Source organism: Schistocerca piceifrons, chromosome 1 (genome assembly GCF_021461385.2).
Source record: "Schistocerca piceifrons isolate TAMUIC-IGC-003096 chromosome 1, iqSchPice1.1, whole genome shotgun sequence".
Lineage (NCBI taxonomy): Eukaryota > Metazoa > Arthropoda > Insecta > Orthoptera > Acrididae > Schistocerca > Schistocerca piceifrons.
Genome location: NC_060138.1, coordinates 356816575 through 356960753, shown reverse-complemented (window position 1 = coordinate 356960753; position 144179 = coordinate 356816575). Strand labels below are relative to the sequence as shown.

Sequence of the window (144179 nt, the reverse complement as noted above, 5' to 3'; positions counted from 1 at the left end):
GAACTCACAGTTCAACCTACCGGCCACTTGGAGCGCTGAAGGCAACAAAATCGAGGAGAAGTGTCGTGACTGTTATGTTAGACTGTGGTATTACCGGCCCGCACTCGCACGTTGCTGGGCCGCACTGGAGAGTTGCGCGCCAGCACCGATAGTGTTAAACTATTCTTGTAATTCTTTCAACGCCACAATGAATTCTTCAAACCTAGTGTTTTCTTTAATGTCAGTGAGCTTCGAGAATTGGACTGTGGTTTGTCGGTATGTATCCCTTATACAAAGGGACCGCAACCCCATCAAAAATAGAAATAAGTTGTTTGCAATGTCCTACTGTGGGAGGTATTCAGTCAAATCCACTTAAAATGCAAGGTCCGCAATCCACTCTGTATGTTATAATTTTCGTTCCTGCACTGCTTTCCTTCTATAGATTCAACAATACTGAGTGTTATACAGAAATAACATTTGTGCACTACATTTTCCTTCTTAAACACAATACAGAGTGTTACATGGAAATACTGTTTCAGACAGGCCCCTTGACTTAATGAACGCACTTTTCAATAATGTATACTCTGTAGAGTACCATCAAAAACTGTTGCAGCTGATGCCAGAATGATCTTTGTGACTTCAGAAATTTTACTATTCATACCACCAACTTCTCCACGTGCTCCATGCCTGCAAATTTAACATGAAGTGCTTCTTGATGTACAGAGCACTGAATCTTGTCTGTCGATTGTTATAATCTTTTGTCTTTCATTGCCAACTAAAGATTTAACAACTTTCTGCATGGTATTATGATGTCACTTTGTAGAAAATCTGATGTACCTGTTACTTATGCGACTGGGTAATAAATAGTGAGAATCCTCATCCCTCTACTGTCATTCTCATTAATTTTTAAAGGGTTGTTTTTTTTTGTGGTTTTAGGGCGCACAACTTCAATGGTCATTAGCACCCTGACTACTCTAAGATTGCACCGCGAGGCACAAGTTGACAACAACAACTAAAAGGGAAAACACGATAAAAGACAGACTGACAGGCATAGGATTAAAAAACAGCATCATCAAATGTCCTTAGCGAGGTTTGTCAAATTGATAAAACGAAGAACACGAGCAGCTGCTCGTGTGTAATCCGCTAAAATGGCAGCGAAAGTACTTGGCAGGTTAAGATCTAGGCGCAGTGTGTTAAAATCTGGACAGGACATTAAAATGTGTCTAACCGTCAGCAAGTGCCCACATGGGCAGAACGGCGCCGGCGCAGCCGTCAGCAGATGGCGATGGCTGAACCGGCAGTGTCCAATTCTTAACCGGGCCAAAACTACCTCCTCCCGCCGAGAAGGGCGTGAGGAGTACGTCCAAGCCACGGGAAGAGGTTTTAAAGCCCGAAGCTTGTTGTCTGTAAGTGCAGCCCAATCGGCATGCCACAGCGATAAAATGCGCCGACAAATGACCCTGCTAAAATCGGACGAAGGGACACAACAAGAAGCTGTCCGAGGCTGGAGGACCGCAGCCTTGGCCGCGGCATCTGCAGCTTCGTTCCCAGGGATACCGACATGGCCAGGAACCCACATAAAGCTAACCGGAGAACCGAAGTCCACCAGCTGCTGAAGAGAGCGTTGGATCCGGTGTATGAAAGGGTGAACCGGGTACGGATCACTGAGGCTCTGGATGGCGCTCAGGGAATCGGAGCAGATGACATAAGCAGAATGTCGGTGGCGGCAGATGTAAAGAACAGCCTGGTAGAGGGCAAAGAGCTCAGCTCTGAAGACTGAACAATGGCCATGGAGCCGGTATTTGAAACTTTGTGCCCCGACAATAAAGGAACACCCGACCCCGTCATTGGTCTTAGAGCCATCTGTATAAATGAAAGTCATGTCGATGAACTTCGAACGAAGTTCCAAAAAACGGGAGTGGTAGACCGAACCGGGGGGTAACCTCTTTTGGGAGCGAGCTGAGGTCAAGGTGAACGCGGACCTGAGCCTGGGGCCAAGGTGGCGTGTGGCTCTCGCCCACTCGAAAGGTTGCAGGGAGTGAAAAATTAAGGTGTTGAAGGAGGCGACGAAAGCGAACTCCAGGGGGTAGGAGGGCAGAGACATACAACCCGTATTGACGGTCAAGAGAGTCGTCAAAAAAGGAACGATAAGACGGATGGTTGGGCATTTACAGTAGCCGACAGGCATACCGACAAAGCAGTATATCGCGTCGGTAGGTGAGTGGCAATTCGCCAGCGTCAGCATGAAGACTCTCTACGGGACTAGTATAAAATGCTCCGATCGCAAGTCGTAAGCCCTGATGTTGTATGGAGTTGAGGCGGCGTAAGATGGATGGCCGTTCAGAGGAGTATACGAAGCTCCCATAATCCAGCTTGGAGCGGACGATCGACCGATATAGACGAAGTAGGACGGTTCGGTCCGCTCCCCACGACATACCACTGAGAACACGGAGGACATTTAAAGAACGGGTACAACGGGCGGCCAAATATGACACATGTGGAGACCAGCTAAGTTTCCTGTCAAATGTAAGGCCTAAAAATTTTGTTGTCTCCACGATTGGGAGAGCAACGGGACCGAGTCGTAAGGACGGTGGGAGAAACTCTTTGTAGCGCCAGAAGTTAATACAGACCGTCTTCTCGGCAGAAAAACGGAAGCCATTGGCGACATTCCAGGAGTAAAGACGGTCAAGAGAACGCTGAAGACAGCGCTCCAGGACACGTGGACACTGCGCGCTGCAATAGATGGTAAAATCGTCCACGAAAAGGGAGCCTGATACATCAGCTGGGAGGCAATCCATTATTGGATTGATCGCGATGGCGAAGAGAGCGACGCTCAAAACTGAGCCCTGTGGCACCCCATTCTCCTGGCGAAAGGTGTCAGACAGGACAGAACCCACACGTACCCTGAACTGTCGATCCATTAAAAAGGAACGAATAAAGAGAGGGAGGCGTCCGCGAAGGCCCCATGTATGCATGGTGCAGAGAATGCCCGCCCTCCAACAGGTGTCGTAAGCCTTCTCCAAATCAAAGAACACAGCCGCGGTCGGGCGCTTCCGCAAGAAGTTATTCATAATGAAGGTCGACAAGGTAACCAGATGGTCAACAGCAGAGCGGCGCCTACGAAATCCACATTGTACATTGGTAAGTAGGCGTCGAGACTCGAGCAGCCAAACCAATCGAGAGTTAACCATTCGCTCCATCACTTTACAGACACAGCTGGTAAGCGAGATAGGTCGATAACTGGAAGGCAAGTGCTTGTCCTTCCCCGGCTTAGGAATCGGGACAACAATAGACTCGCGCCAGCATGCGGGAACATGTCCCTCAATCCAGATGCGATTGTATGTACGAAGAAGAAAACCTTTACCCGCAGGAGAAAGGTTCTTCAGCATCTGAATATGAATAGAATCAGGCCCTGGAGCGGAGGACCGTGATCGGCCAAGTGCGTTTTCGAGTTCCCGCATGGTGAATGGGGCATTATAACTTTCACAAGTCGAGGAGCGGAAGTTAGGTGGCCTAGCCTCCTCTGCCTGTTTGCGGGAGAGGAAGGCAGGGTGGTAATGAGCGGAGCTCGAAACCTCTGCGAAAAAGCGGCCGAAGGCATTGGAGACAGCCTCAGGGGCCACAAGGACGTCATTCGCGACCTTCAAGCCAGAAACTGGTGAGTGGACCTTAGTGACAGATAGCCGGCGCAGGCTACCCCAGACAACAGAAGAAGGAGTAGTAAAACTGTTGAAGGTGCTTGTGAAAGCAGCCCAGCTGGCTTTCTTTGATAATACGACGACACTGAGCACGTAATCGTTTATAATTGATACAATTCGCCACTGTAGGGTGGCGTTTAAATGTGCGTAAAGCACGTCGACGAGCACGTAAAGCGTCTCTACATGCTGCGGTCCACCAGGGGACCGGTACGCGACGTGGAGAAGAAGTAGGGTGAGGGATGGAATATTCAGCAGCAGCGAGAATGACTTCCGTGAGGTGTGCGACCTGACGATCGCAGCTTGTGAAGGTTTGATCCTGAAAGGTCGCCCTGGAAGAGAAGAGCCCCCAGTCTGCCTCGGAGATGGTCCAACTAGAGGAGCACGGAGAGGGGGTATGCTGCAGGAGATGGATAACACACGGGAAGTGGTCGCTCGAATATGTATCAGAAAGTGCATACCACTCAAACTGGCATGCAAGTTGGGGAGTACATATAGAGAGGTCTAAATGGGAATATGTGTGAGATGTGTCCGAAGGAAAAGTAGGGGCGCCAGTATTGAGGCAGACAAGATTGAGCTGGTTGAAAAGGTCTGCTAACAAGGAGCCCCTCGGGCAGGATGCTGGAGAGCCCCAAAGGGGATGGTGGGCATTGAAGTCTCCAGTTAACAAAAATGGTGCAGGTAGCTGAGAAATAAGTTGCATCATGTCTGCCCTGGTAACGGCAGATGACGATGGAGTGTAAACGGTACAAAGGGAAAACGTAAAAGTGGGGAGAGTAATGCGGATGGCAACTGCCTGCAGGCCGGTGTGCAACGTGATGGGATCATAGTAATTATCATCCCGGACCAGCAACATAACCCCTCCATGAGCTGGGATACCTACCACAGGGGGTAGGTCAAAACGCACAGAGGTGTAGTGTGCCAAGGCAATTTGATCGCATGGGCGTAGCTTCGTTTCCTGGAGGGCTACGACGAGCGGACGGTGCAAGCGGAGCAGCAACTTCAAGTCCTCTCGGTTGGAGCGAATGCTGCGAATATTCCAGTGAATAAGTGCCATCGTAAGAAAAGGAAGATGAAAGAAGGGGTCACCTCGAAGGCCGCTGAGGGCCTGGCTTCGAGCGAGCACTGCCGCCGCTATCAATAGGCGGACAGTCATCGTCCATTGGGTCTATAGGTTCATCGGCCATCTCGGGAGGATGGCCGGGAGGGGAAGCTTCCTCCGCCGGTGAACGGCCAGATGTACGGCTACCTGCGGTGCGGCCAGGCGAAACGGATGACGGCCTGGGGCGGCAACCGCTGGGTGGCGCAGGAGAAGAAATGCGCCGTGGCGGAGAAGGAGAACTGTGCTTCCTATGAGCCTTTTTGGAAGGACGTTTGGTGGAAGTACCGGTCGAAGGCTGGGAGGTCGAGGTACGTAGGAAGTCTGCACGGGATGGTTCCTTCTTGAAGGCCCGTGCATCTGACTTCTGGGTCTTCGTCTTAGCAGAAGCTGATGAAGGGGCTGGTGTCTGTGGGGTGATGGGAGGAAGAGGAGACGTCGACCGCGCGATCTTAGCACTGGCCGAACGGACGACCATGGTGCTGAAGGTCAGATCGCATGTCTGGGTTGCTACCTCCCTGGTAGTCCGAGGAGAGGCGAGGACAGTACTGTATTTCCCCGCTGGGAGCAGCGTGGGCTTCCTACTAGCCAATAGCTAGCGAGCAGCCGAGGTGGACACTTTCTCTTTGACCCGAATTTCTTGGATACAGCGTTCTTCATTATAGACAGGACAGTCGCGGGAGGATGCGGCATGGTCACCCTGACAGTTCACACAACGAGGAGACAGAGGTGGACAGTCACCCTCATGGGCATCCCTGCCACAAGTGACACATTTAGCCGCATTGGAACAAGACTGTCGAGTGTGATTGAAACGCTGACACTGGTAGCAGCGCGTAGGTGTCGGGACATAGGGGCGAACAGAAATAACCTCGTAGCCCGCCTTGATGCGCGATGGCAGCTTAACACTATCGAAGGTCAAGAAAAGTGTCCGGGTCGGTACAAGGTCATTGTTGACCTTTTTCATGACCCTATGGACAGCCGTCACGCCCTGCTCAGCGAGGAAAGATTGAATCTCCTCGTCAGTCAATCCGTCGAGGGAGCTAGTATAGACTACACCACGAGACGAATTCAAAGTTCGGTGGGCCTCCACCCGGACAGGGAACGTGTACAGGAGTGTGGCCCGAAGCAGTTTTTGTGCCTGAAAGGCACTCTCAGTTTCTAGTAATAAGGTACCGTTACGCAACCTGGTACAAGATTTGACAGATCCGGCTATGGCATCTACACCCTTCTGGATAACGAAAGAGTTGACAGAGGAAAAATCCTTTCCGTCCTCAGGTCGAGAAACGACGAGGAACTGCGGGGCAGGCGGTAGTACTTTTGTCACTGGTGGCTGGTCACGTTTCCGTTTTTGGGCAGAAGTCGAAAGCGATGGAGTAGAATCCATTGCGGAGGAATCCCCCATGATTGCCAGCGTCTCCGATGGCGCGCTCCTTCCTTGTGGGGACCCTCTCAGAGGGCACTCCCGCCTTAGGTGAATGTTTACACCTCAGGTCACACCTCCCGAGAAACAGACGGAGGGACCAATCGGCATGGTCAGAAGGTATCAGCTCAGGCAGTCACCACTCCCCGGGCCTGGCCTTTACCAGGGGGTACGCGCGTGCCTTACATGTCTACCCTGGGTGGGGAATTACTCGTTACCCCGTCACCGGCTACGCGTGCGAACGCGTGGGTCGGCCTTCAGGCACGCACAGGGAGGAAGGAAGAAGAGAGAGAGGGAGAAAGAGGACAGACTGTCTGAAACGCCGAGGCGGAGACCAGAGAAGGCAAGGAGAAGAAGGCAATGAGAAGGCAAGGAGAAGAAGGCAAGGAGAAGAAGGCAAGGAGAAGAAGGCAAGGAGAAGAAGGCAAGGAGAAGAAGGCAAGGGAAAGAGTAAGGAAGACAGTGAGGTGGAGAAGAGCAAAGAAAGGAACCAACAAAAGGAAGGAAGAAACGAGAAGTGAAAATCCAAAAAGACCACAATTATAGGTCGTGGAACCGTCTGTCTCCGGACGCAGGCGCTAACTACCCCCGTGAGGGGGATGGACTCCTTTTAGTCGCCTCGTACGACAGGCAGGAATACCTCGGGCCTATTCTAACCCCCGGACCCGCAGGGGGTTAAAGGGTTGTGACAACTGATCACTAGACTGCTTGTTTATGTGCTACCAGCCACTCAACCTGTAAACTTCCTTCATAACACAAACGAATAGCAAATGGTAAACAAAACTAACAGCACCACAATTCTATCGAACTGAAGAGTTGTGCGAACCAAAATATTGAGTGAACTGTGGTGCTGTTTTGGTTGATTCCAAGGACTAAGTAAAGTCGAGACAAGCCAGGTCTTGGCCCACTCACCCTGCATTACACATTCTATAACAAGATGTGTTTGAGCATGTGGAAACACTAATTGGCACCTGAAGAAGATAGTCAGGACTTGCATGTAAATGTTTCAGTGCCTGTGGAACACTCCATTGCAGTGTGTGGAAGGTTCATAACTACAACCATCTTGAAAAATTCCAGTTTAATAAGTTAATAGTAATAGACAAATTGCTGTGGATTATACTGGCACACACTGGATGACTCCTTTCCTCTTCCATTTATCTTGACGTAAGATGTAAATTTCAACAAGGATACCAAGAGAAGTCTGACCTATCACTGTCAACATCTGAACTTGCAGATGTTCCAAATCATCAGACTACTGAATAATAATTGAGATGGTTTAAAGGTGCTATCCCTTGAAACATCAATGCTGACAGCACAATTATGAGAAATTTCAATGGTACTTATGTCGTGTAAAGGCTATTATTAGGGTTTCTAGTAATTATCTGAGGATCTTTTTAATAAAACTGAATTCCAGCTGAAATAAAAGTTGGATGTTATAATTCTTATATCACTTAGACAGTACAACATGAATAAGATAATTAGATATGACTTTTATATAATTCATAAAATGCTGTAAAAATATTAAACTCTCATTTAGGATGGGATATTACTATTTTCAGATATATTCATCAATACAAAGTTTTAAACATAGACCGTAGTGAAAACTTACAATTTTCCTTAAGACAATATAACAGTTATTAAAGTAGAAATTTTTTATCAAATTTCTCAATAAAAGATTCACTGTTTATAACTGAAGTTCCAAAATTTACCCTTTGCCTTTTCTATAATCAGTCTTATTTCTTGAACCATTCTTTTAAGACTGGCCCCCTCATTTTCATCAGGTGTTTTTTTTTTTTTTTTTTTTTTCCAGTCTGTACATTCTGTGAGAAGCATTCATCAGCATCAACCTCCATAGCCGAAAGTGGTCAGAGTGATTGACTGTCATGTTAGGGACCCAGGTTCTTCCTTGGTGTGAGGACTTGCAGACAGTGAACGCTGCCTCTTGAGGGCAACTGAGGATTTACTCAACTGAGTAATAGTCATTCCATATCAAGAAACATTAACAGAAGAGCTGTGTGCTGACCACATGCCCCTCCATCCACACTGCCTTTGGCAGGGGATGACAAGTCGGCTGGGCCCATCTTGGGCCAGAGCATAGAGTTTTACGTTATTCTTCACAGGTAGTACAACTGTCTTTGTAATGTCCACATTCAGTTGTTTCTCACTGTTAGGTACACTGACAAACAAAAGCATCCCATTGAAAAAACTCTTTTCTACAGCAACAGTATCTTCCAAGTTTTCGACTGAAATTCCTTTAAGTAGTAAAACTTACAGCATTCAAACAAATATTATTCATTACATATCCAGATTTCTGGTACTACGTGCTAAGGACACACAATGAACCAGTTGCAATAAGGTAAAATACAAGTCAATCATAAAATAGACACCAGTCACGTTAAAACATCAAAATCACCTATATATACACATAGTCCCCAGTAAACTTTTCATGTCAAAGGTTGTTTACAATGAGGCTACTGTTTACATTTAGAACACACTTGATTTCAGTGCACATCATAGCAATCTACAGTACACTTTTCACAAGTGTAGTACATTAACAACATGTATGAAGTTTATTTTACAGTTCATGTTTCACTGTTTTAAGATTTTTAAAAACTTATGTACACAAAACAAATAAGCTTGTTGTGACTAAAAACAGTAACACTGGATATTACTGCATTCTTTAAGTGAACATAGTTTAAAAATTAAAAACATCTCGTTCAAAATCACCAGGTTATTTTTTTTTTTAAATCTTCAACAAAAAAGCCGCACAACAGCGTTCCCATAAAATATTAAAAATGTTCCTGCAAAATCTTGATGAATACAGTCAGCTATCTGCTGCAAATGCATCAGAGTTAAGCATTTGAACTTTTGCTTTGCTACCCTCAATTTCAGTTCCTGTCTCACTTGTTAGGGACTGGACATTAACTTTGATGCCACTAACAGTCTTAACATATGACCAGGATTTCTTCGGACTTTGTGAAACGTCAATTGACATTATTCTGCTATGGTAGTCACTTAAGGCATCACGCATTGCTCTCTTGATAGCCAAACATTTCATTCAGCATCTCTCTCTATCAATAGCCCTGCACTTTGTTTTACATCTATTGTTTCTTTACAGTGATTGTGTACCACAGAGGTTCCCTCCCATTATGCTGTGTTCCACTGGGTACATATCTATTCTCTCAAATTTGAGCCAAAGCTCCTCTACATGCTCCTCACCTCTGCTGAAAGTTTCAAGTTCTTCACTATGTTATGACACTACTGATTTCTTTTCTCCTGTTTCCTGAACATACGTATCTTTCTGCTTGTTTTAGTCGTCTTCTGTACTTTGCTAATCATTGTCACCGCAACTGCGTCTTGCTCTCTGATATTGGTTTCAATGTTGATATCCTCAAAGAGGTCAGGTTGATTTGTTGCCATTAGATCCAATGTATTTCTATCATGAGAGGGTTCTAGCTAGTTTTCAGAGAACATATTAAGTAAAGTTTCACAGGATGTCTTATCACATCCACCACTAACAAATGGTTCAAATGGCTCTGAGCACTATGGGACTTGACTTCTGAGGTCATCAGTCCCATAGAACTTAGAACTACTTAAACCTAACTAACCTAAGGATCATCACACACATCCATTCGCGAGGCAGGATTCGAACCTGCGACCGTAGTGGTTGCGCGGTTCCAGACTGTAGCGCCTAGAACTGCTCGGCCACACCGGCCGGCACCACTAACAAAACAATTTTCCCAATTAATTATTGGAAGATTAAAGTCTCCACTGATGATTACAGTATGCTGGAAAACTTACATACAAGTGAACTGAGATTTTCTAGTAAGTTCGTGGTTACATCAGTAGATGAGTCCAGTGGACAATAGCAGGTTCCAATTATTTTATGCCCCCCACCCCCCCCATACTGAGTCTTGCCCAATCAGTGTCACATGCAGCTTCAATTTTTATAGTGGTGTATTTGAGTTTCTTGTCTACTGCAACAAATACGCTACCTACATTTCGCATTTGCCTATCGTTTCAATATACACTTAACTTTTCCCCAAAACTCTCACTGCTATCAATTTCAGGTTTCAACCAGCTTTCTGTAACTAGTATTCTGTGAGCTTCATTGCGCTTTTCAGGAGCACTGTGAACTATGTCACTTTGTTGCGAATGCTTTGGCAATTTAAACTTACAATTTTAATACTCTCACCTGTGGGAGGCATTTCTTTCGATCTTACACTGATACTTCTGGATTTCCTACAGCAATTGTTATCTGGATTGGATGTACAGTCACATAATCTAAGAAATCCTTGGGCACACCCCACGACCCAGCTACCTAAGTAAAGAGGCCTCTGATGTGTAGCGCACAACTGACATATTTAGGGGGACCCTACAGTTCTCAGCCCTGTGGTGCAAGTATAGGCAGTCGCAGCCTAGACTGTCACAGAATCTTTGAAGTCTCTGGTTATAATCTTTGAAGTCTCTGGTTATGAGTCAAGTGGAAGGGCTGAAACAAAGGACCACTATCAGTTCTGGGGACAATGCTGCAAATTGTGAGCTTCATTGAAACTCCATATGTAAGAATGGTTCTCAACATTCTCTGCCAGTGGCTGGAATGACCCAAGAATGACCTCGGTGCCCAGATGACAAGCATTTGTTTCAACGTGAGTCACAATCTGCAGTTGGTTGCCCCTCGTCCCTCAATGGCTGCCAGAATAGACTATTTAACATGTTGAATGAGGATCTCACGACCACACATAGTGCATCTAGTGTTCTTTCCTGACCCTTGCCGCCATATCCCTAATGGGCACCATCGTTCACTGTACGTTTAAATTGCCAAGGAATAATGGACTGCTACCCTTTTGCATTTGCTGCCTCCTAACACTGGACAAAACAGGTGAAGTGAGTCCCCCTGGCTCAATATCAGTTTCAGTGAAAGTCAGCACCTCACACTTGTTGGTCAGGGGGATCAGTGCAACACCCTGCATCCTCCCTTTCCCCGTCCACCTGTACAAGACATTTAGATCTACCACTGACACACAACTCGCAGCCAAGTGGATGGGTAATGACAGGTCCTATACTTCCTGCAGAGGAGACTGGATCCTCAGGAGAGGATAGTACTTGAGGTACTTCTGGTGCAGGTATTACAGATATATGGCTCTCGGGAATTCTTCCAACACACCAATTTGCAGCAGCTGCCAATCGTTTGACAGTAGTCATTTCCGAGTGTTTACAAACGACAAATAATGTCTGAAAGAAAGGATATTGTGGAGAGACGTGGCTTTGCCAAGCCTGGGCGATGTCTCCGCAATATCCTTTCTTTAAGGAGTGCTAGTTCTGCAAGGTTCGCAGGAGAGCATCTGTAAAGTTTGGAAGGTAGGAGATGAGGTACTGGCAGAAGTAAAGCTGTGAGGATGGGGTTTGAGTCATCCTTGGGTAGCTCAGATGGTAGAGCACTTGCCCGTGAAAGGCAAAGGTCCCGAGTTTAAGTCTTGGTCCATCACCCAGTTTTAATCTGCCAGGAAGTTTCATACCAGCACACACTCCGCTGCAGAGTGAAAATCTCATTCTACAAAAATATCGTTTTGCGGTGGCTAAAAATACTGAAACTAATCTTTTTTCATGTAATTGTACAATGAAATTAAAGGAACATTGTTTTAAACAAGGATAAGCCTATTGTCCTCAAAAATTTTAAAAGAGCACAATTTAGTTGAAGCTGACGATAACAGTACTAATTTATTGTGGCATTCGCGAATGTTCAAAATCTCACACTATATCACAACAAAAAATGGGTATTGATACAATCAATGAAAGATTACACAGAACAAGCGATGTGAACAGTAAAATATGTGAATCTAGAACTTTAAATAGACACACGACGTTGTACAAGCAGTCTCACACTAGGAAAAATTCATAAGCTAGCTTTTATATATAAACAAACGTGTATTGCACGGATTTTTCACTTTTGCTGATCTGTGTGCACTTAAAAACTGGCATGACACGGAACACTGCAGCATATGTTTCTCTCATCAAAATCACTACAACGTTCAGCACCAACAAAGCACATCTTCTGCCTATTGCAGCTAACAATGCATGTATGATATGCTTGCATAAAGCAAAAATTTGGATCATACTATCCAGGATGATTTGTGAGATGATGGAAACACCAACAGCAATCCTCACTGTGTCGAGACTTGCTGTATGACTGCCATCCTTCTGGCCTCACAACCAAGCGCTCTGGTTCACACAAGTTGAAGCCAGCAGCTTCTACTCAAGCACAGCTACGGATACTACGAAGTTTGTAAGTCAGCTTGACCACCAGTATGCTGCTGAGGTGTTGGACATAATTACTGCACAACCTGAAAGCAATTCATAGGGCCGGCTGTACGAAGAGTTGATCAGAAGGTTATTGGCTTCTCAAGAAAGTCGTCGCGGTCACATTCTAACACAAGAACACCATCGCAGTACTTGTGGCACCTGCAGTGTATGATCAACACTGGTATGGTCCTGGACAACCGGCTATGAACTATTTTCAGTAGCTGTTTGGTGCCTCACATACAGGCGATAAAAGTTAAAGCATCCCACGTGCATATGTCTTCAGATATGGTGGTGGGCCTGGTGGATAAAGTACAAGATGCAACGATGCCTCCACCCACCAGTATGGTAACTGCACAGTACACACGTAAGTCAGCAACTGCATCACATGCAGCCTACAATGCACCGACAGCTGAATGGACTTTTTAATCCAGCAAATTAGTGAATTATTGTCTTGCTGCAATGTTAGTAGTGGTAATGACAGACAGTTTCCAGACACTCGCATAACAAAGCACTGGTTACCTCTTCTGCACCAGTGACAGAATCTAGCTGTAGAGAACAGGCATGCTAGTGTACTATGCCCTGCACGTACCCAAATGCCAGCGGCAGTCTGACGTAAGCACCTCACCAGATTGCCATCTACAACATAGCACCTGGTTGTGAGCAAGTGATGGACAGGCCCCAATCTGTACTACTACCCACGAACCACATTACACCATTGTCTGCCAACAATGTTGTCCTGCCTGCAGCCAACAATTCTTGAATAGAAACATATGGCACACAACAGTTTGAACTGGATTTGGGTCTCTGCTGAGCATTCATGTGGGATTTTACCATCACAGAGCCGATTGTAGCAGCAGACGTCTCTTGCACTGCAACCTGCTGTTCAACATAACAAATTCGCAATTGGATCCCAATGCAATACAGCCACTGACTCTAGCAAGCTCACTGAAACTGCAGACAGGAGTACACCAAGGTACTACAGGATTTTCCAGCTCTGAAGAGGCCTTCCAGCACAAAGCACATCATCACATATTACATCAAGACCATTGAGGGATGACCGTTATCTTCTAGGCCATGGTGGTCAACTCCGGATCGACCAGCAATAGCCAAAGCAAAATTCAACTGTGTGATACATGAAAGCATCACGTGACTGTCTAGCAGTCCCCTGTCTTCGCCATTGTATTTGGATCCAAAGAAGTGTGGCATGTGGCAGCTGTGCAGAGATTACAGTGTTTAATGTCTGGACAGTGCCAGATTCATACATGGTGCCTTTTCACAGTGACAGCTGTGTGTTGAGTGACACCAGTCTGAACAGTGTGTTACACTTCGCCAAGGCACACACACACACACACACACACACACACACACACACACACACACACACACACACACAAAAATATCAATTACTAAACAAGATACCCCGAAGATGGCCAAAACAACACTATTCGGCCTATTCGAGAGAGTTCCTCCGGAACGCTGTGCAAACTTGGCAGAGGTTCAGCAACTCTGTTACCCTCAGTCGTGCTGGAATAGCACTTCCAACAGTATTCAGAAGGTTAGATCAATATATCACAGTACTGAACACAGTGAAATGTGTCTTAGGGCAGGCGCAAGTGGACTTCCTTGGACACCACATTTCTTCGTCAGACGCCTTATCACTATCTCACAAAGTGGAAGCTATTCTCCAGATCTCTCTACCAACACAGACAAAGAATTATGGAATTTTCTCAGAACATTGAATTTTACCACTGCCACCTGCAGCTGAAATCCAGGAACTTTTGACAGCTGCACATGTAGATCCTAAATGTAAAGGAAACACTGCAATTTTATGCACAGAGCACACGACTGCTGCATTCGAGAAGGTTAAGCAGGGAATAGTGGTCATTTCAATGCGTACCTGGAGCAGGATGCAACATTAGCATTAATAGTGTATGTGAGCGAGAGAGCAGCGAATGCAGTATCGTACCAATGCAACTGGCAACTTTTTGCAGTTTTCTCATGCAAACTGTCATTGCAATAACAAACATGGAGTGTGTACAACTTTACATCCGTACGTACTGTCCAACTTTAGAAGTGCAGCCTGTGTCACCCCTGCATTTCATGTGGCTAGGAATTTAGAAAGACTGTGTGAGTGGACAAGATGCTACATACAGTGCCTTTGCAGCAAGGTCGGTCAGTCACGTACATCCGCCAACTGTTATCTTCACAGACAGTAACTTGTTTCACTCATGTCCACACAGATGTCGTGGGATCGTTGCCTCCTTCAAACAATCAATGCTGCTAATCACGAATGGCTATCTCAAGCTATGGCCAGAAGCAGCACCAGCTGACAGTACCTCAGGGGAAACTTTGGTATACTACTTCATGCTTAGTTCGGTGTCACAATTTGGGTGACTGCTACAAATCATGATGGACCACAGAAAACAGTTCAAAGCAAATCTATTTACCAACTTCACAACTTGCTACAGTACAAGCCATCTTAAAACAATGGCCAGCCATGAGATGATTGAGAATTGGCACTGGTCTATCAAAGCAGTGCTGATGTGCCACAAAACCGGGTAGACAGAGGCTCTGCTGACAGTTTAGTTTGGATTGCAAAATGCCTACAAAACCGATCTTGATGCCTCCTCCAAAGAATTGGTATATGGAGAGACACTGTAACTACCTGGTGAATTTTAGACTACTCTGCCTGATTTAGACCTTGCTACCTTTATCAGACACCTGAGAGATCACTTGTCAAGGATCCAACCTCCACAACCATCCTGACATACATCTTTCATATTTACCTATACCAATCTGAGTGTATGTTCACTCACCATGTTGCATACCAAGTGTCACACCAGCTCTTCAACTACCATATAACGAGCCACACCGAGTTCTCAAGAAGGGAAACCGTACACTAAGGTGTTTCAATGGGAAGCATTCTGTAGTACACTGACACGAATTGCCATGTTTTCAGTAGGCTGACCTCCCCTACATTGTCTTCACCACTGGACCAACACACCACAAAGTCTGATTGACACTACATTGTTTATGTTTCTGCTTATTCCTAGGTTCATACAAAATTTTATGTTTGTGTGTGCTGCATGCTTCGGAGAACTGAAAATATCTGTGTCCAGAGGAGCTGTTGTTTGTGATACACATGGAGTAGTCAACTTCTAATGCCAACTTTATTTTTAGTCACTTTCGCATTATTACCAAGCATTCAGTCCTCAATGAATTATTAGCCTCAAAGATCTAACAAGCAGGCTCACAACTTGGGCACTACTTATCACAGAATTTTGATTTGATATGGTAGATAGATCGGGGAGGAAGGTTTGTGAGAATACAGATGGTCTAAAGTGGAACAGATATGCCGAACAGCAAGTTAAGACATAATTGGAGGCCTGGGCAATGTGGTGATGGGAACTTTCGGTGATACACAACAGGATACTTTACTGGGATACATGTCCAGAAGTTAAGTGGTCACTGTTGCTTCTTTAGTCGTGTAACAGTACACACGGAGCCAGTGGGAGGTGTGACATATCGCTGAGCTGCAGCATCATATTATTGAAAGGCTGGGATAAAATGTAGTAGTAATTAAAGAACTGTGTGTACCAACCTTAGTAAGACATGTGCAAAATGGAGCCCTATTACATTGGTTGCTGAAGGCAGAAAAACCTTTGAAGATCATAGGATTGAATAATATTGTCCTTCACCCACAATCCCACAGATAATAAATACACCATTACAATAAATTTTTCTTTGCTATAACTGGCTACGACTATTCAGAGAGCTGTTGCTCTCACGACAGACAAAGCAAACATTGATGCCCGATGCCATGTACCTGTTGATCGCCACATGCTATTTCGTACAGCACTGTACATTACTTTGTATTTCTCAATTCAGTTGACACCAGTGTACGGGAAATCAATTGCAATACCTTGTTCAATATTTCACCATCCAGAAGTATACCGTCCTAAAAACAGTGGAACATCAGGCATGAACCTCTTCTGTGCCTTCCAGGAGCCTCGCAATTGACAGCATGTTAATACTAAGAATACTCCTCTCTAAAGTGGATATCATGGAAAACAACAGTCTTCATATAGCATAGTAACCCATGCCAGAAGAGTTAAAAGTTACCAAGGCAGGCAAATCTCAGGAGAGAAGTATAATATGAAATGAATATAACTGGCCAAGCTGATGCTCAGGGCGTTGGTGATATTTTTCACACAGCTCCTGTTTTTTGTTTCACATAAGCATATCTTTCTCATCTGTATTCTTAGGAATTATCACGGGAGGTATAGGCTTCTCATAAGCATAATAACATTTTGTATAGTTTCCAAAAGTATCATTCACACTGTAAAGTCATATTGCAATTAATATTGCTCACTAAGAATTAAATATCTGCTGGAAACTAGCAGTTGTTTCAAATCATATTGTGACCAATAATACATGAAGCTGATAAGTTACTTTGTTCAACTGGTAAATGCGACGAGTCTGCTTTTCTCGACAATGCTATATTTTAATAATGACATTTATCTTTTACTTGTCAATTGTGTATAAGAAAACAGCTTCTTAATTCAGAGTAAAAAACTGCAGCAGATGAAAATTCAAAAAGGAAGCCAAAAGATGGGAAAGAATATAGAATATGCTAATCAACTTTAATCATCATGTAGAGTGAGTGAAGCGAAGACTGATCTAAATAAGTTGCTACATAAACATATTGGGGTTGAATGGAGGAGTGTAGCAGAGTTTAGATTTCAATGTTAACATAGATCAATTGCTGGGGTAACTGACAATGAGGAAGTAGTTAGTATGTTAGCTTGCAGTTGTTTCGGAGGACGAGGACTGAACCAAATTTGAAGATGAGCCAATAGGATGGCCATTCTAAACATTTTGAAAATCAAAATGGCTAAGCAGAAGATAAGATTATGGATTAACAGTTCTGTTTAAAGGGAGTCGGGTGGTTCTATCTTGGCCATGTTAAATTATATGACTTTAGGAACATTTTTCTCCCTAACCAATCGACATATCATCATAATTTTTGTTGTTGTGTTTCTCATATCTTTATCTTCATTTTAAACTGATATGTCTTAAACGTAATAAAAACTTACATTTAAAAAATATTTTTTAAAGTAGCCATAAAAACTGCAATTTTTTACTTCAAGTAAATCTATACCATAGTTCTTTAAAAGAATAATGTAGCCAAGAAAAATGTTCCTAACTATTGAAAAACAGATGTTGGCGAAAACGCAAATAAAGATAAGACTATTAAACAATGATTTTATTCTTACTTTAGTACATTCCAGCTTCATATGAAGGTCTATCTGGATCTTCTAGTTCTTCAAACTTGTCCTCAATCTTCCTTCTTGCTTGCTGTGTGGCCTGGCAACACTATTTCTCAATTTCTGTGACAGCATTGTCCGCTTTTTTAATCTGAAGTGCGTCTCCTTTTTCAAAAGCTTGACACAGCTCTTGCTTGGAGTTACGCCTAAATGACTCAATATTTTACACTTTGCTAAATTTCCTTCATTGAAACTTGTAATAGCTTCAAACACTCCCAACTGAAATGCAGACATCAAAATAAAAGTTGCTTTTGGTAGCCACGACCGTACAACATTGTTGAGCAACTGACAGATTTTGCATTCCACCATGTAGGCACTTACGCAAGAGATCAGGATGGGCCAAGTCTCTAAATATGGGTTTTATTTGTTCCATGACAGTGAAAGGAAGATGAGTGTGGTCGTAAGGCTCATTTTTCTCTGGGGCTTTTCAGAATTTGCACCAGCTTGTCTCACCTTTGGGGCATAGCTCGTGTCCAGATGTGTCTTCGTTGGTAGCCGTCAAATGAAAGCATTCTGCCCAGACCGCTGCCTTCATGTCCTTTAGAGGTTTTGTAGCATTCCCTCTTACAGCTACGCCATAATATAGTTGTATTTTATTTATAGCCTCAACAATAAGGCAGCCACAATCCCCAATGGTTTTCCTGTAGGAAGGTTTTGTTTTTCCAAGTTTCTGTTTCAATTTCCTGAGGAAATTACCCACCCGCTTCTGGACGTGACCGCAACATTCCAATTCCTCATTTGAGAAGTTGGGACCATATGGTTTAGCCTCACAAACCTTAGGGTAAGAAGCACTGTCCCCGTCTCCTAAATAATACTTGTACCGCACTCCGCATTTCATCAGCGATTCTTTGAACATTTCCACAACTCCTTTTACCTCTATTCCTCCACTTACTCCAGAGTGATTAGCTAGGCAGTCAGCATCATGATTGTTGGTCATTCAATTTTCACATCTCTATTACCATCATTTTCACTGACACTTTCTTCAACAGCAGCCTTCACACTCTCTTCGAGACCACCTTTGCAGCATCGCTAAGCATCCTATTGTAATAATTGAAAGCTGGCGGAGTCGGCAAGTTCATTACATCACAGAAAGTTTTCACCACTTCTTCATCTATCCCAATACATTGGAATGCGTAGGCTAATTGAACATTCACTTCCGATTGTTTTAGAGTCTGGTAAGCATGAAGAATAGTCACTGCACTTTACTACCATCGATACTTGTAAGCCTAGCCTGCTTCCAGTAGAGACGGTAAGGAATCCTTTACATTTTGTGTGTTGCTGTTGTGGTCTTCAGTCCTGAGACTGGTTTGATGCAGCTCTCCATGCTACTCTATCCTGTGCAAGCTTCATCCCCCAGTACTTACTGCAACCCACATCCTTCTGAATCTGCTTAGTGTATGGTCTCCCTCTACGATTTTTACCCTCCACGCTGCCCTCCAATGCTAAATTTGTGGTCCCTTGTTGCCTCAGGACATGTCCTGACAACCAGTTCCTTCTTCTAGTCAAGTTGTGCCACAAACTTCTCTTCTCCCCAATCCTATTCAATACTTCCTCATTAGTTATGTGATCTACCCATCTAAACTTCAGCATTCTTCTGTGGCACCACATTTCGAAAGCTTCTATTCTCTTCTTGTCCAAACTATTTATCGTCCATGTTTCACTTCCATACATGGCTACACTCCATACAAATACTTTCATAAACGACTTCCTGACATTTAAATCTATACTTGATGTTAACAAATTTCTCTTCTTCAGAAATGCTTTCCTTGCCATTGCCAGTCTACATTTTATATCCTCTCTACTTCAACCATCATCAGTTATTTTGCTCCCCACATAGCAAAACTCCTTTGCTACTTTAAGTGTCATTTCCTATCTAATTCCCTCAGTATCACCCGATTTAATTCGACTACATTCCATTATCCTCGTTTTGCTTTTGTTGATGTTCATCTTATATCCTCCTTTCAAGACACTGTCCATTCCGTTCAACTGCTCTTCCAAGTCCTTTGCTGTCTCTGATAGAATTACAATGTCATCGGCGAACCTCAAAGTTTTTATTTCTTCTCCATGGATTTTAATACCTGCTCCGAATTTTTGTTTTGTTTCCTTCACTGCTTGCTCAATACACAGATTGAATAACATAGGGGAGAGGCTACAACCCTGTCTCACTCCCTTCCCAACCACTGCTTCCCTTTCATGCCCCTCGATTCTTATAACTGCCATCTGGTTTCTGTACAAATTGTAAATAGCCTTTCGCTCCCTGTATTTTACCCCTGCCACCTTTAGAATTTGAAAGAGTATTCCAGTCAACAATGTCAAAAGCTTTCTCGAAGTCTACAAATGCTAGAAACGTAGGTTTGCCCTTCCTTAGTCTAGCTTCTAAGATAAGTCGTAGGGTCAGTATTGCCTCACGTGTTCCAACATTTCTACAGAATCCAAACTGATCTTCCCCGAGATCGGCTTCTACCAGTTTTTCCATTCGTCTGTAAAGAATTCGCGTTAGTATTTTGCAGCTGTGACTTATTAAACTGATAGTTCGGTAATTTTCACATGTCACCACCTGCTTTCTTTGGGATTGGAATTATTATATTCTTCTTGAAGTCTGAGGGTATTTTGCCTGTCTCATACATCTTGCTCACCAGATGGTAGACTTGTCAGGACTGGCTCTCCCAAGGCCGTTAGTAGTTCTAATGGAACGTTGTATACTCCCGGGGCCTTGTTTCGACTCAGGTCTTTCAGTGCTCTGTCAAACTTCACGCAGTATCATATCTCCCATTTCATCTTCATCTACATCCTCTTCCATTTCCATAATATTGTCCTTAAGTACATAGCCCTTGTATAGACCCTCTATATATTCCTTCCACCTTTCTGCTTTCCCTTCTTTGCTTAGAACTGGGTTTCCACCTGAGCTCTAGATTTTTCATACAAGTGGTTCTCTTTTCTCCAAAGGTCTCTCAGGGTGTATACGTGGACAAGTAAAAAAATTCCCGTATTTTTCCCCGATTTCCCGGTTAAAAATACACTCTCTCTATTTTCCCTTATCAGTCCTTTGAATGGTTATGGTTTTATACACGGGCGTACAATTTCAGGGAGTACATTTTCCCGGTACTTTAGAAAACGAAACTCAGGGAAAAAGACACGTTTTGGAAATATCTTTGATGTGCAGCAACATGTACGTTGCTTATTTTCGTATTACAAAAGTATACATTGGAATTCCACCAAACACTGCTTGTTACTTTCTGAATCATTGAAATCGAGATTTCAATTTTTGTAAGCCGTTCGTAGCCCATGTCACGTGATCTCGCCAGCCGACATTCAGAGCATAGGACACGTGATGTAGTCAGCCAACAGCAACATTACTGCTAAGTAGCACGAGCACACAAACAGGGAAAGTTAATAGTTTAAATTAATATACATGGTGCTGCTACGAGAAAAGCAAAGCTTTCACATTTAATAATGGTCTCAAGCTGCAAGAGAAGCTAAGCTTTCGCATATACTGTTGATCGTTTTTGCGTGTGTTACACTTTAAGATATATCACACAAATGTGCCAGTAAAATTTTTAATAATGACATAATGTCTGCTCTTCAGGGTTCGAAATTCTTCTAAATGGCTCGTCATCAAAGAGTCGAGTTTTAAATGAGGGTCAAACGCTCTGTTATTTAAGAATTTAGTGGTATATTCTCATACATAGTTCAACTTACGTAAAAGGATATTTACTTTGAAAGTAACGCTTTTCAAACCACCATTCGCAATATATTCCTGCGACCACTTAGAAAATTGGTTCGTCTCAGTAGTTGCCAGAGAGCACAGATAACAGGCGACCCCGTGCTTGGGTAGCTATAATGACGTAGGAATCCGGTATGTACGTACGTGTAAAACATTGGAAGATCATACATTATGTCATAAAAGAAACAAGACATCAGAGGATACTGCAAGAGCATCGGAATTTCGTGAACCATATTAAAATGGGCACATTTAAAGTGCATACTTAAAGGGCATATTCGTATGTCCAGATTCCCAATGAAGTAAACATTGACCTGATATTAAGCTTTTCAGTGCGGTTTTCGGGATGTAAATTTTCTTGGAGCACCAGTACTGTATTATATAAAGTTTGGTTCTTCAATGTGGCATAATGCCATACGTGCTAGAAAATGAAAACGTGCACTTGAAATGCAACGAACAGTTGAAACTAGCCAGTACTGTGGATTTAAACATTTCGTTTCAAATACATTGGCTGCCTCTGCGGAAAAGGTTAACTGAAGTCAAATTTCTTTAGAAACAGACAAAAATAATTTCATTGTTCCGCAAGGCGATTAATGCTAGACTGTCAGAAAGGTGCAAATAAAATAAAATCTGAAATTAATGACATATTTCAGCCTTCCGTAATTATGTGAATGTGTTTTAATTCACCTGATAGCTCCAGTCACAGAAACCCGTTTTGTTTTCATTTAACATGAAAGTAAAAGAAGTGAAAATCCCTATTAGGCCTACTACAAGCAAAAAGCTTGATGTTAGGAAATAGTTTCACATTTCTTTCATACGCACCAGCTTCTCAAGCATGAGATCGAAAAGAAGTATTACGAAATTTTTATATAAATTTGGAATCGTCTTATTCTTCCATAACTTTTGTGATGTCCCCGTTTCTTCTCCTTCCTCGTTTTAACAAACAATCTTGTCATCACAAATTCTGTAGCTATTGCTGCCACTGTCAAAATTTGTTCGCCGATTAACTTCACTAACCCTGCCAGAATCATAGGTTTAGTTATCCCGCAATTATTTTCCGGTTATGCGTATTACGTGCTCGAACAACACGTTTTCCGCGTTACTTCCAGAATAGAATTTACGCGGATGCTACCCGGGGACTGTACTACCGGTCCTTACTAGTGTAGCAGCGATCTGGCCAAAAATTTTCTGTCAAGATTTCATTTTCTTGGATACACTGAGAAGATAATACGTAATCTTTCTCACTTGTTATTCCTGTCAGTCGTTTATTTCCATTCTAGTAGTCTGAATCTATGGATTTCGCTAGTAATTATAACGACGCTGATCATTCGCAAACTCAATCAACCACATAATCAGACAGCGATTGGCATTCATCCGTTCGGCTTTACTCCCTCAACTCGTATAGCCTCGTCCCCTTTTGTCTGCGGAATGTTTATTTCTAAATGCGACAAGGATTCTCCTGACAGAGACATCACGTACACTATGCATGCATTCAAAAGTCAACATATGATTAATTCAGAAATCAACTTAAAATGTGTTAAAAAAATCATCAGGGAAGCGCTTCAAAATCATATGAATAATCTCTAGACAAACATGCGCTGGATGCTAGGCGCTTTGTGAAACAAGTTTTTTCCTCAAGAATATGAATTTGGCGCCCCCTTTTCCGGGTAGCATATAGCTGCGACTGCTTGCACAGCCAACAGCCGCATTCCTGTAGCCAGAAGCGCAAGAATCTACTACTCAAACGCGAGTCAACTGCGCATGCGCCCACGTGTGACTGCTAAAACAAATCGAATGTAAACAGTTGAGACTTCACGCTCATTGGAGGCAATTTGTTGTTATGAAGCACTCCATAGTCTTCCTAAAGCCTTTGACACATTTTCAGTTGGCAGAAGCTTGCATGATCACTGTGTGTCGTCGTCGTATATGGCGCATTTCGTTTGCACTTTAAGTTATTTTCATTTTTTTTCTCTCGTTTATGTTTTATTGTTGAAATATTATTCTGCAGTAGCGGGATACAGTAACATCCTTTGTTAGGGTATCGGTTCTTACCAGTCAAAATTACAAAAATTTAACTGAAAACTAAAACAATGAAAAATTCCCGGAATTCTAAAAATGTCCCGGGTTTATCCCGGATCGTATACACCCTGTCTCTTTAATTTTCCTGTAGGCAGTATCTATCTTATCCCTAGTGAGAAGCCTCCACATCCTTACATAGCCATTTTGCACTTCCTGTCGATCTCATTTTTGAGACGTTTGCATTCCTTTTTGCCTGCGTCATTTACTGCATTTTTATATGTTCTCCTTTACTCAATTAAATTCAATATTTTTTTTGTTACCCAAGGATTTCTATTAGCCCTCGTCTTTTTACCTACTTGATCTTCTGCTGCCTTCACTACTTCATCCCTCAAAGCTACCCATTCTTCTTCTACTGTATCTCTTTCCCCCATTCGTGTCAATTGTTCCCTTATGCTCTCTCTGAAACTGTACAACCTCTGGTTCTTTCAGTTTATCCAGGTCCCATCTCCTTAAATTCCCACCTTTTTGCAGTTTCTTCAGTTTTAATCTACAGTTTATAACTAATAGATTGTGGTCGGAGTCCACATCTGCCCCTGGAAATGTCTTACAATTTAAAACCTGGTTCCTAAATCTCTGTCTTACCATTATATAATCTATCTGATACCTTCTAGTATCTCCAGGATTCTTCCAGGTATACAACCTTCTTTTATGATTCTTGAACCAAGTGTTAGCTATGATTAAGTTATGCTCTGTGCAAAACTCTACCAGGCGGTTTCCTCTTTCATTTCTTAGCCCCAATCCATATTCACCTACTATGTTTCCTTCTCTCCCTTTTCCTACTCTCGAATTCCAGTCACCCATGACTATTAAATTTTCGTCTCCCTTCATTACCTGAATAATTTCTTTTATCTCATCATACGTTTCTTCAATTTCATCATCATCTGCAGAGCTAGTTGGCATATAAACTCACTGTAGTAGGCGTGGGCTTCGTGTCCATCTTGGCGACAATAATGCGTTCACTATGCTGTTTGTAGTAGCTTACCCGCACTCCTATTTTTTTATTCATTATTAAACCTACTCCTGCATTACCCCTATTTGATTTTGTATTTATAACGCTGTGTTCACCTGACCAGAAGTCTTGTTCCTCCTGCCACCGAACTTCACTAATTCCCACTATATCTAACTTTAACCTATCCATTTCCCTTTTTAAATTTTCTAATCTACCTGCCCAGTTAAGGGATCTGACATTCCATGCTCCGATCTGTAGAACGCCAGTTTTCATTTTCCTGATAACGATGTCCTCTTAAGTAGTCCCCGCCCGGAGATCTGAATGGGGGACTATTTTACCTCCGGAATGTTTTACCCAAGAGGACGCCATCATTTATCCATACAGTAAAGCTGCATGCCCCTGGGAAAAATTACGGCCGTAGTTTCCCCTTGCTTTCAGCCGTTCGCAGTACCAGCACAGCAAGGCCGTTTTAGTTAATGTTGCAAGGCCAGGACAGTCAATCATCCAGACTGTTGCTCCTGCAACTACTGAAAAGGCTGCTGCCCCTCTTCAGGAACCACACGTTTGTCTGGCCTCTCAACAGGTACCCCTCCATTGTGGTTGCACCTACAGTACGGCCATCTGTATTGCTGAGGCACGCAAGCCTCCCCACCAATGGCAAGGTCCATGGTTCATGGGGAAGGTTACATTTTATACACACCGCAATTTGGCTAACTAGGTTACCTAAACTTTTGATATTAACAATATCATAGCGACCTCCTCCTTTTCCATATGTCATAATTAGCCAAGTTATGGGTAAGCTTCTTAGAAGAAGAGCTTGTTTTAGAAGCACAAGCGGCATCGGTACTAGTACTAGGCCTAGGCTCACCTTCACAATGAACTTCGACTTCAGATTCACCACGATGCAAAAGCTGTTTTTGGTTACATCTCCCCCCCCCCCCACTGAACTCATGTTTTCTCGTTTTGTATTCGCAGCATTTTTACACAATATAAACTCATTTGCTGAGATATAAATGCTGAAATACGAATACCATAAACTTCACTTTCAATCACCACAAACAAACAACTGGGAGGGGGGGAAAAAAACACACACACACCTGGCAGCTGTTTTCATTATTGTTGCCAACAGTATTTCATCAGTGTTACCAACTAGGCTTTCAAACAGCTGTACTATAACAAGTAGTCACTAGTGAGTAAAAAGAAGGCAGAGTTCATGAAAAGTGTGCGTTGCAGGGTTTTACTAAAACCCTTGTAAAACGGAAACCACTCAACACACATTAATAAATTTGGTATCAATTTAAACCCAAATATACATAACCAAACAACCATCCAGTTCCCCTTACTAAGAACACAAAGAAGCATTTAAATACTACAGTATGTCCTTCAAGAACTATAGAGCAGCACAAAGACACTGAGATGTATTTAAAGGTGATTTTTATGTGAATATGTTGACTGTGTAATAATACAGTTTTCTACAACACGATGTTAGTTTGATATAGAACCTATTAGGAAGTCTACTGGCAGTAAGGTGAACATTATGAGTACACTATACATTACAATGTTAATTGTGAATAATTAAATTTTATTTTAAAAGCCCATGTTTTGTTACTATAAAAATAACTGGTTTGTCACTTACCTTATGAATAGATTATTTTTATATTTTACAAATTATTCAATCAAAGCAAACAAATTTCCCTTAAATTTGAAGAACACAACTGCAAATTCATTTCAGTTTTTCAAGTTGCTAGAAGCAAGCCCCAAACATAACAACTTCATAATTTAATATTTGTGAAAAGTGTCCCCCCAGGTTATTACGAAGCGTCAATCTTTTGTTTCTGTAAAATTTAGTTTTTTGGACAAAAAATGATTCGATATTATGTTCCTCACATACACTACAATTGTGTCTTTTACTAGATGAATTTACAACAAGTAACCTGTGCAGCTCACTGCAATACATACATAGCTCTTCAGATATAAAATTATGTGTAAGACAGCTATCAGCCTGTTGCACTGCACTACTTTACTGCTTATATTTTCATGGGCTTTAATGTCCGCAAAATTCTATGCAGCTTACTGCTGGTTTGTTCCTTGGCGGCTCCAAATCAGCAGTGTCCCTTGAATGTTCGATCCCCCTAAACAATTAAGTTTCTACTGCAAGAATTAAACCTTAATCCTGTTTTATTTGTGAAGTTACCAACTTCTAATTTCCTTTCTACAGAGAACGAGTGCTGTGAAATAAGGTGCTGACAGTGGACACTTGTGAAAATTATTCATGCCGGCAGTGCAATAAGAAGTCCTTAGAAGTTTGCTCCACTGACAAGACAGCTAATAGTTTCTTGGAAAAAAAAAAAAAAAAAGCCAATTTGAAGCTTTAGCTTCTTAGTACAGAAGAACCACAAACTAACCTTTCATTTACCTGTGCATTACTGCTTACAGAGCAGACTAAAGGCATTTCTAGGTCTGCACTGTACTGCATGTGTGCGCGCTAAGTATGTATACTAATATGAAAACATTTTGCTAAGGGACGTGTAGAGTCATCACTAACAATGAAACTGCAACCAAATGGGTAAACAAACACATCTACATACCTCAACCTACAGGTTTTAAGCAAAAACAGGAAAGTGTGTGGCATTACAGCATTTTCTGTCAGACAAGTCACATTGGTATTAACATCACTCATCAGTGCTTAGCATTCTGCTTCCACGAGTACATTTGAGTGTGCTACTTCTCCCTTTTTGGCTATGGTCACACACTCTGCAAGTGTGTCACTTTACCTTAGAATTCGTATGCTAGTTTCCAGTTTTAATGGGCGTTTGTTTCCATAGAAGTCATGTCGAAAAATAGTTCTATATTGCAAATATATTGTTACTTGAAGAATGTGACTAGTTGGTATATGAGAGGGTGTCTCAGTGACTGTATGTGACTAATGTACATTTATTTAAGAGACAGCCTTGAATGTGCAATAAAATTTGAGTTCTCCATGCACTGCACTGTTCTTGTGTAAAATATCAAAATTAAATATTCTGCACTATTACGTAGTGGTCAGACTACGTATTATACTGCCTGGCACTGCACTCTAGTGCCACAGATATTTAGTTGACACAATATGGTGACAGGCTCCACAACACCGATGAGGGGCGGCAGTCTCAAGATTTATGTTCAAAAAACAAAGATTCGATCTGCAGAGGAATCTTCTGAAAGAGGGCTAAAGCCTTGACGGTGACCCTTGGATAAAACATTTTAACACAAGAACAACCATAATTATGAAAATTTTCCAGGCTATTATGTTGATCTGACCACTGCATAACAGCCCAGAATATTTATCTTTCACAATGAATACAATATTCAAAACTTACTACACCATAAAGCCTATCACTAATGCAAATTTATGTCGGTCACACACAAACACCATCTCTCAGTATCAGCTAGTCACATTGTTCAGATTACAGTACATGTGCAATATGGAACTTTGTTTGGCATGATTTTTCTAGAAACAAATTCCCAATAAAACTGTTCCTCACGACTTTTAAGAGTGTGTCAAGAAAGTTTTTCTGCTCTGCCGCCATCACAGCATTCTTGTCGCTGTTCCACATATTCACACTCGTCCCTCTGGTTCATTGTCTTTCCAACACACACACACACACACACACACACACAGACACACACCACACACACACACACACACACACACACACACACACACACACCGCTAGGTTGTGTTGTGTTGTGTTGGCATTTGTTAGGGATCATTCAAAATGTTTAACACCATCTCCGAGACCACAGATTGAAATACATTCTGTATAAGATTTTTGAACACAAACAATATTAATCCAGTTGAAATTCATCAAGTTTTAGATATGTATGATTGAATGGTGAGAAAGTGGGGGAGGCAATTCAATGCTGGCCGAACCAATGTTCATCCGTTGTCAAAGATGGTTTGGTTGAGAAAGTGAATGAGAAAATTCGTGAAAACAGATAGTTGACAATAAGAATGCTTTGTGACAAGTTTCCACAAATTTGAAAGCCTGTTTTGCAAGTGTCACAAATCACTTAAATTTTTGCAAAATGTGTTCCTGTTGGGTTCCAAAAACACTTGCAACAGCTCACGAAATGAAGTGCCTTTGCAATGCTTTGAAATTTCTTACCTAATAAAGTAACAATGGAGATGAATTCCATAACAGAATTGTGACCGGCGATGTAGTCCAGAAACCAAATGACAGTCAATGGAGAGGAGGCATTCACAATCCCTCAAAAAACAAATTCAAAATAAAGTTGTAAGAACAAAACATCAGTGCACTGTGTTCCGAGAAAACCTTGGTGCACAATTCAAAAGGCGTGGAATAATCAGAAAAGGCATATGCTGCTTCATGATAATGCACATTCCCATTCTACCGGCATCACCCAAAACCTTATTCAACAGTTCAGTTGGCAGCAGTTTGATCACCTGCCATACAGCCATGATCTCGCACATTCTGACAACCCCACATTCTCGAACTTTTGAATGTGATTTTGCAGGAAGGCACTTTTACAGCAATGACAACGTGAAAAACTTTTCAGTGACTGCCTTCACTGACAGTATCTTTCTACAATGAGGCCTAGAAAAGTTGGTTCCCCACTATGACAAAAGTCTGAACAATGGTAGCACTATGTAAGAAACAGTTTTAGGAAATGATCTATCTTGTAAATATAAATTTTAATTTGAAGCAAGGAAAGAATGGGTTTGTGTTTTTCTCCAAAAACTCGTGTGCAGCTTTCAGCTTACCCTATTATTAATGACTACGTTTTCAAGCCGAAGGGTTAAGGTGAGGTACCATTACAAGTTATGTCTTGTAGGTTTTATACAAACACAATGAAATAAATTTTTTGTACAAAATGTTTTATAGTGTCTCAAAACATTCACCTTAAGAGTCCACATTTTCAGAAACCTGGACCAGTTCTCGAGAGAACACATTAATGTAACATCTTTTCAGAAAGTGATCAATAATCACACATCGTTCACAGCAATTCAAGGCACTGGTATTAAGTTTGGCATTTACAAAAAATAATCAAATGAAAACCTCAACTTTAAAGTGCTCATCGTAAACGAACTACTTTGCCAACTTTTGAGCTGCAACTAAATGAACAACAGTAATGGTACTTTAAAATAGTGCCACATCTGAATGGTACCATTTAGGGCCAATTTTAGCTTGTAAGAAAACCATCATAAATTTCTACTTCCACTTGCATCCCTTCATAAAAAACTTCACAATACTAGAGTTTTCTAATATCTGACACAAATGATTCAGGAAGGCTTAAAATCTGCAGGAAATTTGACACTGGACCAACTGTGTGCATGTTTCATCTCAGTCCTATTATCTTAAAATTATTTCGAAGCATGAAGTACATAATTATATTTAAAATTTGGAAGTCCATTAATAGAGTTAAATCTTCAAAATCTGAGCAACAACACTGACAGGAAACTGCGATCCTTGTCCTGCAGCTTTTATTTCTAAACGTGCCATACTCCCACCAACCAATCCTTTGGCAAGCCGCTCTGGATTAACAACCAAGCAACCTTTTATGTTCTGAAACAATTCCATGAAAAACTATAATTAGAAAAAACTTATTACATCCAATACAATTACATGTACTATTGACAATAGAATCAATGTATAAATTTTTAATAATCAGATAAGAGAGACAGAGAGAGATGAATACTGTTTGTGGGAAATGTACTTTAAATTCTACAAGTTATGCACTGCATACAATTACCGATAGGCACTGGAAATATTAAACTCACCTTTATGAAATAACGTAAATCTGATGGCAAAATAAGAATGTGTGGTGCAACAGGAAGATGTGAAAGTTTTTCCCAGTGGCCCAGATCCACGCTTAACTCTTCAGCAGGTGGAAAAAGTGGATAGAAGTTCCGCTGGGACAGAACATGACCAGCCAACCGCCCAAGACGGTCTGAACCCTGAGCAGGACTGCAAAGAATGCATTGAAAATTTACTAACTTCATGTACCATACTCATACATTACTTACGCAACCTGATGTTCGCAATGACACTTGTCTCAGTTACAACATGGGTGTAGCTAACAAACAAATGCCACAGCACAAATCAACACATTTTGCACACTTTCTACTCTTGTATTGATCTTATCACTGAATTAACTTTCAGTTTAATATGACTAAAACCAAATTTGAAGTATCACAAAACAGTCAGGTAAGAGGCTAGTTTGGGTTCTGTGGATATTTTAAAACCAAACAGAATCAAACTTCAACCAACTTAAGAGTTACTATATCTTACAATATTATCTAGCACCACTTACTAAGATATCTCTTCCTTCCCAAGGTGGAACAAGACGTCTACGGATGTAACACCAAACTTAACACCACAGATTGAAAACTGGCACGGATCAGACATAAAATGCAAGTTAGTATACATTAATCTTTTTGTACGTAAAAATGGTGGTGTTGGGTATATCACATGATGATGGACATCTCGCCAACATGGTACAACAACAACTTGTGTGTGAGACCTAGAAGGAAAATAAAGTTTCACTACTGGGATTTTTTATACCCTTTCTTGATACACTACAACTAGAACAAACAATGCCGTCAGATAAATAATATGTTGAAAGCTCATGCTGTCAGCAACATAACCTCACCCTCTAAGTGGTTCCATAATTCCTTCAACTATCTTCTCAAACAGAGAATCATGTGTTTCTGCAAGTTTTCCTTCCTCAACATGTGGATGCTTGGCATCTACAAATGGCCCCACTAGTATCAATGCATGTGGCTCATGGTTTCTTATGTAAGACACCAAGTCCTCCAATGGCTGATACATCAATGTATCAGTCTGTGTGTAAGGACCAGCTGCCACGACAACTTGAAGAGGTCCTGATACAAAAGATTACACAAGTAAAAAATAATCTCAACTAGATAAATGTAAAAACGTTTGTGAGAAAGAGAGAATGCATGTGAGATACTGAAGACAATACACAAATTATACACCGAGATTACTGATTTTATCTACTTCTGAATGGAAGTGGACAGTAACACTGTTGATTGTTTTCAGTAGTACTTTTTTTCCCCTTCATTACCTATTTTACAACCATAAATGTGACATGTCTTAACAGTTCACAGTAAGTCATAGTTATTGTTGTTTGTACTATTATGTCAGTATCAGAAAATGATCTGGATTTCATAGTCCAATTTTAATGACAGATGGGAGTAATAATACTACAAATTTATTAGAGAGCAACCAGCAGATTGAAATGATGGAAGGCTACTGGCAATTTAGTTTACTACATATCACCCAAAAAGCAGAAAAACAGGAAGGAGCAAACAAATTGGAATTTGCGCAGCTCTGATGTTGATTTCACAGGGTTTATACGTGGACAAGGGAAAAAATTCCCAGACTCTTCCCTATTAAAAAATACACTTCCTCCCAGGTGAGACAGTATACTTTCGCTTGGAATGGGAAAACTCGTCAATCCTTTGAATGGTCAAGGTTTTATATACTGGCATAGAACCTCCCGTCGCTTTAGGAAACAAAGATCGGGGGGGGAGTGGGCGAATTCGAAAGATATTTGATTTGCAGCAACATGTATGCTGCATATTCTCGAATTACGAACTTACATAATCAAATTCCACCAAACACAGAATGTTAGTTTCTGAAGAAACTAAATCAAGATCGCGATGCACTTTTCTAAGCCAATCATGGCTCATGTCACATGATCTCGCAAGCTGATGGTAGCAGATATTCATTGCGTTCACATGAGGCAACCAGAACTGGATTTTGTAAACAGATCCAATACCGCTTCTGGGTGGTCATCTAAACACTTCAAAATCGATTCCGGAAATCAGTTTCTGGCTGCCAGTTTTCCAATTCCGCAATCTGATTTTCGCTTCCACGTAAATGCAGCCGATGTGCTTGGGCTGTCAGGCTTAGTCTTGTTTTTCAAAAATTTCGGCTAATATTGATGGAGTGCCTTTTTGCACAGTGAAGGATAAGTAGAAATGTTAAGAGTGAAGCGGTTTATACCTCATCTAATTTAAGATAAATAGCAACTGTGCCGACTAAATCATAAACTACATCTCCTGTTTTCCAGGTGCCTTTGTCAACTGTGCAAGCAATCCGCTTCAGACATTAACACGTAAACGCAACAGCAAAAAATGATTTCCAAAATTCTGTTTTTGTCTTTCAGAAGATGTATCGCATGTAAATGAAGTGATTCAGTGCATAGAACACAACATACAAATAGGAAAAGTTAATGGCATAAATTTATGTCTGTAGTGTAGCTACAAGAAAAGCTTAACTTTCACGTACAATATCCGTCTTTTTTTCGTGTGTTACACTTCGATACATCACACAAATGTACCAGTAAAATTTTAAGTAATGACATAAATGTCTGGTTGTCTTTTCGAAAATCTTCTCGAAGTGTTAAGCTATAAATGAGAATCAAATGCTCTGTGATTTAAGAAATTAAAAGCATGTTTGCAAGTGTAACATAACTCATATTGTGTAAAATGAAATGTACTTCAAAAGTAACACTTTCAAACCAACAATTGCAGTATTTTCCCGCAACCCATCAAAATTCGATTTAGCAGTTGCCAGAGAGCGCCAGGAAACGGCATTACTGCACCTGCACAGCTATGACGACGTAGGTAGCCCTTATGTTCATACCTATATAGCATTAAGAGACTTCACATTACATCATAAACGAAACAGGACATCAGAGGATACTCCGAGAGCACCAGAATTTCGTAAACCATAATAAAACTCATAATTCGACTTAAAGAGCACATTTGTATGTCCAGATTCACAAAGACATAGGCCCCAAGCTCATATTAAACCTTTCAGTGTGATTTTTGGGATGCAAACATTCTTGGAGTACCAATACTGTATCATCTCAGGATTAGTTCTTTATTATGGCATAATGCTATACGTCCCAAATGATAACGTGCACTTGAAATTCTGCAAACATTTGTCACTAGGCCAGTAAGCGTTTCAAACAAAGTGCCTCCGTGGAAAAGATTAATTAAAGCCAATTTTTTTTATCAAATTGACAAAAATAACTTGCTGTACCGGGCACAAGTAAAATTCTTTGTTTGAGTATCAGTTCTTACCAGTCAAAACGTAACTGAAAACTAAAACAACGAAAAGTCCCCAGAATTCCCTGGTTTTCTTCAGGATGAAAAAATTCCCAGGTTCTTCCTGGAGCGTATACACTCCGTTTCAAAACTCCTGGGAGAGAACAGTTCAAATACTCAGAAGATATTTCAATGCGAATTGGAATTCTGAACTACAGTGTCAATAATAATTCTCTATGAAATTTAACAATAGTGAAACATATTCCAGTATCTTTATGTTGCACTCATTACTATAAATACTGGTTTGATGCAGCTCACCATGATAGGAGTCTATCCTGTGCAAGCCTCTTCATCTCCACATAACTCTTGCAGCCTACATCCATGTGGACCTGCTTACTGTATTCAAGCCTTGGTCTGCCTCTACAATTTCTACCCCCCAAACACTCTTCCTGCCATTACCAAATTCACAATTCCTTGTTCCCCATGTTACAATATAACTATACTTAATGGCAGGAAACTTATTAGAAGAAATGCTTCACTGTGTTACTATTTCTATTCCTGTAACTGAATGGTGCATAATTCATTATTAACTCACACTAACATCACTGACCATTCAGATGATACTGTATGAAATACTTAAGTTTTAACTTCAAAAATCTGATACCCACTATCAGGTGAATGCCTCTTGACTCAGTCAAGAACAAAAACGAGAATTTTTTCCGAAGGCCCAATTTACCTTTCCTTGAACAAAAATTATTCAATGAATTCACTCAAACGTCATAGCTTCTGTCTCCATCGTGTAAATTCAGGGAGAGTAAACTGAATAAAACACAGATACTACAGGAATATATTTACTGAATATACAGTGCAAATGAATAACTGATGTGTGTCTTGAATGAAACATGTCATTAGTGTTTTATGAAGATTTCTGCTGACTAAGCTTTATACTTCCTTAAATAAATGTCCTTTTCCTTTCCTCTTGTATTTCCTTGTTCTCTTACCTCCATCTTTAAACCGACTCATGAAAATGTAGACATCATGAACATGAGCTTTAAAAATTCTGCCCCCTCTCCCCCAATTAACCAAGAGGGTCCAACACCAACTACAATATTTACGAACGGCAAAATCTTTATTTCAGCAAAGGCGCGCGCGCACACACTTTATTGAAGGGATAGTTGAATGGGATGTCAGCAGTGCAGTGCCCCTTCACCATACACCACACAAGGTACGTAAAAAAATAAGGTTGAGCAGTAAGCATTCTGTCCTGCCATTGGCTGAGGCTGTGGCGTCACGAAGGAACCACCGCTGCCTCTGAACAGCGCTACAAGACGCAGCCCCCGCATTTAAGCGATGTATTTGTGAAATGTTTCAGTTTCTACAGAAATAGTAAAAGGTAAATTGTTATTCTGCTATTTCTAGAAAGTTACTGCTATATTCTGTAACTTGTCCAGCTTTTAAACAGACACTGCCGAGTGCTGACTTTAATAAAATCAAGCGTCTATAGATCAAACTATACAAAAATAAGTGCTAAGTACAGTCTGTTTTGCAGTTCTCTACGAAGTAAACGTTCGAAATGAGCATTCAATTGTCTAACTTTGGCTCTGGGAAAAGTGTTAACTTGTAGACAAGCTCTATGTAACACTCATTTATATTCTGTTTACATCATGTCTACAAAAACACTTTCATTTTCACTCAAGAAATGATGCAATTGCCTTATTTGTATGAAGCATTTGAATTACCTACCTGAACTGACACACACACACACACACACACACACACACACACACACACACACACACACACACACACACACACACATTCTTAATTTTCTCACACCTCAAACCTTTGGCTTATATTTTTATCAAGGTGGCTGTATAATGTTTGCCCTAGTTGTTAAAATTCACTTACATAAAAGAGCATTCAATCAAAAAAAGTGCTGCAAAATACGATTTACAGGAAATAGTGGTAAATTAACTTACCAAGTCCGCCGTTCAGCAAAGTTGGTATGTAGTGTGGGAAACAAGCCAATCCTTGACACTGTCAGTGTAGAGTCTTGCTAGTTGTGAAACACACAGTCAGAGGACCTTCACTTCTATCACCAAGTTTAAATATTATTTAACTTTCACAAATAATGTTTATTTACATTCTAAAGCGATGATAAATACCACTTCCTTGCTTTCCGTTGCTGAGCGGCAACTGCTTTCTTCGACTTGTCCTTTGCAGACAGCCAACGCAGTCGGATATAGGTTCTCGTCCTAACGTAAATCTTAATGATTTCTGGGTGAATAGTGGGGAATCACTCGGTAAGTATAGCGCACAGGTTCTTGATGACACCAGTTTCCCTGGACAAACTGTCGTGTCCATGGATCTGGGCAAAAATTAACTCAAATCTGCTAATTGTTTCGAGCCACGTTTCTGAAGGCACAAGCAAACCCCCACGAGAAACCATGCCCAGCCATCCTCTCGATGTCTCCTCAGGCAGTGTCAGTAACTCTCCAGTGGGTGTGGCCAGTGATCTGTCATACTGTCTGCATCGATAAGCTACATATCCAGCAAGATATTTAAATCCTTCAGTGCTACAATCAGAAGCCAGTGACATTGGAGGCACATCGGATTCTCCTACTCCAAAATCTAAATCTTCTATCTCCTCCTCTCCTTCAACCATCGCCCACGCCTCAGACATATCAGGCAGGATATTGCCAAAAACAGTTGCAGTCACGAATCTTCCTTCTTCATCTGGCTCAACAACGATGCATTTGAAAGTGGAATATCATGAGCGTTTGCTCCCAACAACAACAGTCTTATCCGGCTCTTTACCTCGACTGGCGATGGATGATCATAAAAACGTCCAAGGCCTCTTATAAGAGAAAAAAAGTTCTCCAAGCAGTCTTGATTTAATCTTGCTGTAAGAATATATTCAATATTATAAACAGCTAAGTTACTGAACAGACCCAAAAGTGACCGAACAGTTTTCAAAAATCCTTTCTGGAAGGGTAGGAGATGCTTTGAGTTGCCAACACGCATCTTCTCACAACACTTCGAAAATTTACGTAGGCACCGTTCTTGGGCTTGAAAATTGACACCAAATCCACAGGCTAGTGATTTATTACTTTCTTTTGTCCTTGAATTAAGTACATCGAAAGTCTCATCCACCATCTGTATGAAATCACTGGCGTGTCCTCCTCCAGGCATCAAATACCGAATCGCCTGTGCAGTTGTATTTGATAGCAGCTGAGCTGCTAAGCGTACTCGCTGTCGCTCTCTGCCCTTCACTGTAATGTGTTGCTGAGATAACTTGGGACATATTTTCATCTCACCACTGTCCAGAATAACAGTTTCTCGAACAGTTTTTGTCACAGCCTTGTTTTCCAACATTATTCCTTGATCCAGCAAGTGGTTCCTTAAGAGTTTGAGCAAATGGGGAACGTCAGCAAACACCCACACACGTCTCAGAGAATCACACGGGTGTGGAAAACAAGTATTTTCATGAGTAATGCCAAGCTCCTTCCAGACAGAACTATTCTTTGCACCCATGTCTGCTACTGCAGCCACAACATTGTAGCAAATGCTGGCCAGGGAAACAATTACTTCGTTCAAGAGTGCTGCTGTCATCTGAACGTCAAAATTGAAATAGATAGGTTGCTTCCACGTTGCAAACAAGCCTCGGACCATGACAACAAGGACATTACTGTGAGGTCCAAGAATCCTGTCATCTTGCTGATCGTAACAAATTCTACTGTCAATGTTCATTTCATCAAATGACAAAACACAAATACGTTCCCTGTCAGTCAGTGTTGCAGCCTGCATTTTCATCATCACTAAAACATCCTTCAAAATTCCTGGTTGGCAACTGAAACTGCGATTAATCCAAGAACGCCAGGTTGAACTGCAGGTAGAGGATATCAGAGTTTTTCTCTGAGGAAATTGTAACTCTTCTGCGACAGAGCACGTAAAGTAATAGACTTACAAATGTCCTCTTTGCCCCATCGAACCCGTTTTGAACCATGCAACAAACTTCTAATTTGATTGGGTGAAAATATTTTGCCCAGTATTTGATTACTTTCACGAGACACAAGTTCCTTTTTATTAAATTATTCTTCGTGCAGACGTCGTTTCATTGAGGACATCTGACCTCAAAGATATTTATTACGTGCTTGCAATTTCATGCACATGTTCCTTAGATGAGCATTTCTCCTCTGTAGTGACGCTACAGAATTCTGTAAAGTGACTTCATGTGGATCACTACAAAGAACTTCATCTGTAAATGTATACTTGTCAACATTCCTCTTCAATGGTGATAGCTTCTTTAAAGTCTCTAGGCTTCCTCTACGAATTTCACGTTTGTTAAAACGTTCTTTCCTTTCTTCTATTGCAATCGGTGTGTTATCACTGGCGTTACTACCACAAGGCAAATTGCAAGACGGATACGCATCACTCTTAAGGATCAGTTTCCACGGTAAATTTAACAGTTCTGAACGTAAGTCCCGGATATAATCCGTTTCCTTGAAATGATGAGAGCATATTCTAGCGTTCCCTACGTTCACAGGATCTTTCCTAAAGCATTTTGAAAGCCAAACCTTTTGCAGACTTTCATCACGTGGGAAACAATGCAACACTATTTCAGTCCCTTTTGTATTGCGATTGTGAGAGTTACAGCCAACAACAGCACAACCTGGCATTGCTTCCACACACTCTAATACTTCGGACAAACACTCACTGCAAAAAGATAACCAAACGGAAACGACAACACGCACGAAACACAACAAGGACGAACCACGATAACACAAAGCTCAGACGCACATTTCGCGCGCACCAAGAGCTGTTCCTCAGTGACGTCATGCGCAGAACGTCAGAAATGGGTTTGCTTCTGCGCAGCAGTTACTGCTCCCTCGTGGCACCATGCAGTGGGCCACGTATTTAAACACTCATCTCTTACTAGAGAAACTTTTTTCACTTTGACCTCTGGAGCAAGAAACAAGAGCAGTGTCCGAATTTTAAATCATATTGATATAAAAGGCGCAGGAAACCCGGCAAAAAGTTCGACTGTATAAGAAAACTGCCTTTGTCTTCTATAAAGAACTATAAATAATCATGGCCACAAAGCATATCAAAAGTGCAGCAATTCACAAATAAGACCCCAATTTAACCCACAAGTCATTTCATTGTATTATGGTGCTGGAATTTAGCTATTTAATGGATAGGTAGGGTACTACAAATATGGATGAAAGATTTTAAACAATAAAAAATAGTTTCTTTCATTGAGTACTATGCATATAAAAATTTGTTGTAAGGTCTTACCATCATCATTGCTGAATGTTGGGAGAGAGTCTGCAAGAACAGGTTTTATGTCTGTGTACAGTTTTTTAACGATCACTTTCTTTCCATCAAGATTAACACCTTCTATGGCAATTATTTGTCCTGGAAACAGCGAATAGGTTTCAAGCTGGCTAAGGTCGAGAGCAACAGATTTTCCACAACCAAAACTCTGTTCACTCTCCAAAAGTACAGAGGTTGGGTTTAGTCTGCCATTAGCATCACAACAAACTCTCCCAGCAGCTACAAATAGTTCCTAAAATAAACAATACAAAGCACAATAATTCACAATTTACTGATTTAACTTTCATAAATACTGTGCAGAAACAAGATTTTTTTTCAGTTTCGATCTCTGTAGAACAACTTAAAATACTAACCGCATGCCTTACAGTTGGGTTTGTGGGTTCAGAAAGATTGTTCTGCTGAAGTAATTCTTGACCCAATTCATGAATCACATCATCCAAAATATCCGCTTTCTCCTGAAGACGTTCAAACATAAAACGAAACCTCTGGTGTTTTACTTCATCATGGGCAACTACTGGTGTAAATTTAGTTCGAGCTGACCAAGAGGCACCTTCACAGTTCCCATGCTCTAAGACAATGTCACCAGAATTAGTTCGGGACTCATACTTCGTAGACGGAGTTGCACTAGAACAACATTGTTACAGTTATCCATGTCATTGCAATAGAACAACTAATATATATGTTACACACTGTCTATCTATGTGTGTGTGTGTGTGTGTGTGTGTGTGTGTGCGTCCGTCCAATTTACAGCATTCATAATACATCTTAGCATATAAAAAATGAAAACGCTTACACTTTGGGAGAAAAACTTGCTGGAGAGAAGACTGCTCTTGGACTACGCCCTTGTGATACTAGTTTCTTCACTGCACTGCCATCTGGAGTATTTTCCTTAGGAACATCCTCTTTTCTCTGAAACCAGATGTCAGTTCTCTTATATGATCACACAAATGGGAAAATTACTTAAGTTTAACCTCAATGCTTACTGAATACTGCAAAATTGCTTTGCTGCAGAAAATTCATGTGTATTTACTACTAGTTAACTTTTGAGGTTTAATTACAGGTATTGGGGGAAAAGGGCAGCCCAGTAAAGATTGTAATGAGAGGGGCAGTGAAACTTCCTCTCACTGCACAGTCACTCAACCTCAACAAGGTACAGGGTGTATACGCAGGTAAGGCAAAAATTCCACTTTTCCGCAGTGAAAGTGTATTTTAAGTGACATCATACTATCCCTCAGAGCTGTAAAAGGTGTCAGTTTATTCACCAGGGCAGAAGTTTCTGACACTTTGAGGGGGGAGGGAACATTTTGTAAAGATCTTTGATGCACGACAACATTTACACTGCATATTTTCATATTACGTACGTATAAATACAAATACCACCAAATACAGCACGGCAGCTTATGAAGCACTTAAATCGAGATTGCGATGCGCTTTTGTCACCCAATTACAGCTCATGTCACGTGATCTCATAGCCACTGACAGCAGGTATTCAGAGCCCAAGTCACGTGATGTTAGACAATAGCAACATACCTGCTAAATAGCACAATTGCACAAATAAAAGTTAATGGTTTAAGGAAATATACATACTGTACAGCTGCAACAAAAGCTAAGCTTCCATATGTAATATTAGTTGCCAAAAAGTTTTTGCTGTTTCTCCCCCCCCCCCCCCCCCCCCCCAAAAGACGTGGTTAGGCAAAATCCTTACAGCACAGTTTAAATTGCAGCAGCTGAATATATCTGACAAGCATGATTATAAAATTCACTGCTGTGCATTAAACATTTTGTGGATTACCTGGCTGAATACATGTTCCATCAAGCACTTTTCCATAACAGAAAAGCCGATAACGTGTGAAATTGCTCAAGAACTCACATAGGATTTTTTTGAAGGGTAATTATACTTTTGCCATCATAACATAATTTGTAATCTGAAAGAATTAAAGGATTTTTTAGTGTGTATTACCCTTTATGATGTATCAAACATACACAACGTGCCAATAAATATTACGTAATGGCGTAAATAGCTGGTCCTTTGGCCCCGAAAGTGTTTTAAGAGGTTGGTTCTCGGTGTTAAAGTTTCGAATGAGAGTGTAACGCTGTGCGACTTAAGAAATTTGTCACACATTCTCACACGTAACATAATTCATATTGAGTAAGAGGAAATTTAGCTTTAAGTAACACTTCTCAAACCACCATTCACAATATTTTCTTGCGACCTGTTAGAAATGTAAGCAGTTGTGACGTCATGCTCATTGAGAGCAGTTTTTTTTGGTATTGCATAGTATTCAAAACAAGGCTCATGAGAATGACGCATCATAACCAGTCCTTTTGTGTTATTCTCTCGTCTAAGTTTCTTTCCTTCAGTATTATTCTGAAGTAGTGGGCTAACGCACAATTGTTTGGTAGATTATCAGTTCCAATCACTCAAAATTTAAAAAAATTAACTGACAACTAAAACAATGAAAAATTCCTGCATTTTGCCCGGAAAGTATACACCCTGTAGGTGGCACTTCTACTTTCCTTGAAGCATGGCATGAAACAAGTGGAAACAAATCAAAAAATGTTTCATGTAATTTCAAAATGGTTACCACAGACTACTTCAGTGCTATGACACTTAGCATTTCACTGGCAAGAGACTACAATAGCAGCCCAACACATTTGCTAGCTAGTTTTGAATCCGTAGAAGTCTTAGTACAAATATATAGTATTACACAAGTATCGTATTACATATAAAGATGCAGCATGAACTCTTTAAAATTTTCAAGAATGGAGAAGAAAATCTGCCACTCCCTTTGGAAGGAACCATTCTGGCATTTGTCGAGAGCAATTAAGGGAAATCACAAAAAACCAACATCTGCATGGCTAGATGTGGATTTGAACCATGGTTCTCACAAATTAGAGTGTGTGCTAACCACTGCATCACCTTTCTGTCATAACAATTATATTTTTATGAACAATATTTTGATGACCAGACCATTTATTGAAATATACAATACAAAAACTAAAAATGAAACTCTTAACCAAGATGGGCATCCATAAAAGTTATTTACAAATTGTGGAGGAAAATTTTAAAATGTAAATTTTTTCAAATTTCCAAGTTTCTAAATTAAGGTACTCAAGTAACAGCCTAATGAATTTGTAAAAAATTAGTACTTACCTTCAAAATGTCTCAAAACTTATTTTACACTTGTAAGAAAAAATTTGATTTCATTTTTCAGACCTTCCTAAAAGCCACGAGTACCAAATGAAAAGTGTCTGTACCAGTAGTTATAGACGAGTATGGATCTAGTCACGTTCAAACACAACGTCACCTAGACCTAGACCCGCCAAAAGCCACTGGCATTTTTATATTTCACATTGTGCGCACACTCCTGGAATCTTAGACACACTGCTTGTACACAGCAACTACACCAATTAAAGATACTTTCCTTTAACTAACACCACCTGTGCAGAATTCAGTTACAGAAAAAATATAGTAAAAAGCTAACTGCTACTGCCATTTTATATACCATACTCAAATTAACCAGTAACTTCAGCAAACTGGTATTATGCAAGCCTAGCACACAGAAAATGTAACGAATATTTTTCCCTTCTGCTCTTCTCTTGCACCTTTTATGTCCCACTTCAGGTTTCTTTGACCTTTTGCTGCAACAACTGTAGATTTGACACATTATACTCCGATACAACTATCCCGAGAAACACACATACAACTAAGTCCAGACACTGTCACTCTACATAGGAATGTGGGGAGGGTGATGAGTATACAGATTAGTAACACACAAACATAGCTTGACACTCCCAATTTAAAGTTGCTGGGTGGAGATTTAAGTAATCCCTGCCCCACATGGGAAACTGCATACAAAAGACGAAGACCATGATTTGTTCCCACTTAACAGAAGGAAAAAAAAAAAAAACTGGATATTCAAAGCTAATGTCTTAGTGTAAAGAATAATAAAATGCTACTAAGAATAGTTTTGATCATTAACAGTGGTTGCCACTGACCAGAAACAATTATCTGTCACCTTCAGCCTATCCTTAATTGACAGAACAGATCCTGTAACCATGACCAAATTATTAAACAAGCACACGCTTTATTTCGAATTCCAAGTATTAAGAAATTTGAGACCGGCCAAGATACTTTATTGAACCAGTCAGCAGCCAATGAAACTTTGATGATCACGGCTCCATCAGATGTACAAGGCAATTCTTCAGAACAGTTTATACACACAATTTACAATACAGACAAAACTATAAAATAGAGCATGTACTCCTGTTTATGTAATTTAGAAAATGAATTATGATCAACTGGGTAAATGAAATAACAAGCAGAGCAGACAATTACTGTCAACTACAGTAAAACAAGGCTACTTTACTGGAGTTCTTCGGAAGTGAAAAGCTGCTAACACAAAATAAATTACAAGGCATGAAGCGCTTACTGTTCCAGGGTTAATTGAGAATATCAAAAAACACTACTTTTGGATTACAAGCTGGTGGATAAGACTCTCATATTGTCAAGTACAGCTATTGCAATATCATTTGCATATATTCAACAGTACAAACTTTTTTAAAGATACCTTTGCCCCCTTCTCTCAGTGCCCCCATTTCAAGAGGAGGAAAGCAAGAAAATGTCTGCAGTTTCTGGCATAGAAAATTCTATAAAACTGAAAAAAAAAATATCACAAACTGATGTGTTTATTAGACTGTAACTGAATTCTGCACCATAAAGTTGTGTATCCTACCAACAAAAACTTTATTCACATTACAATAATAACATACACAAAAAAACAAATTATTTCTATTAACATGCAATTGTCAAAGAACACCTCCATGGATAGCAATTCTATCCCTGAACCACTTAAGTAATAAGAAAAGCAGTTATTTCACATTGTATTAAATATCTGAAAACAAGCAAGTTAAATGTGTAAAGTTGTACGTGTATATTCATGTCATTTGGAACAGAATGTTAGAAGTGCTTGTGCAATACTCCAGTTAATTCCAAGGCAGTAACATTAATAAAAAATCCAATTGGCAAATTACAATCCACTGCATATTAACACATACATGCAAAATTCACAATACAAACCACTGCAAGAAAATTCGTGAATCAGAAAATATGTCACACAAAAACAGTACAGACTTAGTTGTGAACAATTTACACAAGTTAGGTAAGGTCATAACAAAATCCAAAACATATAAAACTTATGGCACTAGCACTTATACGAACAAAGTATGTAACCTAGGAGCAAAAGCTGATTTAAAAGACATTACTTGCTTATCACATCTAGGATAAACAAAATCTTACAATGATACAATTGTCAAAATAATATTTTTTTCTGGCTGCCTATCTATATTACTTGCAACCGCTGGGGTACGGTATATTTTTCAGCTGGCAGTCATACATCCCTTGATGAGTGTGGATCTAGTCACAATTCCAATATATGTACACAAGACCTACACCCATCATGGGCCATATGAATATTTCGGTGATGTCAAAAACACTGTTACCTGTTCCTTTTTAATGATTTAAAAATATCAAAAGAAAATGCTGAAAGAGACTACAACAGAACCAATATATTTTTGCTTATCTGCTTCTGCAGTATAAGCTAACATATTTTGTTCGTATTGATAAAGAGAAAAGTCAAGTCGGAAAGTTTTATTCTGAAATCAGCAAAGCGCACGATTTTATTTATCTTTTCTTTTCTAAGAAAATTAAAATCTTTCACAAAGAATAATGCGAAATCTGTCCGAATAATTGCTTGAACATGGTAAGACCATACCAATAAAACCAGAAGACAGTTCCTCAAATATGTAAGCTAACATATTTCTCATTTTAACCGTTAAACTCATTAAAATATAAATACGAGTATATTTTCACAATAGGAATCATTACGATTTTTTGTTACACAATGTGCAAACCACTTCGTACGAAACATTGTGTCAACGATATAGTCACATAATATCAGGGCACATTTATCCACCGAAAACATTTTACATTCATGCACAAGACAAAAGTTTAAATTCAGTTTAGCTCCACGCCATTCTACGGTTACTCCGAAAGCTAGTTGTTGCTAATGCCATGGCAAGAGATTATTGCCGCATCGAATTCCCCAAAATGTAAGCGTGTTCTCTTCGGTGAATTCAACCGTCACCGGCAAGGCAACGCAGCACGGCACGCAGTAATGACCCGCTGGCCACTGACACTAGCTGACCCCTCTACGTCAGAAAAGAAAGAAGCAAAAACGTGCACGGTTTTTGAAACCACAGGATAACTTTACTGCAACGAGCATCACATCTTTTCAACACAAAGGCGAGATTAACTTACATTGTATTCTCCCGGAACCTACGTTAACTACGACACACACTACTTCGCAAGTTATTATTTTGTACTTACAATTATTTCCTGTGACAAACAGCCCAACGCCTCACCTTTTCGGAAACAATACCGGTATTCTAAAAGCATAATCTACCACAAGCATCTTAACATATCTCCTAGCGTCTCGCTGTCAAACCAGAACAACTATGGCGGCTGGCCTTGAAGAACGCTCTAGCGGCCAAGAGGTACTGGCTGTGGAGGGGGGGAGAACCTTGTACCTGAACTTGTTGGCGCGCTTCTCGTGCTATCTTTCCCAATCACAAATCACGACTCTGGTGCTTACAGGAGCCACTAAATGTATATGTACTAAATCTTCGTTTCAGTCCTGTTCGAGAGTACGTAATGATTGGTTTACAAAGCATTCGAGGAAGAAGTTTTAATTGTAAAGTTTCAATACGAGGCCGATTTTTCTTTCTATTGGAGGTAAACCCGGCAACACAGCGCGTAGAACTGGTTTTGATCTTCCCACCAGCAGCCTCCTCCGACGCCGTGGCAACGTACATGTACCTTTCCATTTCCAAATAGCCTGGAGGCATTCCTACCTGCTCTCTCCCTAACACAGATCCTCTCGGCGTTTCTACTCTGACAATGGAGAACTATTTAGTAAAATGCAAGCCACAATAAATACTCACCTTAGCTGTGGGCGTCGAGTAGAGTTGTAAAATTTCACTGTGATTTCTGAGAAATAGTTAAGACGTTACATTTTACGGCTGATAAATACAGATTTGTTGCGCTGTAAGGATAGAACGACGATACTAAGTCAAAGTGCAATTAATAAATACTTCACATATTTCGTGCTTTGTCGTATAGATTCAACTGGAGTGGAAAAACTAAGTTACGTAACTGATTATCAACAAAATACTACAAGAACAACATATATGCCGCTCACGGCTACGATTCGAACGTATGAACATTAATTATTTTTACAAAATTTAAATATTTTAGGATTTCATACGTTATTTATGTGAGCAAATTGGCTACAACTTCACGGGGTTTGTCACAGACAACCTCCCCAAACCCAAATGACTGCCCATTAGTAAAATGGCGCATGTTTTTCTAATTCTGATGTTCCATGAAAGGCTTATGATTATTTACAGAAAAATTACGCCTCAGACTTCTTTTAGCCTTTCCGAAGACTACCAACTTTACGTTATGATACGCGAATCTGTAGTTCGGTAGTTTCAAACTTGAAAGGCCTACTCACTGAGAGATAAAGAACAGATACAGCTGCTGGATTCGTGGTTCTTCGGTAATGGGAGGGAACACTCGGGCTTTATATTGGCAATTTTGACGTAACGCCTGCTCAGACTTCAATTATGCATGCTGCATAGGTACATTTTGGCGAACTAAAGTTATTTCTATTTCATATAAAATCGTATTTTAAGACCAAAAAACATACACTCATGCATCGCAAAAAACGAATGGGTTTGTTAATATTGGGAAATTACTCTTTTTATTTAATAAGTAAGAGATACTGTATGTGAAGAAAACAATCGTCCATTAAAAAACGTATTATATGTTGCCTTCTCGCCCCAAATGCAACAAGTGCTTCTAATAGAACTATATACTATTTTGCGAAAGCAATTTCTTTTTAAGGGCTGATATATATGGGGTAATATGAATCCACCAGTCCTTTAAGCAACTTTCCACAATTTTCTTAATCCTCAAAGCTGCTTTATATATATTAAGCTGATAAAGTACGTCTTATTACATTAATGGGTAGGTCATCAGTTTTATCAAATTGCTGCTGATGCTTCTCTCAATCTGCAATGCTTCATATTGATGAAGTCTTTACTCTGCATTCCTTGCTTGATATCAATAATTTTATGACAAGACCTTGTGCTTGAGGGTTTAATTCAAATAGATCTCCAGCATGTTGGTTGTGTGTCAGTAATATTAACTGTGTTACACAGAACTTTTGTCTTTAAATGCTGAAGAGCCATGTCCATAGGCATTAACAGCTTTGAACACACAGCTCAATCCAAAACAGACAAATCTGCTTAGTTCACAAATACAGTTACAATGAAAATAATTTTTGGGGGAATGTTTTCTCTCTAACCACATCCTTTCAGAGATATGTGTTGAAACTTCATGCATATGGAATTTTTACATTTTGTATACTTTGTGTAGTACTCCCTGCTATGGTGACCAGGTAACTTGTACTGGAAACCCAAATATCAAACGTGTAAAAAAAAGTACTACATTACTGAGATTGAATAGTACTGTAAGGCAGGTGTCCAACAAAAGACGATAAGCAAGTGTCCCTTCAACCAATAGGTACTGCATTTAACCATGCATAGTTGACCTCTGACAGCTAGCCAATCTTATCAGTTGGCATTCAACACCAGAGCACACAACCATACATGAAATCTAGTAAAGGGATGGTTTCATTAACTTCTCCCAGAACTGCACTATTTCTCCGAGGTGCATCATATTTTATCTCATGGATTGCGAGCACACACACACACACACGACAGAATTAAAACTCCAAGATGTTTGTGTGTCTAGTAGTGATCATACATATTTCATATACTGATTTTGGAAGCCTGGACGTCTATAATGCAGTTAAAAATTTGTAACTGGCAGAACTTTCTACACACGGAAATATATTGACATGGCTTAACTGGTGTTGAGTTCAAACTGCTGACTAACCATGGTTGTGGCAGGAGCAACACTCTTGCTTAGCAAAACTTAAGATCTTTTTCCTTACTCAGGAAGTAAAAAATAATTCTGAAGCGTGGTAGACTGGGAGCAGTGGCACTTTAAATAACAGTTCACTATTACACTTTAGTGTTGATCATGAGAACCAACCAGGCTAGAAAGTATGTCAAATCCGGACATTTGCACTGCCAAGGTAAGCCTTGACTGATTACTTTAGAGTACACTGAGAATGGGCTGCTCTCACCAACCCACACTTCAAACAGTGTGACAAACCAAAGTCTATATAGCCCTCTAGATGGAAAGCATTATAAGTGACACCAGGAGAATCTTTCTATTTACCAAATTATGATTATTTATAGGATACCTGAAGTCTCCGCAGGCACATAATGCATATGTAAACTAACCAGGTTGTCAGAGGACATAGAGCATCAGTATTCAGACCCAGATGAAACAATGCTGTGAGCAATGCACTGGGAAATCCAACAACAATTCAGCCACAGGATATATCCCATTACTTGTGTGTCCATATCACACTAAGTTTGGCTAAGAAGGTAATGTTACCTTAAAAACATCTGGATGTACATGCATATTCCCAAACCCCTGCAGTGCATGGTAGAGAGGTACTTCTCATTGTATCAGTTATTAGGACTCTTTCCCCCCTCCCCCCCCCCCCTTCTCCCATTCGATTTCCGTATGGAGCATAAGAAGAATAATTGTTTAAATTCCTCTGTGCACACTGTAATTAATTTAATCTTGTCCTCACAATCCCTACAAGAGTGACATGTAGCGGGTATTCATCGGCTCCTCATATAAAGCTGGCTCTTGGAACTGTGTAAAATAGACTTTTCTGGACAATTTACACCATCTTCCAAAGCACCAGTTTAGTTCTTTCAACATATATGGCACTCCCACAAGTCAAACAAACCTGTAACCATTTGTCATGCCCTTCTCTGTATACCTTCAATAGCCCCAATTAATCTTATTTGGTATGGCTCCTACACACTTTAGCAATGCTCTAGGATGGTCAACACAAGTGATTTGTAAGCATTAACCATGTAGACTGAACATATTTCTCTACTACTCTACCAACAACCTGAGTCTGCTACCTGCCTTACCAAAAACTGAGGCTATGTGACAGTACCATGTATAACAACCAAACATTTGTAAAAGTTTACTGTTTTCAACTTTGACTCATTGATGTTATAGTCATGGGATACTACGGCTTTTTTGTTTTGTTAAGTGTACAATTTTACTTTCCTGAACGTTTAATGCACGTTGGCAATCCCTGCACCACTTCGAAAGTTAATCAAGGCTGGACAATATTTGTGCAACTTCTTTCAGACTATACTTCATTACAGATAACAGCATTACTTGCAAAAAGTCTAAGATTACTGTTACATTATCCTCAATGTCTATACAACATGGACAGCAAGGGTCCCAACACTTACCATAACTTGCTGTGTCCTCCCTACTAAAACAAACATTGTCAACTCAGTCTCAAACTTTGCCAGATATCCTTTATGACCATACTTTTTAAAGCATATTTGTGGAACTGAGACAAATGCTATTTCATATGTGGAAAGTGCAAGTTGGGTTTCACATTATGTTGTTTTCGGAATCTGCTGGTTGGCAAAAATTTCTGTTGGAGATACATTATTATGTTTGAGCTCAGAATAAATTCTAATATTCTACAACAAATTGTGTCTAAACATGGGCTTACACTAGTTTTTATTTGGGATCACCACTTCAAAGAAGGGACTGATGACCTTGCTGTTTGGTCCCTTAAACCTCAACCAACCAACCAACCAACCAACCACTTCAAAGAACATTAGAATCTGAGAACAGGTTACTGGAATTTGAAAAGCGGGAGTGGGCCTAGAATTTAAGTTCAAATAAATTACATTTTTTTAAATAATTAAAATGAGGAAATATGCTTACTACATTGAAACTAAGCAAGGAGTACATCGATATTGAAAGAACAGCTGATGAAATACTAAAACTGGTTTCAGAAATGAATAAAAGATAATCCATGGAAAGAAAGTTTAGACACCAACCGTTTCCTATTATACTGAATTATAATAATGAAGAGATTGAAAACCTCCACAAAGAGTTACGCAAAGCCAGTAAATGATAGATAATCCTGTTACATCTTAATCTGAAATTTTTATGCAGAACTTAGATAAAACCCTGAGAACAATTCCTTAGTGGGGAGCACAAGTGACAGACTTCAAATGTCAACAGAATTTATAGAGAAGAACATTTTCTTAACACTTCCAGAGGACGTATGTATATCCCAATGTCTTCTTACACACAAACAATACCCATGAACGAAAACTACATAAAAAGTTATCATAGGTGATAAAGCAGGTATTGTGCAGGTATGTTATTTTATTTGGATTTGGGACATCATGTCATGATGGAACCAGCAATTTTGTCAGGGGGACGTACCTGCTCGAGTGCAAATACGTAAGTTTCGAGGATCAACAACCTACTTTGAAGAGGTGCAGAAGCCGTAAGAAGGTATGTAATTTTAATAATGCAAATGAGACTCCAAAAATGATAAATGGAATCTTAAATTCGGGCAGATTGATTTGTTCTATGTAGAGGCAGTGTCGGACATTGATATTGAGAGTAATTTTATGCTATACATATGAAGGTATGTGTTTATACGGTTAATGTGAAACAAGTCAGCATGTTATTCAACAGTAATTAAAAACTAGTGTTCAGTTTTTTCCAAATAGCTATTGAAAAGCCGTCAGGGAAGTAGCCTCTCTCATACTTTGAAGAAGGCTAAATCTAGAAATAGAAAGAGGCAATGAATACCTACAGAATAGGAAGTCCGACTAAGTAAAACAATACAAACTCCAGAGAACCAAAGAGGAAAGGGAATTGGCAAGAAGCAAATTAAACTGACAAATTAATCATTTTACACAAAAAACATAGAAATACAAACTCCAAAAGCTACTGCACAGTGTGGGACAGTATTTACCACAAAGGTTAGTCCTCAATCCAGTCACAAATTTCGCTTTATAGCCCATATGAACGTACTTTTGGCAATAAATGTAAGTGTAGTACTCAGTCAAATGCTTTTCAGAAATCAAGAAATACTGCATCTACCTGACTGCCTTAATCTGAAGCTTTCAGTACATCATGTGATAAACATAAAGTGTTGGGTTACATGTGCTCTATGTTTTCAGAATACATGCTTGCCAGCACCAAGGAGGTCATTTTGTTCAAGATACCTCATTATGTTTGAGTTCAGAATATATTCTAAAATTCTACAACAAATTTTGTCAAGTATGTTGGACAGTAGTTTTGTGCATCACTTCTACTGCACTTCCTATAGACGGGTGTAACCTGTGCTTTCTTCCAAACATGGGCATATTTTTTTGTTTGAGGGATTCATGATATATTATAGTTATAAGAGGGTCTGACTCTGCCGCAAATATTATGAATTTAAATTTGGTGAGATGGCACAGCATGCCATTTTTAGTATGTATCTTAATTTTCTGGCAGTCTTACGAATAACACTGTACAACACAGTCATCCAAGAAGTCGCTAAAGACAGGGCCCTGGGGATTTGTTCTATTTTTATGATTTCAGCTATTTTTCAATATCATTAACACTAGATTCATCTGAGTTTTCCTTTGTAAAGGAACATTTGAAAAAAAGTTAAACATTTAAGCTTTTACTTTGCTATCTTCAATTTCAATTCCCATTTCATTCACTAGGGACTAGACTGACATTGGTGCCCTAACAGCCTTTTATATAACCAGAATTTCTTTGGGTTTTGTGAAAGAACATTTGACACTACTCTACTACTGCAGTCACTGAAGGCTTTACGCATTGCTCTCTTGACAGCCAAACACGTTTCATTCAGTATCTCTCTATCTATAGACAAATAATGCCATTATTTATTTACAGTGTATACCAAGGAAGGTTCCTCCCATTATTAACTGTTCTATAGCATAAATATTTATTTGGTGGATGGTCAACTATTCTTTTGAACTTGAGCCATAGTTCCTCTACATGCACCTTCCCCGTGTTCAAGGTTTCAAGCTCCTCATTGATATACGACCCTACTTTTTTTTTTTTTTTTAAATCTAGCTTACTGAACATATTTCTGCTCATCTTAGTTGTCCTTTGTACTTTGATAATCACTGTTGTCACAAGCAAGTCATGGTCACTGATACCAGTTTCAATGTAGACATCCTCAAAGAGGTGATGTCTATTTGTTGACATTAGATCCAATATACTTCCATCATGAGTGGGGTTCCAAACAATCTGTTCTACGTAGTTTTCAGAGAAGACATTTAGTAATGTTTCTCATCACCCCCACTACTAACGAAACTTTAATTTTCCCAGTTGATTGTTCAACAATTAACATCTCCACCAATCATTACAGCATGACTGGGGAACTTGTGTAACAGCAAAATGAGGTTTTCGGTTACATCAAGTGACGAGTCTGGTAGGCAATAGAAGGATCAAATTATGGTTTTATTCCTATCTCTGATACCCATGCCTTACCCAAAAATAATCTTACATACAGCTTCAATTTCTATCTCTGTGGAGTTTAATTTCTTCTCTACAGCAATATATAAACCACCTCCATTTCAAATTTGCCTATCCTTTTGATACACATTTATATTATCTGCAAAAATCTCACTGCTATCAATTTCAGGTTTCCACCAGGTTTTTGTAACCAGTATTATGTGAGCAACATCAAGATTGAGCTGGGTGATTTTAATGCACAACTTGGAAGAGAAGACATGTTCCAGCCTGTAATTGGAGCCCCACAGTAAACATGGAACCACTAATGATAATGGAATGAGACTGATCCTCTTTACAGCCTCCTGGAATATGATAGTGGGATCTACCAGGTTTCCCCATAAGGAGATACATAAGGGCACATGGAAGATACCTTATGGTGGAACCATTAATCAAATTGATCATACGCATATATCCAATTTATTGGATGTTCGAATCTTTTGTGGCCCTAAAGTGGATTCAGATCATTTTCTTGAAATGGCCAAGATAAGAGCTAGGACATCCAATGCTCAGAAAGAAAGACATACTAGGTAAGAAAGATACAATATCACAGCACTTGCAAATCATACTGTCAGAGTTTCTCAGGCCCTAGAACAAGGAACAACACGAGACAGTAATGACACGAAACAAAAATGGCTGACTATAAAACAAGCTATAGACATTTCAGCTAAGGAAACACGAGGAATGGAGGGAAAATCAATAAGGCCCGAATGGTTTGACAATTATAAGAGTGACTAAATAAAGAACACTGCATACCAAAAGACATTACAGGTGAATTGCACAAGAAGCTGCTTGGAGGATTATCGAGAGAAAAGAAAGATCAAAGAGGTGACATCGCCGAAAGGAAAGGGAATGGTTGGTTGGTTTAAAAGCGGGAAAAGGGGCCAAACTACGAGGTCATTGGTCCCTTGTTTCTAATAAAAACAATGCCACATGTGTGAGAGTAAAACGGACAAAACATATAACACAAAATGGAAAGAAACGAAAAGCCACAAGAATGAAGGGAAGGCAACAAATACTAAAATAAACAAAAGAGGACAAGAGAACAACAGAGAAACACAAGAAACAGAAGAGAGTAAAACATGAAATCAGATTACAGTGGCTGGTCAACCACGAGAATAAAAAAAGGAAAGCCAGCCACTCTGCAACACATTAAAACCTCCACCCTAAAAGCACTAGGGTGGAGGACACAGAGGGACAAAGGACATGCGCTAAAACCTACATAGTAGTATAAAATCCACACTCAAGGATAAAACGTAAAACTAAAGCTGCTGTGGAGGCATTGTCGCCCAACACCAAAGGCAGGGTGCTGGGAAAGTTAAAAGCCTGCCACAGAGTGGCTAAAAGTGGGCAGTCCAGCAAGAGGTGGACGACTGTCATTTGGTAACCACAGCGACACTGAGGTGGGTCCTCGCACCGGACAAGGTAACCTTGCGTTAGCCAGGTATGGCCAATGCGGAGCCGGCAGAGGACAACTGATTCCCTACGAGAGGCCTGCATGGAAGACTTCCACACACAGTCTCCTTAATGACACGTAGTTTGTTGTGCGTGCTATTATGCCATTCCGTCTCCCAAAGCCGGAAAACCCTGCGGTGTAAGACAGAACGCAGGTCAGCTTTGGAGATGCCTATCCCCAGAAGCAGTTTCCGCATCACCCGTTTGACCAGCCTGTCGGCAAGTTTGTTGCCAGGGATTCCGATGTGTCATGGGGTCCACACAAACACCACAGAATGGCGGGACTGCTCCAGAACACAGATGGACTCCTGAATGGACGTTACCAGAGGGTGGCGAGGGTAGCACTGGTCAATAGCTTGTAGGCTGCTCAATGAGTCCGTACACAGGAGAAATGACTCGCCAGGGCATGAGCAGATGTACTCAACAGCACAAGATATGGCCGCCAGCTCTGCAGTGAAAACACTGCAACCAACTGGCAAGGAGTGCTGCTCAATATGTCCTCCATCAACATATGCAAAGCCTATGTGACCATCAGCCATTGAACGGTCGGTGTAAACCACTTCAGAAACCCGGAACACATCAAGAATCAAGAGGAATTGACAGCGGAGAGCAGCGGGGTTAACGGAGTCCTTAGCGTCATGCAAAAGGTCCAGATGAAGCTGCGACCGAGGCGTACCCCATGGAGGCGTACGTGAACGGGCCGCAAGTAGAGGTGGTAAAGGGAAGGACTCCAGTTTGGAGAGAAGGGACCACTCACGAACCACAAATGTTTGCCCTGATTTGGGCCGCCGATGAGGCAGATGGACTGCCGCAGGCGGGAAAGGAGACGGTAATTTGGGTGCTCAGGGGAACTATGAATGTGTGCTGCGTAACTGGCAAGCAGTGGAGGGACACCAGCCTCCACCAATAGGCTGGTCACCAGACGCTTCCTAAAAGCTCCTGTCGCTAATCAAACCCCACAGTGGTGCACAGTGTCAAGTAAATGCAATGCTGAAGGTGCTGCCGAACCATAAATAACACTCCCACAGTGAATTCGGGATTGGACAAGGGCTCTGTAGAGCTGCAGCAGCATAGACCATCTGCACATCAATTGGTGTTGCTCAGGCAACGGAGGGCACTGAGGTGCTGCCAGCAGTTCTGCTTAAGCTGATGAAGATGAGGGAGCCAAGTCAATCGGGTGTCGAAAACCAGTCCTATGAATTGATATGTCTCCACTACAGTGAGTGGATCGTCATTAAGGTAAAGTGCAGGTTCCGGATGAACAGTACGACGCCGACAGAAGCGCATAAAACATAACTTTGCGGCTGAAAATTGGAAGCTGTGAGCTAGAGCCCATGACTGCGCCTTGTGGATGGCTCCCTGGAGGCGCCACTCAGCAACAACAGTACTGGAGCAGCACAACAGTACGAAAGGCAGAAGTCGTCTGCATACACAGAAGGTGAGCCTGGCAGCCTGACAGCTAACCATTAATGGCCACTAAAAATAGACAGACAATCAACACAAGAGCCATTAGGAACTCCATCCTCCTGTATATGGATGGAACTATGAGAGTCACCAGCTTGGACACAGAAATTACAGAGCGCCAGGAAGTTTTTGATAAAAATCGGGACTGGTCCCTAGAGACCCCACTCATACAATGTGGCAAGGAAATGATGTCACCAAGTCGTGTAGTATGTTTTATGTAAGTCAAGAAAGACGGCAATCAGGTGTTGCCATCTGGAAAAGGGTGTTCGGATGGCAGACTTGATGGACACAAATTTATCAGTGGTAGAGCGACCCTGGTGGAAGCTGCCCTGACACGGAGCCAGCAAGTCACGCGACTCCAGAACCCTACCCAACCGCCAACATACCATACATTCCAGCACCTTACAAAGAACGTTGGTGAGGCTGATGTGCCGATAGCTATCCACATCAAGCGGGTTACCGTGTGTGAGCACCGGATGTTGGTTTTCTTCCACCATTGCGATGGAAAGATGCCATCGCACCAGATCCAGTTGAAGACAACGAGAAGATGTTGCATGTAGTCATCTGGCTTTGGATGTGATCAGGCCCAGGACCTGTGTCGGGGCAATGTGCAAGGGCACCGAGAGCTCCCACTCTGTAAATGGGGCATTGTAGGGTTCACAGCAGCGTACAGTGAATGAGAGGACGTTCCCTTTCGGCCGCCATTTGAGTGTGCGAAAGGCTGGAGGGTAATTCTCCGATGCAGAGGCTCGAGAAAGTGCTCGGCAATCACGTTTGCGTCAGTACATAACTGGCCATTTATGTTAACACCGGGGACAGCTGTTGTGGCCTGGTACTCGAAAAGATGTTTGATCTTTGCCCAGACTTGGGAAGGTGACGTGTGGCACCCAATGGTAGAAACTTATCTCTCCCAACACTCCTCCTTCCGTTGTTTGATAAGGTAGCGAACACGGGCACGGAGCCGTTTAAAGGCTATGAGGTGCTCCAGGGAAGGGTGCCGCTGTAGAGCAAGTCGACGCTCCTTAATTGCTTCAGCAACTTTCGGCGACCACCAAGGGACTGCCTTATGCCTCAAGCACCCTAAAGAGCAAGGTATCGGGTTTCCCGCCACAGAAACAATTGTGCTAGGTAATGCTCAACCATCACATCGATGTTACCATGTGGGGGAGATTCAGCGATAACAGCAGATGTGAGAGTTATACAGTCTGCCTTGTTAAAAGCCCATCTGGGCAGGTGTCTGTGTGCCTGACACTGGGGCAGTGTCAGGAAGATGGGGAAGTGGTTACTACCACACAGGTAGTCATGTGCTCTCCTGTGTATAGATGGGAGAAGTCCTTGGCTGCAAATGGAAAAATCAATGGCTGAGTAACTACCATGAGCCACACTGAAATGTGTGGCAACCCCAGTACTTAAGAAGCAGAGGTCGAAATGCGACAGTAAAGTTTCGACATCTCTGCCTTGGCCAGTAAGCATGGTACCACCCCACAAGGGGTTATGGGCATTAAAATCTCCCAGAAGTAGGAAAGGTTTAGGGAGTTGATGGATCAGTGCAGCTAATACATTCAGGGGTACTGCACCATCCGGAGGAAGATATACATTGCAGACAGTTACTTCCTGTGTCTCCCTTATTCTGACAGCCACAGCTTCAAGTGGGATTTGAAGGGGCACATGTTCACTACAGACCAAGTTTAGGACATAAACACGAACTCCACATGACACTCAATTATAGTCGCTACGGTTCGCGTAATATCCCTTATAGCCGCGGAGGGCAGGGGTCTGCATTGCTGGGAACCAGGTTATCTGGAGGGCACTGCAGATAGCAGGTGTAAAGCTTAACAATTGCCGTAGCTCAGCCAGGTGGTGGAAAAAACCGTCGCAATTCCACTGGAGGATGACATCTTGAGACTGGGAAGGCATGGAACATTCAATGAGGCAGTTTATGCCTCAGTCTCACCTGCTGCCACCGATTTATTGCCTGAGTGGTCTATATCCATTGTGTCTGCAGGTCTGGCGGGATCTAGGTCCTCAGCGAACGCCAAAATCTCCACCCCATCCTCAGCTGTAGTGCTTGTAGGCAGTGGTGGTGTGGGTGCCACCGCAATTTCCTTGGTGTTAGGGGTTTTCTTTTTGGATTTCTCTCACTGCTCCTTGGGTTTCCCTGGTTGGGAGGACTTCACTGGCTCAGTCTCCGGGACTGAGGATAGTGTGATGCCCTATGACCAGCTGCTTTTGGGCTCTTCTGCCACTGGTGGGTGTCATCTTTCCAGGTAGAAGAAACCTGGGAAGGGAGTGACCCAAAGGACCCCTTCTTAGCGAAAGAAGCTGAAGACCTACGCTTCTCCTGCTTATAAGTGGGGACGGACGTCTCCGATGGTTGGGGGAGGGGGTGTTGCTCCCGAAGTAGGTGGTGCAGGATCAACATGGAGGGAATGACCCCCACCATCAAGGGGCAGGTGTAGTCTTTCAGCTCTGAGAGGCGACCTGGGTTGTCGGAGCTGATGGTGCCAGAGCTGTTGTAGCAGCAGAGTACGATAATGTCGTACGCACAAGATGCAGACATTCAAATGTTCTAGTAGTCTCAGTGTAGGTCAGTCAGGCCAGGGTTTTGTACTCCACAATTTTCCTTTCTTTCTGGAGAATCCTACAGTCAGGCGAGCAAGGGGAATGGTGCTCTCTGCAGTTGACACAGATGGGAGGTGGGGCACATGGAGTATTGGGATGTGATGGGCGTCTGCAGTCTCTGCATGTGACGCTGGAAGTACAGTGGGAAGACATAAAGCTGAACTTCCAGCACTTAAAGAACTGCATCAGGGGAGGGATATAGGGCTTTACATCACACTGGTAGACCGTCACCTTGACCTTCTTGGGCAATGTATCGCCCTCAAAGGCCAAGATGAAGGCACCGATGGCAACCTGATTATCCTTTGGACCCCGGTGGACATGCTGCACGAAATTTACACCTCGACGCTTTAAATTGACGCGCAGCTCATCGTCGGACTGCAAAAGGTCTCTGTGAAATATGATACCCTGGACAATATTTAAGCTGTTATGGGGTGTGATGGTTACAGAAACATCCCCCAGCTTGTCACAAGTGAGTAACTCCGTGACTGGGCAGAGGATGCTGTTTTGATCAAGACTGACCCAAATCTCATTTTGGACAAGCACTCCACCTCCCCCAACTTGTCCTCTAAATGTTCAACAAAAAGCTGAGGTTTCATCGTCATGAAAGATTCCTCCACCAGCCCTCGAACATACAAGGTACGGGGGTGACTAAGACCTGCTGACATCCTTAGCCTGACGTTCCTCCCAGAGTGTGGCCAGGGAGGGGAACAATTTGGGGGTCATACTTCTGTGCTTTCAATTGAGCTCGTGATCGCTTAGAGACAGCTGGTGTTTCACTACCAGCAAGAGATGGAGGACTACGCTTCATCACATGTCATCCACCCTGATGCCGCCCACTCCAACCAGGGGCCCTCCCCACGGGTGCCACCCAGCCGCAACAAAGGCCACCTGGCAGGATGGCCATTGCCAGGAGTCCCGATGCCCCAGGGGGATGGGCGTCTACCCTTTGGCATATGTGTGGAGTTAATGGCGCAGGCATCAGCAGAGTGATCCCTGTGTGGTCAGGGGGCTACAACCAGCAGGGTACACGGCGCCCTCACCACAACGGACTGGCTACTGTGCCGGATATCAGATGCAAAGAAGTCCATGGTCATCATCGACGCAGTAATCGACACTGCATAGTGCATGGTGCATGGTGGAAAACGCAACCAGGAAGGTGTCCTTGCCAGAGTTATGGAGAATGGGCAGGACTGCAATGCGACGACGAGAAAGTGGGCTAAAGATCTCTATGCACGATGGACACAATGCACCTTGTAAGGCGCCCTTCCCCAATTGGCTCGCTCTTCAGGAGAATTTTGAAGAATGGAGGTCAAACTCTACAGGGAACCATCACATAAAGCTCAAAACACGTGAACATCCTTTTAGCCGCCTCATACGACAATCAGGAATACCTCAGGCCTATTCTAACCCCCGGACTAGGAGGGGGGAAGGGAATGGACTAAGGCTGAAATAGAATGTATGGAATTGTCCAAGAAGAAGAATGAACCAAGGACATTCTTTATAAAAGTAAACAATGGTAGAAGACAATTTGTTCCAATAAACAGCTTGATTAGAGATGAAGAAGAAAACATAATAAGTGAGAGTAAACATACTCTGGAAACATGGTGAAGGTACTTTAATGACCTGCTGAATCGAGAGAGAGAGAGAGAGAGAGAGAGAGAGAGAGAGAGAGAGAGAGCAAGCAGAGGTTATCTCTAATGATTGTGAGCAAGAATTGGATAATGAACAGCCACTGGATGGCCTAGGGTTAGAGGACATTAAAAAAGCTTTAAAGTAAATAACAAACAAGGAGCGAATTATGAGTGTATTTTTTTCCTATAGTTAGATATCATACACTATTAGCCTCATATAGAGCAAGAACACTTACAAATATTTCCTTAATTTATTATTTTTTAAATTTGAAAATTTTCTTTTTTTGTAAAGTTTGGGGTTAGTTATCTTAGGTGGGACTGAATATAAATATATTATTTTTGCACAGTTGGTACTCCTATACGATAGCAACATACTGTAAAAATTTCAACATTGATACCCGACTGTGAACAAAGATATGAGGAAGATATGAGGAAATAATTCATATTAACCTAAAACTGATCTTATGGCTGTTGCCTACTTAAATGTTTATTGTTTCATTGTAATAAAATTTAATTGTGACATGTATTTAGTTAACACTATCACCCAATATTCATTTAGTTTATTTATTTTTAATAATGCAATATTAAACAATAGGAGCTTTTGCTTTTGTTCTGTGGTAATAAAACGTTTAGGTTTATTGTCAATAAAGTAGTACATTATTGCTACGTGTGGCATTGTTGTAATCAGTCTGTTCTGAAACCTCTGTTAGAGTGGATGTACACACTTCATTGAAGTAATTGGAATGCAATAACGTGGATGAACAGTGCTCTGTTGGGCAGATAGCAAGTGAAGTGTGTCACAAAACTGTTTCTGGTTCAGTTTCAAAAAACTTGAAAAATGTCAATGACTTTGATGAAATAGACGAACTTATTTTAAATTTCGAGTTCTTCTGTAACATCAGTGTTTTAGTATCATGAGAACAAATATATTCTTTAGTACAACCACATTTTTGGAAGACAGTGCTGTGATCCACGTAAAGTTCATAAAATGCCTATTACTAAAGGTTTGAGGGAAATAAAACTTACAGCTTCCCAAGTGAAACTTAATGTGATTCCTGGAAATTCCGTGCCCAAACTGTTACTCAAAAATATTTGTTGCGAATCCAGAATCATGTAACATTTTTAACGACATTTATATTCCTAATGAGGAAGCTGTCAGCATATTGGATTTTGCTTGTTCTAAGTTAAGACGTATCTCCTGCTTTGAAAATAATAAAATTAAGTAGCAGAAAAAGAAAAGCAGCTATTGAAAATAAGGTAAAACAAATTTCAGACAAAATTAGAAAAAGACTTGGAATCAAGCTTTAGTAATACAGATACCAACATTACTTCTAAAGAAGAAGAAAACCTACCACCAGCATCATCTGACACTGAATATTTGAGCTTATTGGAGAAATTAAAAATTAAATGTTTAGTGACATCTAAAGAGGAAAAGGTTAAAATTTTAAGTTTTCTCCCTGACTCATGGTCAAGAGAAAAAAATAGTTCCTGAATTCAATGTTTCTCATTGTTTGGTTAAACTAACCCGAAAATTAGTGAAAGAGCAAGGCATTCTTCCAGTTTTAGGTAAGAAAGGAGTAGGTATAAGTGAAGAAACAATTTAAAAGAACCAGCAGTTTTTTGAAGATGATGAAAACAGTAGAATGTGCCCAGGTAGCAAAGATAGTAAGAGAGTTGTTATAAATGGAGTTAAAGTAATAAAGCAAAACGACCTGGTGCTGTGAAATTTAAACGAACTTTATGTAGCTTTCAAAAATTCCCACCCTGAATGCAAAATTTTGTGACCTCTGCCCCAAGTGGTGTATTTTGGCTGGATCCTTAGGGACACGCTACATGTGCGTTTGTTTATATCATCAAAATATCAAACTGGTGATCGCAGGTGCACAACTCAGTGATCTTAACTACAAAGCGTTACTAGATTTAATGGTCTGTGACACTAACAGTTATGACTGCATGATGAGTTTGTGTAATAAATGCCTGGTAAGGAAACCATTATTGAACTGTTTCACAAATATGATGAGGAAATGCCAGACAGTATTACTTTCAAACAGTGGTTCACAACTGACAGGGCAGAAATGATAACAGTGGTTAAACCTCAGGAAGAAACTTGGAATCTTTAATTGATAACTTACAAGAACTCAAAAGTCACCACTAGGTTTCTAAAATCCAAAGTAAGTGTTTGAAGGCCAAAAAAGCACAACTTCATGAAAATGAAGCATAGTGCTAGCTAATATTGCAGAAAATTTTACATTTGTGATTCAGGATGCAATACAAGGGTAACATTGGGTCAATGACCAGGCAACAGTGCACCCATTTATTCTCTACATTAAAAATGAGATGAAGTTTGCAGTTCTTCAATTTGCATTCTAAGTGACTACTTGGAGTACATGTGTTTCAAGAGTATGTAATAAATTAAACAAAAGAAAATTTTCCCAAGTTTGAGAAGCTGATATACTTTCCAGATGAAAGTGGTAGTCAGTATAAGAACAAAAAGAATTTTTCAAATCTGTGCAACCAGAAAGTAGACTTTGGGATGGAGGCTGAATGGCACTTTTTTGCATCTTGCCATGGTAAAAATGCATGTGATGGAGTGGGAGTTACAACAAAATATGAATTAAGTAAAGCCAGCCTACAAAGACCAACCACAGACCAAAGTCTCACAGTACAGGACATGTATGTCTTTTGAAAGGATAATATTAAAGCCATGACCTATTTTCTGATCAAGAAAGAAGAAGTGGTTCTGCATTTGAAAACAACACTTCAAACCAGATTTGAAAACTTTATAGGAATTAAAGGAACAAGGCATTTCCACAAATCCCTTGGCATTGCAGAAAACTTAGTTCGATGCTATTTAACATCAGAAACCGAAATCTATGAGGATCATTGTGTCAGTAAAATTACATCTGTCTTTTAACATTGAATGACATAGTGGCATGTGTGTATGATGGACAGTCGTGGCTTACAGAGGTTGAAAGAATAAGTTTGGAAAACAATGATGTTTTTGTGCGTTTTTACCACCCTGTTGGTCCAAGAACATCATTCAAGAAATCTACTAGTGACAAAGTTTGGATACCAATGAAAAATGTTTTAAGGAAACTTTCAGTGCTTGAACTTACCACAGCAACTGGGAGGTATTATTCTATATCACAGAAGCTGTCTGAAGATATCACAGAAGCTGTCTGAAGAAATAAGTGTTCTTAACATTCACCACCAGGTTTAGGAACAGCCGCATCTCGAAGGATGTTAAATGAAAATGGCTCAAATGCCTCTGAGCACTATGGGACTTAACTCCTGAGGTCATCAGTCACCTAGAACTTAGATCTACTTAAACCTAACTAACCTAAGGACATCACACACATCCATGCCCGAGGCAGGATTCGAACCTGCGACCATAGCGGTCGCGCGGTTCCAGACTGTAGCACCTAGAACTGCTCGGCCACCCCGGCCGGTGTTAATTGAAAATATTTTGAAGTATGTCAAAATAATATAAATGTTAATTTCCGTGATGTTTCCACTTTTTGTATATAATTCAGTACCTTACTTCAATAATAATTGATTATATCCCGCCAATAACACACATGAATAGGCAACACAGTTTTAGAGTAATGTGAATTATCTCCCCAGTTTCAAACATTCATACTTTTGTTCACAGTCAGATATCAATGTTGAAATTCTCGCAATATGTTGCTATCATACAGGTGTACAAACTGTGCATAAATAATATTTTTATATTCAGTCCTACCTGAGATAGGTAACCCCAAACTTAAAAAAAAAAAATCTAATTTCAAAAATTCATAAAAAATTAAGGAAACCTTTGTAAGTGTTCTTGCTCTATACGATGCTAGTAGTGTATGATATCTAACTATAAGAAAAAAAAAAAACACTCAAATTGGTCCTTGTTTGTTATTTTTGGGCCTAAAAAGTGGATTTTTGAAAATTTGGATACCAAACTTGGAGGTCAATTTGACTGGTTATTTTTGAATTTAGAGAATTTTGTATAACAGACAATGTTGTAGAGGACACTTTTCTAAAAACAATCATGTCAATTGCAATGTTGTAACTTAACCCAATGCAGAGATATTCATATTTTTGCTAACACCTCTAAACTGAAACCTCACAAGTGATGTGGGCCATCGCCTCCTGTGCACAATCCTTTTGTTCAAAAATAGCCTGTCGACTATACTGTAACCAATTTGCCCTTTGTATCATCCATCTGATGGTCTCCTGTTAACCACCGTCCTAGTCAGTAGACGGACCCAAACTGGGAAGTGGTCTTCCCACTGAACTTGAGTCCGCAATAGCTGGGGAACAAAAACAAAGGCCAATGGATGAGAAAGACCCTCTCTCTATGGAAAAAGTGTGTTATCTGACCCATGTTCAGAATGAACGAGTTGCTCGATCATCCGACCCCTTGAGCAAGTGGTAGCCCCACAGCACATTGTGTGCATTTAAGTCCCCACAAGGAGGAATGAGCATGGGAGTGCCTAGGAGAGTTCTGGTAGTGCGTCTGCATCCAAAGCATCATTAGGGAGCAGGTACAAAGAATACACTGTTATATTAAAGAGTGCTCTCCAGTTCCTCTGACTGTAAGTCCATATCCTCAAGAGCAAAGTCCCCATCAGAAAGGGTGAGAGCTTGCGGAACTTAAGATTTAACAACTGCCTTTTTGGACTTGGAACTACTTTCCGAAGGACATTTTTCTTTACTTACAGGAGGAGGTGGCTGCCTGTGTTGCGGGGATGGCTTATGATGTTGGGTAATGGTATGTGGCTTAGATGGTAAGCCTGTTGCTGACAGCTTCCAAAGGACCCCAGTTTCAAGTGGAGTGTTTCTGCCACAGGCACATCGACAAGTGCATGTGCTCGTACTTTAATCTGGGGTCTGAGTTTGTGTGGCATCATACTTAGCGATTGCCATATTAAGAGGTGATGCAAAAGAAGAAACAAATGCCGGTGGCCGCAGTTTTGAAAGCTTTTTTAGCTTCACCATAGGGTATACAACTCTATTTCCAACTCCTGACTTTTCCTTTCCTTGATGTAAACCTCACACTTTCTGCTCCACACTGGTGATCCCCAGAGCAGTTTACACATTTCGGAGGAAGTGTACACGAATTACCCGACTCATGAGCTGAGCCTCCACAATTGCCACTTGCAGCCTTCTCATTACATCCCATAGTGGTATGGCCAAATCTTTGACATTTGTAGCATCACATTGGGTTAGGAACAAGCGGGCGAAGCTTAAGACTGATATAGCCTGCAAGGACATGTTCAGGTGATTCTGGAGTACTAAACATTAGAATAAATGTTGATTTTTCCAATTTACCATTGACTCTCCTCGTGTAGTTCTGCACTTCTGTGACGCCCATATTTTTCCATTCTGCATTAACTCCACGGGGTCCACTTCCATTATATCTGAGCAGGTAACCATGCCCTTACTAAAGTTGAGGGTGTTGTGCAACTCAGCCTCGACTGGGTAGTCACCTAAGGCCTTACATCCCAGGAGCTCAAATATCTGGTTAGAATTAACAGTTTTAACTAAAAGTGTTCCCTTACGAAGTCGTCTGATGACTTTCAGAGCCCAGCAGTACCTTCCAATGCCTTGTGAACATAGAAAGGGGAGATAATCTAAAAGATCACCATTTGCTTGACTACAATGAAAGTGTTAAGGCATACTAATGCCCTGTTACTACTATTCTGAGACTTCTTTTCGGGAGGACTGACCAATTGAACTCTCTCTGAGGGGAGAGTGCAGGTACTGTCTGACGGTACAACCATCCCGTCAGGAGTAGAAGTTTGATGAGACCGTTCCATAGGGATCCCACAAGACGCTAGGGAAACAACCATCGACCCAGGCAGAGCCCTGAATGCCTGAGCAAGCTTTACAAAATTGGGGGGTGGCAGGTGCACCAGAGGTTGCCCACTAGAGACTGTTTTACCTCAATAACCATTCACCTCATCAGTCCGTAGCACACCTTGAGGTTGAGGATTTTTTAAATAGAGGTGGGTACCTTCATCACGGTCCAGGCAGTGAAGCCAAGACCCCTTTCTCTGAAACACACAACATTCCATGGTGGTCACTAAAGTATGCCCAGAGCTTACAGTGACAGAGGGCTGGCAGCACTTACCAGTCACCAGCTCAGGAACCCCAGGGTCGCCAAGCCCGTACTCAGCAAACGAATTCTGAGCCACTGAGGGATCCCTTGAAGGAAGTGACTAATATTCTGCTTAGTGAGTTTATACCGATCAGAAGATATTATTCCATTGCACAAGACATTAGAACTAATTCCTGCAGACTTGTTTGTTCCACAGAAAATATGAAAGGTCATATGCCCCCCTACTGAAGAATAGGGCAACTCGTGCAAATTTATGTAACTTTAACCCTTTCACTGCTGCAGACATGCTCTCTGCATTCCATGCTGCGCACAGCTTTTGTTGTGGCTGTACTGGCTCACCAAATGCCAGTGCCTGTGTTAAGAGATTTGTGGCTGATATGAAATACTTATCTGATTTTTCAAAACTATTAGGTAAAAAAGTTAGTTTTGCTCTTTGCTTGATAAGGGACAATTTCTTTTTGTTACATGCCATAGTTACTACACTGCATCAAATTAAGTAAAACACTGTGCAAAATCTTAAAGGTGTGTGTAAACAACTATGCCTGTCTCATTATCCAACTTTTAGTTTCAGTTACACAGTCCCCCCCCTCCCCTCCTCCTCCTCCTCCTCCTTGCGACTGTACTGTTTCTTCTTGAAAGTTTACATCCACCCAGCAAATCCTTTAAACATTTTTTCCTCCCACCTGCACTGCTGCTTAACTGCCCCACTGCTGTATATTAACATCATGGATTACCTTTTTCTTGAATGTACTATTAAATTTATCTAGATGAGCTGTGTTTACCATTGAAAGCTTTTGTTGATGTGTACTCTGGCATTCAAGGTATCTCTCCAGATCTGTTTAGTTTTAATAATTTAAAGTTTCTCTTGATGATCCTGAAAGACAGATGCCTCTTCTTTAGACTTATCCAAAAGGTGGCAAATCGTTTCACATACTCCTCTGCTATGGACAAGGGTAATGTGGTAGCCAACAATATTACATCATCAAAGCATCATCACCTACTTCCTCACTTTCACATCCTTGTCCCATTGCACCAATGGCACAATTCGATGAATGTGACTGGTGAAAGGGCAGTCTCTTTATTGCACTGAAAATCAATTAACTATTTTGTTCTATACCTAGCACGTCTTCCCTTGTGAAGTTGTCTAATGTATCTCCAGTGTAATTGCAACGTATAGAGAATAGCGAAAAATAAATCCCTTCAGCTTTTATAAAAGTTAGTCAAATAGTCTCATAATGATAACATGCCAGTGACAGCTTACAGCAGCTCTACCCGTTTAAATGTTGCAATTTGATATTCATACCTGATCAGTCCTGGAGATGTCACACTATTACTTGTTGGTTCACTGACGACAAACCTCTCTCCCAATTCACTGCACAGACTGATGGAAGCCTGCACACAACAGGACAAGCAAATATTGATTGGCTGTGAAGCTAATGCCCACTACTTAGTGCGGAGCAGCACCAACACCAATAGTAGAGGTGAGTACCTTCTAGAATTTCTTCTGGCTAATAACTTAGAGATCCCCAATAGGGGCAAGGAACCAACATTTAGGAATATAATAAGGGAAGAGGTATCTGACATAACCTTCAGTTCCACTTTGATGGGTAGTTATGTCAAACAATGGCATGTAGCTTTGGAGACATCCTCGTCAGACCACATGTATATTATTAAGCTTGAGGTTGAAATGGGCATCAGACAGACCATGTCCTAAGAAATGCCAGGAAAGCAGAATGGGTAGTGTATAGGAAGGACCTCGACTCAAGCCCATCAGAAGTCAGTACTTCGATACGGAATCCAGTAGAGTTTGAGGAGGAAGCAGAGGCAGTGACCTCTGCCATCATGACCTCATACCATGACAACTGCTCTATCTCCAAGAAGTGCACGAAAAGGAAAGTATCTTGGTGAAACAACAACATGGAATCACAGAGGAAACAGGTATGAAGACTGTTTAACCTAGCAAGAAGTAAAGTACAATAGGCAGAATATCGGGAGGCCCTTGTCAAATATAATCTTGCAATTAAGCAAGCAAAGCAGGCGTCCGGAAGGTATTCTGTGAGGAGGTAAAGGGTTCAGCTGTTCCGGCCAGACTTCACAATATCCTCATTAGAATACCAACTAATCCAAGAGGAACTTTAAGGAAAGAGGATGGGAAGTATACCAGGACAGCACACGAAACGCTGTAACTACTACTCAAGACTCATTTTCCTCAATGTACCCTCACAGACAACATAGGCTAGGACAAGATATAAGTTTTCAGGTATTCGAAGGGAGAACTGGAAACCTGCCAGAGAATGTGCTGAACATAGTAAAATCCTATGGGTGGTGGGAACATTCTAACTGTTCAAGTCACCTGGCCCAGATGAAATCTTTTCAGTGCATCTGCAACAAGCAGATGTGAACTTAATAAAATTCCTATGCATGTTATTCAGAGTTAGCCTAGCAGCAGGAATCATTCCTAACATCTGGAGGGCAGTGAAGGTTGTCTTCATTCCAAAGTCATGGAAAACTGATCATATCAAGACCAAGGATATGAGACCAGCCTGTCCTTTCTTCTTAAAACATTACAAGAACTGGTCAACATGTATGTTAGGAAGAGGGGGTTAACTAGGCTCCCTCTACACATAAACCAACAAGCATACCAACCAGAAAAATAGTTGGTAAGGAGGAGAAAGCACTACACTTTCAGGAAATAGCCCTCTACACCTTCTTGGACATCGAAGGGTTTCTAGCAACACAACCTTCAAATCCATGGTTAAGGCAGCAGAGGTGCATGGATTGGAGACCACTATCTGCAGGTGGATTAGAGCCATGCTTAGTGGTAGAAAGATAGAAGCCACCACGATGCAAGGGAAAATGTTACCACCACCAGAATAAAGAGGGGTCCTGTCCCCTCTACTGTGGAACCTTGTGGTGAATGAACTCATTGTAGACTTAAACTGTAGACAGTACTTTTGCCAGAGATACGCAGACAATCTTTTCATAGAAATATTTGGCAAGTTTTTAAGTACAGCAAGAGCTATGGCACAAGGAACATTGAACATTGTGCAAAATTTGTGCAGGAAACAGGATCTAAGGGTCATTCCTCAGAAGACTGTTGTATTACCATTTACGAGGATGCAGATCCAAAAAACATATTGGAATCTCGAGCTTCTCGATGAAACACAACCAGAGATGGGGATATTGAAATATCTAGGGGTAACCCCGGATGAGAAATATCGCGGACCCCTCACGTAAGGAGTACCTGTTCCAAAGCAATAGGTAGTCTAATGAGTACCAGGAGAGCTTGTGGTAAAAACTGGGGCTTAAGCCCAAGCCAAAGAGTATGTGCTGGATATACACCACAATAGTAAGACCTATGATCACTTATGGGGCTACAGTGTGGTGGAAACAAACAGCAGGTAGCTGCTAAGGAGCTAGGTAAGGTGCAGAGATTGGCCTGCTTAGCCATTACATGCGGAATTAGCCATACCCACTGCTGGGATGGAAACCATGTGGGAGATGCCCTCATTATACCTGTGGGTAAAAATGGAATCAGCAGCTGGAACACACAGGCTAAAAACTGGAACTCAGTGGGGTATCCAGGTTCTCACACTGAAATACTGATTGAGGTAGACATGAGTATGGTTGGGGAAATACCGGCTGACTATATAACAACTCCTAGCTGCTTTAAATATAGTAACTGGAAGTAGAGCTCTGGGAGAACAAATTTCAACACTGTACTGAGGACTTAGTCTGATTCACTGATGGTTCGAAGATAGACCAAGGCGTTGGGACCAGGTATACGGGGTGCAGTCAAGGCTGGAGAGTGCAATCTCTCTAAGGAAGATGGCCACTGTTTTTCCAGCAGAAATATATACTATCAGGGTGTGCGCGGAGGAGAATTTGTGTAGGTGCTACAGAGGTCATAGCATTTTCATTTAGTCAGACAGCCAAGCAGCCCTGAAAGCACTGGCAGCCTCTGCAACAAGATCAAAGATCATGGCAGAATGCCACAAAGTCCTTATGGAACTAGGGGAAAGCAATAGGGTAAACCTATTGTGGATACCTTGTCACTCAGGGATTAGTGGTAATAGGCAAGCCGATAGGTTGGCCAGGATAGGGGCGATGACACCATTTATTGGACCAGAATCTGTCCTGACAATCACCAAGGTAACGATCAAAATAAAACTATGAACTGGACAAAGAGACAGCATGTAGCATATTGTGCTAAGGTCCAAAAGCAAAAACATGGCAAGGTATTGATATCGTAGCCATGTTCTAAGAGAAGTCTGTCAATCCTGGGCTTGAAAAGAAGAGAAATGAAACTCATGGTTGGACTATTGACAGACCACGGTAATTTCAAGAAACACCTACATACAATGGGAATAAAATAAGAAGACCCCAAATGTAGGATTGTGGTGTGGGCTAGGAAACCACATCACATTTAATCTTCGAATGCGAGGCATTGGAGATTAAAAGACAGAACAATATGATCAACCAGACCTAAAGAAATTGTGTCTAGTGAAGCACTGGTAAAGGATCTCCTTGCACTGTTCAAGGGCATTGGTTGGCTTTACTGGAGACACACGGAATGACACCAGCACAATAAACTCTGTTTCGGTGTGCACTGCAGCACGCTTGACCAATGTTTTTGCTTCCCTGATAAAATCAAATCAGGTTACCTGAAATACATATCGACGAAGATTGAATTAGATTCCCCGTTTGGGCTGCTTCCTGCTTTGAAGTATGTCACACTGTTCGCTAAACCATAGTCCATGATTATTATATATATTTGACCTATGAAATTATCTCCTGGGGCAATGCAGTTAAAGCAAACACACACACACACACACACACACACACACACACACACACACACACACACACACGCACACACACACGTAAAATGTTTTTTCTACGATATGTGCTTTTTTTATACATAGATCACAGTACATTTACATATTAATGGTATTGGTTGTCAATAACCAAGAAGTGTTTCCACATGCCACTCAAGCTGTAGCATGTAGAAGAAACCAGATCCCAGTGCATCACTTAAGAAGCACAACCATTTTCCATGCCTGAAAAATTAGTCCCTTTAACTTTATGAAGCCACTTGCCTTCCACAATCAACTAGCATCTTTCAACTCTCCTGCATTTTGGCACACCCTCAATCTATTTAGGTTTTTACCAGATGCCGCAACAAACACATGAAAGAATGATTTTTAGAGAGCAACAGAAAAATCAAATTGCAATGGTTTTGTACAGTGACACACATCATAGATCACACTTTAAGAAATGTTTATGTCACATTCTTTTATGTACAAGAAAAATTATTAAAATACCATATTAAAATTTGTGCAAGATGTGTGAACATTTAATTTGTTATTACTGTACTCTAACCATGGCATAACAATAAAATACACACTAACGAAATCATGGACTTCCCTTTCTACATTTCAATTACAAAGCTGGTCACAGTTACAAGTGTCATTTCTCTTACAAATTCTAAATAAATTTATGCAACTAACATATAAGAGGCTTGTATCATCTGACAGGTGAATAAGGCTGCTACAATGGAGCATCCCCACCCGCCATTACCAGATATCATCCTGAACTGGAAAAGCTTAACCACACCCTTCGCCAGGACTTGGATAACCAACCATCATGCCCTGAAATGAGGGACATCCTACCCAAGATCCTACCCATCTCCCCCAAAACTGCACTCTATCGCCCACCCAACCAACACGGCTTTCTAGTCCATCCCTATGCCATTCGTGTCCGCAGCTCACGGTCTAGTGTCTAGCGTTACTGTCCCTAGATCATGGGGTCCCGAGTTCAATTCCGGGACGGGTTGGAGATTTTCTCCGCCCAGGGACTGGGTGTCTGTCTGTGTCATCATCATCATCATCTATGCCATTCCCACTCCGAACCCCTTGCCACAGTGATTATATCCCTGTGGCAGACCCAGTGCAAGACCTGCCCTATCCACTCACTCCAGTATGGTCACAGGCTTATCCTATCCCACAATACTATGTACAGATTTGTTAGTCCAATAGTTTGTTCAGATTCTGGTAATGAGAGCATAATCTGGTTATGAATGCTCTTCAAGCACTGTAAACTGACCTCTGAAAAGATCTTTCAATACACCAATGGCACAATAATTTCTGTTGACAAACTCTTGTTAATATAGCAAAAAATAAACTATCCAAAACTAAATAGTTAATTAACTATTAAGTGAAATTTTATTGTTGGATAAGACATGATTGACCAATATTTATTTCCTATTCCACTTCTTTACCTTTTGATACACCTCTACTATCTGTATAACTGAAGCCGTATTGAAAATGATTGCCAACAGGATTTTTCACTGCGGCTTGTGGAAACAACAGTGGAAGGCACTGCTCCAGTTTTGGGCAATAATGCCACTTTTTGAGGCGAAATTTTAGTTGCATGTGAAATTGCAACTACTTCTAAGAAAGCTCTAATACGGAAAATACTCTGTAAATCTTTGTGAACAGGCACTGTTCTGAATTCATTTTTGTCAAGCATCTTTCACTGTGAATAATACAGGTCTTACTAGTATTACTGTAAATTAACCCAAGTAGCTAAATTTAAGTACTGGTAGTTAAGGTTCATGTTTACTGTACACGTAGCAATACCTATTGTTGAAGACATCTTTTCTTATTGTACACAGGGCAAGTTACCCATGATAACCAGTAGTGTAAGTTAGCAGGATATAACCAGCATCTATTCAGTATAAGCAGACACACAGTTAAGTAGCAGCTTTCTTGCTAATTTTACAATGTTAAATTTAGTACGAGAAGCAAAAAATAATTCATATCATTATTTATGCATTTTCTAACAGCTGTTTTTCTTTGTTACCTTATAGCATGAATTTTTCTATATTCATTCCTTGATGTGATCTGTGGCACACACAGTAATGACTGTCATGTGACTGTAGCTAACATTTCATCTACATAAGTTGAACACTGACAGGCTGACAGTTGAATTTCTAGCAACCGGTAGCAGGAAAAGTACTCAACATGTTGGAAAATCAAAAGAATGTCAGCAAAAAATCAGCAATGCATAAGAACGTTTTACTGATCTAACACTCAAATGTGTACTAAATTACTAAAGTTTGAGTAGTAAGTGTACTAAATTACTACAGATTGAGAAGCTGCCTGTTCCTATTTTACATACTGCATCATCCACTAATTGCCATTATTGTTAAAGGTAGATAGTACTGGCTACACAGCAGAAGAAGTGGGAGCCAACTTTACAACTGTTAGTTATTTTAAACAATTTGTTAAGATCCGAGGATTTTCTCTTCCCATGCATGTTGTACTTTTATAAACTAGTGAGCATGTACGTTATCTTGCACTTCAAAGTGAATGAATGAAAAATCAGTAAAGGATACGTGTTTTCTGGTAATGACACATTGTAAACCATCAGACTGGATTTTTTGCTGCTATTTTGAGAAGTAGTAGCAGAAGTTCCAATGCTTTTTGCAAGTTCTTTTCGTTCCATTTGATTTAACATATCCACAGTTGGATCCGCATCTCCAATATTTGAAACAGCATAAGCCATCCATGTTTCCAACAGGTCGTCTTCGCTCAAGTTGTAGGTACTGCATAGTTCGAGACCTGGAACGTCAGAAAATACAGGAACACCATTACCTACTATGTCAGAAAGAGCACAGCCACATCAAATCTGGGGGGGGGGGGGGGGGGGGGGGGGGGGGAATGGCCCGAACATTAATAAATGACAGACTGTTCCTTGTGTCCAAAATCAATGTGAAAAACAGACAGTTAACAAGATAACCTAATTACATGCCCTTGTGGAGTAGTAAAAACCAATTAAATACAGCTCCATCAATAGGATTCTGAAAGAGATGCATCTTTGGGTGGTAATAGGAGGAGATACGAGGAGACACCATGGTAGAATTCTGAAGTTGAAGCAGTTTTGAGGAACAATAGACATTTAGAATATACAGCCAATACCATTTATAGCAATGGCATTTCTAACGATTTGTGGGCCATAATAGCAAAATGTAACTGTCCTATCTAAATCCTATGTAAACACTATACTTAAAAAATCACTTAGTACAATATCGCCTACTGTGCCACATCATCTGAACAACAGATTCTTTAATTACATATTCAAAGAAGTTTATTGGTTTTAACATCCAATGTTAATTTTTGTTTGTGTAAATGCAAAAAACAAACAAAAGTAACTGACCGTCTTAAGTGGAACAGTATACTGTAATATATGTTACAGCACTGTCTCTGCTGCGATTGTAGAAAACTAGAAAAATTATATTTCAGTGTGCTATTTTTCCAGTGCTCAGAAGTAGGATAATCGTATATTTGTTACTGACATTTTGTGGTTACGTATTTTGGATATTTTAATGTGTTAGGTACAGTACATCACCTTTGTACAACATATTAAAACACAAACAGAAGAAAACGTAGGTCTCCAGGAATTTTATGTATAGAGAACTGTCTTGTCATTTTGCTGCTGCTAAGCTTAGTAATACTGTAACTGGAATGAAGTTGTGTCATTCATGACTATTATTAGTATACTGAACATACAGTAAGTTTTTAACATGCTCAACATTTTATCACTTTCATTCTCCAATACTATGTACGACATTATTGAAAAGTTTACATTGTGGCTACTTTCTTCTTCAATTACTCAAGGTTTTTACATTTTGCTGACATTTTATTGCTGTACATACTGTATAAACATAAGAAAAGTTCCTCTTTAGGCGCTCTCCATAAATACGGTAGATGTACTTCATTTCTGCTTCTTTTTGAAGTGTTAACTCTATGGCAGCCTAAAATTTACATACGAAATTTTTACTAAAAAGATCAAAAATCTGGTTTGTACAATCTTGGCTACAACAACCGTAAACTGTTGGTCCCTTCACGTTGTCTTAAAGGAAGAATATAAAGTGAGAAAGAGAATCACAAAAAGTGGCCAGAGAGAAAAAGAAGTGGATGGAAAAGTGGATTACAGTGACTGAACAAGACAGTAAAAGAAATTAGAAAATACCACTGCCGGATAAAGAAAATTAGTACACCTTTCAGAGATTTCCAGTTCACTCAAGATTTATTGTTGCAACAGTGCATATGTAGTACATGAAATGATTACATTTACAGATCAATAACACAAGCGGTTCTGAGGTACCAGGTATCAGGCAATAGTGAAACACCTATACTAGTACATGGTGTAACCTCTACAGGTGGCAATGCAGGTGCTAACTGGCATTCACCCAATTCTATAGATTGTGAATATTGTCCTGGGATACGTTATGCCATGCTTGACATTTTCATGTAGTTCTGTAAGAGTTGTTGGGTGATGTGTTGCACAAGTCAGTTCTTGTCCCATCACATCACACACGATTGACTGAAGACAAGTTCGGAGATCTTTTTTTAAATTTGTTTTAGCGCACAAAAACAACTAGGGTCATATGCACCCATGACAGAATCGTAGAACACAAAAGGAACAAAAAGGTGTTAAAATCAACTACACATTAATCCGAAGTGACGGAAGAGAAGACAGCTAAAAACAGGGATGTGGAGAAAGGTCTATAAAATACGCCCTACAGAAACAGGGGCCTTGAACTAAAGATTAAATGTCCTTCACCATATTGCTAAGACAGATAAAAACTAAAACTATGTCGACTGGCTGTATGTCATTCACTAAAATGGCCGATAACTCACACAGCAAACACAAATTAGATTGTAAGTGGTTAAAAAAGGGCATTCCGTCAGGAAACGGTGGACTGTCAAAGGTTGAGGGCAATAAACACAAAGTGGTGAGGGAACACCACTTAACAAATGGTGATGGCTAAAAAAGACAAGTGCCCAAAACGCAACATAGCTAAAAAGATCTCATGGCAAGAGGTCCAGGAGGAGGAGGTCCAAGCCAATGGGAGAGGCTTAATAATCCAGAGCTTGTTCCCATGAAGGGAAGACCAGTGGTCATGCCAAAGTGAAATAACCTGCTGACAAGACGGCAACACAGAGATAAACTGAGGGAATGGAAGAACTAGTGGTCTGACGTATGAGGACTGCAGCCTTGGAATCAGCATCAGTGGCCTCGTTTCCTGTCAGACAGATGACCAAAACCCACATAAGCATCACAGGGGCTCCATGAAGAATGAGCAAGTGATAGCTTTCCTACACCCGTTGCACTACAGGATCGACATTGTACAGCAGACAGAGGCTTTGAGGGCACAGAGAGTCGGAGGAGATAACACAACTGAAAAGCCTGTCACCAATTGTACTACGTGGCCTCATACAGGGCAAAGAGCTCTGCTGTAAATGCTGAGCAGTGTTCTAGAAGCTTATACCAAAATTGTCGGTGCCAGTGGCGAAGGCATACCCAACACCATGGTCAGTCCTAGAACCATCAGTGTACACGAAGGTACTATAGCTAAGTTCCGTGTGAAAGTCGTGAAACTGAAGGTGATAGAGCAACACTGGAGCGAATGAAGGTCAAAGTGAACAACGGCCACCGCACAAAGCCAAGATGGTGAAGAGTTAACACCCACCGGGGAAGTGGCAGGTAGTGTGAAGTTAAGCTGATGGAGCAAGAGCCAAAAGCGAACTCCAGGAGGTAACAGAAGAGGGACACACCCCATACTGGCAACCAAAGGATTCATCGAAGGAGGCATTGGGTGGATGGCAATGCATGGCAGACAAACGGCATGCATACCTGCTGAGGAGAAAGTCACAGCGGTAGTATGCCAGCTTCTGCATACAGTCTCTCAACTGGGCTAGTGTAAAAGGTGCCAGTGGCCAAACAGATGCCACGGTGGTGGATAGTATTGAGATAGCAAAAGAGGGTGGATGTGAAGATGCATAAACGAAACATCCATGGTCGAGTTTTGAACGGACAACACACCGCTACAAATGGAGAGGTGGTTCAGTCTGCTCCCCAGGTAGTACCACTGAGTACATGCAGGACATTGAGGGACTGCATACAGCAGGCCGCCAGGTAAGACACATGGGAGGACCAAGGAAGCTTCCTATCCAACAGATCACAGCAAATTTCGGATGGAAAAGAGAAGGTTATAGCCTATGCTTCTAGGACCCTTACAAAAGCAGAGAGAAACTAAAGAAAGGGAATGTCTTGCGGCGATCTGGGCCGTGTGCAAGTTTCGACATGATTTCTATGGAAGGCCATTGACAGTTGTTACAGGCCATAATTCATTCGGTTGGTTGACAGGTCTTAGGATTCAACAGGGCGACTCACCTGGTGGGCATTTAGTCTTCAAGAGTATGATATTACCATAGTGGACAAAAGTGGAAGAAAACACCAAGATGCCGACTGTCTCAAGAAACCCTGTGCAAGACCATCAAGACTTTGGTGAAGATAGTGACTGTCTCGCAGCACGCCAGGATCTCTCTGCTGAGCAGGACGACGTCAAGATGTCTCAAGTTATGCTTGCTTTAAATCGGTCAGAGGATGTGAAAGGAGAATTTAAGGTAGTTAATGGATTACTTTGCAAGAAAAACGTTGATCCATTTGGAAAGAGGTGGCTTCCAGTGATTCCTAAACACATGCATTTAGATGTTCTACAGAAATTCCATGAAATGCCTGGGGCCGGACGTTTAGGATTTATTAAGAGATTTTTCTGGCTAGGTTGATTTAGGAGTGTCCGTCACTGTGTCGCACTGTCAAGACTGTCAGAGGAGAAAGGCAGTACCTCAGAAACCACCTGGCCGACTCATACCAATTCCACCAGCCGAAATGCCTTTCCAGCATGTTGGAATTGACCTCCTCGGCCGATTTCTAACGTCTGCTAGTGGCAATAGATGGATTATTGTTTGCACTGATTATCTGACACACTATGCCAGTACAAAAGCTGTGAAAACAGCCGAAGCATGTGAGGTAGCCAAATTCATCGTGGAAGACACCATATTAAGACACGGTGCCCCAAGGTCATTAATTACGGATTGAGGGAAAGTTTTTCAATCGAATTTTGTGACAGATAAACCGTCGGTGCAACATTACTCATCAAATGATGATTGCCTCCCATCCGCAAACTAACGGGCTTACTGAATGTCTTAATAAGACCTTGGCAGACATGCTATCAATGTTCGTCAGCGTTGAGCAGAGCAACTGGGATGAGGTGCTACCTTTTGTGACATTTGCCTATAACACCAACACGACACCACAGGATTTACGCCATTTTTCCTGGTGTATGGGTGTGAGGTGACTACGGCGATGGACACACTGTTTTCGATACATCCTGACGTCGACTACATCGGCCAGGTGTTCACCAGAGGCCAAGGAAGCTCGGAAGTTAGCTCAACTCCAACTCCACATGCTGCAGGCTCAAGAAAATTATCGCCGAAGGTACGACTCGAGCCACTGCCCTGTTGTCTACCAGCCTGGTGACCTTGTCTGGATCTTCACTCCTGTTCGGAAGGTTTGCCTCTCTGAGAAGCTCTTCAGGCTCTACTTTGGACCTTATAGAGATGTAAGACAGTTGTCTGATGTTACTTACGAAGTTGAAGATTTCAACCCTGACATAAGACTACGAAAGATCAGAGATACGGTCCACGTCCTTGAAATGAAGCCCTGTAAGGATCCTGCAACCCAGGGTAAATTCAAAGCTTCAGCGACAGGCAACAAGTGGAAAGGTGATAAAGAGTGTAGTGGCAAAAGAAGTTCTAACAAGAAGAAGATCAGTCATCGGGAGTCTGAGTATGCAAGACTGATGCCTTGTTCCCGGACTAGGACAACGGAACACCAAGACACTATTCTCTTAAGGAGGGAACTATGTCGCAGAAGAAGCAGAGTAGCACCATGGTGTAGTGGTTATGATACTGAACTGTTGCATGAAGGGTCGTGAGTTCAAAACTCACCTGGACTGTACAATTTTAATTTCTATATTCGGTTAGAGTACATTCTAGAAGTATCCACAAATGTCAAGAATCATTGTACTGGAACATTCTGTATCTGTATGTATACTTCATGTGTTTGGGCCGGAGGCAGTTTGCTCCACGCTCTTGTATGTGAAAGTGCTGAATAAACATTCGTTAAGTGAAGTTAGTGTTAGTCATTCATCTAATTACACCTTCTTCTATGTGACAATATATTAAAGGATAACACTCACAAAAAGGACCAATATAATATGTAAAAGCTTAGCTTTTTTTTGTAACTACAGTATGTGTGTATTAACTTTCCTTATTTGCATGTGGCACCACTTGACAATGATGGTGCTATTGGTTGACTACATCACATGTCCTATGTTCTGAACACGTGCTGTCATTTTCTGGCGGGATCACTTGATGTAAGCTAGGATTGACTGATGAAAGTCCATCGCAATCTCGATTTTAATGCCTTGGAACTAACAGGCTGTGTTTGGTGGAATTCATGTTTATACTTTTGTAATACAAAAAATGCAGCATATATGTTGCTGCGCATATAAGATCTTTACAAAGTACTTTTTTTTAATGCATTTTGTTTCCTGAAGTGCCGGGAAGTTATACGCTAGTGTATAAAATCTTTACCATTCAAAGGATTTATAGGTTTTACAGTTCTGCCACTAACACAGAAAAAGTGTATTTTCACAAGAAAGTGTTTTAATTGGAAAAGACAGAATTTTTTTTTCCTTGTCCGCATATACAACCTGATGCAGCAACTTCCCTGGCCAGGGTGATCTCTGAACTCCCCCAGGGGGCTTGCTGCTCTTTAGTGGGTTTGTGCTTAGCTAGCATAGGGACCCGGCCCTTGCAGCATCTTTTCCCTTCGTGCTGCATGTCTATCCTCTTGCTATCCCCCCCTCTTCCAAAGTCGTGAAAGGGTCTTCTACTTTATTCTTTCTGTATGATCATTCTGTAGTCTTTGATACACCAAATCCTCCAGTAAAACATCCATTTCAGTCAAATTATCTTCACTTGAGAGATGTGACTGTCAGCTGGAAGAGTTAGTAAAGCTATCCTCTGGATCTCTCATGGACTGGATCTCTCATGGACTGGATCTCTCATGGACTGGATCTCTCATGGACTGGATCTCTCATGGACTGGATCTCTCATGGACTGGATCTCTCATGGACTGGATCTCTCATGGACTGGATCTCTCATGGACTGGATCTCTCATGGACTGGATCTCTCATGGACTGGATCTCTCATGGACTGGATCTCTCATGGACTGGATCTCTCATGGACTGGATCTCTCATGGACTGGATCTCTCATGGACTGGATCTCTCATGGACTGGATCTCTCATGGACTGGATCTCTCATGGACTGGATGGCCACCCTTTCACTAGCTGAAATGCTACTCCATAAGGGTGGTGCTCAAGTAAGTTTGTGGGAGAATTTCCAATTTTGTCTGCCTGGTCCTCAGGAAAATGGAACCAGGCTTGCTCCACTGCACAGATGAAATCAGTAATGGAGACACTCCTTGGTGTGTGAGCAACATTTAAGCCTTTCTTCAAGGCTAACAACATAGAGTCATCTAGTTTCCCATTAGATACATTAATCAAGTTCTGTCGATGGGTGTTAATGTCAGAGACAGTAGACTGAGTACAAAGTCAATTCTGAAACATGAAGATGAGGCAACTGATTTACATCATCTTGAGCTGACCGACTTATTGTGTATTTAATGATACGTGTCAGTCCACATGAAATAAACCAAAGGTCTGGCTCTTTACATCTCAGATCTTGATAATTTTTTGTATATCAGTAGTAACAGTTGCTTACATGAAGAATCTCAAATTAGAACTTTTTTGGACCATTCATTTTGCATTTATTAATTTTTGAAGTTTTCAAAGCTCCCTAATTTTTGTCACGTTTTGCAAACTTGAAATGGCAATTTCTCAAAAACTACTTGACCTACAGACCTGAGGTTTATATCAATTTATTCAGTCTCTTATAAGGTTTAAAAATGCATGCTACTTTAATACATTCTTAAAAAGAGTTGAATTTTGTAAAACCATTTTTTGTAATTCAAAAATTTGACATGTTTTGGTTCTGAAAAAGACATATGTTACTTACATGCTATTTGTAAATGTGTGTGCCAAATTTCATGATAGTATTCCAATGGGATCATTTTTAAAATAAATTTTACTTTAATCAGGGTGTCTACGCGGACAAGGAAAAAAAATTCCCGGCTTTATTAGTTAAAAATACACTTTCTCCCGGGCGAAAAAAAAAAAAAAAACTTTTTTCATGTTAAGTGACAGTATATTTTCCCTTAGAACTGCAAAATCTATCGATCCTTTGAATAGTTATGGTTTTAGACACAGGCGTAGAATTTCCCGGCACTTTGGAAAACGAAACTCGGGGAAAAAGACACGTTTTGGAAATATCTTTGATGTGCAGCAACATGTACACTGCATATTTTTTTATTACGAAAGTATACATTGGAACTCCACCAAACACCGCATGTTACTTTCCGGATCATTGAAATCAAGATTTCGATGCGCTTTTGTAAGCCAGTCATAGCTCATGTCATGTAATCTCGCCAGCCGATGACAGCGGGTATTCAGAGCATAGGACACTTGATGTAGTCAGCCAACAGCAACGTCACTTAAGTAGCACAAACACACAAACAGGGAAAGTTAATAAATGTCCGATCTTCAGAGTCCAAATTTCTTCTAAATGTCTAGTCATCAAAGAGTTGATTTTTGAACGAGAGTCAAATGCTCTGTGATTTACGAAATTCATGGTACATTCTCGCACATAGCTCAACTTACCTAAAACGAAATTTACTTTGAAAGTAACGCTTTTCAAAACACCATTCGCAATATTTTCCATCAACCTGTTAGAAACAGGTTCGTTTCAGCAGTTGCCACAGAGCGCAGGTAACAGGTGTCATTGTGCTTGCGCAGCTACCATGACGTAGGGAGCCCGTATGTATGTGTAAAACATTAAAAGATCATACATTATGTCATAACAGAAACAAGACATCAGAGGATACTCCAAGAGCATCGGAATTTCGTGGACCATACTAAAATGTGCACATTTAAAGTGCTTACTTAAAAGTGCACATTTGTATGTCCAGATTCCCAATGAAGTAGACCTCGACCTGATATTAAGCTTTTCGGTGTGGTTTTCTGGATGTAATTTTTCTCGGAGCACCAGTACTGTTTGGTTCTTTATTATGGCATAATGCCATACGTGCTAGAAGATGAAAATGTGCACTTCTAATGCAGTGAACAGTTGAAGCTAGCCAGTACTGTGGATTTAAACATTTTGTTTCAAATACATTGACTGCCTCTACGAAAAGGTTAATAAAAGTCAAATTTCTTTAGCAAACAGACAAAAATAACTTCATTGTTCTGCAAGGCAATTAATGCTTGACTGTCAGATAGGTGGAAATAAAATAAAGTCTGAAACTAATGACATATTTCAGCCTTCCGTAATTATGTGAATGTGTTTTAATTCACCTGATAGCTCCCGTCACAGATACCCGTTTTGTTTTCATTTAATGTGAAAGTAAAATAAGTGGAAACGGCAATATCACTAAATGTAAACACGGGTGACGTGGAGACTACCCACTATAACTCAGACTGCTCTGCGCATCAGCCCCGGATCGGCGATATTTGCAAACCGGGTCAATACTTGAAGGGGGGGAAGGGGAGAGGGGAAACAAATTTTCAAAAATATGTTCCATCTTGTAGCGCACATCTTTCTGAAAAGTCTGAAAAGTCTGAAACATAAAACGTGTGTTCGAGGAAATCTAAGACATGTTACGAGGGTTGGAACTTAAATAGTAGCAACTATTTACTCACAACCGATACAAAACAGTTAAATGTATGCACCTTTTACTGTCCTTCAAAGTAGGCACCAGCATTGTGTAGAACCCATTGCCAGTGATGTGGAAGGCGTAGTATACTGTTAGCAGAGCCTGTTTTGTTGATGGTGCGAATGGAGCGGTCCACTGCCTGTCGAATCTCTGGAACAGTTCTGCAGCGAATGCCACGAAGTGGTCCCTTCATCTTCGGAATCAAATCCAAGTCACAAGGAATTATGTCCCATCGAGCGAACAGAGCAGCTGCAGTTTGAGCTGTATGCGCTCACACATTGTCGTGCAAAATGATGGGTGGGTTGCGCAGAAAGTGTCGCCGCTTCTTCTGCAAAGCTGTTCGCAGGTGATGCTCCAAAGATGAACAGTAATACTGTGCATTTACAGTCTGCTGTTGAGGAACGTAATGCGTTAGGATAATACCGTCACAGTCGGACACGAGAATCACCATAACTGCTAACAGTGTACTACGCCTTCCACATCGCTGGCAACGGGTCCTACAAACGCAGTAACAGGTGCAAGCATGTAGCTCTTCTGCGTCAGCTGTGAATAAGTTATTGCAACTATTTAAGCTCCAACCCTTGTATTTTGTCTTATGTGTGCCAAAGTGCAGTGCCACGTCTCTTCATACAGCATTTTTCTGTCGCATGTCACTGTATTTCGCTCTGCGAAATTGAAACGTGTATATTTTGTAATGGATCCCATCAAACTATATTCAGGACAGCGGAAACTGAAGTGTCCTATAGTGCCTCTCCTGCTCCCAGTCTGTCGGTTTGACAGCTTGCCCCTTTTTTTAAAAACAAAAATAAAAAAAAACACCTCGCAATTAATAGCGGATGGGATTATTTGTAATCGGGAGAACAAGAAGTCTTCAGAAAATTTGCACTCTACTGCCTATTAGCTAATAACTTGCTGTTTTGTGGGACATAAATTATTCCTGTTAGTCGTTTATTTCCTTTCTGGTAGTCTGAATCTATGGATTTTGCTAGTAATTATAATGCTGATCATTTGCAAACCTAATCAACCACATAATCAGACAGTGATTAGGATTCATCCGTTAGGCTTTACTCCGCTCAGCTCGTATACCCCCGTCCCCTTTTGTCTGTGGAAAGTTTATTTCTAGATGTGACGAAGTTTCCCCTGACAGAGACATCACAAACACTATGCACGCGTTCAAAAATCAACTTCTTATTAATTCAGAAATCAACTTAAAATGTGTTCAAAACTGATCAAAAACCAACAGGGATGAATTTCAAAATAATATGAATAATCGATAGACCAATGTGAGCTGGATGCCAGGTGCTTTGTGGAATAAGCTTTTTCCCCCCCCCCCTCAAGAATATGAATTTGGCGCCCACTTTTCCCGGTAGCATCTAGCTGCTTGCTGCGACTGCTTGACAAGCCAGCAGCCACATTCCTGTAACTAGAAGCAGGAGAATCTAATACTCAAACGCGACTCAACAGCGCATATGCACGAACCCGCTCGTAACTGCTAAAACGAATCTAATGTAAACAGTTGTGACTTCACGCTCATCGGGGGGCAATTTGTCGTTATGAAGCATTGCAGTCTTCCTAAAGCCTTTGCCACATTTTGCTGTTGGCAGACGCTTACATGAGCACTGTGTCGTCGTACGTGGCGCATTTCCTTTGCAATTTATTTTAGTTTTTTTATCTTGTTTATGTTTTATTGTTGAAGTATTATTCTGCAGTAGCGGGATACGGTAATACGCTTTGTTAGAGTATCGGTTCTTACCAGACAAAATTACAAAAATTTAACTGAAAACTAAAAGAATGAAAAATTCCCAGAATTCTAAAAAAATTCCCGGGTTTTTCCCGGTTGGTCTGGGTCATATACATCCTGTTAATGGTACATGCACCATCCAGCATGCAGTCAGCAGGATTGCACACTTCTTATGAAGAAACCATAAAGGCGGTCAAGTCACTGTATTTTTCATTTAATGGCAATTTATTGCATTATTAGAATTTAAAGTCAGTACTGGCCTTCCCAAGTTAATTATGAAAATATTTGAATATATAACAACACTACATGCTCAAGAACACTATAAATAATTTACTTAATTGTGCCCATATTTTCCAAATACATTCATATTAATAATAATAATTAAACATTGCTGTAGCTGTTACTATTTAACAGTGAGCTGTTTAGATGTCTTTCAGTGAGAAATTTTCTATTCATCTTCAACAATAAAAATGTTATAATGATCCAGTTACGATCTTTTAGACTCAAAAAATTATATATTGCAGCCTTCTTTTGTATGCTGTTACCTAGTCATCTAGAACAATGGTCACAGATTACTGGCATAACAACACATTCTTTTACAATACAATCTGTGAGGCTTTTTGACCCTCTTCATGTGATAGTCTGTATGTTCCTCCAGTGGCAACTGCAGGGTATAATTTACAACATATGAAGTTCTTTGGAACAGTCAATTCACCCGGTCTCCTTCAATATGAAAGGAAAGGAGCTAGTCCACAAGGATGCATAAATAAAAGATTTAGTTCTTCTTTTTCATATATCGACAGCGGACAACCCATTCACTACCTGTTGCCATAAGCACAAGCAAGAAATCCTGTATTCTATGTAAAAGGCATGACATCTGCATCTGGACGCACTTGAATTTTATGAACATCAAAGTCTTTAAAATCAGAAACAACTTTTGCTTTAACCTTGTCTTTGCTCAAAGGAATAAATGCATGATATTTCCGAGTCCCTGTGACAATCTTTTGCCAATATCCTTTCTTCTGTTGCATGCCCATCGTGTGACACACAGAATAAATTACTTCTGTGACATTGGCTTTACCTCCTCTCGAACAGTTGGAAGATTTCATGATTGATAGGATTTTGCTCACTAGCTTAGGCTACAAACAATTTTACTGTGCCACCAACACCGTCACACAACCCCCTTCCGTGTGAAGTAGCATAAAAATGCCATTCTGCCTCATTTCCTTCGGAATCTTCAGCATGACAAGTTAGTAAAGTTTTTTTTGGGTCTCATATTGTGTTGCTGAACCATAACTGAAGAACCAATTTTTTTTACAAATTGGGAACAAAATAAAGTTTTATATGCTTCGTCTGCTTTTTTGGAGCAGATGTACATGTACTGTGTAGTGTGTCAAACTGTCTGATACAAAAGCAAAACTTTTGTAGGTGATGATATTATTCTTCATTATTTTAAAACTTTTTGTCTAACAACACATGGATGCACTGTGGTCATGGAATTATTCCAATGGAATCCTTGGGCTTCATCTTGTCTTGAATAACAAAAGATTAATTTTCTACAAACTCAAAGACGACAATAGCTTAATTCTGATTTAGTAAAGTTTTGTTCTTAAAAAAAACTGCTGTTTTGCAACAAAGTCATGTCATCTTATCTGTGTACAAAAGTCTTGCATGAATTCCTCTGTTGATTTGCTCGTAGTGTGAAACACGCAATCAACGGTAACCCACTGTTTGTAAGATACGTTTTGTATAATAAGTGTAGAAATTAATGTGTCTTTAAAAAGGCTTGCATCAGGGTAGTACTCTCATTTACTTGTGAACCACTGAGTATTCAGTGGGTTGCACATAATTTTGAACATGCTGTGTTTGAATGTGGAAAGTGAGCTTTCATATTCTGGTACAACGAGCTCACGCAAGTTTGCACCAGCTCTCTTTAGTTTCACATTCTGATGAGCTGTACAAATGCAAACCGTGTGTCTCACTTGCTCCAGCTATAATACAATTTTTTGCCTTAACTTCAGCAAATTTTGAGAATCCAATTTGGACTTGTGGGTAATTTGATTTAAGAAGTTTGCATAGTTCTTAGATATTCCAAAAATTAATTTTTTTGAGTGTGCATAGGCTTATCACCACTATGTTTTCCCATGGAAATGTAATCTTTTTCATCAGGCATTTGCCTACTAACATTGTTACAATAGAAGTTTTTCACTAACAGAACAGTTTTAGCAGAGGACTGTCCAGGCTGATGGTCAGGAGCAGATAGTATATGGACTTTTCTTCCACTTTTTTTTCCCTCCTCTCTTGCCATGTAGTTGCTTACTCCAACTTTTTCCACTTTTGCTCGAAGTGTCAAATTTGTCTTTAAACTGATCAATCATTTCTGTTGTGGATTATCAGAGCCACATATTTTCTGATTATCGCCAGCTTCACCTAGTTTGCATGTAATTTTTTTGCCTTTGTTTTTGCAGTATTTCTTTAAGCCGATACATTTGTTCTTTCCTATTGCAGATTCTCCTGTTGAAGTCAAACAGGTATTCGACAAATTATATCTTCCATACGTTTCATCTTTTTGATGCTTGTGATTTATCTATCATTTACTTGTTAAGAAGGAAACAAACTACGGATAAAAGGGGCCAAAATTTTGACGTAACCCCTTGAAGAGTAACTCTCACTGGGCGAGTAAGTATCTGGGAAAAAGCAACTCACTGAGTAAGTATCTGGGCAATGTAACTTCTTGAAAGAAAGATTAATCACAAGCATCAAAAATGTGAAACCTACAAAAGATACAAAAAAGTAAAATTGACAAGTTTAAATTCATATAAACAATCACTATGTAGGGCACAGAAAAAGTACAACACTTTTCAAAATACCATTTTATGAACCTAGTAATGTAGTAAAGTGATGATTCATACTAGTCTTCAGTCTGTAGCAAAACATAGCATTCTGTGTAAAATGCCACTAATACTATTTTAGAATGGCTTCTACTGTGTGCCTGATTTGTGCATCCAGTTATCTCCCCCCCTCTATTTACATCTATATTCTGCTAACTACTGTGAGGTGCATTGCAGAGGGTAGGTCCCACTGTACCAGTTATTGGGGTTTGTTCCTTTTCCATTCACATGTGGAGTTAGGAAAGAATGACTTATTGAATTCCTCTACGTGCGCAGTAATTATTCTAATCTTATCCTCACAATCCCCATGCGAGCCACACATAGGGGGTTGGAGTATATCCCCATAGTAATTATTTAAAGCCTGTTCTTGAAGCTTTGTTGTAGACTTTCTTGGGATAGTTTACATTTGTCTTCAAGAATCTGTGAGTTCACATACTCTCCCATGGATTAAACAAGCCTGTGACCATTCGGGCTGTTCTTGCTGTATACGTCGACATCACCAGTAAGTCTTATCTGGTACCGGTCCTACTCACTTTAGCAATATTCCTTAACCAGTCAACACAAGTGATTTTTAAGCAATCTCTTGTAGACTAACTGCACTTCCCCAGCATCTCACCAATAAACCAAAGTCTACCACCTGCTTTACCCACGACTAAAACTATGTGATCATTCCATTTCATATCCCTACAAAGTGTTAAACCCAGTGAGAGTTGGCCGATTCCAACAGTGACTCGTTTTTTCGTCCTGTGAAGAGCAAAATTTTACATTTCTGAACATTTAAAGCAAGTTACCAATTCTGCACAATGTTGAAATCCTATTAAGATCTGGCTGAATATTTATGCAGCTTCTCTCAGACAGTACTTCACTATAGATACCTCCATCATCTGCAAAAAGCCTAATTTTACTATTAATATTGTCTGCAAGGCCATTAACATACAACATGAACAGCAATGATCTCAACACACTTCCCTGGGACACACCCGAAGTTACTTTTACATCTGACGACGACTCTCCATCCAAGATAATATGCTGTCCTCCCTATCAAAAAGTCCGCAATCCAGTCATAAATTTTAGTTGATACCCAATATGACCATATTTTTGGCAGTAAGCATAGGTGCAGTACTGAGTCAAATGCTCTTCAGAAATCAAGAAACATTGCATCTACCTGGCTGGTTGCCTTGACCCAAAGCTTTCAGTATGTTATGTGAGAAAAATGTAAGTTGGGCTTCACATGATCGATGTTTTCAAAATTGATGCTGGTTGGCAATTTAGAAGGTCATTCTGTTGAAGATACCTCATTATGTTTAGCTCAGGATATGTTCTAAGGTTTTACAACAAACTGATGCCAAGGATATAGGACAGTAGTTTTGTGGATTATGTCTACTATCCTTGTTGACTGGTGTGACCTGTGCCTTTTTCCAAGAACTGGTCAGTTTTTTTTTCGAGGGATCTGCAATGGGTTGTAGTGAGAAGAGGGGGGCCAAATTCAGTATAGAATCTGACAGGGATTCCATTGGGCTTTGTTCAGTTTTAATGATTTCAGCTGTTTCTCAACACCACTGACACCAATACTTATTTCATTCATCTTTTCAGTGGTGTGAACATTAAATTGGGACAATTCTCCTGCATTTTCCTTAGTAAAACAACATTTGAACAGAGTTAAGTGTTTCCGCTTTTGCTTTGCTACCCACAAGTTCAATTCCTGTCTCATTTGCTATGGACTGGACACTGGTTTTGATACCACTAATAGCCTTTACTCATGCAAGCAGAATTTCTTTGGCTTTTGTGAAATGTCATTTGACAATATTCTGCTACAGTAGTCATTGAAGGCATCATGCATTGCTCTCGTGACAGCCAAACATATCTCATTCAACATCTATCTATCAAGAGTGCTGCACTGTGTTTTATACGTATTATGCAGTAATTTCTTGTTTCTTTAGAAGTTTCTTTACAGTGACTGTATACCATGGAAGTTCCCTCCCAGTATGAATTATTGTACTAGGTAGATGTCTATACACTGCATGGACAACTATTCTTTCAAAGTCAAGTCAGAGTTCCTCTGCATGGTCCTGACCTGTGCTGAAAGTTTCTCAAGTTCCTCACTGAGATATGACTCACTTTATTTTTAATCTAGTTTATTGAACATATACATATCTTTCTGCTTGTTGTAATTGTCCTTTGTAGTTCGGTAATAACTGTCACAACCGTGTCCTGGTCACATACCAATTTCGATGTGGACATCCTCAAAGATGTCAAGTCTATTTGTTGCCATTAGATCCAATGTATTTCCATCATGAGTGGAGTTCCTAACTATATGTTCTAGAGAAGGCATTTAATAAAGTTTCACAGGGTGTTTTATCACACCCACCAATGATTATAACAGTATGATTTGGGAACTTACATAGAAGTGAACTGAGGTTTCCTCTGAAGTTTTCAGTTACATCAGGAGATGAGTCTGGTGGGCAATAGAAGGATTCAATTATCATTTTATGCCCACCCCTGATACCAAGTCTTACCTGAACGAATCTCACATGCAGCTGCAATTTCTATCTTGGTGGATTTTTAGCTTCTTGTCTATTGCAACAGATATGCACCTCCACCACTTTGCTAGATTTGTTTCAACAATTGATCTTTATTGAAGTGAATTATTGCGTCAATAGAAGTGAATTTTTTGTTTTACTGTTATATGTTGGTAGTATCTATTTTCCACTGTGTGAAAAACAAGAAAATTAAATGAAATGAAAAAAGACAATATCAGTTACATTATATAGGTTGTTGTATCTTAGTGTTTACTACATCATTAAAATCATAAACTGAAGTCTGCTTAGTTAGGACACTATAATTTCATTTTAAACTAAGTTTTATGAACTGCCTGCAGAAGTTGTGATTTAGTTGACAAAGTAAAATGCAGTAAGATTAAATTTATTTTATTATGTACCAATTGGAACACAGTCATGAAATTTGGCACACATTAACAAACAGCGGATAAGTAACATATCTTTTCTACGGAAAAAAATTGTATTTGAAAATTCGAAGAAATTTCAAAAAATTACCTTTATGAATATAGTAAAGTGTCATTTTTCAGGTCTTTTAAGTCAAATACTTTCTGTAAAAAAGCTATTTTAAGGTTTTAAAACATGCTAAAAAATTTCACAATTGCAGGAACTTTAAAAATTAGAACTCGAAAATGAAATGTCCAAAAATCTTGATTTCAGATTTTATCTTTTTTTGACAATTAGAACAAAATGATACAAATTTACAAAATTCTAAATCATCAAGGTTCAAATTAAATTTTTTATTGGTTGACTTCACATGGAACGACCCACACATTTTTTGAGCAATCTGACGGAGTGGTTATGGGGAGCCCTCTCCCCCCCTGCATTTTCATGGAAGACTAAGGACATAGTGCTCAGGACTTCCTTTCTTAAACCCACAAGTTTTTGGACAAACATTGATATTTTATTGTTTGGTCTCATGGAATTTGTGTGTTGAACTGTCTTTTAGCCAAGAGCATTTTAACTGTCAGTCCTACAGTTATTCCACATCAAGAGGACCAGAGGTCCCCACTCGACCATCTCCAATCACATAAAATTTAGTGTGAAGATTCTATAGCGTCTTTGATGGTTATATACCAAATTTCATTACAGTATCTTCAGTGGTTGAATTTTTAGGGGCTTTTAAAGAGAGGCTACTCATCTTCGCATCACATACAAAGTTGCAAATGTGCCAAGTTCGCTAGGATTTTTTAGAAGTTCTAGAAAACATTTGGTCATTTGCTTTAATATACATAGACATCTTCAATGCTGAATCATACCACAGCAAAAATTATGGGTTTAGTCACACCTAAATATAGATACAAGCCTCTAAAGTGGCTAAAAAAATTCATCATACTATTCTGAGAGCCGCCAAGGTTTGACCGACTACTGCTACTTTTCATATGAACCAATCAAACCAAAACTTCAGAGGGGTATTCCTACCTGTGATGTCTGTATATGGATCAAATTTAACATTGTATGCCGAGGTGAAAGGTATGCATCTACAAAGCTGGCTAATTATTTCTCTCTTTTTTTTTTTTACATGCAAATTTAAGGGTATTTTTTTCTTGCTATGGCTAGAAAGAGCATGCTTTAAGCTTTCAAAGCTATATTCTTTAATTTCTGTATCTTTCATTTTGATGAGTAAGAATACATTTCAAAAAGTTATTATTTTAGCTCTTCAAGAAGATTGAAAAGTGAAATATTTTGCTCAGTAAGCCCCACAATTTTTTTATTCCATTATATATATATATATATATCAGTTTCAAACATTAATTTAACACATGAAATAAAAACAAGTGTAAGACACAAAACAGCAAATTTTCAAAACAAAGGTACTAAAAAGTCAGTTCCATTTTTGGTTAAACAGTTCTACACTTTTGTCAAGGACAGATTGTGGATAACTGTATTGTCTTCCTGATGACGATGATGGTGATGATGGTGGTCGTGCTTCTAAAGTCCTAAAATTATGTTGCTCAGAAATCCAGCACGTCTTTAGCAGTTGGCCAGTGGAAGGAACGAGCAGAATCATGTGGCTGCATAAAGCTGATGAGGGCATCTTTTTGTTCTTGTGAAACTTCACACAAATTTCCAATCCACCAAAAATTGTCATACATACATGTAGCATGTCTTGGTTGTAAACATGAAATTGAGATTGCTGGAATTTTTTCATCTGCTTCAAAGGCATTAATGTGCATGTTGTAGCAACAATGGAAACTCTGCATACTCTAAGCTGATTACAATTAATTGGCTTAAATTGATTATCTTGTTCCTGATATTGTGTGTCCCATGGCAAACCTTGTTTCTTGATCAGATTGATTTTATTTTTCCAATTTTTTTCCTTTGGTACATATACAAACTTTATGCCTGGAATAATATCATCACAGAATTTGAACAAATCAGATGGAGTCAATATTTAATTATCGAAGGGCCTCTGCAGACTAGCACGAGTTTCTAGTCTTTTTCCTGTTCCCGATACTATCCCAAGCTGATTTACCATGGCTTGTCCCGAAAAAATTCCATTCAGCAGCGATGCCAAAATCCTTTTCGTGTAGACATAAATTGAGGAAATTGTTGAAATTCTTATACTGAATAGCTGAACCATCACTAAAGTAATAAATGTTCTTAATGTTTTCAATCTTTGTCTTTGAGTATGCTATTCACTTTATTTGAAAGGCATTGACAGCAATGATATCACAAAGGACACAGTTGCTGATCACACAAATGCTAATGCTCTTAACATTCTTTGCCACCAAAGTAGACAATAAATGGATGTAATGTGACCTGACTATTCTCCCAATGAAATCCTTGCACACCATCCTGAACAAAAAATGAACAATTCTCAGCAAAATTCATCAACATAATTAATTCATTTGCTGCAAGATTTCTTTTTAGTTGCTTAAGGTATAAACTTTGGTGTTTTGACACAGTGATGGCTTCCTAAACTGGTAATTTTCAAAATCAGTGCCTCCATCAAATCTTAACAGTTCTCTGACCTGTCTCTAATGTGCATCTGCCAGAATGGACCCATTGCTTGTATTCCATTGATTCTTCAGGGTCATATTCTGCAAAAGCATCTTCAAGAAAAGTCTCTAGTTGCATTTTTCCTGGACATCCCTCACAGCATTGCAGAATACAATCTTTTGATTCCAAACTGCATACAGTTTTTTCATCAAATCCTTGTAGTCATCTTGGATGAATGTTACTTAAGCTAACATTAATTTGACATTTGATGACTTGCGCACAAATACATACTGAATGTCATTCAGAAGCACCAACTGTAGTACACCATTTTGGCCTGAGCGCACAAAATTTTGATAAGCTCAATTGACTTCCACATTGCTTACAATAAGCAATGAACATTTATTTCAGGTTACACAGGAGCAGGTGTTTCTACTTGTGAATCTTTTTTCCCCATTTATTTTCACTGCAACACAATCCTCTTTACCAGGACATAAACAAGAAAACTCCTCTTCGAAAAATGTGAGGACATATTGTTTTACTTCACCACTCAACTTTTTCTTTTCGGTTTGCAGGTGTCGCCAAAATCCCACCTTCTATCTTTAGTTTCCTAACCACCTCCACCCCCCATGAACCATTGACCTTGCCGTTGGTGGGGAGGCTTGCGTGCCTCAGCGATACAGATGGCCGTACCGTAGGTGCAACCACAACGGAGGGGTATCTGTTGAGAGGCCAGACAAACATGTGGTTCCTGAAGAGGGGCAGCAGCCTTTTCAGTAGTTGCAGGGGCAACAGTCTGGATGATTGACTGATCTGGCCTTTTAACATTAACTAAAACGGCCTTGCTGTGCTGGTACTGCGAACAGCTGAAAGCAAGGAGAAACTACAGCCGTAATTTTTCCCGAGGACATGCAGCTTTACTGTATGATTAAATGATGATGGCGTCCTCTTGGGTAAAATATTCCGGAGGTAAAATAGTCCCCCATTCGGATCTCTGGGCTGGGACTACTCAAGAGGACGTCGTTATCAGGAGAAAGAAAACTGGCGTTCTACAGATCGGAGCGTGGAATGTGAGATCCCTTAATCGGGCAGGTAGGATAGAAAATTTAAAAAGGGAAATGGATAGGTTGAAGTTAGATATAGTGGGAATTAGTGAAGTTCGGTGGCAGGAGGAACAAGACTTTTGGTCAGGTGATTACAGGGTTATAAATACAAAATCAAATAGGGGTAATGCAGGAGTAGGTTTAATAATGAATAAAAAAATAGGAGTGCGGGTTAGCTACTACAAACAGCATAGTGAACGCATTATTGTGGCCAAGATAGACACAAAGCCCATGCCTACTACAGTAGTACAAGTTTATATGCCAACTAGCTCTGCAGACGATGAAGAAATAGATGAAATGTATGACGAGATAAAAGAAATCATTCAGTTAGTGAAGGGAGACGAAAATTTAATAGTCATGGGTGTCTGGAATTCGTCAGTAGGAAAAGGGAGAGAAGGAAACATAGTAGGTGAATATGGATTGGGGGGAAGAAATGAAAGAGGAAGCCGCCTTGTAGAATTTTGCACAGAGCATAACTTAATCATAGCTAACACTTGGTTCAAGAATCATAAAAGAAGGTTGTATACCTGGAAGAATCCTGGAGATACTAGTAGGTATCAGATAGATTATATAATGGTAAGACAGAGATTTAGGAACCAGGTTTTAAATTGTAAGACATTTCCAGGGGCAGATGTGGATTCTGACCACAATCTATTGATTATGAACTGCAGATTGAAACTGAAGAAACTGCAAAAAGGTGGGAATCCAAGGAGATGGGACCTGGATAAACTGAAAGAACCAGAGGTTGTAGAGAGTTTCAGGGAGAGCATAAGGGAACAATTGACAGGAATGGGGGAAAGAAATACAGTAGAAGAAGAATGGGTAGCTCTGAGAGATGAAGTAGTGAAGGCAGCAGACGATCAAGTAGGTAAAAAGGCGAGGGCTAATAGAAATCCTTGGGTAACAGAAGAAATATTGAATTTAATTGATGAAAGGAGAAAATATAAAAATGCAGTAAATGAAGCAGGCAAAAAGGAACACAAACGTCTCAAAAATGAGATCGACAGGAAGTGCAAAATGGCTAAGCAGGGATGGCTAGAGGACAAATTTAAGCATGTAGAGGCTTGTCTCACTAGGGGTAAGATAGATACTGCCTACAGGAAAATTAAAGAGACCTTTGGAGAGAAGAGAACCACTTGTATGTATATCAAGAGCTCAGATGGCAACCTAGTTCTAAGCAAAGAAGGTAAGGCAGAAAGGTGGAAGGAGTATATAGAGGGTTTATACAAGGGCAATGTACTTGAGGACAATATTATGGAAATGGAAGAGGATGTAGATGAAGACGAAATGGGAGATAAGATACTGGGTGAAGAGTTTGACAGAGCACTGAAAGACCTGAGTCGAAACAAGGCCCCAGGTGTAGACAACATTCCATTAGAACTACTGACAGCCTTGGGAGAGCCAGTCATGACAAAACTCTACCATCTGGTGAGCAAGATGTATGAGACAGGTGAAATACCCTCAGACTTCAAGAAGAATATAATAATTCCAATCCCAAAGAAAGCAGGTGTTGACAGATGTGAAAATTACCGAACTATCAGTTTAATAAGTCACAGCTGCAAAATACTAACGCGAATTCTTTACAGACGAGTGGAAAAACTGGTAGAAACGGACCTCAGGGAAGATCAGTTTGGATTCCGTAGAAATGTTGGAACACGTGAGGCAATACTAACCTTACGACTTATCTTAGAAGAAAGATTAAGAAAAGGCAAACCTATGTTTCTAGCATTTGTAGACTTAGAGAAAGCTTTTGACAATGTTAACTGGAATACTCTATTTCAAATTCTGAAGGTGGCAGGTATAAAATACAGGGAACGAAAGGCTATTTACAATTTGTACAGAAACCAGATGGCAGTTATAAGAGTCGAGGGGCATGAAAGGGAAGCAGTGGTTGGGAAAGGAGTGAGACAGGGTTGTAGCCTCTCCCCGATGTTATTCAATCTGTATATTGAGCAAGCAGTAAAGGAAACAAAAGAAAAATTCGGAGTAGGTATTAAAATTCATGGAGAAGAAGTAAAAACTTTGAGGTTCGCCGATGACATTGTAATTCTGTCGGAGACAGCAAAGGACTTGGAAGAGCAGTTGAACGGAATGGACAGTGTCTTGAAAGGAGGATATAAGATGAACATCAACAAAAGCAAAACGAGGATAATGGAATGTAGTCGAATTAAATCGGGTGATGCTGAGGGAATTAGATTAGGAAATGAGAAACTTAAAGTAGTAAAGGAGTTTTGCTATTTAGGGAGTAAAATAACTGATGATGGTCGAAGTAGAGAGGATATAAAATGTAGACTGGCAATGGCAAGGAAATCGTTTCTGAAGAAGAGAAATTTGTTAACATCGAATATAGATTTAAGTGTCAGGAAGTCGTTTCTGAAAGTATTTGTATGGAGTATAGCCATGTATGGAAGTGAAACATGGACGATAACTAGTTTGGACAAGAAGAGAATAGAAGCTTTCGAAATGTGGTGCTACAGAAGAATGCTGAAGATAAGGTGGGTAGATCACGTAACTAATGAGGAGGTATTGAATAGGATTGGGGAGAAGAGAAGTTTGTGGCACAGTTTGACTAGAAGAAGGGATCGGTTGGTAGGACATGTTTTGAGGCATCAAGGGCTCACAAATTTAGCATTGGAGGGCAGCATGGAGGGTAAAAATCGTAGAGGGAGACCAAGAGATGAATACACTAAGCAGATTCAGAAGGATGTAGGTTGCAGTAGGTACTGGGAGATGAAGAAGCTTGCACAGGATAGAGTAGCATGGAGAGCTGCATCAAACCAGTCTCAGGACTGAAGACCACAACAACAACAACAACCACCTCCACCATTTTGGTTGAAACAGCAAGTTCTTTAGACTCGTCCAGCTATTTTGGGGGCCAGGGTCAAAATTCGAACTTAACTGCAATTGGAAGTCTGAAGCTTAATCTTAAGTTCTTCCATTAAGATATTTATATCTTTACTTTTTTGGCTTGCTCCATTTGTATTTGAGCAATATCCCCATGGCTCACAACAGTAGCTGTGGCAGTTACCTTAGTAATGCTGCCTTTGGCTTTCAGAACTTTTCTCTTTATATATCCCATTGAATCCCTTTTGCTAATCTGTTGAAGCTCTAATGGTGACTCTGTAAGTGATGATAATTAAGTATTAGCAGTAGAGCAAGCATCAACAACATTCATCTCTTCACAAGATGGAGATTCTTGCTTATCCTGGTGGGACAATACAGATATGCACCACTACGCATTGCACTTTTTTTAAGGGTGCAAAAAACAACTGAGGTCATATGCGCCCAAGTGAAAACTACAGAACACAAACACAGAGACGAGTGAAATGACTATATGGACAAAATAGTAGACAGCTAAAAATGAAGATCCTAAACTAAAAATTAAATGGCCTTTGCCATATTGCTTTGGCGCATAAAAAGTAAAATGTGGTCGACAGCCCGCGTGTCATTCGCTAAAATGGTTGATAAATCAGATGGCAAATGCAAGCTGTAACGTAAATCGGTAAAGGAAGGGCATTCCAGCAGGTAGTGGGGGACAGTTAAAATTTGGGCACAATGCGTACAAAGAAGTGGGGCAGCGAAGTGGGGCAGCGCCACTGAGCAAATGATGGTGGCTAAAAAGGTAGTGCCCAATACGCAGCAGAGTTAAAATAATCTCCTCCCGGCGGGAGGGCCGAGAAGAGGTCGTCCAAGGCGCCAAGATAGGCTTAATAAGCCGAAGCTTATTCCCAAGAAGGGAGGACCATTGCAAATGCCAAAGGGACACCACCTCATGACAGCCAGCACACAGATCATCGAAGGGAATAGAGGTACTTGCAGGCTGAGGTATGAAGACTGCAGCCTTGGCAGAAGTGTCAGCAACCTCGTTTCCTGGCAGACCGTCATGACCAGGGACCCACAGAAACATGACATTGGCTCCAACAAGAGTGAACAAGTGACACTGCACTAAGGGATGAGCAGTGTACAGCGCACCGAGACTTTGGAGAGCACTGAGTGAGTCTGAGCAGAGGACACAATTGGGAAGGCTGTGCCACCGGATGTACTCCGTGGTCTGATACAAAGCAAAAAGCTCGGTTGTAAATACTGAGGAGTATGCCAGAAGCTGATATTGAAAGACTTGGGTCCCAATGATCAAGGCACACCCAACCCCACAGTCAGTCCAAGAGAGCCATCAGTGTATACAAAGGTACTAGCACTAAGTTCCATGCAAAGGTCGTGAAACTGAAGGCAATAGACTGAGGCTGGAGTGGTGTCCTTAGGAAGCGAATGAAGGCAAAGGTTAACATGGGCCACTTCACAAAGCCAAGGGGATGAAGGGTTCACACCCACAGGGAAAGTTCCACATAGCGTGAAGTTAAGCCGCCTTAGCGAGTGGCGAAAGCAAACTTCAGAAGGTGAGAAGAGGGACAAGCCCAATACTGACAATCTATGGAATCATCAAAGAAGGAGGCATGGGAAGGGTGGCCACACACTGCAGATAAACGGCATGCATACCTGCTGAGGAGAAAGTCACGGCGGTAGGACAGAGGTAGTTCAACAGCTTCAGCATCCAGACTCAAACAACCAGGCTGATGTAAAAGGTGCCTGTGGCCAAACACATGCCATCATGATGGCTAGTGTTGAGACGACATAAAAGGTATGGGCATGCAGATGCATAAACAAAGCACTCATAGTAGAGTTTTGAATGGACAAGGGACTGGTACAAACAGAGGAGTGTGGTTCAATCAGCACCCCAAGAAGTACCATTGAGGACGGACACATAGGACATTGAGCAACTGGGTACAGTGGGCTAACAGGTAAGAGACATGGGAGGACCAAGAGTGTTTCCTATCGAACGTGAGTCCCAGGAATTTTGTAGTGTCAACAAACGGAAGGGCAACAGGCCCAAGATGTAGAGATGGTGGGAGAAACCATTTGCGCCACCAGAAATTCATACAGGGGGTTTTCTCAGTGGAAAAGCAAAAGCCATTGGTGATGCTCCAGGATAACGAGAATCAAGACAGTGGTGAAGACACTGCTCAGTGAGACAGGTCCGTGGAGAACTGCAATAGATGGTGAAATCATCGACAAAGAGGGAGCCGGAGATGGCCGGTTGGAGACAAGCCATTATAGAGTTAATGGTGATAACAACGAGGATGATCCTGAGGACGGAACCCTGAGGCACACCATTTTCCTGAATAAAGGTGTCCAACAAGGCAGATCCCACACACACCATGACAACTCGGTCTTGTAAAAATGCCCGAAGAAAACAGGGCAAGCGCCCATGGAAGCCCCACGTGTGAAGAGTACAAAGGATACCAGTTCTCCAGCAGGTGTCGTAGGCCTTCTCCAAATCGAAAAACACGGCCACAGTCTGGGATTTCCGCAGAAAACCATTCATGACATGGGTGGACAAAGTAACGAGATGGACAACTGCAGAATGCCGTGCTCTAAATCCACACTGTGCATTTGTGAGTAAATGGCGAGACTCGTGCCATCACACCAGCCTGGCATGAATCATACATTCCATCACCTTTGTAAATGCAGCTGGTAAGAGAGATGGGGCGGTAGCTAGAAGGAAGGTTTTTGTCCTTACCGGGCTTAGGTATAGGTATGACGGTGGCTTCACACCAGTGTCCAGGAAATGTGCCCTCAGCCCAGATGCGGTTGTATGTGTTAAGCACAAAGTGCTTGCCGTTAAGAGAGAGGTGCTGCAACATCTGAATGTGGATAGCATCTGGCCCTGGGAAGGAGGACCGGGATGAACTGAGAGCATGATCTAGCTCCCTCATAGTGAAGGCAGCATTGTAGCACCCACGATTCGGAGAAGAGAAGGGTATCATCCAAACCATCTCCACACGTTTCCAATGGACGAAGGCAGTGTGACAGTGGGAACAGCTCGAAACTTCCGCAAAATGGCGGCCCAAGGTGTTGGAGATAGCAACAGGATCCACGATGACACCTACTGTCAGGCCAGAAATAGGGGAATGCATCATGGCTCGAGCGAGCCATCAGAGGTTGGCCCACACGACAGAGGAAGGAGTGGAACTGTTAAAAGAACTCATGAACGAAACCCAACTAGCTCTTTTGCTATCCCAAAGAACTCGACAACACTTTGCACGCATTTGTTTATAAGGAATCTAGTTTGCCAGCCTAGGGCGGCAACTAAAAACATGGAGTCACCGCATGGGGGATGGTGTAGGAGTCAGCAGACAGAGAGCACATGGGAAATGATGCTCAAGTAGGCGATTCAGGAAGAACAGACCACTCAAGACGATGGGCAAGCTGGGCAGTGCAAAAGGATAGGTCCAAATGGGACTAGGTGTGTGAGGTGTCAGAAAGGAAAGTGGGTGCTCCAGTGTTAAGGCAGAAGAGGTTGATTTGGTTAAGAATGTCAGCCAAGAGGGCACCTCTCTGACAGGTCCTGGGAGAACCCCAAAGGGGATGATGTGCATTAAAGTCATTGAGTAGCAAAAACGATGGAGGTAGCTGCCCAATAAGCTGAAGGACGTCTGCCCTGGTGACATCAAAGGACGGAAGTACATAAATGGTACAAAGGGAGAAAGTCAGGTGGGGAAGCAAAAGGCGAACGGCAACAGCTTGAAGACTGGTAGTCAGGGAGATGGGTTGACTATGAAGGCCATCCCGTATAAGCAGCATGACGCCCGCATGAGATGGGATGCCGACATCAGGGGGAAGGTCAAAACGAAATCAGTAACTAATGTCTTGAGCGGTCTTGAGGGCGCAATTTTGATTCCTGAAGGCAGAGTACAAGCAGATGCTGCAATGCTAGAAGCAGCCGTAAATCCTCTTTGTGGGACCGAAGGCAACGAATGTTCCATTTGAGGAGAGTCATGAGGATGAAGAGATGTAGGGGTGTTAACTCTGCGGCCGCCAAGGGACAGCTGATGGAGAGTCGCTACTAGAGGGCACAGAAGGAGAAGGATCCTGCTCCATGGTGTCCACAGAAGCATCGGCGTGCTTGTGCGGTCGGTCTGTGGAGTCCAACACAGAAAAACGGTTGGTGGTGGGCACCGGCGAGACAGACAGGCCGGCCGGACTAAGTGACCATGTGGCAACTCCATTGAGCAGGATCTTCGAATTGGTGAAGGAGAAGACGGTTTGTCTTTAGCAAACTTCTTCGAGCCCTTCTGTTTGTCCTTTCCTACCTGCCGGTTGTGTAGAGGGTAGCTGCACCCCTTTAGGGAAGAGTTTGACAGTTTGTTGCACAGCAGGATGGGGGGATGGCGATGCTATCTTGACACTGGGCGACTTCACAACCTCAGAGCCAAATTTGAGGTCACATGTCTGCATAGCCATGTCCTTCATAGAGCAAGGGGTAACAAGAACTGAACTCTTTAAGTGCCAGGCGGTAGAACACAGGGTTTGCAACTAGCCAGTAACTTGCGAGCTACTGGGTAAGGCACTTTTTCCTTTACCCGAATCTCTTCAACAGCCCACTCATCTAGATACATTGGGCAATCCCCAGAGGAGGCAGCGTGGCTGCCATTGCTGTTGATACAGTGGGGAGGAGGAGGCGGACATTTGCCCCAGTGTGCATCCCTGTCACAAGTTACGCATTTGGCTGCATGTCGACAAGACGTTCTAGTGTGATTGAACCGATGACACTGGTAGCAGCACATCAGATTCAGAATGTATGGCCGGACTGTGATTATTTCGTAGCCTGTTTTAATCTTGGACAGCAGCAACACCCTATCAAAGGTGAGGAAATGAGTGCGGGTGGGCACCAAGGAGGAATCGACCTTTTTCATTACACGATGGATGGCAATGACATCCTGATCAGAGTGATAAGATTATATTTCAGCCTCTTTTAGACTCTCAAGCAGCCTGGTGTAAATTACACCACAGAAAGAATTCAAAGTTCCATGTGCCTCGACATGAACAGGGTAGCGGTGGAGAAGCGAGGCAGCAAGTAGGTGTTGTGCTTGAGAAACAGAAGCCATCTCCAAAAGCAAAGTGCCATTCCATAAATGAGAGCACGATTTCACAGGGCCAACAGTGGCATCAACATCCTTCTGAATAATAAATGAATTGACCGTGGCGAAGAACTGACCATCTTCAGTACGTGATACCACAAGAAACCGCAGTGCAGCGGGAAGGGTCTTCAAAATCAGTAGCCCCATTATGTTTATGTTTCGTCGACGTCAATGGAGAGGATGTATGAGACATCGTGAAGAAACCCCCATGATTGCCAGTGTCTCTGATGGTGCGCTCCTTCCAACTGGGGGCCCCTTCACAAGGGGGCACACCCGCCTTAGGTGAGCATTGCACAGTTGAAACATTCTAAAGCAACATAGCGTTCCATTATGACCATCTACATTTTATAATCTTAAGAGCATTTTGTGAGGTTTTATTATATTTATATTCTATACGGTAAAATAATGTAAAACACTTCTTATTAGCATAGTTACATTTCCCAAACCACAGGCAAATATTATACTACTAAAAGACACTGCGATTACACATTTTTGATTTACAACTTCAAATTCTATTAATTTTAATTCATTTTCCCTACTTTTAAAAGACATTCTTACCCATCAACATGAAAGGTCCAGAAATTAAACAATATAGCTTTGAAAGCTTAAAGCACGCTCCTTCCAGCCGTGGCAAGAAAAAAAGGGCTGAACAAGACAATTCAGATACTACCCCCCCCCCCCCCACCCCACCCAAAATTCCCTAAAACTTGCACGTAGAAAATTTTGACCAAATCTGTGGATGCATATCTTTTCATCTAGACATCCAATGTTAATTAAATTTCATTCACATACAGACAACATAGGCAGGAATAACCCCTCTGGAGTTTTGGTGTGATTGGGTCACAGGAAAAGCAGCAGTGGTTGGTCAAATCCTGGCTCTCAGAATAGTGCAATGAATTTTTTAGCAATTTTGAGGCTTATATCTGTATTTAGGTGTGGCTAAATCCCTAATATTTACCATTATGTGATTCAGCATGGAAAGTTGTCAATGTATATTAAAGCTACCAGTTGTCATTCACCACACCAACACACAGTCTTACACACTTTAGTGAAGAGAGGTTATGTCATCTCTAACTCTGGACATTTGATGCAGAAATTGGACCACTGTAAAGTTGTTTTTAAGCAAAATGGTTATGCTGACCAACAAATATATTCTGCTCTTCAGTGCAGACTTTTGGAACCATTAGAGGATATTTTAAAACCTGTTTTTTTCCCCTGTGCTGGCAATATCCTAGAAAATTTTGAGAAGATTTGACATTAAAAGTAGATTTATGCCACTGCCAAAGATCACAAGACTTCTTCGATCAGTAAAGTACGATTTGGAACTGAGGAAACCTGGAGTATAAAGAATTCCTTGCCACTGTTGCGTCGTTTATATTGGCCGAACTACCGTAATATTCATGACTGTTGTGTAGAGCACTGTTGTCAAACTCACTTTTTCTAGCCAGAGAAACCTGCAATGGCACAACAGCCTTACTAAGAGAAATAAGATGACGTGTAATGAGATGCAAATGAACTCTCCCACTCCCCTCTACTGGGAATGTATTTTAAAGGAGTCAACTGAAATTCGATTATCTGATAATATTAATAACAGAGATAAGGGTTTCCCTTTAAGTAAGACGCGCAATCCAAATTTATATATATTAAACAACAGTTGTCTTCATTTTTACAACTGGATTCTTTTGATTAGTGTCCATTAGCAATAGATTATTTTGCCTATTTCTTCCACTGATGTGCTAACAGTTCACTTGTATTTGAGAGCAGTAGCGCTGCTTCTCGCATATGCACAGTGAGCCAGGAGAAGCGTATAAAGGAGCTGCCGATTCTGTTGGAAACTCAGTTCTGGAGAGATCATGAACCAGCACACCCACCTGAACATGGTCGCAGGTTGGTCCTTTAAAACATTATGTCAAGATGACTGCATTATGCGGTTTCATACTTGAGAAGAGTATTGTCACTCACACCTGGTTTAAGAATTGCAAAAGAAATCTGTATTCGTCAAAAAGACTTCGACAGACTGGAGATTTCAGGTTGCTTATATAAATACTTCAGGACAGGATTCTCACTATAGGATACTTCCAGGTGAAGATGGGTTGGTTTAAAAGCAAGAGAAGGGTTCAAACTACAAGGTCATTGGTCCCTTGTTCCTAATAAAACAATGCCACAAGTGTGAGAGTAAAATGGACAAAACGTAACACAAAACGGAAAGAAAGGAAAAGCCACAAGAATGAAGGGAAGGCAACAAATACTAAAGCAAACAAAAGAGGATAAGAAAACAATAGACACAAGAAACAGAAGAGTAAAACATGAAAGCAGATTACAGTGGCTGGCCAACCACGAGAATAAAAAAAGGAAAGCCAGTCACTCTGCAACACATTAAAACCTCCACCCTAAAAGCACTAGGGTGGAGGACACAGAGGGACAAAGGACATGCGCTAAAACCTACATGGAAGTATAAAACCCACACTCATGGATAAAACGTGTAACTAAAGCTGCTGTGGAGGCATTGTCGCCCAACACCAAAGGCAGGGTGCTGGGAAAGTTAAAAGCCTGCCACAGAGTGGCTAAAAGTGGGCAGTCCAGCAAGAAGTGGACGACTGTCATTTGGTAACCACAGAGACACTGAGGTGGGTCCTTGCACCGGACAAGGTAACCTTGCGTTAGCCAGGTATGGCCAATGCGGAGCCGGCAGAGGACAACTGATTCCCTGCGAGAGGCCTGCATGGAAGACTTCCACACATAGTCTCCTTAATGACACGTAGTTTGTTGTGCGTGCTATTATGCCATTCTGTCTCCCAAAGCCGGAAAACCCTGCGGTGTAAGACAGAATGCAGGTCAGCTTTGGAGATGCCTATCCCCAGAAGCAGTTTCCGCATCACCCGTTTGACCAGCCTGTCGGCAAGTTTGTTGCCAGGGATTCCGATGTGTCATGGGGTCCACACAAACACCACAGAATGGCGGGACTGCTCCAGAACACAGATGGACTCCTGAATGGACGTTACCAGAGGGTGGCGAGGGTAGCACTGGTCAATAGCTTGTAGGCTGCTCAATGAGTCCGTACACAGGAGAAATGACTCGCCAGGGCATGAGCAGATGTACTCAACAGCACAAGATATGGCCGCCAGCTCTGCAGTGAAAACACTGCAACCAACTGGCAAGGAGTGCTGCTCAATATGTCCTCCATCAACATATGCAAAGCCTATGTGACCATCAGCCACTGAACGGTCGGTGTAAACCACTTCAGAAACCCGGAACACATCAAGAATCAAGAGGAATTGACAGCGGAGAGCAGCGGGGTTAACGGAGTCCTTAGCGTCATGCAAAAGGTCCAGATGAAGCTGCGACCGAGGCGTACCCCATGGAGGCGTACGTGAACGGACCGCAAGTAGAGGTGGTAAAGGGAAGGACTCCAGTTTGGAGAGAAGGGACCACTCACGAACCACAAATGTTTGCCCTGATTTGGGCCGCCGATGAGGCAGATGGACTGCCGCAGGCGGGAAAGGAGACGGTAATTTGGGTGCTCAGGGGAACTATGAATGTGTGCTGCGTAACTGGTAAGCAGTGGAGGGACACCAGCCTCCACCAATAGGCTGGTCACCAGACACTTCCTAAAAGCTCCTGTCGCTAATCAAACCCCACAGTGGTGCACAGGGTCAAGTAAATGCAATGCTGAAGGTGCTGCCGAACCATAAATAACACTCCCACAGTGAATTCGGGATTGGACAAGGGCTCTGTAGAGCTGCAGCAGCGTAGACCTATCTGCACATCAATTGGTGTTGCTCAGGCAACGGAGGGCACTGAGGTGCTGCCAGCAGTTCTGCTTAAGCTGACAAAGATGAGGGAGCCAAGTCAATCGGGTGTCGAAAACCAGTCCTATGAATTGATATGTCTCCACTACAGTGAGTGGATCGTCATTAAGGTAAAGTGCAGGTTCCGGATGAACAGTACGATGCCGACAGAAGCGCATAAAACATGACTTTGCGGCTGAAAATTGGAAGCTGTGAGCTAGAGCCCATGACTGCGCCTTGTGGATGGCTCCCTGGAGGCACCGCTCAGCAACAACAGTACTGGAGCAGCACAGCAGTACGAAAGGCAGAAGTCGTCTGCATACACAGAAGGTGAGACTGGCAGCCCGACAGCTAACCATTAACGGCCACTAAAAATACACACACTCAACACAGAGCCCTGCGGGACTCCATTCTCCTGGATACAGATGGCACTATGGGAGTCACCAAGTTTGGACACGGAAAGTACAGAGCGACAGGAAGTTTTGGATCAGGAGTGGTCCCCAGAGACCCCCCCCCCCCCCCCCATGCAGTGTGGCAAGGATATGATGTCGTCAAGTCGTGTAGTATGCTTTATGCAAGTCAAAAAAAGACGGAAATCATGTGTTGCCATCTGGAAAAGGCTGTTCGGATGGCAGACTTGATGGACACAAATTTATCAGTGGTAGAGCGACCCTGGCAGAAGCTGCCCTGACACGGAGCCAGCAAGCCATGTGATTCAGGACCCAACCCAACTCCCGACACACCATACGTTCCAGCAGCTACAAAGAATGTTGTTGAGGCTGATGGGCCGATAGCTATCCACATCAAGCGGGTTTTTACAGAGTTTGAGCACCGGAATAATGATGCTCTCCCGCCATTGGAATGGAAAGACGCCATCGCACCAGATCCGGTTAAAGATTACGAGAAGATGTCGCTTGTAGTCAGATGAGAGACGTTTAATCATCTGGCTGTGGATGTGATCAGGCCCAGGAGCTGTGTCAGGGCAATGTGCAAGGGCACTGAGGAGCTCCCACACTGTAAATGGGGTGTTATAGTATTCACTGCAAGATGTAGTGAATGAGAAGACGTTCCCTTCCAGCGGCCATTTGAGTGCGCAAAAGGCTGGGAGGTTATTCTCTGACGCAGAGGCTTGAGCAAAGCGCTAGGCAATCAGTTTGCATCAGTACATAACTCGCCATTTATGGTAACACCAGGGACAGCTGTTGGGTCCTGGTACCCGAAAAGACATTTGATCTTTGCCCAGACTTGGGAAGGTGACGTGTGGCACCCAGTGGTGGAGACTTATCTCTCCCAGCACTCCTCCTCCTGTTGTTTGATAAGTAGTGAACACAGACATGGAGCCGTTTTAAGACTATGAGGTGCTCTGGGGAAGTGTGCTGCTTATGCCGCTGTAGAGCTTGCCAACACTCCTTAATTGTTTCAGTGACTTCCGGCGACCACCAAGGGACTGCCTTATGCCTCGGGCACCCTAAAGAGCAAAGGATCGCGTTTTCTGCCACAGAAACAATTATGCTAGTCACCTGCTCAACCATCACATTGATGTTACCGTGTGAGGGAAATTCTGCGGTGACAGCAGAGGTGAAAGTTATCCAGTCCACCTTATTCAAAGCCCATCTGGGCAGACGTCTGTGTGCCCGACGCTGGGGCAGTGACTAGAAGATGGGGAAAATGGTCACTACCACACAGGTCATCAAGTGCTCTCCAGTGAATAGAAGGGAGAAGTCCTGGGCTGCAAATTGATAAATTAATGGCCTAGTACCTGCCATGAGCCACACTGAAATGTGTGGCTGCCCCAGTATTTAAGAGGCTGAGGTTGAATTGCGACAAAAGTTTAGACATCTCTGCCTCGGCAACTAAGCAAGCTAACATCCCACAAGGGGTTATGGGCATTAAAATATTCCAGAAATAGGAAAGGTTTAGGGAGCTGGTCGATCAGTGCAGCCAATAAATTCAAGGGTACTGCACCATCTGGAGGAAGATATACATTGCAGACAGTTATTTCCTGCGTTGTCCTTATTCTGACAGCCACAGCTTCAAGTGGGGTTAGAAGGGGCAATGCAGATAGCAGGTGTAAAGGTTAACAGTTGCCATAGCTCAGCCAGGTGGTGGAAAAACCCACCGCAATTCCACTGGAGGATAACGTCATCGTGAGACTGGGAAGGCATGGAACATTAATTCAATGTGACAGTTTACGCCACAGAGTCACCTGCTGCCACCGACTTATTGCCTGAGCAGTCTATATCCACTGTGTCTGAGGGTCTGGCAAGATCTAGGTCCTCAGTGGACGCTAAAATCTCCAACCATCCTCAGCCGCAGAGCTCGTAGGCAGCAGTGGTGTGAGTGCCAACGCAATTTCCTTGGTCTTAGAGGTTTTCTTTTTGGATTTCTCTTGCTGCTCCTTGGGTTTCCCTGGTTGGGAGGACTTCACTGGCTCAGTCTCTGTGACTGACAATGAGCGTGAAGCCCTATCACCAGCTGTTTTTGGGCTCTTCAGCCACTGGCGGGTGTCTTCTTTCCCACTAGAAGAAACCTGGGAAGGGTGACAAGGGACCCCTTCCTGGCGAGAGACTTACGCTTATCCAGTTTAGAAAGGGGGACGGATGTCCCCGATGGTTGGGGGAGGTGTTGCTCCCGAAGTAGGTGGTGCAGGAGCAACAGGGAGGGAAATGCCACCCACTATCAAGGGGGCAGGTGTAGTCTTCCAGCTCTGAGAGGTGACCTGGGTTTGCAGAGTTGATGGTGTGAGAACTGTTGTATCGGCAGCGTAAGATGATGTCATACACACAGGATGCACACATTCAAATTTTCTCTTAGCCTCTTAGTGTAGGTCAGTCGGCCCAGAGTCTTGTACTCCATGATTTTCCTTTTTTTCTGGAGAGTCCTGCAGTCAGGCGAGCAAGGGGAATGGTGCTCTCTGCAGATGACACAGATGGGAAGCAGAGCACATGAAGTATTGGGATGTGATGGGCGTCTGCAGTCTCTGCATGTGACGCCGGAAGTACAGTGGGAAGACATAAAGCTGAACTTCCAGCACTTAAAGAATTGCATCAGGGGAGGGATATAGGGCTTTACATCACACTGGTAGACCGTCACCTTGACCTTCTTGGGCAATGTATCACCCTCGAAGGCCAAGATGAAGGCACCGATGGCAACCTGATTATCCTTTGGACCCCGGTGGGCATGCTGCACGAAATTTACACCTCGACGCTTTAAATTGACGCGCAGCTCATCGTCGGACTGCAAAAGGTCTCTGTGAAATATGATACCCTGGACAATATTTAAGCTGTTATGGGGTGTGATGGTTACAGAAACATCCCCCAGCTTGTCGCAAGTGAGTAACTCCGTGACTGGGCAGAGGATGCCGTTTTGATCAAGACTGACCCAGACCTCATTTTGGACAAGCACTCCATCTCCCCCAACTTGTCCTCTAAATGTTCAACAAAAAACTGAGTTTTCATCGTCATGAAAGATTCCCCCATCAGCCCTCTAACATACAAGGTACCGGGGAGAATAAGACCTGCTGCCATCCTTAGCCTGACGTTCCTCCCATGGTGTGGCCAGGGAGGGGAACAATTTTGGGTCTTACTTCTGTGCGTTGAATTGATCTCGTGATCGCTTAGAGACAGCTGGTGTTTCACTACCAGCAAGAGATGATGGACTATGCTTCATCACGTGTCATCCGCCCTAATGCCACCAACTCCGACTAGAAGCCCTCGCCACGGGTGCCATCCAGCCACCTGGCAGGATGACCATTGCAGGGAGTCCCGATGCCCCAAGGGGATGGGCATCTGCCCCTTGGCATACGTGGGGAGTTAACGGTGCAGGCATCAGCAGAGCAATCCGTGTGTGGTCGGGAGGCTACAACCAACAGGGTACATGGCGGCCCCACAACAGACTGGCTACCATGCTGGATATCAGGTGCAAAGAAGTCCATGGTTATCGTCGACACAGAAATTGACACTGCATAGTGCATGGTGGAAAACGCACCCAGGAATGTGTCCTCGCCCAAGAGATGGAGAATGGCCGGGACTGCAATGCGACGACGAGAAAGTGGGCTAAAGATCTTAATGCACGCTGGACACGATGCACCTTGTAAGGCGCCCTTCCCCGATTGGCTCGCTATTTGGGAAAATTTTTGAAGAATGGAGGTCAAACCCTACAGAGTACCACCACATAAAAGCCGAAACGTGTGAAACTCCTTTTAGTCACCTCGCACGACACACAGGAATACCTTGGCCCTATTCTAACCCCCAGATCTGCAGGGGAGCTTCCATGTGAAGATGTGGACTCTGTCCATAATTTACTGGATATTAACTGCAGATTAAAAGAGAGAAAACTGCAGGACTACATGCAACTAAGGAGTTCAGAACTGGATAAGCTGAAAGAAACAAAGAAGAGTTTCAAAGAACACATTACGAAATGATTGACTAAAACAGGGAAAATGAGTATGTTAGAACTCAAATGGTTAGGTTTCCAAGACTAAATAGTGAAGGAAACAGAGGAATAAATAAAAATGCCAATCTTAATAGAAATCTTAGGATATCACAGGAGATGCTGAATTTAATTCTTGAAAGAAGAAAATGTAAAAATGCAGCAAATGTTGCAATCAAAAGGGATTACAAAAGTCTACAAAGAAAGACTGATGAAGTACTAAATGGCTAAGTACGAATGGCTACGGGATATATGCAAGTCTATAGAAGCCTGTATACTACGGAAAAGGTAGATGCTGCTTACAGGAAAATTACAGACATTTGGAGAAGAAAAAGCAGCTGTACAAATGTCAAGCACTCAGCTGGAAACCAGTACTACACAAAGAAGGTAAAGTTGACCTGTGGAACAAGTTTATAAAGGGACTACACGAGAGAATTAACTTAGAGGAAACTGATGAAGATAAAATATGATATGATGCTACGAGAAGAAGTTGACAGAATGCTGAAAGATGTAAACTGAAATGAGACTCCTGGAGTAGACAACATTCCCTCAAATCTACTGGTATCCTTAAGAGAGAGAACAATGAAAAAACTATAGTGCAAGATATATGGAACTTGCAAAATACCCTCAGACTTTTAGGAAACCACAATAACTCCATTTCCAAAGGCAGCAGGTGTTGATGAACATCATTATCACTGAAATACCAGATCCATACGTTATTGGTTGGAAAATACTGACAAATTATTTACAAAAGAATAGAAAAACTGATAGAGGCTTGTCTCCAAGAAGATCAGTTTGGATTCCAGATAAATGGAGGGACACGCAGGAAAATACTGTGCCTATGAATTACCAAGATAATGAAAGGCAGACCTATAATAACTGCATCTGTAGACTTACAGAATGCTTTCACCAATGTTTACTGGAATACACTCTTTGAAATTCTAAAGGTAGCGGTGATAAAATACAAGGAGCAAAATGTTTTACACAGCTTGGGCAGAAAGCTGGCTGCAGTTATAAGATTCAAATATGAAAAGGAGGCCGTGGCTGAGGAGACAGTGAGACGGCATTGTAGCCTATTCCCAATATTACTGTATCTTGACACTGAGCAAGTAATAAAGGAAACCAAAGAAAAATATGAGGAGGAATAAAAGTTCATGATGAATAAATAAAAATTTCTGAGGTTTGCTGATGACAATGTAATTGTTTCAGAGACAGCAAAGGGTTTGGAAAAGCAGTTGAAAATAGTGGACAGTGTCTGGAAAAGGGGATATAAATGAACATCAACCAAAAAAGGAAAACAAGGGCAGTGGAATGTAGTCTAATTAAATCAGGTGATGCCGAGGGAATAGATTACAATATGAGATTTATAAAGTAGTGGTAGTTTTGCTATTTGGGCAATTAAGTAACTGATGATACTTAAGTAGAGACAATAAAAAATGTTCATTGGCAATTTCAAGAAAATCATTTCTGAAGAGACATTCGATAACATTGAACATAAATTTAATGTTTTAGGAAGTCTTTTCTGGAAGTAATTTATGTGGACTGTAGCCTTGTACAGAAATAAGATGACAAACAGTTCAGACAACAAGAAAATACCATCTTTTGAACTGTGGTGCTACAAAAGACTGTCCAGGACAAGATGGACAGAAGTGCTGAGTATAATTGGGGAGAAAATTTTTTGGTATAATTTAACCAAAATAAGGAAGTGATTGATAAGGCATTCTGAGACATCAAGAAATTGCCGATTTAACACTGAAAGGTAAAATTCGCACAGGGAGTCCATGAGACAGAGTAAGCAGTTTGAAATGGATGTGTGTTGCAGAAGTTATACAGAGATGAAGAGACTCGCACAGGATAGAGGACTCTGGAGAGTTTCGTCAGATCAGCTTTCAGACTTCCTTTACCACACAGACGACAATGACGACGACTAAGGCAAATGAAATTTATTCATTGAATTAATTACAATATAATTAATCTAACTACACTACAAACCACTTTAAACACACTTCTGAAAGTGGCAATAGTGCTCCAACCTTAATCACCGCACACATGACAGATTTCAATGAACTCTTGGGGGCAGATTTCAACTACATGATATGAACCCACAGCTAATCTAAACAATTTAATTTGGCAACAATATCTTACTATATGGAGTAATATGTGCAAAGTAAGTAGTTTTTTAATAGGTTTGAGAAATATGATATGAACTTACAAAAATACTTTTATTATTGTCTCTTAGAACTGCCGCAAATCTGCATATTATATATCATTCTAGTCTATTTGAAAAATTAAGAACCAGCGATCGAGTGGATATTAAGCTGAGTGACAGTAACGAGCCATCACCAAACTGTTATCAAAATATACAACTCAAGAAGTTTTCATTCCAGATGAATAATGTAAGCTTTATGACTGTATTATGTCATCGTCGTTCTTGTTGTTTTCATTTCAAAGACTGGTTTTATGAAGCTCTTCCACAAGTACAATCTGCACAAGTCTCACCTCTACATATCTACTGCAACATACATTCATTTGAACCTGCTTACTGTATTCATGACTGTCTCCCTCTACATGCATCAGAAGGCATAATTTGAGCTAACCGACCTTTGCTTGGTGCGAACAAAACCAAGTCAAGGTTTCAAAGAACAATTTTTTTTTTTTCTCTCTTCCCGCAACAGTGTCTGCTGAACAGATTGGAAAAGTGGTTACTCTCCAAGTTGAGTACAAATCTGAATGCTTAATTCACAGTTGAAACATTCTGAACATGTGTATAGCACACGAAGAGTTAAACTGGTACTCAATGAAACATAACATGGAAAAAACAAAACTATATAAAAATTCATGTGTCAAAAGCATCAACAACACAAAAGAACATAAAACATTATGAAACTCAACACCCCTGGCAGTTGGAGGAAAGCTGCTTGACAGCTGCAACTGATTTGTTAGAACACATGCACACCACTGTACACAACAACATTGCCGGTTGGCACAAACTACACTACAGTACTATAAATTGATCCCACCATTTAGTCAAGTTGTGTCATAAATTTCTTTTCTCTCCAATTCAGTTCAGTACCTCCTCATTAGTTGTGTGATCTACCCACTTTTCTTCAGTATTCTCATATCACCAATTTCAGAAGTGTCAATTTTCTTCTTGCCTGAACTGTTTATTGTCCACAATTCACTATCGTACAAGACCATACTCCAGACAAATACCTTCCAAAAATACTTCCTAATGCTTAAATCTACATTCTATGTTAAACTTCTCTTTATCAGAAACTCTTTTCCGACCTACGTCTTATATTATCTCTACTTCAGCCATTATCAGTTTTTTACTTTCCAAATATCGAACTCATCTACTACTTTCAGTGTCAATCTAATACTCTAAGCAATGCCCGTTGTAATTTAACTGCATTCCATTACCTTTGTTTTACTTTTGCTAATGTTCACCTTTTAATCTCTGTTCAGGACACTATTAGTTCTTTTCAACTGCTCTTCCCATATCCTTTGCTATCTCTGACAGAATTACAATGTCATCAGCAAACTCGGTTTTTCCGTCTCCCTAAACTTTAATTCCTTTTCCAAATGTCTCCTCGGTTTCCTTCACAGCTTGTTCAATGTAGACACTGAACAACACTGGAGACACGCTACAGCTCTGTTTCATTCCCTTCTCAAGTACTGCTTCCCTTTCTTGTCTATTTCATAAAAATCAGTCTGGTCTATGTGTAAGCTATGAATAACCCTATTTTCCCTGCCATCTTCAAAATTTCAAAGATTCTATTCCAGTTAACAGTGTCAAAAACCTTCTCTGAATCTACAAATGCTATAGCATAGGTTTGCCTTTCATTAACCTGCCTTCTAAATCACCATGACTTGGTTTGGTAGTATTCACGAGTCTGCACCTGCCTTCTTTAGGATTGCAGTTAACATATTCTTCTTGAAGTCTGAGGCATTTCACCTCTCTCATATTTTCACACCAGGTGGAATCATCCCGTACTGTCCAATTACTCTTTCAGTATCACATCTCCCATCTCATCTCAATTAACTTCCTCTTTCCTTTATTTGCTTAGTACTGCCTTGCCATCTGAGCTGTCTAGATTCACACAGCTGCTTCTTTTTGTAAAGGCCTCTAACTTTCCTGTAGGCATCTTTCCCCTGGCTATACCTGCCTTTATAGACCTGCATCTGTCCTCTAGCCATCCTGCGCTGCCATTTAGGACTTCCCATCAATCTCATTTTTAGACATCTTTATTCCCTTTCTTTATATTTTCTCCTTTCATCAATTAAATTCAATATCTCTAAGTGTACCGGATTTTTAGTATGCCTTGTCTTTTACCAGTTTGATCCTCTGTTGCCTCCTCTGTATCATCCCTCAAACTTGCCCATTCCTTTTTGTTTTATTCCTTTCCTGTTTCTGTACAATGTTGTCTAACGCTGCATCAAACTCAATGACCTCAAGTTCTTTCAACTTATGCAGGTCCTGTTTCTTACCTTTTTACAATTTCTTCAGTTGTAGTCTGCAGTTGCTAACCAACAAATTATGGTCCGAGTCCACATTTGTCTCTGGAAATGACTAATAATTTAACATCTGTAAGCATAGGTTTTTGCAGCAATTGTAACTGTCAAAATTCTTCAGGGCTGTTGGTTGCATTGTCAATACATAAGATTGTCCAACATTTTGCCCACTATTGTAAGTAGCCTTCTTCAGGACTTTGTGCTGAATTGACTGTCAGAATTTGATTGACAATTTAACACCTGGTTTTTACATTGCTGTCTTGCCATTATATAGGTTGTTACTTTCAACTTCAGACAAATACCTCCAACAACATTGAACGAAAACATCTGTAGGTGAAAAGTTTAACTTTAATAAATGGGACATATGCTGTATTACAACTTGCCATCTCCTAACCACTCCCCGAGTGGGTGGTGTCAACTTTTGTCAAATGGGAACCACCTCTCGACAAGTTTTGTTCAGCATTCGGATACTATGCCAAAAAATACCTATGTTTAGTAAAACCATAGTTTCCCATTTGTGGTGGATGGCACTATAATCGGCAAATATCAAGTGTGCCTGTTTCTGCAATTTAGTACCAACAAATTTGTCATGATGTATATGTAAACCTTTGTGTTGTAATGGTTGATATTGATGTTCAGACATTACTTGAGTGTGCAAATGTGATTATATAGTGCCAACAATATGGCTAGACATTGATGTTTTTTGGCAAATAAGCTACTTGTATGGTAACAGTATCTTTTGGCATAGAATCCAAATATTAAACAATAATGGGGACGTTGTTTCCCATTTGAAAATACAAAGTTGACCCTGCTCACACTGGGGGAGGCAGGGGGGGAGGGGGGGGGGGGGGGGGAGGACGCAACCATTTTTATCACAGATGTCCCCTTTACTAATACTAGCTTTTCACCTACAACATGTTTTTTGTACAATATTGTTGGAGATAATTCTCTCAAGTGAAACAAACAACATGTATAGTGGCAAGGCAGCTATTTAAAAACCAGATATCCTTTTCAAAAGATTTAGTTGTCTCAAGTTAAAACGAACATCCTGTATAATCAAACTGCTAATGCCTCAGGCATCTTCTTTCACAATTGTTAAATCAAGTGTTGGTCACGGCTACATTATGCTCTGTGTAACGTTGTACTATTTTTGCTACTCTTCCTTTTCACACTTCCAAATTCAAGTCACCCACAAATAAATTTTTGTCTTTAACTATGTGAATATTTTCCTTTCTCTCCCATCATAAATTCTTTCAACCTCTTTATCTGGGCAGCTACATGGTATTTTTAACTTTCACTTCTGTGGCGGGTGTTGGCATTTTGTATATCTTTGCTACAACAATGTGTTCACTATGCTGTTAGTAGTAGCTTCCCAATGTTTCTATTTTATTATTCTTCATGAGACTACTACTGAATTAAACCTATTTGATTTTATGTCTATTACTTTCTACAGAATAAATGAAAAGCACCAGTTTGCTGTAGAACAAAAGCTAACCGGTGCTTTTCATTTATTATAATGTTGTTCTACAAAGAAATGACGGAAGATTCTGTTAACACTTTCTACTGACCTGATCAGTAGTCCTGTTCTTCCTGCCACCAATTCCCACTACATCAGACTTCAACCTATCCAATTCCTTGTTAAATTCTATAACTCACATACCCAATTACAGGATATAATATTCCACAACTCAATCTATAACGGCAGTTTCGTTTTTCTTGATGACAAACTCTTGAGTTGAACCGTCCCAGAGTTCCAAATGAAGCACTTTTTACCTCTAGAATATATTACCCAGGAGGATGCCATCACTAACTATACAGTACAGCTGCATGCCCTTGGGGGAAAAAAGCATGTAGTTTCCCCTTTTTTCTGATTTGCTGTGTCAGCACAGCATGGCTATGTTGGCAAATAGTAAGAAGTTTTATCAGTCAACCATCTACACTTTTGGCCGGGTGACAACTGAAATAGCTGCTCTCTCTTCTCAATAGCTATGGGTTATTTCTTTACTCTCCACAAATACTTGCTGTGGCTGCACTTGCATTACTACTACCTGTAGCATATAGGAACCAAACCATTCCACATCAGCAAGGTCAATGGCTGAAGTTAAAAACATGAGCTATGGACTGACTGACAAACACATTGACAGCTTGTATACAAATATGCAGAAAGGCTGGATTCAACTGTACGAAGTAAATAAAATAGAAGAAATTGCTTGGTCCATGAGTTTCATGAGCTGGTTTCAACAGCTGACCTTCCAAACACATGTGAACACTAACTTACCAAAAGCCATAGCTTTTTAAATAACTAACATCCCATATCACATAATGTTGTGAGCTATTCATTCTGATTTCACAGAAGACTCAATATGCAACCCAGATGAAGTAGGCCTAGGTGGTTCTTAGAATGCTGCAGTGAACTGTACAATTGGCATAATCTGTATCACTTCAGGCAGGGGGATTATCTTCATAATCTCAGATGTTATTGAATTTAGCATATGTTAAAATTCTGGCATAAGTAAGAAACACGCATTTTTTGTTTTCCCAAAAAAATTCCTGCCGTGTGCCCTGAGATACTGGCCTCCAAAGATGACACTGTGAAACACCATTTTAAAGATGCAAATTTCTGAAGAATTTTTAAAATGCTGTATCTCTGTAACAGTTCTAGATAATAAATGAAAAGCACCAGTTTGCTTTTGTTCTACAATATTACTTTTGTTGTTAACCGGTTTTCGCCTTACAAAGCCATCTTCATCTTCAGGCATTTACTGAGTATTGTCACTAAAGAAGTTCTAGATATTTCAATAAAGTTTTTTATTTGAAAGACAATTGCTTTATGGTTACAATGGTATACTCCGTTCAGACATATCTGTTGAAGTTTTTATACTGTCGCCTTTTGAATTTTCTTTATAATTTAGGGAATTTTTTTTTTTCAAAAATGCCAATCCAGAAAAGTTAGATTTTTTTTCAGTTGTTTAGTACCATGTAGTACAGTATCCCCTGTAATAGAGAGCTTCCACTTTTAAGTTGGACAGGTTATTTTTCTTCACTAAAGTTATTTCTTACTAATTTCTTTGTTACAATGATTATTTCTAGTGTCTTTGTTGCAGTTACTTCTAGTCACTTTCTTTGTTGCAGTTATTTCGTTGCAAATATTTCTTACAATCTGGTGTAGTTTCTTGTCAGTTTCTTTGTCATGGTTGTTCATTGCAGGTGTCTGTATTGTAGTCGTCCAGTGCTAATTTGTTTACTGAAGAGGCTTCTAAGAAATCTGAGACCATCCAGTGAGTTCTGTGTTTTTGTGAGACTGTTTGAAATGTCTTCTGACTGGGGCCACAAAAGAGTGAAGTGTGCTGACTATTTGCATATCCATAAAAAAAGTGATATATGAGACAAACAAAAATACAGACTTTGTTCAGGGTGGGAATAAGTATTCTAATTTGAAGACTGTTTCAAAATGAAAATGTTTCCAGTGGCAACTTTTGTATTCTAAATGTTTTGACAGAATAACAATGATAGTATCTCAACAAAGTGAAGCCTCCCATGGTGCAAATGATGCAGGTTTTTCCATCAATGGAGGAAATATTAAATACCTTGAATCAGTCAACTACAGAGGTGGGTGTTACTCCTGTTAAGAAACTGTGGTCCGTGAAGTCAGTTCATAAGCTCTATACACGAAAAAAGTGCAGAGAAATTACGAAAGCTATGGATGAATACACTACAGGAAAACTGTGCGCTCTCTTCAAAGTAGAAATTCCATCTTCAGAAGAAAATGAACCAAAGCATTCATGCACCTCTAACCAGCAATTTTTCACAAATATCAAGTCAGCTGTTGAATACTGTGCATCCTATAGTCAAAAGGTGCATGTTTTAAATATTATTCCAGAGACATTTTCAAAGAAAACAATTCTGAACCGCATTCCATCAGGATCAAGTACATGGTAGACAAATCAAGAAATGCGAGGTCTGTAAAAGCAGCCTTTCGAACACCAGATCCCTATTGTGGTCATACTGTAGCAGAAGCTCAAATTCAAATAGTGCAGTCATTTTATGTGAAAGATATATGAGACTGTTCTCACCAGAGTGCCAACAAAAAAGAAACTATAACAGTTGAAGGTCAGAAAGTTGTGAAGATATGCCTGTTTATGTCTGTACTGTGTAAATTTGGGACTTTGTGTGGTACCTTTGAAGAATTTACTAGAGCAAGTGACATATGATACCTTTGGCATGTGAAGTCATTAATAGTCTGTGTAAAGCGAGAGACTTGTTTGTTTCAAGAATGTGGTGACTGCCCTGGAAAGGAGGAATGTTTTTAGACACTTGGCCTGGAAGACGTAGCAGATAACTCTTCAGAAATTACATATGCAACTTGGGAGGAAAACAAACAGTTAAGAAAACTGTTGCCTTTGGCAGTTTTATCGATGAACTTGGTAAATGGTCAGTGAAAGCAGTAACACACCAGCATCTGAAGAAATTGCGACAACTACACATTTCATTTCAGAAGTTTAGTGCTTCACTGTGATTTTGCTGAGAAGTGGTCTGTAATTCTACCACAAGAAGTACGAGGGTATCATTGGAGTAATGACCAAGTTTCAATTTTTACAGGAGTGACATATTTTCAAAACAAGATCACAAGTGTTGCAGTTAGAAGTGATGACAGGACTCAGCCCATGCTTTGCTAGCAATGCGCAAAATTCTTCAACCACAAACAGGGGCACAGAAAATAATCTGTATTTCTGATGGTATTCTTAGTCATTTTAAAAGTCGTTACCAGCTGCTTGAATTGAGTAAGTCGTTTGTGCCAATTGAGTACACGGTGCTACTGGTCACAGGAAGGAGCCTTGTGATGGTGCAGGAGGCAGGCAGAAGCACAATGCAACAAAACAATCTTTCCAGACCAAATACAGCTGGGATTCAGAATGCTGAGGATTTTACAAGAGTCGTGAAATCTTACATATCCACAGCCCTCATTCTCTAGTCCAAAGAGGAAATCTAAGAATTCCGTGAGCAGAAAAAAGAAGAATGGTCCAAACTACTCCTGTGAAAGGAATTTAGAAGACTTTTTGGATTCAAAATGATGGGAAAACTCATATTGCACGCACTTCAAAGAGCAAGAAAGAAGAAATTTCATTCGTTCAGCCAACACCTCAGAAACAGCAGTACACTATTCAGATTCGCAACCTGAGAAGGGGGATGTTTGTGGCGCATGTGTATGACTGTGTCTGGTGGATTGCAGAGAATATAGACACCAGTTATGAGTTACACGAAATTGTAGTGAATTTTATTCTACCACATGGACCAGCTGCTGGATACAGGTTTCCAGCTGAAGGACAGCAACAACACCATCAGTGCTCACTTCCTGTTCACAATGGTTTGAAGATTGCAAGTGATCCAATTCCTATTGGTTCAACAGGAAGGTATCTCACTATATCAAAGCAGTGGAACACGTTTTTACTTCACTGACTGGCTAATATTGTGGGGGAGAAATTGAAACCATCTTCGGACCTTTCACATACATTTTGAGACCATTTAAAATGTCTGAGAAATGAGTCTCTCACTCATCTTTCAAAACTAAAATTATGTTAAATATGGCTAGGTTTTGATTTTTATGAGCCTGTTATGTGATAATGTGGCAATAAAACATGTTTTATGTACAGCAAAAATTTGAATTGTTTTTTAAAACCTGTTTAACCTAAAAGTGGAAGCTCTCCTTTTCAGGAAATGTAGAACTATATGGTAATGATAAAAAAATTATATACTGGCATTTTTCAAATTTTTTTCCATAAATTATAACAAATGTTCAGAACACTACAGTAAGAACTTTGACAGATAAGTCTAAATGAAGAATTTCTTTGTAATCATAAAGCAAACATCTTTCAAATAAAAACAACAAAATATGTAGAACCGTTACAGGGATCCATCACTATAACATTTTTTCCAAAATTTGCATCTTTAAAATGGGATGCAGTGTCATCTTTGAAGGGTTGTACCTTTTAACAGAAATTCCTTTTTTGGAGAAAATAAAAAATGTGTGTTCCTTACTATTCGTTCATTTTAACATATGTTAAATTCAATAACATCCGAGAATATGAAGGTACGATTTTTTCCTAGCCTGCCTGAATTGATATGTAGGTACTACATCGTAAATTAATTTTCGAACATGTTTTACAGCACCACCATAAATATAAAATTATTTTTGACAGTGATCCAATTATCATCCCTACTTTCAGGATATGTTTGACTTTTTAGAATTTATTTTTAAAATATTTTATCAAAATCCATACAATTTATGAATAGTACATGCATACTTCATTTTAAATAAATACAAAATGTTCAGGTTTAAAACCATACTGTCATTTGTTGATCTGACATGGAATGACCCTTATGCTAGTATGATATGAAGTTTAATAATGCACCAAGTAATTTTGTAAGTTAATTCAAAAAACTGCATGGGGCCCCATTCTATTGTCAGTATTATTAATTTTCCAAGAAAATCTACTGGAGCATACTTGTCCATTTCGTTGCTCCGTTGTATCCACCCACATGCAACCTTTCTGTATCTGTGTTCAAACAATGTTCAGAAACCCATTACATTCACACGATATGCAACTTGCAGTTCTAAAAATATCATCAGTTCACTGATGTTAAGTTTAACCATAAAATATTTTGATGTCAAATTCATTGTAACTTCTTTACATTTTGCAAATTTTAGGTTCAAAATTAACTTCTTTTAAAGTAATCGCCTGAAATCCGAGTTAACCAACGACCTCCCTATGACCGACCCCCCCCCCCCCCCCCGTTTTAAAAGATTTGTTGGCTGCATGACAAGCAGTAACATTCTTTAAATGTTCATTTCTTATTTTTAAGTCATACAGATGACAATCTCTGTGATATAATTCAATGGAGTCAACTGAAAACTCAGCAATGTGTTAAATAGCAACTGTTGAATAACTGATGCAATGAATGTCAGAACGGCACACTCAAATTTAACACGCCTTGAGTAAGGACAAATTGTTTACAACAGTTAACAATGTATAGTCTACTTTTTCTATTTCCATATCTGTACAGACTTTCTTACAAACAAGTTCTAGAACACATGACTGAGCAAATTAATGAGCATGTACAATAAGATAATATTTGTAATATGTAGTAGGCCTATTGATAACAGATGGAGAACTAAACTATTGGTTCTACTAAAGTCTAATGCGAATTAAAAAATAAAAGCTACGTTAATTTTATTGAAAATACAGAAAGAGTTAGCCAATACTACACACTGCCACGAACAAAATAAGAATAAACCATTTTAATGTTTGGTTTTTGTGACAAATTGCAGAAACTATGGACAAGAACACAGTATATAAATTCTTTGATTGGTGCATTGGCAAAACAAAATTGAAAGAAGCAAATTGTACGAAAGAGTTTTCTTTCTGATCAAAGAAAAACCTACAGTGATCTAGGAAACAAAGTAAGTGGGCATACTTATATTCTAAAACATGGATACAATAAAGTGTTAGAACTGTAGCCTTTTGTGGTAAACAGTTCATTCGGTGAAACGAAGTTACAAATTTAGCACACGGCGAAGATCAATTTTATGGCGTTTAACAATTGCGTACCGGTTGTATACCCTGGTTTAAAACAACAAAACGTTTGTGTCAATAATATCACTACAGAGGCATTATAATGCAGTGTACAATGATCCTCGGCACGACAGCTTACGCAGTACAAAACTATAGACTACTGTGCTACGGAACACAAAGATCATCGGAAAAAATATCAAGACGTCAAGTGAAAAGAAGGGAGTGGGATATTTGACAAAAGAATCCCCACAGATGATCGTCAGATTTGAGCTCCAGTGCCACTACGCGTGACCGAAAGTCTTTTTCCTCAATCATTACTAGCCACTATGACAAACTGAGGGTAGGAGTTCATAAACGACCATCGATTACACGTAACACTACAGCGTTAATAATATACCCATGAGGCAGATAGTTAAAATCAGTCAAAAGTACAGTACTACAAAAGATAGTAGTTATTACTCACATTTACTCAACGCTACGTCAGTTATTCTCACGCCCATCGACAAAAACTGCTCTCTTAAACCCTCTTTACTAAACATTTCGAACAACCATTACAACTGCAAAACGAAATATTGGCGCGCTTCTATGCATTCTTCATTTGTCATTGGCCATTCGTGACCAAAGCTTTTAGCTTCGAAGTACTATTTGTTCCTGAAAGATGTTCTGAACCCGGCAACACAGATAGTGGCATATTGCAATTATGATTTAGCTGCATGTGGGAATTTCAAGTTTTTAGTGGCGTAACTTAACAAACGCAACTATTGTCACATAAAGCTCAACTTCGTTGCAATTCGTTGCGCCACTTTCCTTCCACCGATACTCCCTGGTGGCAGTGTTTCGAAAGACGAGGATTCTGTCGCAGTTATCGTGGAGTAATTGCTGCTGTACTCCATTCGATTTCAGTGTTTTCGTTTTATAACTGAAAAAAGTAGAACAGAGGTCGACATGTAAGCTTTCACAGCTTGTGGAACTGAAAGAACGGCAACTTATATTTTGTTTTCTGCAGCGGTGTGCGTGTGTGTGTGTGTGTGTGTGTGTGTGTGTGTGTGTGGGCGGGGAAGGGGTATTTACAAACCAATGACACATTCCACAATCTTAAAAGATTTTTAAAGGAATTAATAAGTAAACTTAATATATGTAATCAAAAAAAAGCGACTCGTTTAAGCTTCATGATTTGTGAGACCAAACAATCTATAAATCATGTATTATATTCAGAAAATAGCTCCGGAGTGGGATGTGGTAGTTGTTAAACTAAAGATTAGTTATTCAAAATGTCTGTATCAACAAATACACTAAGACTCTAAAGTCTTGGAAGAATGACGTGTCTCCATGTGATATTTACATATCAGCTCTTGGTTAGTTTGCCATTGCAGACAGCATTTTCGTCTCTGTCTGTTGTTTCTTTTACAAATGTGTTTATTGCTCCTGACTTATCCCTGTGCTAAATCTATTTTCGAATCCAATATTTGAGTTCTGTCTTCCTTGTATTTAACTATTGTCACAGCTGTAATGCTATAACCCGCACTACAACATTCATATCAGCCCATATGATTTCAGTTGACGCCATACTGAAAATTGTGCAACTACGTAGAATTTGTGGCGACCTGTATGCACGGTAGCTCACAATGTCACTACAGGAAGTCACAAGGTGGGCGCCACATTAGATGCTTCGGTGAACCCTGCTTAAAGCCAGGTACCCACCGACACGAAAAATTTCACAAGCATCTCCAGAAACGTTCAACGCCCATTGTCAGCAGAGGATAGGTGGTGTCTCTCTTTAGACTCAAATTACGTCCTTACAATATACCGGCTGATTATAATTAAATTTCCCTATTTAACAAATTATAGCACATAAACTAATTACTGCACGAGTACCAAACTTGGTAGCATTAATATCAAGGATGTGGAAAAGAGAAATAATGCAGAATCAATTCAAGTCAAACACTTTTAATTTGGTGCTATGGTGAAGCATACCGTTACTCCTACAAAAGGGGTGAATATGGTGCCCATCAGTGTCCAGAAGAATCTGAAAGCACAGGATTGCATTCTGCGCAGCAAAATGAAGCATGTCTGTAGGTACGCTGGCTACCTCTCTTGATATGCTGTGCTTCAGACCAGCACATGTGTGAATGTTCCCCTGCTAAACCCTGTCCTTCAAGTAGCCCCACAACCAGAAATCAAAGGGAATAAGATCACATGACGGTGCTGGCCAAGCATTTGGAAATGATCGGCTGATAATTCGATCATTTCCAAATGTGTTTCAGAGAAGTAGGTGAACTTCACGAGTGAAGGGTGGTAGGACAACATCTTGCATGAAAACTGTTGAGTTTAATGTGTGTTTTTCTGTAGGGCAGGTATGACATGCTGACGGAGCATATCACAGTAATGCTAGCCTATCACACTGCGCATCTTTGGTCATTTAGTGACAACCTGTTTAAAAAGAATGGCCCAGTGATAACCATAGCTATGAAATCACACCATACAGTGACACATTCACCATACAGAGGAACTTGATATGCAGTGAACGGACGTGAAGATCCCCCCACACTGTGTTTTCACCTCACACATCAGAGAAAAATGAGCTTTATCTGTCCATTGGTTTGTCCAGGGTCAGCCCTCATCAACTTTAATCCTTTTGAGAAAATGGAGAGCAAAGTCAACAAGTCATTGTATGTCCTACGGTGCAAGCTGCTGTACGATACGGATCTTGTACAGAAACCATTTGAGAATGGTTCGAAGCACCTTTCAACCAGTGGACCACGGGATGTTCAACTGTTGTGACAGCGTGTGCAGTGCCTGACTGTTGGGATATGTGTGTGGCATTGTCTGCCATAGCAACAGCGATTTCATCAACCACCTGTCATGCAACCAGTCGTCGACCTATTCCTGGAGTGACAACCAGTACTCCAGTTGATTCGAACTTCTTCATTATGCTCCGCAAAGCAGGTGGGGAAAGAGGACCCTTCCATAATCCTTTCAGCCGACGATATTCTCGAAGTGTAGCTGCAGCATCACCATTGTTTTGATAATATAGCTTCATAAATAATGCCATACTCCTTTTGTCCAAGCTCATGTTGACACATTAACAAGTGCACTGCAACTAGCCGGGTGTTTTAGACTATGAACCATGATGGGTGATCACGGCACCTGGTGGCCATAGTGGGATCTGGAAGGTGGCGCTGTAACACATGGAAATCGTGCACCCCATGCTCTGCACATTAAGCCTGCCAAGTTTAGTACTAGTATGATAATTAATTTCCATGTTATAATGTGTTAAATAGGGAAAGTTTAGTTATAATCACCTGATAAATAATTTTTTAAACAAATAAAGCAATTAGTGTGCTCGTTAATGAGTTTGTGAAGGTTTGTTCATGATCTCACAGAAACGTTAACAAAGAGACAACTAGCGTATACTAAACTGAATTTACATAGAAATCATTTTGTGGTAAAGCATTCTAATACAAGAGTTAAGTTCAGTATACACTGGGTTTCAGCAGAAGCAAACGAGAAGCAACGTTTACTTTATATGAACGTCCACACGTCACTTCACTTAGTACAGGCTTGAACAGTGAAATTTACATTATGAGGAGTAGTAGTAATAGTGGTGACTTTATACAGACATTGATCATCAATTACAAGGATACTGAAAATGTCTTCACATTGCAATTAGAACCAGAAAAGCAGGCAATCATAATTATAAATATGTACAGGGCACCAGTATGAAATATCCCAAAATTCCTTGCTCAGCTGGAAACTGTCCTTGTAAAAATTTACAAGAATAACAGTAAGATTATTTTATATGGGGATTTTAACCTTGACTTTCCATTACAGAAGTGTTCAAGTGGTTCGAACACGATGGCATCGTCCTGAACAAGGCTAAATGTGTCTTTGGCCAGCCCCAGGTGAATTTACTAGAGCATAGAATAACAGCAGCAGCATCTCTACCTCTACCAGAGAAGGTGGATCCTTCTTAAGGATTTCACGCCCAAACACGGCCAAGGAATTGCCTTGATTCCATAGTACATTAAATTTTTATTATCGCCACTTACCACACTCTGCTGAGTTACAGGAGATGTTAACTGCAGCACTCACCGGCCCAAAGAACAACGATAACTCGCCTATAGCATGAACTGATATAATGTGTATGGCGTTTGAAACAGGCAAAAAGAGCATCGCAGAAGCCCCACTTCTGGCGCATCCTTGCCTTTTGCATCTTTGGCACTAGTAATAGCCGCGCGGAGTGGCCGCATGGTTTGAGGCGCCATGTCAGGCATTGCGCGGCCCCTCCCGCCTGAGGTTCGAGTTCTGCTTCAGGCATGGGTGTGTGTTGTTCTTCGCATAAGTTAGTTTAAGTAGTGTGTAAGTCTAGGGACCGATGATCTCAGCAGTTTGGTCCCTCAGGAATTCACACACACACTAGTGATTGTCGCTAGCCAGATGGCGATCAGCGCAGCATTGTAACAATTGTGTAGTGACACATGACAGCCACTCGCATTTTCCTCGCAAGTTATGGAGCTCCTACGACAGAGAACTTCTGGTTCTTTATGGGTCTGTCAAATACTTAAGGAATCACCTAGAAGCTAGAGACATTATTATCTACACGAACCACAAATGGCTAACTTACTCCGAAACAAAACGAACTGTTTACTTAGGAGAACATGAAGAGTTACTATTTGTCTAGTATTTCAGCACAGACGTCCGTCACATCTCCGACATTGACAGTGTGGTGGCCGATTGTTTATCTCTGGTTGGAAGCATTACTAGCATGATCGATTACATCAAACTCATCGCCACTCAAAATCAGATCAAGAACTACAGGGACTTTTATCAGCAGGAACATCTGCATTGGATCTCCAACTTGTCCAAATTCCAGGGAGTGATTTCAAGCTGTATTGTGAAACGACCAATTCAAAACCGCGGCCGTTCCTACCTAATCCCTTTAGAAGTGATGTCTTCAGTATGTTACGGGACTTGTGTCACCCCTGTGTTTTATCGACGACCCGCCTAGTCATGAAACGTTACGTGTGGCCGAGAATACAGAAAGAATGCTGTGACAGGGCGAGATGTTCTCTCAAAAAGCAAATGCTTCGAGTACACCACTACATACAAGCACTGACAGGAAATTTTCCGCTCGCGACGGCTTGTTTCACTCACGTCCACATTGACGTCGCTGGTCCATTTCCACCATGCGACGGGCAACATCACACGCTTGTAATGAGAGATTGTTATACGCACTGGGTGGAAGCTGCACCACTGGAGAAACAGCAGAAACTCAGGTATTCGCTTTCATGTCGTATTGGGTGTTGCGCTTTGGCTGTCCATTCCACGACAGAGGACAACAATTTGAATCCTACCTGTTCAGACAGCTCGTGAAATTTTGCAGCACATATCACCACAGAACGATGAACTATCACGCAGTCAGTAATGGGAGGACTGAGAGATGGCACTGCTGACTTACGGCAGCACTAATGTGTCATGATGCTGAGTGAACCAGGGTCCTTTCCACGAAACCACTCGGCCTCAGAAACACTTTCAGATCGGATCTAGACGCTTCTTAGGCGAAACTGGTGCACAGAGAAACGTTGAGGCTCCGAGGAGAATTCGTGGAAACAAACACTCCATCACAACCAAGAGAATATCAGCCAGACTACCTATGCTGACTGCAAGAGCACATGGCGCGAATCCACTCACACCAGACTCACAGACATGATACGGCTAGCACCTTCGTGCATTAAGACTTGAAAACCTGTTCACGTGTCATGTTATGCCTGGAAGGAGTCAAACAGTCATTGCAGCCGCCATACTCAGGACCCTACCATGTAGTCAAAAGGGGAGACAAGACACTTGACATTTCAGAAATGGAAAGGTGACCATTGTTGCTATAGAAAGGGTTAAACCAGCTTATGTCTTCCAAGAAGCAACAAGGTCAAAACTCCCAAAACTACAGTCTCACCCAACATTCACCTCACCACTGCCTTCACAGCCAGTGGCACAAATTACGTTAGCAGAGCTGACAATACATACCTCAAGATCCAGTCATTGCATCAACTTCCCAGCCCACTATTTGGATAATTTTCTACTTTCTCCATGGGGGCTTATGTGGCGACATTGTGCAGTTACTTAGTGTTGAATCATGCATGCCATGCCCATGTGTTTACAAACACTGCACTGTGAAACATTTAGAGTGAGATATAAGGACACTGTGTTTTGTATATACACTCCTGGAAATTGAAATAAGAACACCGTGAATTCATTGTCCCAGGAAGGGGAAACTTTATTGACACATTCCTGGGGTCAGATACATCACATGATCACACTGACAGAACCACAGGCACATAGACACAGGCAACAGAGCATGCACAATGTCGGCACTAGTACAGTGTATATCCACCTTTCGCAGCAATGCAGGCTGCTATTCTCCCATGGAGACGATCGTAGAGATGCTGGATGTAGTCCTGTGGAACGGCTTGCCATGCCATTTCCACCTGGCGCCTCAGTTGGACCAGCGTTCGTGCTGGACGTGCAGACCGCGTGAGACGACGCTTCATCCAGTCCCAAACATGCTCAATGGGGGACAGATCCGGAGATCTTGCTGGCCAGGGTAGTTGACTTACACCTTCTAGAGCACGTTGGGTGGCACGGGATACATGCGGACGTGTATTGTCCTGTTGGAACAGCAAGTTCCCTTGCCGGTCTAGGAATGGTAGAACGATGGGTTCGATAACGGTTTGGATGTACCGTGCACTATTCAGTGTCCTCTAGACGATCACCAGTGGTGTACGGCCAGTGTAGGAGATCGCTCCCCACACCATGATGCCGGGTGTTGGCCCTGTGTGCCTCGGTCGTATGCAGTCCTGATTGTGGCGCTCACCTGCACGGCGCCAAACACGCATACGACCATCATTGGCACCAAGGCAGAAGCGACTCTCATCGCTGAAGACGACACGTCTCCATTCGTCCCTCCATTCACGCCTGTCGCGACACCACTGGAGGCGGGCTGCACGATGTTGGGGCGTGAGCGGAAGACGGCCTAACGGTGTGCGGGACCGTAGCCCAGCTTCATGGAGACGGTTGCGAATGGTCCTCGCCGATACCCCAGGAGCAACAGTGTCCCTAATTTGCTGGGAAGTGGCGGTGCGGTCCCCTACGGCACTGCGTAGGATCCTACGGTCTTGGCGTGCATCCGTGCGTCGCTGCGGTCCGGTCCCAGGTCGACGGGCACGTGCACCTTCCGCCGACCACTGGCGACAACATCGATGTACTGTGGAGACCTCACGCCCCACGTGTTGAGCAATTCGGCGGTACGTCCACCCGGCCTCCCGCATGCCCACTATACGCCCTCGCTCAAAGTCCGTCAACTGCACATACGGTTCACGTCCACGCTGTCGCGGCATGCTACCAGTGTTAAAGACTGCGATGGAGCTCCGTATGCCACGGCAAACTGGCTGACACTGACGGCGGCGGTGCACAAATGCTGCGCAGCTAGCGCCATTCGACGGCCAACACCGCGGTTCCTGGTGTGTCCGCTGTGCCGTGCGTGTGATCATTGCTTGTACAGCCCTCTCGCAGTGTCCGGAGCAAGTATGGTGGGTCTGACACACCGGTGTCAATGTGTTCTTTTTTCCATTTCCAGGAGTGTATGTGTTTTGGTTTTGTTATTAATTGATTATGCTTTTTATATTTTATGTCGACCGTTCATGTTGTGGAGCTGGTGCATAGTTAAGAGATAACGCTGATGCTTTGTTCTCAGTACGTTCAATGATTTGGAAGAGCAAGCTCGGAATGATCAAACAAGCTTGTATTTCTCTCTGTCTTCTGTGGCTGTGATCAATAAAATAATGTTAATTTTTGAGGGAGTTTATGTGTAGTTTTGTTCTGTTGTATTGATACATGAAGTTTCTAATAGTCAAACGACAATCTGCACAGCTTATACCAACAAACAGCAAGACATTTATGTCTTGCTTTAACTTACACTCAGTTATCTCATTTCCAGCAAGGGTATATATGACTGCAGCAAAACTGCTATTGACAGTATTTTCCTGGACTCACACAATATTATGATGTAAAAATACAGGCTGTAGTAAATGAGTTATCTGAACACGATGGTCTCATAGCAGCCCTAAAACATGTTAACAGAATATGGTTACTGCACACACCCAAGCCAGGCATCTTGGAATAATAAACAATGATTCCAATAATATGTTCAGAAATATCCTGCAACAGGAACGATATGAAGAAGTCTACAATGAAGATATTGTGGATAAGAAATTGCACTCATTTTTGAATCTAGCTTTTGACTTTGAAGGCAGCTTCCCTGCAAGATAAATCAAAATTAAATCAAATGTCAAAAGGCCAAAACTCTTGATAACATCAGGGATTAAAATATTATGTGGGCCAGAAAGAGGGAACTTACCAAGAATAGAAGAATAGTACACCCAAGGCAGTGAAAACAAACTATAAGATATATTGCAAAATCTTAAACTGTCTAATCAAGAAGGCAAAAATCTGCATTACACACAGGAAATTAACAGGCCAAAAAATAAAACGAAAACCATGCAAGAAATCATAAAATGTGAAACAACTAAGGACAAAATATCAGAAGAGTTAGGGGTAGTGCAGTTCATAGAAAATGGAACAGATCACAATAATATGAAAAGGACTACCTCTGAATTCAATAAAATTTTCTTCTCTATACCCATCATACACCACAAATCCCCAACACCCAACGAAATTATAAAAATGATCAGATCCCTGAAAAGGAAAAGCTTTTCTGGGTACTACAGAATATCTAATAGGGCACTAAAAATATATGGTGATTTAATCAGCAACATATTATGCTATTTGTGTAACCAGTCTATCGAAACTTGAGTTTCCTAATAGATTAAAACATACCAGTGTGATGCCAATACACAAAGCTGGTGAGAGATATGTGATACCTAACTATCAGCCCATCTCTCTGTTGCCAGTTCTTTCAAAAATATTTCATATGGTAATGTATAACAGGCTATTGAAACTCAATATACCCTGGCTCATTGACACCCTCCCAATTTGGTTTTTGCAAGGGGCTGTCCACAGTGGAAGCAATATACAGTCCACAAAAGAAAGATTAACTGAACTGTAGCAGGTATCTTGTAAGCATTTCTGTGATCTCGCTAAAGCTTTTAACTGTGTAAAATATGACAAAAAATATTAATACCCCAATACATTGTGGCATCAAAGACCAACCATTAGCATGGCTAGAATCCTGCTTACATAACAAAAACCAAAGAGTCGCCTTAACTGGTGAAACAATAAACCAAGTGCGGGGAACTATTAAGTATGGTGTTTTCCAATGCCTGATCCTTGACCACTAATCTTCTTAGCTTACATTAATGACCTACCAGTAAACAACAATGCAAACATAGAAATGCTTGATGATAACACAAGTACATCGATGAAGGGCACGAAATCCTCAATGAAGATTACAACTGAAACAGTAACACAACAAATAAACAGATGATTTTCAGTAAATAGTCTACCATTAAGCATCTCAAAAACAAATTTAATGCGGTTTCAGAGATAAAACAGCAAGCTAAAAGCTCTTGAAATTGATATCAATGGTCAGAAAATAAATGGAACTTCACATCTAATATTTATGGAATGCAAATGGATAATACATTAAAATGGAATCAACATATTGATTACACTGAACAACAAATTTTAAGTGAAAGTCTTACATTGCATGATTTTGAGTTAGTTATGTTTATTTCAGTATAAAATGGTACAAAATCATCATCTTCATAAATATTTAGCTTTAGTTTTTTTAAAAGTAATCTACATTTTTGTATAAATAACTCACTAACTAAATATGTATTCATGTTCCAAGATTCAGCATAATAAATTTTAAGTAAATAATTACTTGAAATATGTTATGTGTTATGCATTGATAAATTTTAGCGCCATCCTGGAAGTACAACAGTAAAATATTAAGAAAAAATAAAGATAATGTAGCATGAATAAAAATACTCTGTAAGCGACTTTGTACCAGAACTATATAAAATACAAAAGAAAATATATAAATTAACTGGTCACAAATGTATATAAAGGATTACAAATGTTAAATGTCCATATGTACAGTATATACAATTATTTATTTTGTTCAGAGCTAAATTCAGAAGATGATCGTTTTCGCTTGGCTTGACATTTATACACATACTCGGGAACATCCCTTACGACAGTCCAGCAGTAATCTGCTAAAATAGTAGGGCTCCACTTTCCGGCATACCTCTTCTCAAATGTGGCAATATCTTGATGAAATCTATTCCCATGTTCATCACTTATTGCACTGCAATCATTGGGGAAGAAGTCAAGATGACTACATAAGAAATGCATTTTCAATTACATGTTGCTACCAAGTTTTTCAGTAGGTGACAACATGCTATCTACAACCTCCTTGTAATTTATTACTCGTTTGTTCCCTAAGAACTGTAAACAGACTGTCTTAAAATATTCTCGTGCATGCTTCTCATCACTTTGTATGATTCCATTAAATGTATTGTCTCAAAAAGCTCTCGAATCTGTGGGCCTACAAGGACGCCCTTATTTACTTTGGCATCACTTATGTAAGGGAATTTTTGCCTTAAGTACTTAAATGCATCATCATCCTTGTTCACTCCCTTAGCAAAGTTTTTTATGAGACTCAACTTGATGTGCAAGGGCGGGAGCAGAATCTTTATTAGGGTCTATTAGAGATTCACTCTTAATTTTCTTTATACCTGGTTGAAGAGATTTTATGGTGGGATATTCATGTTTACTGTAATGAGATTCACGAGCTCGGCTACCCCATTCACAGAGAAAGCAGCAATATTTAGTGTACCCTTACTGCAGGCCTAATAGCAGTGCAACTGAGAGTCATTATACTTGATGGCTTCTAGTAAAATTTTCGTGTTTTGGTATAATTCTCTCATATGCACACTATGCCAAACTGGAATAAAAGGAAGCTCATTACCAATATCTAAAAGCACTGCTTGTAAGATCAACATTGATGAATCATTAACGAGTCTCCACTCATCAGGGCCATAATTCATTTGACATTTATATCCACACATGCCATAAGACTACCTTGCATGATAAAAACAGGAGTGAATTGTTGCTCTCTTCTGTGGTGGAATGAAACTTTTACATTGGTTTCCAGACGATTCTGATGCTGCAGCCTTGATGCTAAAAACTCAGCCTTAGCTTTACAGAGCTCCAAATCTCTAATGAGACAATTTTTGTGGATTATCAGTTGATGATATATTTGGAATAAACTCTAGATCTTGCGATGTGCATGGTTCAGGACATTCAGAAGTAATCTCGTACTCTGCTGGTGGTTCAGGTATTGGCAATCCTTCCTCACATAGAACTGGACATATGGCAGATGGAATGTTAGGATAGATCATTGTCCACTTCTCCTTCTTAGACATTCCCTTCTTGATACGAGGGACCATACAAAAGTATCAGTCAGTGACATGGTTAGTTGACTCACGCCAGATTATGGTCACTGCAAAGGGCACTGAACGTCCTTTCCCATGCATTCAGTTCCTGGAACCCAGGGTTTATCCTGATCACCTATTTTGCACCCAAAAAACAACCGTAAGCTTTTTTAATCAATGGAGTTATTTGCTGTTTTTGTGAAGCAAATGTCTCTTCTCCAAAAAAATAGCAAAATGTGTCAGAACTGTTAACACAAACGCGTGGCATTTTTGTTCACTTCAATAGCAGTCAACTTGAACAACTGGTAGTTAATCTGAAAACAAATGTGCAAAATTTATTACATGCATTAATAAAGTCACTGAAGTTGAAGAGGAGGGAGATGAAAAGATCACTAAAATTGGTAGTACCAGAATGTTTATATCCATAATATTGCACACCAGTAGGACCGGGGACAGTAATATAATCCACTGTTACTAGTTATTATGACTTTGACAAACCATTACAATATTTGATTTTAAACTTAACATAAAAATCCATGTATAACTATCTCACTGTAATAAAACAGTGGAAAATGTAAAACAGAGCTAATTTTGAATTGTCTTTTGTGATATTCGCGATCAGCACATTAGTATTGATAGGAATTGGCTATTTTCATTCGATTTCCATTTTCATTGTTGCACAGTGTCATCTGCTCAAGAAAGTATGCTCTACATGCTTTGTTAACATGGAAATAATAATGTTGTCATATTTATAATGTTTCCACTCTCTGATCTTGTATGGTATAATACTCTGGGGAAATGCTGAAAAAGTAGAAAAAGTTTTTGAAAGACAATTAAGAGAGCTATGAGGTTGATCTGTGGTATTTCAAATCACATATCCTTTATGTACCTACTCCAAGATACTTGGGATATTGACACTCACAAGCCAGTACAACTACCCATTGAAAATATTTGTAATCAGCAACAAAAATTTTTGCAAACTAACTGTGATATTTACAATCATGACAAACAGCAGAAGCAAAGCCTTCACAAAGATTTAGTAACTCTCAATGAAGTACAAAAAGGAGTTATCCAACCTGCAAAAAATTTACAATAAGCTCCCAGTGTATATAAAAAGGTCACTGACAATCCTCATGTATTCAAGAGGAAACTAAAAAAAATCCTCATAAACCATACTGTATATAAATTTTACGAATCTATAGAGATATAAGTTTTGTAAACTCTGTATTATATTATAAATGTATTTAAATTAAATACTAATATATGTAATATTGTATATCCCACATGTATATTATCTGCAATATTGTTGATTTTCTTGAAACTTTCAATGTAATGTCATAAACAACTGGGGTCATACGTAATATTGTATTCATTGACTTGTCCTTGCCCTTGTCTTTGTACAGAACATAATTTAACAGGTCTAAATAAAAATCAAATCAAATCAAGAACAAAAAAAACATAACTGATATACAGTGATAAGACACATTATGACCACAGGCCACTGTGACGTTGAACATAGCCTGTGGCGTTTTGGGTAGGTGATACACGAACAAAAGCATGTAAGGGGAGCAGAAATGGACAGGGGATCACCCTAGCGAAAATATGGACTGCAAATAGGGAAATCTATTGACATAAGCGACTCTGACAAAGGGCAGTTTATTCTTACACAGAGCCTGTGAACGAATATCTCGAAAACGGCGAAGCTGGTTGAATGTTCACATGCTACTGTCATAACCATCTATGGATATACGTAAAACAAGAGACAAACTACCACTAGGCGCTAAATGGCTGAAAGTCCATGACTCTTCACAGAACATACGGTTCAGAGGCCTGTCTTTTCTGTAAAGTATGATGCTAGTAGGTGTGATCTGCGGCATCTCTGCCGAAAGAGGACAGTGCTGGTGCAGGCACAAGTGGAGCACACTGTTTATCGTATATTCTCAAACAAGGAGCTCTGCAGCAGACCACCCCTATGTCTTCATACACTGACCCAACGACATCGTCAGTTACGATTGCAGTGGGTAGGGGACCATAGTGATTTAACCGACGATAAATGGAAATGTGTCGGCTCTTTAGGCTAATCACATTTTTGCTACAACAGGACACTGGTCGCCTCCACAAGCGCCATCATCGAGGTGAGCGATGGCTCGAAACTTGCAGCACGCCACGGATACAGGCTGATGGGAGCAGCATAATGGTATTCTATGGGAGACATTCTTCTGCACTTGCATGGGACATGTGATAGGATTGGAGACACGCTGACAGCTACAAACCACCTGCATCCCCTCATGTTTGAAGTTTTCCCCAATGACAATGTCATCTTTTAGAAGAATAACTGTCTGTGTCTCGGAGCTATGACGGTTTGACGAGCATTCTGGCGAACTCAGATCGATATCCCGGTGACCAAATCCTATAGAAACAATTTGGGTCACTATCAGGAGCCATCACTAAATACACAAAAAGTGGCCGGTTATTTACGCAAATTACATGTCCTGTGCATAGGCATCTAATACCATATACCTCCACAAACCTACTAACAAACTGTCAGATCTATAATACGCAGAACGAGTGATGTATTTTTTTCCAAAGACGGAAAAACATGCTATTAAGTAGGTGATGACAATGTTTAGGCTCATCAATGGATACAGACATTTACATACTTACAGATCTAGTTTGACATGGATAGGATAGGTAGATTTCTGTGGCCTTATAGTAAAACCAACCTGGTATTTGAGTGATGTAATTTAGGAAAATCACAGAAAACGTAAATCAGGGTAGCTGGAAGAAGGTTGTAGCTTCCAACCTCCCAAATACAAAGCCAGTCTGTTTAATACAGTGCTACCTTATTTGGTTCGTTCCTAGTATATAAAATTTATTTACAGTTGCAAATACAAGCAATTATCAGTCGTCTAAGGGAACGACGAAAATGGAAATTTGTACTGGACCAGCACCCAGACCCTGATTTCCCACTTTGTGCAACTGGTTGCCTTAATTGCTTTGGCTATCCATGTTTGATTCAAGGCTGGATTCAAACTTCCAAATGTTGTAATTTCGGTGTCACATCCTGTGCTCATACACACATTAGTATTTGGGCAATGGGGGTTCTGGCCCAAAGTACCGTTATCCATGCTATGCATTATTTGGACAGTTTACATGTTGATTTTGTATCTCCACATCTGTGTACTGCATTCTTTAGGAGAGTTTGCATGTCTGTATTGAAATTATTTCGATATGTTAGGAGTTGTTTGCTTGTCTGCAGAGCGTTATTTAGGAGTAGTTTACAGATCTGTAGGCTGCTTGGAATGGCCCCAAGCATGTCAGAGCGTGTGTTTTTTATCAGTGTGATAAATATACTCCATCCCTAAATAAATTGTTCCAAAATAAATAAAGTACTCTCCTTCCTTACTCTCTCCAGCAGCGAAGAGCAGGCATAGTCATTTTCATGTCATTTTCCCCCTCCAGACAGCCATCTTGGATTACATCATAGGAGGGATGACAGCACCCTCTGGTGTCAGTACTGTGTACTAGGTCCATTCCTCATGGTGACCACACTGTCTGCAGAATAAAGACTTATGTCGAGCACAGACAGAGTCCTTCTCCTGCCATTTGCCCCACCCCACACCGTCATCTTGGATTATGTCACAGAATGGACGACAGCGCACTCTGGTGGCAGTACTGTGTACTAGACCAGTTGGACTCCGTACCATGTGGTGAACACTCTGTTTACCGCCCTCTTGGATAATGGTACTTGTATCATGGCGGCCATCTTGGATGAAGCTGTGGATGAGAGCAATCCCTGGTGGTGGTACTGTGTGCTAGGTCAGTTGGGCTCTGGACCTCATGGCAGACAAACTGGATTGTGGTAGTCCCTCAAATTGTTTAAATAAAAACTAGTGCATGATTTCAACATTTGATGATTAGCAATCATGTTTGCAGAGTCTTTAAGATGGATTATTAATTTGACGATTTACGAGTTGTTTTTCTCTCTGGACTTAAATGTATTGCATTATTTACGAGTGGTTTTCAGGTCTGCAGGCAGTGTGGCATGTCAGAGTGTGTGTCCTGTATCACTGTGATACTATTTCTCGAAATTTGACCCTATATAAATTGTCCCAAAATAAATAAAGTACACTCCTTCCTCTCTCCAACAGCCCAGTGCAGGCTGGGTCCTTTTCCCACAAATCCCTAGGAAGAGGTGGTGTTCAGATGATTTAGGTTAGTGGAGGTAGCCCTAGTCACCTTTCTTTCCCATCATATTCTTAGGTTAGTAGAGATAGCCCAAGTGACCTTCCTTTGCCATCAAAATTCAAATTTCCCTCCGATGCCCACAAGGAGGTGCTGGTCAGATGACTTAGATTAGTGGAGGTGACCTTTCTTTCCCACCATTTTCTCAGGTTAGTAGAGATACCCCCAATTGACCTATTTCACAGTCAAAATTAAACTTGGCGCCAGTTCGTAGGATGAGATGGCAGTCAGATGAATTAGGCTAGTAGGGGTAGCCCAATTGAACTATTTTCCCGCCATTTTCTTAGCTTAGTAGAGGTAACTGTGGCGTGATGCATTGTCCTGTTGGAATTTGAACTTCCCGCCATTTTTTTCGGGGAGGGGATGGGGGTTAGGTTAGTTGAGGTAGCCCATTCGACCTATCTTCCAGCCAAAATTCAAACTTCCCGCCAAAATCCACCATCTTGGATGACATCATGACCACCATCTTGGATGATGTCATCGCCGCCATATTGGATAACAGTACTTTTGGCCAGACCCCCCTTGCCCCAATACTCACATTATGTAATTTCTGAACAGTGGAGGACATTTTAATAGGAAGTCACTGCTGATAGTGGCTGATAAATGCTACACTTTAGTGCCTGTGTCGTTAAGAAGAACAGTGCAACGTTCCTTGAGATATGCATGCATATGCTATTATGCCATTATGAAATACGTGAAATAACCATCAGCTGTATAAGTAATGGCGACAATGAAAATCAGTGCCAGAACAGGACCGGAACCTGGATTTCTTGTTTTGTACAAGGGATCACCTTAACCTCTTTGTCTATGTGTCCACAACTCACAGCCAAACCCAAACTTCCACATGTCGTTGTTCCTGTGTCACAACTTGTACTCATACTCACCTTATGTAATTCTTGTACAAGGAAGGACATTTTAATCGAAAGTCGCCGCGTGGTATCAATAGATAAATACGATATTGCAGTATGTGTACAGTTTGTGGCACAGGAACGACGACATATGGAAGTTTGGCTCACTGTTCGCTTACCACCCTTCTGGCCACACAATCTGGTGCTGTGGTTCGCGTAAGTGGGAACCAGCTTTCTCTATGAGGGCATTATACAAATTCCACCAAATTAGCGATTGTGATTAACCATCTGGATCATAAATAAGCTGCAGAGATTGAAGACATGATCACTGCTCCACCTACGATAGAAGCTTATGAGAAACTGAAGGTGGAACTGGTCCGTAAAGTGTCTGCATCGCAAGACAATAAGGTGTCTGCATCGCAAGACAAACGCATCAGGCAAGTTCTAATGCAAGAAGACATTGGCGATAGCAGATTGTCGCAATACTTGAGACACTTATGGGGTAAGGTTGATACTGGTACCGTGCCTCATATTCTTCAGTATACACTGTAGAGTGGCTCCCTGTTGCCTTGAGTGAAGGCTATTATAGTGTTTCAAACCGACATAGCCTAAGACGCAGTGACTGAATCGGCTGCTAAGATATTCGATGAAAAGACGCCTGTACCAGTAAGTCTGCCAAAGTTGATTTGTTAACTAAACAGATCGGTGGTCTAGACAGAGAATGTTACCTTAGGAGATCTAGACGCCACTCGTGAACTACGTTCTCAATGTCTAGAACAGGCCAACACTCCATCTGTTGGTACCACAAAAGACTTCGTGGAGGCGCGTAAATATGCCTACCCAAATGCCACTAGCAGTCAGATGCAGGCACATCAACCAATTACAGACTATGTCTCAGAACCTATTCGTAAGTGACAGCTAGTCAGGACATAAAATACCTAGTGGATACTCGATTTCTATGCACACAGTTACACATCAAGTCACCACCAACCACTTCCTGCCTGACCACAGCTAATAATTCCACCATACTGATATACAGTATACTGAAGATCAAGTTAGATCTTGGGCTGCAGCGTGACCTAGTGTGCGACTTTACAATTGCGGATGTGTCAGAACCCACAATAGCAGAAGGGTTTTCTAGCATATTTCTAGCTATTTCCAAAAGTGGTGAATGCGTGGCTCATTGACATCATCACCAGGTGGCAGGTTTGCAATAAAACGAATCAACTCGCACAGTCAAGCTAGTACAAGAAATAAATGGTGAGTATGTGGACTTACTGTGGAAATTCCCAGTCCTGATACGATCTCCTGGAGCGCCGGAAGATGTACATCACGACACAGTGCATTACATTAATACTACCAATGGGTCACTAGTATCCTGTCGACCCCAATGTTTGGACCCAGATCACCTAGCTGTAGCAAAAGCAGTTTTCGATGGTATAGTTCAGAAAGGTGTTATGCACTCATCTAGTAGCCCTTGGTAACCTCATTTCACTTAGTCCCTAAGAAGTATGCTACATGGCACCCATGAGGTTACTATCGAGCCATCACTGCCAGAACTGAACCAGACGGATACCACACATCCTTGCTATGACATTACAATTACACGTTAAGTGGTGAGACTTTATTCAGTGCACCAGATTTTGCCAAGATGTACACTCAGTAGAAGAGGGAGACATACCAAAATGACCACAACACCCCATCTGACCTAATCGAGAGTTGTTTCATAATGTTTGACCTACGAAGTGCCACACAAACTTGGCAAAGGTTTGTAGACTCTGTATTATAAGGTCTCCCCTTTTGCTGTGCATATCTGTATTATATTCTGGTATTCTCTGCCCCACCAGAAAACATCAGCAGCATCTAACTAAAGTGTCTGAATAGTTAGAACACTGTTGCTTGGTTCTGAAAATTGCCAAATGCATTTTCGGACGAACACAACTTAACTTCCGGGCCATTAGATCTAATCGTTAGGTTCAGTACCTTTACTTGAGAAATTTGAAGCCGTCTCGAAAGTCGCACTACTAACTACCTTTAAAGAATTACGTTTTTTTCTTGATGTACTTAATTTCCATCGCTGATACCTGCCACATGCAGCTAATTTGCAAGAACCGTTAATGGCATGCACTCACTGGCCTAAAGAGCGAACGTTGCTCGCCAGTTCCATGAACAGATAATATGATCTCCGCTTTCGAATCAGCCATGCAGAGCATAGCGGATGCTGCATTACTCACACACTCCTAGATAAATGCACCCTTCATGTTAGTGGTCGATGTGAGCCAGACAGAGACTGTGGGGTATTAGAACCACTGTGTGATGGTGCATTTCAGCTGACAGCTTTTTTCTCCCTCAAACTATCACAGTCACAACGGAAATGGAGCACTTATGACAGACGACATGTGGTATCTACGAGGCTACTAAATACTTTTGACCCCACATGGGAGCCAGGTAGTTTAACATTTATACTGACAATAAGATAATTACATATGCTTTCCACCAAGGCAATCTCATTTGTTCATCTCGGAAGTACAATTAATTTATATACATAGCCCAGCCCAGTTCAGCACGAATGTTAGACATATTTGTGGGATCAACAACATAGTAGCCTTTCCTATGTCAGCAGCATCTCACGTACAATTCACTTCACTCAAACTTGCTGAAGCACAACAATAGCTGTGCAGTCTACTGGAAGATTCATCATCAGCATTGGGCCTCCAATTAGTTGATGTTCCTGGGGCTAAGTGTGACATGCCAAATGGTAAACCTGATCCTTTCCTACCTACCGCTTTCTGAAGATGTGCATTTGACAATCTACATAATCTTTGTCATTCTGGAGTCAAAATGACAACTCGCCTAATTTCACACCGACATGATGGCTGGGCATCCGTAAAGACTGGGGGGAATGGACTCAAACGTGCATCAAATGTCAATGAATCAGTGTTAATGGCCATGTGTACACACTGTTGGGACACTTTTTTGATGCAACTGCTCGCATCGAGCACGTTCATACTGACGTCATAGGCCCTCTACCTGCATCGAAGAGCCAATGTTACTTGTTGACAATCATTGACCACTTCATCCACTGATCAGAAGCTGCGCAAGTAGGTAATATTTCACCAGGGACTTTAGCATCCACCATTGTTTCCACCTGGAAACACCCTTTTGGCTGTTCTCTACACCTTATGACAGACCGCAGTAGCAATTCGTGTCTGATCTGTTAACCCAGTTCACTAAATTCGTACATCATAATACACCATAAGACCACAAGCTACCACTCAGCCAGTAAGGGGATGTTAGAAGCTGGAATTGTTCTCTGAAAGTAGGCCTCATATGCTACGATATGGACTGCACTGCCCTCTGCTAATGGTTTTACTCGGTCTGGGAATACCTACAAACCATATTCCCATTCTTCAGCAGCCAAATTAGTACGCAGCACAGCTTTACGCTACCAGGAGACTTTGTGTATTCTCATTCTCTACAGCTGCCCGACCATCTACATCTACATCTACATCTGGATCTACATCTACATGTACATCTGAATGGCTAGTTGAAATTCTCACAGAGGGTTCATCAAACCACCTTCACACAAATTCTCTATTATTCCACTCACGAGCAGAGCGTGGAAAAAACAAACACCTATGTCTATCTGTGAGGTCTGATTTGCCTTATGTTAGTATGATGGTTGTTTCACCCTATGTAGATCAGAGTCAACAAAATATTGTCCCATTTAGAGGACAAAATTCAATACTTCGTGTGAGTAAAGAGCTAGTTGTGTTTCACAAGAACGATGTTTTCAAAATCTTTGTTGAGTACATGTCAATAGACTCAATAGCGACTACATTAATCAACTGAGGGAACACAATTCTTGTATTTGTCCCTCACAAGCATCAACACACAGCACAGTTTTCAGGTATGTACATGAGGACTTAGATTAGCTCACACACCCGTATGTTCTTCAACAAGAGCCTACCGAGTGAGGTGGCGCAGTGGTTAGACACTGGACTCGCATTCGGAAGGACAACGGTTCAATCCTGCGTCCGGCCATCCTGATTTAGGTTTTCCGCGATTTCCCTAAATCGCTCAAGGCAAATTCCGGGATGGTTCCTTTGAAAGGGCACGGCCGACTACCTTCCCCATCCTTCCCTAATCCGATGAGACCGATGAACTCGCTGTCTGGTCTCATTCCTCAAACAACCCATCCCCAAGAAGAGCTACTTAACTGCTATACCGTGACGCCAATCTACTGCAGCACCACAACCAGCTCAACAATGGCACCAGCACCTTCACCAGCCAGGACAGACACACCTCCAGGATGCACAATGTTATCTGGTCGACAAGACTACTTTTGGGCAAGCTTCTTAGATGACACTCCACTTCTCCTGAGGTGTCTGGAGTAGCAGCCAAGATCACTGCTACTTAATGTAGTGCAGTATTATGTGGTGCTGCAAGTGCTTATTACATTGTGCTGTCAAAATATCTTCATGTCAACAGCAAGGCACTGTATTCCACAACGAAATAATGTTCACTGTTAGACTGAACCTTTTATTTTTCTTGATGATAAATAATTCTTAAGAAAAGGCTAATTGTCTGGTCAATTCTATTTGGAGATCATTGTACCATAAAGTAAAATTTCTCAAAGCAGAGTTCTCTTTCGACAACATATTCCTTCCTGTCCATGTGTGAATAAAGTATTAAGAATTGTTCCTCAGCAATGGAGTCATATTCCGTATGCCAGCCAGCTAGATTGCAACATGCATGAGAAATTGATCAGATGGCCTCTCATTCATGGCTTCTCTGAAATGTTCTATTGTACAAACATCAAAATGTTAAAATCTACAAAACAGTTTCTAATAGATTCTTTTGCGCTTCTTTTTCAATATGACTCCAACAGCTCTTTCTGCAGTATGGGTATTCTTTTCAATGCCGTGATGGTAGAGTTTCCCATACTGTTGTTCCATGTTGTATACATGGATCAGAGAGTCCATGATAGATAAAGAACAAGAGCGCTTCTTATACATACTGATCCATTTGTTTCTCTACAAATATCAGTGAGCTTAGCTTATTGCAAATAGTATTTACCTGCTGTTTCCAGTTTAACTCAGTGTCTATTATTATCCCTAAAAACATAACTAAAATCACTTCTTCCAGTATATTTTCATAAAAAACATCCATATGTTCCCCTTCTTGTTTATCATGGAAAAATATGTACAAAGTCTTTTTCATATTAATAATTAGCTCATTTTCTATGAGCCATCTACAGGATTATAGACTGATGTGCAATGTTGTTCTCAAGTGCCTCAAAATTGTTAGTAACATTTAGCACAGTTATAACATGTACATACAGTATCTTATTTGTATTTTCGCATATTTGTATGTAATTTACAAATTAATTAAAAAGGGTCTTAGAGATACGCCGTACTTAATGCTTCAAACTTCTGATGTGTATAAATTTTCAATTGTTACGTATTTCCTGCTATTACTGAGATACTACGTTATCCATTCTGCTGCATGTCCAAAAATCCAG

General features: G+C 40.9%; 1 protein-coding gene across 3 annotated transcripts; it reads right to left on the bottom strand.

Moving 5' to 3' along the window:
• Positions 1–29427: 29427 nt before the first annotated feature.
• LOC124784686 (DNA polymerase alpha subunit B) lies at positions 29428–122719 on the bottom strand. 3 transcript variants are annotated; one of them, XM_047254120.1, is made up of 10 exons: positions 122573–122719; positions 73251–73476; positions 45991–46036; positions 39782–39897; positions 39342–39612; positions 38950–39220; positions 31224–31455; positions 30885–31094; positions 30352–30538; positions 29428–30136 (listed from the first exon to the last, which is right to left on the bottom strand). In XM_047254120.1, the coding sequence occupies exons 1-10, from the start codon at positions 122646–122648 to the stop codon at positions 29993–29995; spliced, it is 1779 nt and encodes a 592-aa protein (XP_047110076.1). In that variant the 5' UTR covers positions 122649–122719; the 3' UTR covers positions 29428–29992. The 3 variants fall into 3 exon arrangements, with proteins under 3 accessions (XP_047110076.1, XP_047110077.1, XP_047110078.1); XM_047254121.1 differs by lacking the exons at positions 45991–46036; positions 73251–73476; positions 122573–122719 and adding an exon at positions 45377–45532; XM_047254122.1 differs by lacking the exons at positions 45991–46036; positions 73251–73476; positions 122573–122719 and adding an exon at positions 40781–40880.
• Between the last annotated feature and the right edge of the window lie 21460 nt (positions 122720–144179).

Coding starts and splice junctions, on each gene's coding strand:
- LOC124784686 (XM_047254120.1), bottom strand. CDS start 122,648: ATGTTTAGTAAAGAGGGTTTAAGAGAGCAGTTTTTGTCGATGGGCGTG. Junction 39,613..39,781: donor GCAAGTTTTTCTCCCAAAGT/GTAAGCGTTTTC, acceptor ATGTTGTTCTAG/TGCAACTCCGTCTACGAAGT. Junction 31,095..31,223: donor ATTATGGAACCACTTAGAGG/GTGAGGTTATGT, acceptor TTTTCCTTCTAG/GTCTCACACACAAGTTGTTG.